This window comes from Phodopus roborovskii, unplaced genomic scaffold, assembly GCF_943737965.1.
Source record: "Phodopus roborovskii unplaced genomic scaffold, PHOROB, whole genome shotgun sequence".
NCBI classification, from domain to species: domain Eukaryota; kingdom Metazoa; phylum Chordata; class Mammalia; order Rodentia; family Cricetidae; genus Phodopus; species Phodopus roborovskii.
Genome location: NW_026126636.1, coordinates 13,613,595 through 13,757,773, shown reverse-complemented (window position 1 = coordinate 13,757,773; position 144,179 = coordinate 13,613,595). Strand labels below are relative to the sequence as shown.

General features: G+C 45.7%; 3 protein-coding genes, 1 long non-coding RNA gene and 1 other non-coding gene across 7 annotated transcripts; 3 read left to right on the top strand and 2 right to left on the bottom strand.

Moving 5' to 3' along the window:
* Positions 1 to 4,779: 4,779 nt before the first annotated feature.
* On the top strand, positions 4,780 to 5,641 carry LOC127238477 (olfactory receptor 5V1-like). Its single transcript, XM_051207095.1, is given in 2 exon segments — positions 4,780 to 5,001; positions 5,003 to 5,641. Coding segments are annotated over 2 exon segments (861 nt in total).
* Positions 5,642 to 32,190: 26,549 nt separating this feature from the next.
* On the bottom strand, positions 32,191 to 42,650 carry LOC127238476 (zinc finger protein 723). The gene is made up of 6 exons (XM_051207094.1): positions 42,605 to 42,650; positions 41,517 to 41,608; positions 36,618 to 36,744; positions 35,934 to 36,050; positions 34,083 to 34,348; positions 32,191 to 33,407 (listed from the first exon to the last, which is right to left on the bottom strand). The coding sequence occupies exons 1-6, from the start codon at positions 42,648 to 42,650 to the stop codon at positions 32,325 to 32,327; spliced, it is 1,731 nt and encodes a 576-aa protein (XP_051063051.1). The 3' UTR covers positions 32,191 to 32,324.
* Positions 42,651 to 61,336: 18,686 nt separating this feature from the next.
* Positions 61,337 to 83,819, bottom strand: Peg3 (paternally expressed 3). 3 transcript variants are annotated; one of them, XM_051207759.1, is made up of 9 exons: positions 83,300 to 83,819; positions 79,621 to 79,709; positions 71,966 to 72,096; positions 71,434 to 71,523; positions 70,791 to 70,874; positions 69,787 to 69,890; positions 66,538 to 66,640; positions 65,723 to 65,815; positions 61,337 to 65,619 (listed from the first exon to the last, which is right to left on the bottom strand). In XM_051207759.1, the coding sequence occupies exons 3-9, from the start codon at positions 71,979 to 71,981 to the stop codon at positions 61,499 to 61,501; spliced, it is 4,611 nt and encodes a 1,536-aa protein (XP_051063716.1). In that variant the 5' UTR covers positions 71,982 to 72,096; positions 79,621 to 79,709; positions 83,300 to 83,819; the 3' UTR covers positions 61,337 to 61,498. The 3 variants fall into 3 exon arrangements, with proteins under 3 accessions (XP_051063716.1, XP_051063717.1, XP_051063715.1); XM_051207760.1 differs by having other exon boundaries at positions 71,966 to 72,092; XM_051207758.1 differs by lacking the exons at positions 79,621 to 79,709; positions 83,300 to 83,819 and adding an exon at positions 77,004 to 77,228.
* A 7,277-nt stretch (positions 83,820 to 91,096) lies between these two features.
* Positions 91,097 to 118,204, top strand: LOC127239016 (uncharacterized). Its single transcript, XR_007835946.1, has 3 exons — positions 91,097 to 91,154; positions 92,314 to 92,461; positions 118,033 to 118,204. It is a non-coding gene; the product is annotated as an uncharacterized LOC127239016 (long non-coding RNA).
* A 4,612-nt stretch (positions 118,205 to 122,816) lies between these two features.
* LOC127239059 (small nucleolar RNA SNORA40) lies at positions 122,817 to 122,941 on the top strand. Its single transcript, XR_007835959.1, has one exon. It is a non-coding gene; the product is annotated as a small nucleolar RNA SNORA40 (small nucleolar RNA).
* The last annotated feature ends 21,238 nt before the right edge of the window (positions 122,942 to 144,179 follow it).

Here is a 144,179-nt window from a genome sequence, read left to right as displayed (position 1 = left end):
ATCAATTATATATATATGAATATTCACTGTAATCAGTAAAAAATATCTTGAAAATGAGATGCTATTTAAAAGAGCAATCAAATCCACCGGGTGTTGATGGCTCACGGCTTTAATCCCAGCATTTGGGAGGCAGAGGAAGGTGGAACTCTGTGAGTTTGAGGCCAGCCCAGTCTACAAAGCTACTTCCAGGACAGGCTCTGAAACAATACAGAGAAACTCTAGGGTGGGAGGAAGAGTAACCAAACTCAAGGGTAATGGCAAACAAAACTACACGAAATAATAAAGAAATATGTTGAACATACTCAAAAATATATAACCTAAGTTGTTAAATTTTAAAGACCTAATTGATGTACATATGAGTAAACATATATACCTAAGGTGTTTATTTTAAAACATTTATTTATGTATGAGTGTTGACTGCCCTCATCTATCATTCTCTTTAAGGAGTAAAGTTTTTCCGCCCTAGCAGTTTGCTTCAAGGGGATGTGTAAGGTCTTGTCCTGCTGCCGCGCCAGCCCCAATTAACACCCAGAGACTCTGTATTTGATATAGTGCTGTTGGCCAGGTACTTGTTTCTTATCGGCTAGCTCTGTCTTAAGTATTAACCCATTTCTGTTAATCTACCTATTTCCACCTGCTTTCATCTTACCGGAGAGCAGGCTTGCGCCCTGCTCTCCCCAGTCTCTCCATCTTGACTCCTCCTTTTTACTTCCTCTTTCCTCTTTGTCTCCTAGTCCCGCCTGTCTTGCTTTCCTATTGGCCAACAGTGCTTTATTCATTAACCAGTATGAGAAACATATATACAGAATGACATCTCTCATCATCTCCTCTTTTCTGTCTAAAATAAAAGGGTTTTAACCTTAACATAGCAAAATATATCATACAACAGTTATCAAATAAGAATCACAGTTAACAATATTTAGTCCATTAACATTTAACAAGACCTGAAGAAAATATTCCATCATCTATTTTATTTTTGTATGTCTAGAGTCTATATAACTTATCTTTAATCCTAAGGAAAACTATAACCAAAACTATCTGTCTTCAACTCCATCAAAGACCACAGAAGGATAATATATAAACTCTAGAAATGACAGAGACAACTCACTGCCTGGTCAGTCACCCAAAGTTCTTCTGTAATCTTCCATCTTCAGCCCATAGGCCATAGTGTGTCTGGCAGACTCCTCAGCAAAGCAGGAAAATTTAAACTGTCCACCTGTATTGGCAGTTTGTCAGTCACTTTTTTCTGTGTCCTGCAGACTGTCTGGCAGACTCTTCCATGAAGCAGGAACTCTGTAGCAATGTCCATCTTGAATCAGCAGTCACTTTTCTGTGGGCCCTGCATGTCCAGTTTATACAGCATAAAGTCAAACAGTCCAGACAAGAGCAGTATCTTTCCCAAATGGCTAGTCTTGCCATATTGGAAGCAAACTCCATAACGTGTTTCTTCAATGTTCATCTTCCTTTCTGTTGCCAGGAGCAATTGTGCCTCATTGTCAAGAAAAACCCTAAACCATTTTAAATGCCGTATTCTGTAGGTCTTTGAAAGGTTTGAAGAATCATCTCCCATCAATTCTCCATTTATCTCTTTGAGGCAGGGTTTTTCCCTGAATCTGGGTCTTTCATTTTCTCTGCTAGATGTGATTATTTATGATTTATTAAAGCTTGCTTGAGTATTCAGAAAGCAAATTAAGCCTCAAGTTATAGAGATCGGGCAGTGGTGATGCACACCATTAATCTCAGCAGTCAGATGCTTGGAGGTGTTGGTGCACACCTTTAATCCTAGGACTCAGGATTAAGAGGTAGACAGATGTCTGTGAGTTCAAGGCCACCCAGATCTACACAAGATTGATCCAGTCCTAAAGAGAAATAGTTCACACAAAGGTGATCTCAGCACCTGGGACCACACACCTTTAATCCCAGCACTAGAGGGGTATAAAAATTAGAAGCAGTATCTTTGTTGTCAGTATCAGGCATTCATTCTCCAGTCACATTGAGGATATGAAGACATTCAGTCTCAGGATTCCCCAGCCATGCTGAGGACAGGCAGCAGGATCAGCCTGAGGTAGTGGTAAGAGCTGGTGGGCCACACTTTGCTTTCCTAATCTTCAGCTTGAAGTGTGAACCCCAATATCTGTCTCTGGGTTTTTTTATTTATCGTGTAACAGTTAGACCAGAAAAGCAACAAGCCCCAGTGATTTCCTGTTGCTGCCCACGTAGCGTCTGGGTGCGCACCCAGGAGCACACAGGATTTCTGGATTGTTTTATGGGTGCTGGGATCTGCACTCTGTCCCTTGCGATTGTACAGCAAAAGCTCTCAACCAGTCCATAACCAGAGATATTTGAGAAAGATGTAAAAATGCCTGTTGCAGAACCAATAACCTTGACCAAAAGGTTGAAAACAGACGAAGAGTACGCTGATGTGAAAATGGACACCTTAACTTTTTATCTACAGCGTGGAGTTATCTGCAGCAGTTAAAAAATATTTCTACATGAGATTCCTAGTTAATATCTGTCTGAGACCATTTTCAACGTAAAGTACCTATAAAGGCAAGGCAGTAAATAACATAATGTCCGATACCACTGAGTATTATCAGAATACCCTAGAAAGGTCCCAGCTGGAGCCAGGATAGATCTCCTGTTTGCTAAAGAGCCTCCCTCTCAGAGCTCAGAACCACTACAGAACACGAGGTCCCAGAGGTGAGCCTGAGCAAGCTCCCAAGAAAAGCAGAGAGAAACAGCCCAGAGGTGGAGCTGTGGCTCAGAGACAACCTCAAGGACTTCAGCAGCCCTGGTCCCTTCCCAAGGGTGTCCTTGACATAGCTGGAAAAGTGTGGCTTCATGTTTGAGTAAGGAGCTCCCATTTTGGATCTTCATCCAAACAGCCCCTCAAGGAACTGGCCTCCCACTAGCCCAGCCCAGCTCCAAATAGGCGTCAGCATTACTTTCTGCATGGGGACAGTGGTCAACAGTCAAGTAGGTTACCCTGCTGCAAATTTCTGAGCATCTGCCATTTTGTGCCTGGGATGCCTGAGACAGCAGAGGTGTGCACATCTTGGGTTGTGGGGAGGGGTGGATCAGCCAAGCCTTAGCCTAGCATGTCCACAACACTGCTAACATTAAAAACCTGCTTTAGAGAGAACAAGGAAGTCATTCACGCCATCACACAGGAACACAGATTCAAAGTTATCCTTTATCCCGATGGACATGTGGAAATTACATGAGCAACTTTATAGTCACAGAAGTAAAGTGAGCCAAATGTGGTTTCATCAGATAGGTATAGAGAGAATATAGAGGTACGTAGAGAAAGTGTATGTATATATATGTATATATTGTATGTATATATGGAAGAATCTCTTCTACAGGGTTCATAAGCGAGGCCCTGTCTCAAGGAAACATCACAGGGCCAGCAGGTGAAGATGTTGCTGGTAACGCAGAAGCAGCATTCAGTTCCAGGAATCTGCATGGTAGAGGGAGGGTGCTGACTCCTCCAGGTTGTCCTCTGAGCTTCATGGATGTTCTGTTACCTGTGTGTGCTCACCTTACACATGAGTAAATAACCATAATAAAAGACTGAAACCAGAGCAGCCAAGCAACTAGCAAACTTTCTTTTTTTTTCTCCATCCTGTAATTGAAAGGGAATCCAACAATCCAATAAAAGAATTAAGAAACATACAGCTTTCTCTAGCCGAAGGAAAAAGGTCAGATTCCCTGTGAGTGAGGGTCCCCAAAGAGTACTGGGATAATGACCTGGCTAGCTCCTCTTCTGCAAATGAAAAAACCCGGCAAACCGTGTGTGATGACAGCCCAGTACAGGGTCACCCTTCTGCACATGTGTGGTGTCTCTGTAGGTATTTGAGTTTGGGATTTCAATGGAAGATAAGAAACATTCTCTCTGGAGGCAGCTCATCCTTTTAAAACTGGGTTTTAGTCTGGGTAGTGGTGGCGCACACCTTTAATCCCAGCACTCAGGAGGCTAAGGCAGTTGGATCTCTGTAAGTCTGAGGCCAGCCTGGTCTCTACAGAGCGAGTTCCAAAGCTACAGAGAAACTCTATCTGGAAAAAACAACAACAAAAGAAGCAAAAAATAGTTTTAAATATATTCTTTTAAAATTCTGTACATGCATACAATGTATCTTGATCATATCATTTTCCCCTCCATGTCCCTCCCATCTTACTCACAACTTTTATAAGTTAATTTATTTTAACCCATTGAGCCGTATTAGTGCTACCCATATGTACACGGTTTTGTGGTGCTATCCACAGGGATGTGGCAAACCAGTCACCATACCTCAAAGAAAAGAGACTGGCCGCCATTAACTACAGTTAACTCCTCCGGTAGGGGTGGGACCCTGGAAGCCCCTCCCACCCATGGTTAAATTATAACTGGCTTGTATAGGTAACCACAGCCGCTGTAGGTTTGTGGTGTGACAGCCATGTCATGGTCAGGGACAGCATTTCAGAGCACCCCTTCTCCATCCCCTGGGCTCTTACATTCTTTCTGTCCCCTTTTCTACGATGTTTCCTAAGCCCTGAGAGAGGGGTGATATCGATGTCCCATGATGCCTCTTGACTGCTGGGCACTCAGGCCACTTATCATCATCGCTTTCAGCTGAATCACACCTTTGCATTAATTACTATCCACTGCAGTAGGAAGTGTCTCTGACCAATGCTGGAAACATAAATACCTCACCTCCTTTTCTTCCTCTCCTCACAGGTCCTTGCTACGGTTGCCTACTCTCTCCATGCATTCTCATTCCGATTTTCCAGACGCACGCCATGGCCAATCTCTCTGCAGGGTCTGTAGGTTTCTCCACCGTCCCTGCATTACAGATGTTGAGCACCGCTGCCTTCCTCCTCATATACCTGGCTGCGTTTCTGGGGAATGTCTCTATCTTGATAGCCGTGACGCTGAATACCCGCCTGCACACCCCCGTGTACTTCTTTGTCAAACACCTCTCCCTGGCGGATCTCTGTTCTATGTCCACCACTCTGCCCCGGGGCCCTGGTGGATACCATGGCAGACACTAGAGAGTTTTCTCTCCCGGCCTGTGTATCCCGGCTTTTTGCTTTTGTCTGCTTTGGCTCTCTCAAATGTTTTCTCATCACCTCCGAGGCCTTTTCCACCTTCCACACGGTCAACGCTTTCTCCTTGCCCTTCTGTGGCCCCAATGTGCTCGACCACTTCTTCTGTGATATTCCTCCACTCTTGCATCTAGCCTGTGGTGACACCGAAGGCCACGCGGCTGTGGGTTTTGCAGTCGGTGGCTGCGTCATCATGACTTGCTTTGTCCTGTCTTACGTTCTCATTGTATTCACAGAGGTTCACATCCGCTCTTCGGCTGGCTGCTGGAAAGCCTTCTCTACGTGTTCCTCCCATCTGGCCACTGTGCTCCTGTTCTACGGCACCGGAAGTTCTGCCTACATGCAGCCCACAGCCCACTATTCCCCTCTTCAAGGGCGCATGGCTGCCATATTCTATTCTATCTTCACGCCCACTCTGAATCCACTTATCTACAGCCTGAGGAACAAGGACGTGGAAGCAGCTCTGAAGAAGGTGCATCCACAGGTGCCATCTTGGAACCTGGCGTTTAGACATGGGAAGGTCCAGAAACCCACCGGCATTGAATTTCCACTGTAGCCATGCAGAGATCATTAGAAAGGCCACCGTTAGTCTTTAAAATAGCTATTGGCCATTTGTGTTGCTTTTCGGTGTGTGTGCATGTGTGGGAGGGGAAACTGTCTATTCATTAGCCCATGTGTTCAATGGTTTATTTCCTTGGCTGCCCACCTTCTAGTGTCATATTTCCTCCAGACTGAAACATGCAGTCTGGTTGAGGAACACCACAATAAACCCAGAAGACTCACCAAAGTCCCTCCCAGAGGCTAAACATATGGTAAACTGGAGGCAGCTGCAAGCATCTTGTGCTGGGGCCTCCAGCAACAGCTTTCCTGAGACACTGCCCATGCTGGAGTGAAGCTGCCCAAGCCATTTGCATTCCGATATGTAACACCACAACCATGCTGCTATAACTCACGCCAATAAACTCACTGGTCGCCGAGCCAGACTTGGGTGGGAACAATTGCTTCGCCCTGTCTTTGCCGGCCCTGACCTGGCTGAGTAGGCATTTCTGTGCCTCTTCCCAGGAAAAATGATGCACTAGGTATTTATAGATATTAAAAAAAATAACTAGCTCCCTGGCTTTGTAAAAATGGGTTTGGGCTGGCTTGAAGCATGCAGTGGGACCTACTGAGGAAGGCTTCAATGAAGTATTTAAGTATCTAGATTCCCTAGGAATGCCAAAGTAACCCTATTCCTGAGATGTTTGGGGTTTTGAAAATGAGAAATGTAAAGAAGAGTTTGCTTCATATGACTCACAGGCTGGGGCTGGACAGATGGTTCAGCAGTGAAGATCAATTGCTGCTCTTCAAGAGGACCCGAGTTTGAGTTCCAGTTCTCACAATTAGGCAACTCACAACAGCCTTAACTCTAGTCCGAGGGGATCTGCCGCCCTCTTCTGGCCTCTACAGGCACTGCACCAAAGTACAGAAATCCATACATAAACATACACACACAGTTCATACAGAAACATGATGGGGGATGTCCTTCTGTATATATGCTTCTCTTATTGGCTGATGAATAAAACACTGTTTGGCCAATAGAGGCAGGAAGATAGGCAGGGCTAGGAGACAAGGAAAATCCCGGGAAAGGTAGTCAGAGGGAGCCCACCAGAAAGAGACACCATGGAGACACCAAGAAGATAGGACAAGCCAGGTGTTCTCTGGTAAGATAAGGCCTGTAGAAATACATGGATTAGTAGTTATGGACTAATAATTGAGAGAGAGCTAGCCAGTAAGAAGCCCTAGACATCGGCCAACAGTTTTATAATTAATATAGTGTCCATGTGTTTATTTGGGGCTGAAGAGGGCTGCAGGACTTGGTGGGACAAGAAACTTCGGCAACAGAAACATACGTATACACATAAAAATAAATCTTTTTTAAAAATACACAACTAGGGGGAAAAGCAGAGGGATAACTAATAAAAATGTGTGGCCATATAAGATGAAAAATATATAACTACTGATTGATACAAAAGCTGGACTGCATAAAAGGTCAGTATCGTAATCCTAGTGCTAAGATTAAATGTAACAATGTTGACATTCAATCAGACATTTTGGCTCAGCAGGTAAAAAAATGTTGGCTGCCAACTCAAGTACAAATCCCAGGACACACGTGGTGGAAAGAGAAAACCGAGCCCTGAACATTTTCCTCTGAAATTCACACATGTGCCTTCACACACATAAACACAACACAGAGACACTATACACACATGCAGATGCACGATGTTAATATGTTTTTGAAAATGTTAGTTTTTATTATCTCATTTAAAAATGGACTGCAACAAACCAAAGGTTTTTCAGTTAGATTTTAATGTGGGCTAACAATCATAGTCATTATATCTTTATAAAAGCAGAAAAATCACATATGCATTTACAGCATGATTGAAGACTCAAATATACAAAAATTCAGAGAATGCTGACGTAAGACAAATTAAGGAAAAATCAAGGAAACAACCCAAAAGCCCAGTGGCCCAAGCTGTAAGGGCTAAGAGACCTGCTGCAGCACCTATCCAGGGTCCCAAAGTGAAATGCTTCTCAGGAGGGAAGGAGGGGGTAAAGATTTCTGTTATGAGTAGGTTTTTCCCTCCAGCCTGGACCCACCTCCACATCAGCCACAAATAACACACAGACATTGTATTTGATATAAAGCTGTTGGCCTGTTACTAGCATTTCTTATTGGCTAGCTCTGTCTTAAATATTAACCCGTTTCTATTAATCTAAGTACTTCCACGTGGTCTCATCTTAACGGAGAGAGGGGCTGGCGTTCTGCTCTCTCTCCTCCATCTCAGATCTCCTCCCTACTACTTCCTCTCTCCTCCTGGTCTCCTAGCCCCGCCTATCTTGCTTTCCTGTTGGCCAACAGTGCTTTATTTATTAACCAATACGAGAAACATATCTACAGAGTGACATCTCCCATCAGATTTCTATCACACACAATCTGAGGGTCTTGCTCTTTATTCCTGTGTTCTTTACTGTTCTGTTTCTAGTCTAATAACCCTATCTTCTAATTTCTCCATGCTTCTTCTAGCTTCTTCTTCTACTCTAAAAACTCTTCTCCTTCAGGAGTCTTGAAGTGGTAAAGAAGTTTCTTTCATTGGTCAAAAGCACATACCTAGAGTAAGCAACTAGGAGCTGAGCTGCTTACCATGACACCACAAGGGTCCAAGGCCATAGGAGCAAAACCATGACCAGACAGGGAGGGTACAGTGCCCAGTGACAACTTTAAGACACAGATCTATTGTTTTTGTTTGCTTTGTTTTTCCACACAGATCTATTGTTAGCAGACTGGCAAATGAAGAATAGGCATGCTTTAAAGTTAATGTGAGATTAGCTTGGGATAGCACTTTCCTATCTGCTGGAAGAGAGGCTCCGGGACACTCCTGTTCTCTATCTCTCTGGGATCAATAGCTCAACAACTTCAGACATACTGTAACTGTTGTTCTTGGGCATCTGTGAATGCCTCACTTGAGGACTCTTTGCCTGGACACTAACACTGTCCATCTGTCTGCCAAGGAAGATAACTGCAGAGGTGCAGATTTCTAAGTTTATACAAAGACTTGGTTGAGAGAGTAAGGGCATTGGCTGTGACTACTTTCTTGCCGCAATCACACATACCTGGGGGGAGTCATCCAGTATACCAATGCAAGGGGAAAATGTACCCAGAAAACTACTAATGATACTGTAGTGCTGTAGGAAGAATTCCAAAACTGTAATGTGAGGGAAAGAACTCTTCACACAAGAATCTACGACGGGGGACAGCTGATACATTCAGAAGGCAACACACCTTATCCTCTTGCAGATAAGGTTGAGATACGCATCTCTGGTGGCAATATTCACCTTGCTAAATGAGGTATGCCTTCAAGATATTTGCTATCTCTGTTGGGTTGACCCCTGAAATAGGTGCTGAAGTCACCCTGCATAATTCTGTGGTCCGTAGCACTCAAATGTCATCTGTTAATTTCCGATTCAGGGCGGGCTCTTTAAGGAAGAGAGACCTGTTCACACATGTCAGCCAGCTCAACTCAAGAGTGCCATGCTGTGAATCTCTGCTTCTGCTTCCATCAGCTACCAGATGAAGGCTCTAGGATGGCTTTTTAAAGTATCACCATCTCATTATAGAGGAAGGGCACTTAAGGCAGCCTCTCCGCCATTGCTTAGATTCTTAGTTGGGGTCATCCTTGTGGATCCCTGAAGATTTCCTTAGTGCCAGGTTTCTCATTAAGCCCATAATGGCTCCCTGTATTAAGAGATGCATAGCTGAGCACTGAGTCAAACTCCTGGAATCTAGATGTAGAGGGAGGAGTGATGAGCAAAACGGTCAAGACCGTGCTGGAGAAACCCACAGAAACATCTGACCTGAGCAAGTGGGAGCTCACAGACTCCAGACTGAAAGATGGGAAACCAACATAAGACTTGTTAGGACACCTGTGTTCTCTGACTTTCTCAATGCTAGTTGTTCTGCGCCTGCGCCTGTCCCTCTTGAGGATGCATCTGATGGTGCTGAGTGGGGTGTGAGGGTTGGTGGAAGCATTGCTCATACACTGGTACTGGGAAGGCCTGGACTTGAGGGTGATGGCAGAGACAGGTGCTCTACCTGGAAGTTCTGTCACAATCGAAACACTGGCAGGCTCTCTCCTTCATGTAGTCATGTTTCCACTGGTAGCGGATGATATACATCTCTTCGTGGTCCAACTTGGAGGAGGGACTTTGCCACCTCATGGACCTTGAGATTCTGAGAGAGGTACACATCTTGGACTAGGCTTTGCCACACTGGCACTGAAAACATTCATGGCCATGCACACCTGTCCCCTCAGCTGCTCCCACTTAGCCCGAGGAATTGCTCTACCACTCGTCAGGGGTTCCTCACCAGAATGAGTCTTAAGGTGTCTGTTGAGGTGCAGCATGCGAGAGAGGACCGCTGTGATGCTGTGGTGTGCCTCCTTCCGGTGTGGCACAGCGTTTGTCTCCTGAGACCTCCTTGGCTGCTACAGATTCTTCTGCAAAGTTTGCATGGGATGCGGCCGGCTGGATGGGGGCTGGATGGGGGCTGACGCTGACTCCGGGTTCTCACGCTGCAGGAAGGGATGTGCTGCAGAGAACAGAGGGCAAGCGTCAGGCACAATGAGCTTCAGGCGAGAGCGCGGTGAGCCTTTCTCTTGACCCAGGTGGGCTGTGATGGATGGATGCTGTCTGGCTAGCCTACCGTGACCAGCCGATCTCGAGGGTGCTCCCACGCTCCTGGGATTCCCACGCTCTCGGGGTCCACACTACTATTCACTTCTCCACGTTACTGTGGTGCTGCCTTCCTCTGTCGCTTGTGGCGCCTCTTCTTACAGGTCTGAAATCAAGCCAGGGTTAGGGTACTCGTATCCTAATGAAGAAGGGAGACTCATAACTTGGAGTCTGCAAGGTCTGGGTCCTGAAGAGTTTGGGGTAACAGAAAAGGTGCACAGACTCACGGGAGTGACATGAAGCCTGTTTCCCGCTCTCAAAGTCGTTCTTCTCAATCACTACACCCCAACATGCTCTCCCCACAGCGGATGCCTCCCTGTAATCCACCCCTGTGCCCCCCCTACACACCCTCCTCCACCAGACACCTCCCTGTATATGGAGACAACATTTGTTGTCCCAACTGTGGAAGAAGAGAGGCGCCCTTGGCATCTAGCTACTGGAGGCAGAGAGGTTGCTTGAACCAACAGCGTAACCATACAAGAATTATTGGGTATGGGAAGCTGCAGTGACCACTCAGTGGTTAGCAGCATGTAGTACTCGTCCAGAAATGCTGGAGTGATGGCTCAGTGGCTAAGTAGGAGTCTTCCCAGAGGACACGAGTTTGGTTCCCAGCATCCATCCACACTGGCAGCTCACAACTTCCCAGAAGTCTACTTCCAGGGGGTTCAGTGCCTCTGGCTTCTGTGGGTACCAGCACTCATGTGCACACACCGAATCCATACACAGGCACAGGCACATACATACACAGATACAGACACACACACACACACACACACACACACACAGATACAGATGTACACAAAGACACATGCAGACACAGACACACACACAGATACAGACACACACACACACATACACACATATAGAGACACACACACAGAGAGACACAGACACACACACAGCCATACAGACACACACACAGATACAGACACATACAGATATAGACACACATACACACACACACACACGAATTATATATCCCCATTCATCAACAGTGACAAGGTTGAAAAACTTATTGCATAAAAATGGAAAAGAAGTGAGTGATGTGCTGAACCCCACACATCAGCTTGGACAGAGTCTGACAGAGTCAAAGCCACATCAGAGTTCTTTTTCTTCCTGTGATAAACCCCATGCCTCCCCCTTCTGCTCCTCCCCATCCTTAGGTCCCAATCCCCTCCATCTCGGTACCACCTAGCTATTGTTTGTCTCCTCCCACTCAGTTACACAAACCGGTAGAACGGGAATTCTCATTTAGTTTGGATCCCTAAAGCTACAATAAGACCCAGCGCAATGTGACCTCTCTGACACATTAATGAATGGCATTAATTTGTTGGCACAAATTGGTGATATTTGAAGCAGTATTAAGTACTTATTTTTCTCTGGAGCAGTGTGCTGGATAGTTTCATGTCAGCTTGACACAAGCCCAAGTCACCTGAGGAGGGAACCTTAATTAAGAAAATGCCTCCCGGGCTGGGGATATGGCTCAGAGGTTAAGAGCACCAGCTGCTCTTTGAGAGGATCTGGGTTCAATTCCAAGCACTCACATGGCAGCTCACAACTGTCTGAAACTACTGCCAGAGGATCAGACACTCTCACACAGACATACACACAAGCAAAATGCCAATGCACATAAAAATGTATCATCTTTAAAATAAAAGAAAGAAAATGTTTCTATGAAAGGGGGCTGCAGGTAAGCCCATAGGGCATTTTCTTAATTAGTGATTCATTAGAGAGGGCCCAGCCCATTGTGGATACTGCCATCACTGCACTGGGGTTCCTGGGTTCTATAAGAAAGCAGGTTCAGCAAGCCATGGGGAGCAAACCAGTAAGCAACACCCTCCATGGCTCTGCTTCAGCTCCTGACTCCAGGTTCTTGCCTTGATTGAGTTCCTGTTCTGATTTCCTCCAATGATGGACTATGTTGTGGAAGTATAAGCCTAATAAACACTTTCCTTCCCAAGTTGCTTTGCTCATCGTGTTTTATCACAGCAATAGTAACACTAAGACATTCAGTTTCCAACTCACATACATGTATTTTACATGGAAGCTCTCTATCATCCCTATAAAATGAAAATAACACCACTTCAAAAAAAAAAAAAAAAAAAAAAAAAAAAAAAAGATAGAGACCATTTAACAACAAAACTAAATAAATGTTTCTTCCAAGATAGAAACATCCCATCCAGCAGGGAGGCTCTTTAAACAGGAAGGTAAACAAAATAACCCCAGGAAGTCCCTGAAACTGACCAGATTCACTAGGTCCTTCCCTGTCAGTGTGGAGTGCAGGCAGAGAATAGTTGAACAAATGCCTCTGAGTCCAGACCAGCTGCCTACAATAAGCAGAAACCAGCTGAGCATCTTGGAGAGGTTTAGATCAACTGGCAGCACCTGGAAGGTACACTCTAACTTGTTGATACGCCTGTAGGCTGTGCAGCAAATCCCATCTTTAAAGAGGTAATCAAACTTGCTCATGACCCAGATTCCCATCAGTACCAGGGCAACAATAACAGCAACAAGAAGCATGGCTCTCCCTCATGGGACTAGAGTAAAGATTAGGGGAGTCACATGTAAAGGTTTTAGACATGTGCCTGGAACATATTTCCGGTGCTCAATACCTGCTAGTCATCTTATACGTTGGAAGTCTGGAAATCAAGATACTGGGTGGCTGGCTTCCTTCTTTCCTTTCTTTTTTCTTCCCTCCTTCCTTCCTTCTTTCCTTTCTTTCTTTTTCCCCCTTCCTTCCTCCTTTCCTTTCTTCCCTTCTTCCTTCCTTTCCTTTCTCCTTCCTTCCTCTTCTTTTTAGGAGAGTATATTCTCCTTTTGAAGCTGGGCAGGTGTATGGTTGGGAGGTTTGGGAGGAGTTGGAGGGGCAGATGGGGGTAGATACAATCAAAATATGTTGCACACAAGTATGACATCTCCTCCTGGTACAGATCCCTCTGACATCTCCTCCTGGTACAGATCCCTCTGACATCTCCTCCTGGTACAGATCCCTCTGACATCTCCTCCTGGTACAGATCCCTCTGACATCTCCTCCTGGTACAGATCCCTCTGACATCTCCTCCTGGTGCAGATCCCTCTGATATCTCCTCCTGGACAGATCCCTCTGACATCTCCTCCTGGTACAGATCCCTCTGACATCTCCTCCTGGTACAGATCCCTCTGACATCTCCTCCTGGTACAGGCTCCTGTGACATCTCCTCCTGGTACAGGCCCCTCTGACATCTCCTCCTGGTACAGATCCCTCTGACATCTCCTCCTGGTACAGGCTCCTGTGACATCTCCTCCTGGTACAGGCCCCTCTGACATCTCCTCCTGGTACAGATCCCTCTGACATCTCCTCCTGGTACAGGCTCCTGTGACATCTCCTCCTGGTACAGGCCCCTCTGACATCTCCTCCTGGTACAGATCCCTCTGACATCTCCTCCTGGTACAGATCCCTCTGACATCTCCTCCTGGTACAGATCCCTCTGACATCTCCTCCTGGTACAGACCCCTCTGACATCTCCTCCTGGTACAGGCTCCTCTGACATCTCCTCCTGGTACAGATCCCTCTGACATCTCCTCCTGGTACAGATCCCTCTGACATCTCCTCCTGGACAGGCCCCTCTGACATCTCCTCCTGGTACAGGTTTCTCTGAGCAGCACTGAGGCAGCTTAACTGCTCAGGTGCTAAACTAATCCTCCTTCAAATCACAACCTGGAAGGTCACCAGCTCTCCAACCACGAGAAAATACTCTAAATAATTAAAGTAGCATCAAGAAAAGAGCCTACGCTAGAACAATGGCGCTCACTGCAGGAGGCTGAGACAGCTAAGTGAACACAGATTGCCAGGCTCCCACCCTGCTGGTTGCCTCTCTGCGTGGTTTTAATCAGCTTACAGGGTATTTGTGCTTCCATTCTCTCATATATTAAAAAAAGGGGGGGCTAAAGCTCCAACTAGGGGCTTGGTCTGAATAAAAGAGGATGTTAAAACACAAACTATTCAGGATGGGGAGGAAGGAAAGACGTCCGATAGCAGTGTAACATGGAAAGCAAAGCAGGGAAGAGAGGAAAGATAATTTCAGACAAGTTAGATATGGGGAGAAGAGGACCACTAATATGTTTATAGACATATTTAATGGGAAGGAAGATTTGATGAGTAGGGAAGACCCAGCCCTCAGGAAATTTCACAAAGCTGTGACAAAAGACAGCTTAGCTCACCTGAGACCACAAGATGGCAGACTAACACCTCTGCATCTTGCCTCCGCTGGGCACTGGTTTCCCCGCAGCAGAGTCCTGAGCAGCGGAGCCTAGAGGAGGAGAATAACACAGCTCTGAGTCCTCTCTGGCTGCAGCCGTGGCCAGTCACCTACCTTTATATCACGCTGTCCTAATGTGAGAGCCAGCAGCGGCCCGGGCTTCCTATGGTAAAGGAAAAGACCACTTCTGTTCTCAACCACGCCATGCCCAGTCACTTCCCACCTGTAAGTCTCTGTGTGCTCCCCACGTTTTCCAAATAAAGTGCAAGTTCTCCAGGACCAAGTGCTTTCTGATCTTTCAACCAAAATCACCTGGACAGAGGGCTCTGCCCTTCAGAGAGCTTGATGCTCTTGCATAGGAGCTGGGTTTAGTTCACAGCACCCACAAGGTGATTCACAATCATCTAAAATCACAGTTCTAGGGGATCCAAAACATTTTCTGACCTCCACAGGCTCCTGTACGTATGTGATACACTGCATATATTCAGGCAGCTCTCTCTCTCTCTCTCTCTCTCTCTCTCTCTCTCTCTCTCTCTCTCTCTCACACACACACACACACACACACACTTAAATTCCCAGGAAGCTTCAACTTGTGAGAAACAGTGTCTACACCCTAAGGGGTTGTAAGGGTTAAATATTGCAGATGTACAACTCAGTAGCCCACTTTTTTGGAAGGCAGCCTTTACCAGCCTTCACTCACTAGTCTAGAAGGTCACCTTACCCTAAAAATCTGGACTTTGAAACAACCCGCGGTCTTTTCCAGGTGACCTTTTCAGCAATTTCCTGTTTCTTTCCCAGACCCTATGCAATTTTCCCTCTGTTTTTTTCTCTGGGCCTCGGATTGTTTTCAACCTCTAGGGTAATACCCACTATGTCCACGAGAGGCAGTGTAACACCGTGGTTAAGACTAGAGACCCATGGCAGGGTCTATTAATTTTTTGTTTTGTGTTTTGTTTGTCTTTTTAAGCTGGGTGAGTAAGGGAAAGGAGAAGGGGGGGGGGATATGGCCAAAATGCATTGCACAAAATTCTCTGAGAAAATTTTTTTTTTTTAATTGAGAGGGGGAAAAAAGAATAATACAAACTAGGATGCATTCTCTGTGAGTCCAGAACCCAACAGCTAGGTAAAGGCTGTGAACTGCTGTGTGGTGACAGCTGTAATTCCAGCACTCAGAAAACGAGGCAGGAGGATTGCTTCGAGTTCAAGGCCAGCTTGAACCACATAGTAAAACTCTTTAAAAAAAAATACAAAAAACCCTGTGGAGTCATAGCATAGGCCATACCCTTACAAAAAGCTGCTGCCTAACAAAATCAAACGAATTTACCAGACCAAACCACCTACAATAATACCATTATGTGTACATTAGTCCCCTCTTTCCCCTTCATTTTTATTAATTGAGAATTTCCTACAACACGCTGTGATCATATTTACCCTCTTCCCTAATTTCTCCCAGATCCCAAGCTCTCTCCTTACCCCACCCAGTTTTATTTTTTTAAATCAAGATGTTTGTAATGCCCATATATATATACATATGTATATATATATACTACATATGCATGTTTATAGTTCTATATATAATACTATACTACCACACATACACAAGTAATATTATATGCATACTGTATACATATATAGCACACACATATATATTGTATATATAATACTATACACATAGATAGTGGTATAGTGCTATATGTATACATATAAACACATACATACATATACAGTACTTCCCGTATATACCTGGGCATGTGGCCATTCACCGGAGCAGAGTCAACTTGTCACCAGCATGGAGAGGGAAGGCAGACACAGACAGCAGCTTAAGAACTGATGTAGCAGGTCCTGGGGTTGCAGAGATGGGTCAGCAGTTAAAAGTGCTTACTGTTCTATCAGAGGAGCAGCACTGGGTGGCTCACATGCCTGTACATCCAGCTCCAAGTCATCCAACTGCCTCTTATGGCCTCTTTGTGGTCATATTCATGCATGCATGCATGCATTCATTCATTCATTCTCTTTCTTCCCCTCCCCCTCCCCCACTGATATGCCCTACTCCTAGTTGAGGAGTTACTAGGCAAGGTTGATTGCTACCGAAGGAGGAAGGAGGAGTGTGGCTACTGTTAAGTAATTGGATTCAGTGGGTTAAAAACAAACACGCAAATACATAAATGATAGAAAAACTCAACGTTGGGAGGGAGATGTGATGGGGAAATCCCGGGGGGGGGTTATAATGAGATGTGGATATGATCAAGATACAATGTACACATGTATGAAACTTTCAAAGTATAAAGAAATGCAGGCACATACCAGTGAATTACCCCCAGTATTTAATTCATGATATGCTAACAGCACCAAGCTAATGCAAAATACCCATATTTACTTTCATTTCATGCCTTTACATATTTAAGTATAATTAAGGCCTGTGAGCTTACTATCCAACCCCTGAGCTCCAGTATTTCCAATGAGGCATATTCAGCCCATGACCCATAGGCTCTGAGTGGCTGAGGCAGCTGAAACACAAAATTGCAAAAGATCTGGAAAATCTGATGCAGTTTTGTAATTTTTTCTTTTTTTTGGTAACTCCACTGCATGGTTTTGAACCTTGTCATGTCTCCGTGCCCAAAGGTGAGGCATGCTTGAATCTAGCCACGTTCTCTTCCCTGTCCATACCCCATACCCTCCGTCTAGAAATAGCTATGATTCTGAACTTCTTTTCCTTCTTGGTATATATGGAATATTCTTCTCTTAGTTGGCATTGTTTTTATCTGGAGGACTAGGGGCTTTCTCTTCTTATTTACTAATAGATATTGGGAAAGGCTGGGCTTCCAATCCTATTAATCCTGAATAGTTTATATCCTCTTGAACATCTAGCCATTCAAAGGCCAGTCTTGCCCTCAAATGAAAAGGCCAAGTTTAATCAATATAAAAATCAACATGGAATTTATACTTAACACATCAAGTCTAGATTCTCTGGCAGTGCTGATTTAAAACAAAACAAAAACCACTGAATATATATATATATATATATATATATATATATATATATATGCTATGTAAGAACAATACATGAGTTTACCTGCTCAGCCCCCTCCCCTGCCCCCTGAGGTGTTATTTCAATAAAGTTTCTGCTGGGGAGGGTGGTACAAACGGATACTGTCTGAGTAACAGAACCCATTACAGCAGGAATCAAACCGAATTCTCTTCCATCCCACTTGTGATTCGATAGGTTTGGCTTAGGTGTGCGAAATTCATTCTTTCACTCCACGTGTTTCTCTTCCTCCCCTACCAACCAGTCAAGCACACGGCCCACGTGCACTGAACACAACCATTTGCTGCCCCTCACGGACTCGCTTTTGTCTCGGGACACCAGAATCAAGTTTGCGAGGGGAGTGCCTGGCCCCTGCCATTCTTAGGCGGTGCTGACCTCACCAACATGGGCTTCTTCAGACAGACTGGTCTGAAGATTCTCCACCACTGGTAGTGCCGCCATCTGCTCTGCTCCTTAGTTAGGTTCTCTGTCTGCGGTCGCTGCTGGCAAAGCTGCTAGATCTGATTCATCACTTGGTGAGGCCCGGTCACCTAGAAACACTGATGTTTACTCATTCGAAGGGAAGCTTCTGCAGCCTCTGAGCTTTTATGTGGCTGGGTTTGGGATTCTTGACCACGCTGATGAAAGACACAGGCATTCTTCCTGAGATCCAAAACTTCTTTCATGTACAGCAACTTTCCAGCTTGGCCTTTATAGGACGGAGATACTGTGCAAGGCAGACTGTCCCAGAATGGCCTACTGTGAGAGACGGTGGGTAGAGTTATATGAGGCAAACGGATACCAAGACCATAGGGCCTGCCGCTGTTACAGAGAGGCTTACAAACGTATACCTAGGGCTGAGAAGGTGGCTCAGTTGTTAAAGCATTTGCCATGCAAGCATAAAGACTTGAGTTCAAGGCCCAGCCCAAACGTTAAAAGAAAAATCCAGGTGCAAATGTGTATCTGAAATTGCACAAAATGGCAGCGTTGGCCTCGTGCAAAGGGGAGGGGTTTACTTCACACAAATGTCTAAATAGAGATTGGGGCACACACGGAGATGTTGTCTCCGAGCTGGAAACACACAGGAGGACAGACAGCTAGAGGAGAAAGCTGAGGTAGAAGATGGGTGGGATGGAGACTATTGTAGAGGGAGAATCCAACACACACGAACAAGTTTCCGGGCCTGGGGAAGCTGGGGACCCATGCAGGCTGGGGGAGAGGGATGGTGCTCCCTGGCTGCACAAGGCGATGACGAGGCCATCTTTCCTGGCCCCCAAGCCTGGCCCAGTGACGACTCTACAGAGCCAGCCTCCAACCTCAGCTCCTTTCTTAACAGGTCTGCCCGACTCTTCACTCACAATGCATCCCTCTCCCCACAGCAAGCCCACCATGGCGTGACCCATGTCAAGACCACGGGCTGTCTGTGCATGCATGTCGTTCCCCATTGGCCCCATCACAGAAACTCTCAATCTTTCCGGATACTCGAACACTCAACTCAGCTCTCCGAAGGTTCTTGGCTGGGATGACGGAACCTCCAGGATCTGAGCGCTCAAACACTCCCAGCATAGTGCATGCGCAGTGGCGGGCTCGTGCATGCGATCTTGAGCAACTCCCTACTAAGAGCAGGGGAAACGGAAGTGTGTGGGGACTCAGAGTGGGAAGGGTCACGTGGTGGGTGGGGTCCTTCCTGGGGAAGGTGAGGTGAGATGGACGTGGTTGGTGTCCCAGGCATACTGACAGGGCAAGCTACTCCCTGTGGCCTTCAAGTTAGTGCCTTGACTTACTAAGAGTCTACAGAGCGAGTTCCAGGACAGGCTCCAAAGTCACACGGAGAAACCCTGTCCCGAAAAACCAAACATTAAAAAAAAGAAGTAATTTTGCAGCTCAGCCACCTGAACCATATATTATTGTCTCTGGGTGGCTTTTACTGCCCGGTGCACCCTCTGAATTGTGGCGGTATCTATTGTCCTTTTTAGGATCCACTTTTGTTGGAATTGCTCACTGTTCACTTAGGCCTGTCTGAATGGGGGACTTGTAGCTGTTAGAGACGGGGCCAAAATTCCACCCTTGGATCACGCAGCCCTGGTGTTTGCTGGACCTTCATCCTGTGAGCCTCCGTGATGTTGGGTCAAAGGCTGGCCGAGCAAAAGTTCTCACCGGGCTGGGAGATGGCGCTATGGGAAAGCGGCGGCCTGGCTTGATGATCCTGGACCCACAGGGTGGAAGGAGAGGACGGACACCCTTTTCCAAGTGTTTTAACTGTCCTTCTTCTTTTCCCTTTGTAGGGTAAAAGGGCCAAGGAAAGAACACTCTGACTCTAACTTGACCCCAAGACCAGGGCCAAGAAACAGAATCCCACCAATCCCCGAGCAGGAAATCCCACCAATCCCCGAGCTTGCCTCAAGATCGGGCACAAACATTCCATCAATCCTAGGCCACCTTGAAAAGCTCTGCCTCCCCCTCCCCCAGGAACCCTGTAAACCCTGCCTTCTGCTCTCAGTTTCCTGCTGCTTGTCCCCCAAGCAGAGGCAGCCACCTCCCTACGTTCTTTTCCTTCCCAAGAAATCTCTCATGTGAGTTTCGTTGTGTGGTGTGACTTGGTGGTATTCCCTGGCTCCCTGCCAGGATGCCTTCCCCCCAGAGCAGAGCTGTGACGCTTCCCGGCTTTCCTGTGGACCTCTTCTCTACTAACTACTCCCCTTACTATTATTTACAGGACCTTGCGATGTAGCCCAGACTGACTTCAAACTCACTACGTACAAATCTGCTTCTGTTTCCCACAAATAGCCCCCCCCCCCAAACTAACCTAGAAGTTGCGGTTTTGAGATGTGCCCTTTTAGCTCTTCGTGCTTGGATAAACGTTCTTGTTTTTCAAAACTCACTGTTTTAGCGACAGCGTACTGTGTGATAGGGAAAACAGGCCTGTTTCAGTAATGTGTAGAAAGCATGGGTATGTCTATGTGTGTTCACTGATGGACACACTCATATGTTTGTGTACAGATAGATGTATAAACACGAACGTGATATATGTGTATGAGCCTAAGTCACAATATAGGGACTTATTATTAATTATGAAGGCTTGGCCTATAGCTTAGGCTTGTTTCTAACTAGCTCTTATAACTTAAATTAATCCATTTCTATTAATCCATGTACTCCCATGTAGCTCATGGCTGTTACCTCTCCTCCTGCATATCTTGTTTGTCTGTGTCTGGCCTTCTTCCCAGCACCAAAAATCCTGCCTAGCTATTGGCTGTTCAGCTTTTTACTAATCCAATCTGAGTGAGCATCATCACCATGTACAAAAGGATTATTCCACACCAGTTCACATGTGGATAGTATAGCATGATACATACATATATATATATATATATATATGTATCAACACAAAATGTTATGTTACATAGTATGTATTATATTAGTCATCTTTTTCAAGAGATCATTTTTATTTTGTGTACATGTGTGCCATGTGTGTGCAGAGCCTGAGAAGGCCAGAAGTGGGCACATTTTCCATTGGCGCTGGAGGTACAGACAGTTGTGAGCCACAAAGAGGGTGCTGAGAACTGAACCCCGGTCCTCCGAAATAGCAGCCAGCGCCGAAATAGCAGCCAGCGCTCTGAACTAATTATCCACCCTCTCTCCAGCCCGCTGTGTTTAGTTTCGGTTGCTGATGTTGTTAGCGACGTGACTGCATTGGTGTCCTGTCATTTACAAAACCTCTGTCGTCTTTGACCCAGCAAGGAATGCCGCCAGGGCGCCTGGTGCTGGTAGCCCATTCCATCCCACAGATAGAGCAGCTCGAAGCCCCAGGTCACCAAGGTTATGAGTGTCAGTGTGGGAGCTGAGCTCAGACTGGTAAAAAGCTTACTTTGGCTCAGTCTCAAAGGTTCCCGCTGTTTGCTCCTGGGCCAATGGCAAAGCAGAACACCACGTCAGGGAAGGCACATCTGCTTGCTTCGTGGCGGTTGGGAAACAGGATAAAGAGGAGGAGGCTGAGATCTCACTATCTCCTTCAAGGGCATGCCTCAAATGACTTAACTTCCTTCCACTAAGCCAAATTCTAAAGATACCCTTACCTCGCGGAGTGACAGAGGCTTACAGACACACCTTCAACACACGGCCTCGGGGGAGCGTTCAAACGTACCCCGCTTTTGAGATATGTTTTATTTTTGCAGCGAAGTAAATTTGCTATCGATAATTAAATACGTATAGAAACATGCTACATGCATTTATATGTTCACATCATTGCCTTTGCTCTCTTCTCTTTGCAGTTTTTCTTTTTACATTTCTTTATTCTATTCTAGTTTGCATTGTGTGTGTGTGTGTGTGTGGGTGGGTGGGTGGGTGCGCACGCGTGTGTGCGTGGATGTGGGGGGCACCATGTTGCACTTGTAAAGATTAGAGGCCAAGTTGTGGGTGTCAGTTCTGTCCTTCCTCCCTCTGTGTCCCAGGAATCAAACTCATATCATCAGGCTGAATGGCATGTTGCTTTTACCAGCTAAGCCATCTTGTCGACCCAATTCCGTTTTCTTTTCCTTCTGACAAAAGATGGTACACTTATACCTTCTTTGTTCATATCTTGCACCACAATGCCCAACTTCCCATCCGAGGATGTTTGCCTACCACATTCGTACAGGCAGTTTGCTTCCTGTTTGTAATTGCTAGCTGGGTGTGGTGGCATGGTTATGACTTATGTAGTTTACTAGGGTTTTAATTGCTGCTCAGCTGAGTTGGTTCACTTCAGCCAGTGTCGAATGCACAGCCTTGACCTTTAGAAATGCATCTTGCATGAAAAATGACTGAAGGTAGATCCCTTGGAGTAGAATTGCCAAGAAGAGGGATTGGTTTTCTGTCAAAGATTTCTTCTCTTTTATTTCTTCTCTCTCTCTCTCTCTCTCTCTCTCTCTCTCTCTCTCTCTCTCTCTCTCTCTGTGTCTGTCTGTCTGTCTGTGTTTCTGTGTGTGTGTGTCTGTGTGTGCGTGTCCTCTCTCTCTCTCCCTCTCTCTCTGGGATAGGGTCTTACTATGAAGTTTCGACTGTCTGGAACTTGCTATGTAGACCAGCCATTCTCAAATACACAAAGTTCTACCTGCCTGTGACTCCTGAGTGATGATGTTAAATGTGTGTGCCACAATGGCCAGCTTCTCTTCCCCTACCCTTCATAAGATTTATTTATTCTTATTTTCTGTCTATGGATGTTTTGGCTGAATGTATGTCTGCCCCACATGCATATAATGCCTAAGGAGGTGGAAAGGGGACATTGGATGCCCCAGAACTGGAGTTACAGAACATTGAGAATCAAACCTGGGTCCTCTGCAAGAGCAGTTAGCAATCTCAAACCCTGAGCCAGGACTACTAACCCTGTCAAAAAAACAAAATAAAATAAAACAAAACAAAACAGAAAACAAAATGAAGACAAAAACAAATCTGTCACATTGATGAGAGATTAAAATATTTTTAATTTTTTATACATTTTTGATTAAAATAGAATTACTTCATTTTCCCCAGCCTCCCTCCTGCTCCTTGCATTTCCTCACTCCCTCTCAAATTGATAGCCTCTTTTTCTTTGATTGTTGTTGCTACATACATACACATATGTGTATATGTGTGAATGTGTATACATATGCACAAATATATACAACCTGATGAGTTCATGTGTGTGTGTGTGTGCTCATGTGTGTGTGTATGTGTGCAGTTTCAGAGATGACCACTTTGAAATGTACAACCATTCAGGGATCTGTGCCTGGGTGTAATCAGAGGTTTCTTTTTGCCTGCCAGTTCCTGAAGAACTGCTCAGATGCTTAATGTTACTTATAAATCCATGGCTGATGGCTCAGGCTTATTATCAGCTAGCTCTTACATTTAAATTAACCCACATTTTTTATTTACAATTTGCCACACGGTGATACCTTTTCTCAGTACAGGATTTCCATCTTGCTCTCTGGGCACCTAGCCAGCATTTCCTGACTCCACCCTTTTTCTTCCCATCATCCTGACTGACTGCTGGCCAATCACTATTTTATTAAACCCATCTGAGTGACAAATCTTTACAAGAGGATTATTCTACAACACCTGGGAGAAGGTAACTATGGCTCTCCCAGCAGTTTGTTAGTTGCCTATGTTTTTATTGTTGTTTTAATTGTACATTATCTATGTGTCTGTGTGGGGATTTATGTATCCCTCAGGGGCCAGAGGAAGGTGTTAGAGCCTCTGGAATTGTCTGAGGTGAGTGTGTGCTGAGATCTTATCTAGAGCCCTATAGAAGAGCATTACATGCTCTAAACATCTGAACCATCTCTCCAGCCCTTGCCTGTAGTTTTGTAACTGGAATTTCTTGTCCCATCAGGACCCCGTGCCGCTTCAGCCCCAAATAAACACACAGATGCTATATTAATTATAAAACTGTTGGCCGATGACTAGGGTTTCTCATTGGCTAGCTCTGTTTTAATTACTAACCCATAACTACTAATCTGTGATTCTCCACGTGGCCTTATCTTACCAGAGAATGCCTGGTGCATCCTATCCTCCAGTCTCTGTGTGGCATCTCCTTCAGGTCTCCACCCATCTTTCCCAGAATTCTCCTCATCTCCTGGCCCCTCCTATCTTCCTGCCTCTATTGGCCAAACTATGTTTTATTCATCAACCAATAAGAGAAACACATGTACAGAAGGACATCCCCCATCACTCTAGTTTGTTGTCTACGAGGTGGAGCTCTGTGAAATTTTACCCCTGGAAGGAAGTCTTTTTTATTAATTAACTAATTAATTAATTAATTTTCATCCTGGCAACAGTTTCCCCTCCCTCCTCTCCTCCAAGTCCTGCCCCTCTCTCCACCCCCTCTGTTCCCACCCCTACCCACCCCAATCTACTCCTCCTCTGTGTCTGTTTAGGAAAGGGCAGGTCTCCTGTGATTATCAACAAAACACGGCATATAAAGTTGCAGTAGACTAAGCACCTCCCTATGAATTAAGGCTGGGCAAGGTGACCCAGTATGAGGAGTAGGGTCCCAAAAGCCATTCAACAAATCAGAGATGGACCCCGTTCCCACTGTTAGGAGTCCTACAAGAGGGCCAAGCCAAAACTGTAACATATGTGTGGCGGACCTAGGTCAGTCCCGAGCAGACTCCCCGGTTGTTGGTTTAGTCTCTGTGAGCCCCAGTGAGCCCATGGTAATTGACTCTGTGAGGTTTTTGTTTGTTTGTTTTTGTTTTCTGTGGTGTCCTTGACCTCCTGCCTCCTACAAACCTTTCTCTCTCTCTTCTTCAGGATTTCCCAAACTGTGCTGGAAGGAAGTCTTAATGAGGAATTGTCTAGACTAGGTCAGCCTGTGGTCAAGCCTATGAGGGATTTGTGTGTGTGTGTGTGTGTGTGTGTGTGTGTGTGTGTAGATGCTGCATGTTTTCATGCCTGTAGAACCTAGAAGAGGGCAGGCCCTGGATCTTACAGAGCTGGAGTTAAAGGATGCCGTGAGCTGTCTCATGACCTCACTGGTGTTGGGTGTCCTGCTGGAATCCCCAGCTTGACTCAGTTCTCTCTCTTCAAACCCTGCCCTCTCAGAGAACTGCCAAAAAAAGAGAAAAAGTCCAGTTCTGCATTCTTGGTGACGGCTGCAGCTCTTTCCCGAGGCCGCTAACTGCTCAAGATCCCGCTTACCAAAATGGGGCACAAACCCAGCTCATGGAGGACGTCATTACTCTGTCCTGAGCCTACAGAGTATTTAAGCCCCCTCCTTCAGAGTGGCCATGTGATTTCTCTCCTGCCCTCTTCCCTCACCTGTTCTCTGGAGGACTCACCTGGGAGTGCTTTGCTCAAATATACCTGCTCTCGTATTTTTTAATTTGGGTTGATCTGGCTTATTGTATCAGTGGAGGAACCTATTATCAGGGTACACAGAACCCTACTAGTGGGGAGCTAGTTCTGATCTTCCACAAGAGTGACAAGCACTCTTCACTGCCAAGCCATCTTTCCAACCCCAGAGGGTTTTGAGCTGGTTTAACAGGTGGGAAGAAGACCCACCCTGAATAGGGGTGGCATGATATATTACAAAGCTGGGCTCTGGACTGGATGACAAAGAGAAAGCGAGCTGAGCACTTGCATGCATTAATGCACCTCTCCTGCTTTGAGCACTGGCATGCATTAATGCATTTCTCCCTGCTGCTCTTGACTATGGGTGGATGTGACTGGCTGCTTCTGGTTCATGACAGGTTGACTTCCTGCAGTGATGACTGTCACCTGCAATTGTGAGCCAAATGAGCCATCTCTCCCAAAGACACTTTTGCTGGAAGCCTTGTCTCACAGTATTAACAAGATGAGAAGACCAGGCCTCTATGAGAACCAGACCTCAGGCCTTACTAGGCCTCATTCTAGCCTTCAGGCAAATGGTCCCAGAAAAAGCAATGAACCTTCAGCAACCTTGATAGCAGGGTTAGCAGGGAAATCACACACACAGGACTCAGGTCAACCCCATAGTGTCTCAAGGTACTGACCAAATAGAGTCAGGATCTGGGACTTGTCTAGGCCTGCCCAAAAATAGAGAACTATAGCCTCACCGGTCCCCTGACTAACCCTAGCCAATAAGAACATACTAACGTGACTGCCACTTGTATAAGCCAATTGTAGTTATAATGACCTGATTTCCTTAGACACTCTCTTAGTAAGGTTTAAAAGAAGTCTCCATCTCTTTCTTGGGATTTTCGCCATCTTGTTTCTACGTGTGGTGACCCCCACCCCCACCCCCTGCCTGCTTGAACAGTGAAAACATTCTTGCTAATTGAAAACATGGATGGTGGTCTTTTGTGGGACTTCTCCAGGACCTTAACACAAGACACTGGCCCTCCCGGGGGGAAGCCTCCCTCCCTCCCTCAGTGTAAGTACCAGCTTCCTGGGTTCCTTCTAAACTGTCTTGTTAGAAGGTCCACATGACCCAACCCCCCCACCCCCACACCCTTGCCTACAACCAGCCCAGAGACACCCCTCCCTAGGGTTGAATTGGCTGTACTGTGGCTTGTGGGTATTGCCTGAGTTGGTCTTCTTGGGCTTCAATGCAGCTTTCCTGGCATCTACCAGGCCTTGCTGGTTTCAACTAGCCCTGAGGAACTCCAAAGCACAGCTCCTCTGTTACACGCCTCCCTTACTGCCCCATCCCTGAACACAGACCAAGGCTTTGGACGCCCCCCCCCCCCAACCGAGTCTTTGCCAAGGCAGGCGACTTGCTCTACACAACTCAGTGCTGCTAGCAGGGCAGGCTCAGTAAATACCTTGACCCCATGATGGAAAAGGACAAGGATATTTGCTTGGGAGAGACATGTGTTCTGTGTGCATGGGGGTGGGGGAAGTCCAGGGAGAATTGGAGGAATGATCAAAATACATTGTATATGTGTATGAGATTTTCAAAGCGTACATGAAAACTATTATTTTAAAATATTGCTTGTAGTCAGAGAAAACAAACACAAAATTAGGACAAATTGTCCATTTTTATTTTTCTTGTACATGCATTAAAATACATATGTAGAGGGGCGTGGTGGTACATGCACTAATGTCAGCACTTAGGAGGCAGAGACAGTGGAATCTCTGAGTTCAAGGCCTGCCTGGTCTACATTCCAGGACAGCCAGGACTGCATAGAGACACCCTGTCCCCTAAAAGAAAGGAAGGGAAGAAGGAAGAGAATGAGGAAGGGAGAGAGGGAAGAAGAGAGGAAGCAAGGAAGAGAGGAAGGGAGGGAGGGAGGGAGGGAGGGAAGGAGGGAGGGAGAACTATGTATAACATGTTTCGTTATTGAATATTTGCTACATATACATTTTTGTTGATATAAATGTCAGAATAAACCTTCATATATACCTTTTGACTATACTTTGAACAGCATTAGATGCATTACAAATCAAAGACTACACTTTTATTACATGTGTTTGTTGTGTGTACATGCATGTGCTCGTGTTCAAGTCAGGGTACCCATGTGGAAGTGGGAGGGCAGCCTGCCAGAGTCTGTTCTCTCCCTCCAATGTGTGGGACCCTGGGATTGAACTCACGTCAGGCCTAGTAGTAAGCACCTTTACTGGATAAGTCATCTTGCCAGCCTATGAATATAGTACTTTTATCATGAAAAACAAAAACAAAAACAAAAAACAACATGCTTTGAGACAGAGCATGTTTCAGTTATTATTGTTGCTGGTAATTGATCAGGGTCTTCTCCAACAGCTCTGTCACTGCCCAAACTGCTGCAGAGAGATGGGCCCTGCTCCCTGGCATCCTCCCATAGAGACCATCTTAAAAAAAAATTACAAAAGTGCTATGTTCTTATTGCATTTGCTCAAGGATAAGAAAAGACCAAACAGTCCTCAGACTGCTTCCCAACTGCAGCAACCTTGCTGGGATCTTCTGGGAGAGAGACACTCTCTTTCCCCTAAATTTGAAAAGCATCTGCACATCTGGAAGCCATCTCTCCCCAACATGGAGAAGGCTTCAGTCTATTGAAATCAGGGCCATGCAAAGAAATACCCAGAGCTCCAGGCATGTCTTGCCTATATCAAGTTCTTGATTCCAATCAAGGTTCACAGCTCTCAGGAACCCTTCATGGAAGGAGCCCTTCCAGGTACGCATGTCCACGAGTTCCTTCCGTTGCTCTGGGTTTCATCTCAGCTAGTGTGAGCTGGCTTCTGGTTTGCAACCAAAAGGATTAGAGTAAAATGAAGTCTCCTTTTTCTCTTACTAGGGAAAGCTATCTCACATAGCCAATCCCACACATGCAAATGTTTCAGTCGTAAAACAATCTCTGTAAAACAATAATTGTCTACATGTAATCACCTGTCCACATAACACATCTTAGTCCCACTCCTGTGATCCTTTTCAAGAATTAGGGAAGCTGAATCGCCAGAAATAGCTCCAATAGAGTCCTGGGATTTCTTCATCCATGGCTTCCCTACCCTTACCATAAGATATCTGTGCCCCCTCCTACCCAAAGTGTTCTGAATAAGATATAAAGGCAATCCACAGAGCCCTTGCTCCCAACTCCATTGGGGACATTCTGGAGCACGTGGAAGGTCACAGGCTTGGTTGGAGTGAGCCACCATATATCCATCTTCGGATAAGTCCTTCATGCACTGCTGAGGGTCTGATAAAGGAGGGAGTAGAAGATTCTGCTCACATCACTTGCTGCCCTGTTACTGGCCAGAGCTTTGCAAACTCTGGGTGACAAGGGTCTTTGGTCCAAACAAGAGTCTTGTCACAGGCACTTTTAAGTGAGAGTAGGTTAGGGCCTACATTTCATGCTGGTAAGTCTTATCTGAAGAATTTGTCTTTTTATTTTAATTTTTGTTTTTTTTTTCCATTTTCATGCACATGCGCGTGCTATGTATGCATACATATTTACATATGTGGGAGAGAATGCCTATGGAGGTCCATCACTCTTCCACTTTGTTCATCAAGCAGTCTCTCAACCAAACCCAGAGCTCTCCAACGTGGCTAGTCTCTCTGGCTAGCTTGCTCTGGACATTGCATCTCCACTTTCTGAGTCTGGAATTACAGGGAGGCTGCCACCCCTCCTGCCTTTTACATGGATTCTGAGAGCCTGAACTTTGGGTCTTCACATTTTCGTGGCAGGGCTTTAACCGCTGAACCATCTCCACAGCTCCAAAACATGTCTTCTAATATGCAGAGACACACGGCCACGCATGTGAACGCACACAGGTGGTCTGCATTGGATTGCAGTGCTGTGTATCCTCAACACTGATAGCTGTGGCACAAGAGTTCCAGCAAGGCTGCCACAGAGCCAGCCTTTACCTTTTCTGAATCAGTTTCTTCCTAATTCACTCTAGTTCATCAGCCATTAGAGGTGGCTAGCCAACTCGCCATTGGCCATAGAGACTTTTCAGCTTCAATGAGATGCTGGGTCTCTGATCTAATAACTTGATGCTGTCTTTGCATGCCCCAAAGCAACCACTGGAAATATAATTCATAAACAAGTCCCTGTGGTGTGTACCAAAACTCCTTTTTCAGCAGGCTGGGGCTGGATCCACCTAGGTCTGTACACTCCACAATTTACTAACCTCTGTCTCAGCTCCTGCCTTCTGCTCTCAGGAGCTATGTACACAGAAATGCAAGTGTGTGCCAGCGCATGCGCGCGCGCACACACACACACACACACACACATATATATTACACAAAATTTTAAGGCGCATTTTATGCAACTATATAATAGATCTTCTCTATTTGAAAGAGTGCAATATAAAATCAACAATGCAGTCATGCTTTAAGTGCAAAATTGGAAATAACACATCCTTACAAAGCAGCACACATCTATCACCCCAGCCCCGGAAAGATGGAGGCAGGATGACCGTCACATGTTTGAGGCTAGTCTATGCTACACAGTGAGACTCTGCCTCAAAGAACAAAGGGGAATAAAAAAAAAAAGAAAATAAGGTACATAACACTTCTTATTTCATATGATTGATAGGACTGATTAACTGATATGGTTCATGTAAAGGTTTCAGCACCATATTTGATAACTAGAAAGACATTGATAAACACTCAAATATATCAGTAATACTGTTAGCAACCTACTGATCATTCTGCCTGAGGCACAATGGAGGTAGGGGTCCTGTAACAAAAAAAAATTAAAAAAGGAAAGAAGAGAGGAAAGATAGACAATCTTAAAGAAAACCCTATGTTTTCTAAACAGAAAATTAGGTACATAACAGTTCTCATGTTATAGGACTCTGGTGAGAATTAGGTCTGCTAATCCACACAGAGCTCAGCACCACACTTGATAAGTGAATATAATCAAAAGATGCTCACAGTTATGAGTGATGTTGTTAAGCATTCTGCCCTAGGCACATTGGAGGTAGGAGTGAGTCTCAATGCATTCCAGCTCATCCGTCATTCAGAGGTTGCCAGCCAAGGCTTTCCGTCAAAGGTCACAGAGAAACCATTTTCAGCTTCATGAGATGCTGGGCCTCTGTTCCAATAACTCGGTGTTGTCTTTTGTATGCCTCCAAACAACCATTGGACAGAAAGTTCATAAACGAGTCCGTGTGGCATGTACCAAAATCTTCCAAGTGGCTGTGGCTAGATCCAACTACATCTGTACACTCCATGATTTACTGACCTCTGTCCCAGTTCCTGCCTTCTGCTGTCAGGAGCTGTATACACAGAAATGTAAGCACACACACACACACACACACACACACACACACACACACACACACAGAGAGAGTCATTCATGCATGCACTCTTGCACATACACATCTTAAAGACATTTTATGTAAATATATAATATATAATAAATTTTCTCTATTTGAAAGAGTGCAATATAAAATCAGCAATGCAGTCTTGCTTTAAGTGCAAAATTGGAAATAACACATCTTTACAAAGCAGCACAGCCAGGTATGGTGGCTCACACCTGTCACCCCAGCCCCGGAAAGATGGAGGCAGGATGACCGTCACATGTTTGAGGCTAGTCTAGGCTACACAGTGAGACTCTGCCTCAAAGAACAAAAGGGAATAAAAAAAAAAAAAAAGAAAATAAAATACATAATACTTCTTATTTCATATGATTGGTAGGATTGATTAACTGATATGGTTCATGTAAAGGTTTCAGCACCATATTTGATAACTAGAAAGACATTGATAAACACTCAAATATATCAGTAATACTGTTAGCAACCTACTGATCATTCTGCCTGAGGCACAATGGAGGTTGGGGTCCTCTGGGAGGAGAAGAAGGAGGGAGGGAGGAGGAGGGGTAGGAGAAAGGAGAGGAGGAGGAGGAGAAGAAAAAAGATACTCTTAAAGAAGTTTTGGATTTCTCAACAGAAAATTAGGTACATAACAGTTCTTATCTTATAGGACTCCGATGAGAATTAGGTCTGCAAATCCGCATAGAGTTCAGCACCATATTTGATAGGTAGATAGTGATCAACAGATGGTCACAGTTATCAGGGACACTATTAGTAACCCATTGAACACGCACAGGTAGGAGTCCTTTGGGTGGGGTGCTGGCCAACCGGAAGGAGATCTGAAAGTGCTCCAAGCATCACAGGCTCCAACACATTCACAAAACTTATAAAATGCTACATTCTGCTACAAAAAAAAAAAAAAAAAAAAAAAAAAAAGCACAGATTCCATATCACAAAGCTGTGTCCTAGATTCTCGGGATCATCCCGTGAGATAATTATTGATCACTGAGATCTAGATGAGTTCTGAATAGAATCTTCCATGGTGTTGAAAAATCTTAGTTGTCCATGATCTCAGTGGCCAGAGAAGCTAACTGCCCATTGAGGACTTGAAATTGCATGTTGATTCCTTGACATTTTAACAGCCGTACCTGGTTAGTGGTTACTGTAGTGGCTGGCAGAGAAATCTCTACCCAAGTTCCTTCTCAAATTCAAATGCCTATATGGCTTTTGCTTGAGAGAGGCCAAATCACTCTTAGTTATTCGAAGGCAAGGGAGTCTGTCTGGTATATTGTAAGATATGAGATATCATCCTTTGCCCATAACCATAGATGCCAATTGGTATAATAATAACAACAAAAAGTCTCTTTATATTGCACAAATGCTCTAAGTAGGGGAAGGGTTAAAAAATCAGTCTTTTGTGAACAATTATTTGGCTTACAAGAAAATAACTAAGAAATGAAGGAACTGTTCACTTATATAGTTTCTCTCATTTTCAGTTTTGTTCCAAAGACCCAAAGACATAAGCTCTGGCTAAAGGTCTTTTATACATTGTCGGTGGGTTTCTTTTTAATATGAGTTTTCTGGTGAAGCTGCAGGGTAGCCAGTTTTTTAAAGGTTCTGCCACACTGGGCACAGGGATCTGGTCTATCTCCAGAGTGGATTTTCAAGTGATTATTCAATGTAGTTTTGTCAGTGAAACCTTTGTCGCACTTGGTGCACACGAAAGGCTTCTCGCCGGCATGCAGCCTCTCATGCCTTTGAATGCTTGACTTGCACCTAAAAGTCTTCCCACATCCCTTGCACCGGTACCTGGAGTTCGCCTCATGTCGTTTCCGGTGCTTGAGAAGGGATACTTTGCAATCGAAGACTTTGCCACATTCTGGGCAGTCTGCTCGGGCCCCGGGCAGATGGCTCTGCTTGTGTTCTGCTAAGTAAGTGCTGTTTCGGAAATGCCTCCCACACTTATCACACTTGAAGGGCTTCACCTTCAGATGGAGCCGCTGATGCTCTGAAAGATGGGAGTTGACCCTGAAGGCTTTCCCACACACCGGACAGCGGTAGGGCTTCTCTCCGGTGTGGATCCTCTCGTGCTCCCTCAGCGATGAGCTGCGGCCAAAGGACTTGTCACACTCTCTACACTTGTAGGGTCTCTCCCCGGTGTGGATCCGTTGGTGGCGAGTGAGCTTTGTGCTTTGCTTGAAGGTTTTCCCACACTCGTCACACTTGAAGGGTTTCTCCCCCGAGTGGATCCTGCAGTGGTTGTTGAGGGTGGAGCTGCTGTTGAAGGCTTTGCCACACTCCTTACACTTGTAGGGTCTCACCCCCGTGTGGATTCGGTAGTGTGTAAGGAAGTACGAGAGGTGCCTGAAAGATTTCCCGCAGGTGTCACACTTGTGGGGTTTCTCTCCCGTGTGAATTCTCTCGTGCTCCACAAGGTGGAGGGTCTGGTTAAAGGTCTTCCCACATTCCTTACATTTAAAGTGGTTCTTACCTTGCCGGGCAGGCTTACGCTTGGGATTTGTGGCATTTGTGGCGTTGCTGGCTTGCTGTGTTTTTCCATGAGAGTCCTTCCCCAAAGTTGACTTCTCTTGAGGGGTGCTCCATGGTGTTTTAGAGGCTGATGTCTGACTCAAAGATGTTCCCGTGAGCTTGGGATTTGTGGCCTTTGTGGCGTTGCTGGCTTGCTGTGTTTTTCCATGAGAGTCCTTCCCCAAAGTTGACTTCTCTTGAGGGGTGCTCCATGATGTTTTAGAGGCTGATGTCTGACTCAAAGATGTTCCCGTGAGCTTGGGATTTGTGGCATTGCTGGCTTGCTGTGTTTTTCCATGAGAGTCTTTCCCCAAAGTCAACTTCTCTTGAGGGGTGCTCCGTGGTGTTTTAGAGGCTGATGTCTGACTCAAAGATGTTCCCGTGAGCTTGGGATTTGTGGCCTTTGTGGCGTTGCTGGCTTGCTGTGTTTTTCCATGAGAGTCCTTTCCCAAAGTTGACTTCTCTTGAGGGGTGCTCCGTGGTGTTTTAGAGGCTGATGTCTGACTCAAAGATGTTCCCGTGAGCTTGGGATTTGTGGCCTTTGTGGCGTTGCTGGCTTGCTGTGTTTTTCCATGAGAGTGTTTCCCCAAAGTCGACTTCTCTTGAGGGGTGCTCCAAGGTGTTTTAGAGGCTGATGTCTGACTCAAAGATGTTCCCGTGAGCTTGGGATTTGTGGCCTTTGTGGTGTTCCTGGCTCGCTGTGTTTTTCCATGAGAGTGTTTCCCCGAAGTCAACTTCTCTAGAAGTGTGCTCCGAGGTAATTTAATGGCTGATGTTTGACTCGAAGATGTTCTCGGGGTCACAGAGGCATGCTTCTTACTGCTAGAAGCGATTCTTTTACCTGCTTCTGGAGTCGAAGTTGAGCCACATTTCCTCTTATTCTGAGATGGCCTGTCATTACTTTTGGACCGCTTTTCTGCCCTCGAACTCTTGGAACCACCCCCTTGATTCGTTTTCTTGGGCTTCTTCCCTGGTGTTGTCTTAGAATTGTCTGACTTCGGGATTTCTGTCTTTGAATTATCCCCTGTCCTCTTCCCTGAAGGAGATTTAAAGGTTTAAATTTTAAAAAGTGTGTGAGTATATGCATTTTGAGTGCAGGTACTGTGTGAGCCACAAGAAGGTATCAAATGGCCTGGACCTAAGGTTACAGTCAGTTGTGAGCTGCCTGACATGGATGCTGAGAACCAAATCTTGGTCATTGCAAGAGCAGTAAACACTCCTAACCACTGAGCAATCTCTCCAGCTCCACAAAGGAGATTCAGAACAGAAACATCTGTTTCATGTCTGGTTTTGTTTTAATGAAGAATGTTTACTAATAATTACAATATAAATTGTATGAAAGTATGAAATATGGAATATTTGTTTGTGGGCGGGGGGCGGAGCCATGGGGAGTGAGAGGGTGAATGGGAGGGAGAACTGAGGTTGGACTGTAGAATAAAACTTAAAGAAATAAATAAATTGGTCTGGAGAGACTAAGATATTGTTGGTTTGGTTTAAGACAGCAGCTCTGGCTGTCCTGGAACTCACCACGTAGACTAGGCCGGCCTCCAACTCATAGAGCTCATCTGTCTGCCTCTGCCTCCCGCCCGAGTGCTGGGATTAAAGGTGTGCACCAGGGCTGTTGTTGTTGTTGTTGTTTTGAATTACACCTATTATTGTAGTGTGGATGTGGGCACGTGTATGCCACTACATGCTTGTAGAGGTCAGAGGACAACTTGTTGGTTCTGGTGCCTTTCACAATGTGCACTCAGGCCATCAGTCTTAAAGACAAACGTTCACCCTCTTAGTTATCTCACCAACCCATGAGCGACATTTCTAATGAACACCACTTCCTATAACTTGGAATTCTTCTTAAACGCATATAGTAGCGGAGTAGGACATAGTGTGTTTATAAACCCAGCACTTGTGAGCAGGGGGATTCCAAGAACAAATCCGGGCTAGGCTAAATAGCAAGGCAGCATGTCGCCCTCAGCCCAGTTGCATATATTAAAATGCTGTCTTAATGAAAACCATCTATCTATACATGTTCTTGAAGTTTAGAGCGTGATGCGTAATGATCATGTGATTCAGAAATGCACTTATTTCTGTAAGCCAGCAGAGGACTGAGAATTAGCAATGATATTTTAGAATATTAAGGTCAGGTAGAAACCAGTCTCCCACACACACTCTCTCTCTCACACCCATACAACCCTCTCTGACACACACACACACACACACACTCTCTCTCACACACACACACTCAGACACTCACATGCACACACACTCATTCACTCTCACACCCTCTCTCTCTCTCTCTCTCTCACACACACACACACACACACACACTCAAAAATAAAAATCAAAACGTCCTGCTGAAAGCTATAACTGGAAAACAGTGCAGCGTCATCATTTGGGAACCGGTCAGGAGAAAATCCCAGAGGCATGCTGTTACCATCACCAGCAACCCCAGAGGACAAGGATGAAGTGTGGTACTAAAGGGGAGCGCCAGTGTCATTGGGACTGGGAGGAAAGGCGCAGCTTGCCTCAAACGTATCACGACCTGCGGTCACCCTGTCGGTCCCCAGCAGACAGAGGACAACACCGATGGCTTGCAAAGCTGTTAGAATGGCCCTCTGACTCACCTGAGGAGGTGTCACTCCTGCTGCTGCCAGCCTCGCCTTGCTGGCGCTGTCCAGGGACAAAAATGTCAACACCTTGCTCCAACCTGGTGATCAACCTTGGCTTGAAAATATAACACTCTGGTCCACAGAAGAAAACCAAGAAAGGAAAAAAAAAAAAAAAAAAAAAAAAAAAGAAGAAGAAGAAGAAGAAGAAAGAAACAAAACTGTCACATGATGCCGCCTCTCGGGGATTCCTTTCAGAAAATGTTTACACACAAAGCAGAGAGCTAAGGGATTTTAACGATATAAACAGCCAGCTTGTCCTGGCCCCCTCACCCCCACCGTCTCCCCCCCCCCAATAGCAGCTCAAATTTCTCAGTCTAGGAAATGGAGCCCACTACCATATCAGTCAGTGAGCCCATTCTTGGACCCAGTGGTCATCAGGATTGGCATAACTGTGCTCCTGGACTTAAGCCAGACCAGTAAGTGAGGTGGGAGCATTGTTTCCCAACACACGCCACCTTTTTTTTTTTCTTCCTGCATATAAGTTAAAAACTGAACTTCTGAAGTGGAGGGTTGTTGAAAGGGTGATGTAGGGTCTGAATTTAGTACTATGACAGAGTTCATCTCTGTGAACCACAGCCTCTCCAAATTGAGACCCACAGACTCCCGTGAGCCCAGAACAAACTGCGAGGTTATCCTTACCCACAAAGATCACGTTCCCGTAGTTCTCCAGCATCACATCCTTGTACAGGTCCTTCTGAGCAGGGTCCAGTAGCTGCCACTCTTTCTTGCTGAAGTACACAGCTACATCTTTGAAGACCACTGGTTCCTATAACACCAAAGTCCCACTACCGCTCATACGAGGCCTCGTCTTTCCCTTGGCCCCGGAGAGGCGATGCAAAGAGGTGGGAGTCTGAGCTGTATTCAAAATTCTACACCGTTGCAGACTGCGAAGACGACCCGGGTACCTTCTCGCTTCGCACTAGGTCCATACCATTTGGGTGTGTACATGTGTGTATGTGCATGTGTGTTTTAATGTGTACTTGTGTGTGCAAGTGCGTTTCTATGTGGTTTATGTCACATGTGTGCAGATGCTTGTGAAAGCCAGAAGAGGACGTTAGATCCCCCAGAACTGGAGTCGCGCGTCATTGTGTGCTGCCTTTAATGTGGGACCTGAATTTGCCGGGAACCAAATTCAGGTCCTCTGCAAGAGCAGCACATAGTTTTCACTGCTGACCATCTCATGGGCCCGCGACGTGCTTGTTTGTCTTATCAATTTGACACAGCACAGTCACCCAGGAAGAGAGGGTCTCAGTGAGGAATTGTTAGATAAATTTGGTCTTAATTGAGTTCATTAAAATGAAAAGACCCACCGTGAATGTGGGTGTCACCGTTTCATAGTCGCGGCTCTGGACAGGATAAGAGTGGAGAAATCTAGCTGGGTGCTAAGCAAGCAGGCGGCATAAGTGCGTTCCTTTCTCTGCCCTTCACTGTGGTCAAGTCCCCTGCCTTGACTTCCCCACAATATTGGACTGTGACCTAACTACAGGCCAAACAAACCCTCCCCTTCAGTTGCTTTTTGCCGGTATTTTATTGCAGCAGTAGAAACGAAACTAGGAGTGTGTGACCAGGCATTGTCTTCCCAAACGGAACCTAGGTTTGGTTCATTGGGATATTGGAAACCTGTGACATAAGCAAAAGTTTTAATAATGTTGAATAATCAGGGGCCGGAGAGATGGCTCATTGATAAAGAGTGGGTACTGCAAGCACCCATACCCGTTGAGCCATCTCGCTGGCCCCGTATTTGCTTTTAGAAGGACTAAAGGAAAGAACCTTCCTTTCCTACACCCCACTTCTTTTGGTTCAGGTTGTGGGATGAGCTGGGGTGAACCCTCCTCCGCTTTCTAAGGAAGAATGAGATCAAAGGTCCTTGGTTTGGCCATCCCTGAATGCTCACACACAGACTATCATCACATAGGGACAGCAAGCGTCATTCTGTTCCAACACCTCACATGGCCGCAGCCAAATGTATGTCCTTCTGGAACATACAGTGCAGAGCAGGGAGAAGGGGCCTGGACATGGGCCTCAGGGGCATCCCAGCGTGGCATGGCCCGGTGCTAGAAGAACATGCCCAGGAGACCTCTCCACATGCTTGAAAAAGTAGATGACAGTTGAAGGTCCAGTGACGAGGAGGAGGCAGAGCGGAGCGGAGCAGAGCAGAGCAGAGGTCACTCAGAAGGTGAACACCGAAGGGGACAGAGCTTCAAGAGGAAAGAACACAGAAGGAAGGAGAGAAGGTTAGCACTGTGTTAGAGTGAGCACTCTACAGTTACAGGAGTGGGTCGCGTGGAATCAGGGCCAGGGTCTTGGGTTTGAACTCCCCTGACCATCAGAGAGCTGGGGGTCCTCAGGTGAGTGACTCCCCACGCCTCTCTTCCCACATCTGTGGGATGGTCCAGCTCAGTCTCCAGCACTGAAAACAACTGTCATCCTTAGGGAATACAGATTGAAGTTATTTAGAGGTAAGTGCTACGATGCAGGTATGCTCAATGGCTTTGAAGACAAAGATGCAGATGGCCGGGCAATAGGAGAAATGTCAGCAAACATTGGGTGACCTTTGTACAGTTCTTACAGCTTCCTTGTGAGTTTTAAAGCATTGTTTCGGTGTATGTGTATGTGGTGCATGTGTGTGTGTATGTATCTGTGAAGCATGTCTGCATGGTGTATATGTGTGTGTATGTATCTGTGTAGTATGTTTGTGTGGTGTATATGTACAGTGGATATGTATATGCGGTGTATATATATGTAGGTACGTATATGTGTGTAATATATGTGTATGTATACACAGTGGTTATGTATGTATATGTGTGCAGTGAGTATGTGTATGTGTTGATGTATGTGTCCAACGTGTATGTGTATGTATAGGCGTAGTCTGTGTATGTGTATGTGTATGTATAAGTGTAGTCTGGATATGTGTATGTGTATGTGTATGTATGTGTGTATGTGTAGTATGTGTATTCGTGTACGTATGTGTAGTATGTGGGTATGTGTATATTTGGAAATGTGTATATATATGTGTATATAGGTGTATGTGGGTATGTGTATAGTGTATATGTGTATGTGTATGTATATGTGTATGTGTATGTATATGTGTATGTGTGCAGTGTGTGTGTATATGTGTATGTGTAAATGTGTGTAATCTCTGTGTATGTGGTGTATGTATATATGTATGTGTACAGTGGGTATGTCTCTATGAATGTATATGTGTGCAGTGTGTATGTGTATATGTATGGTGTGTATGTATGTGTGTATATATATGTGGGTGTGTAGACATATGTGTATATGTATGTGGGTGTGTATATGTATGTATGAATATATGTATGTGTGTACATGTGTGTGTGTGTCTGTGTGTGCATTGTGTATGTGTTCCTGTTCATGTGTGTTGTTGCTGCTAATAGGAAAATCGGTCCAGTCCTCCAGTTGCTGAGGCCGCCATGTGAGCCTCCAGGTACTTCAGGCTTGCTGATGGCTGCCCATCTCTCCCCATTTCTCCTTTGGCACTCTTATTTGTGCCCCTCCAGGATTCTGTCCCAGCAGTTTAAGCAACCCTGAGGTCAAAGCAAGTCTCCAGACCAGTTTTTACTGGTCAGGACTGAGTCACACTGCCCAGCCTTGACTCAATCACTATTGCCCGGAGCAAGCCTGGAAGTTGGGTGAGGTTCAGATCGACCTCTCCCTACATCACCCCGTCCAAGGCCCAGGGACCACTGTAGAAGAGGGAGGTGGAAAGAGTATAAGAACTGGAGGATGAAGAGGAATGCTGGGAAATGTAGTCTTCTGGATATGACGTTGCACTCATGAACACACAGCAGCTGTGGATACCTGCACAAGAGTAGGCCCATCAACATCCCATAATTACAGCGGGAGGGGATCACGAGACCCCACCTGTCCCTTAGGAACTATTCGTGGTTAATATTTGCCGGGGGAGGGGGAAGGTCATTTTCTTCAGTGGTGTATGCACTGCTGAATTTCCCATGCTCCAGTAAATAACCCCACGCCCATGCTAATGCAACCAACCCTAATTACACTCATGGGTCAAAACAGAAAGTTATGAAATAGGAGAGGAGGCGTGCTAGTTGGGACACAGCCGGAATGGGAGACAGGTGAGAGAGGACAATGGGTATGTGTATGGGTACAGTCACAATGGAGTATACATGTGTGAAACCATCGAAGACAATGACATTAAATCAAATGCTTGGATGACATAATAAAAGTCATTAACTTAAAGGAATTTAAAGAAAAAAAATCAGCTTTGTCCAAAATGGTTGGGAGACAAGGCATCCCCAGAAGAAAATCAGAAGTGCCAGCATAAGGAGATGTGGATTTCAGTTGGACTATGCCAAGGCTGGCCTCCTCAGAAGAACCATTCACTAATTCATCCCTTCATCCATTGTCCATCACCCATTCAGCCCAGACCTAAAAAGTGTCTGTTAAAAGTCCAGCTCAGACTGCTGCTCAGGCCAGGAATGCTTGCAGAGGCCTCTTTCTTCCACAAAGGAGAAAGGGTGAGCCCCTCTCCCGGGGGAAAGCCTATCTGAATCTCTAACCAACCATCTAGGTGCCCAGATTCCAGGAGAATGGCAAGTGTCATTCTTCCTTCCCCAGGAAGTCCCCAGACCCTCAGGCTGCCAGACTAAGAGGCATCAGAGAGCCACGAGTCTGATGCGTACAGATCAATGAGATGTACCCCTCTTCCCTGACATTCTAGAAGTCCCACATTCCCTCTGCAGAATCCTCCCCTCTTCTCCCTGCTCCCTGAACGCAGGCTCGTGCTGAGAAACTAGACCTATGAGAAGGGGCCTCCTTCAGACTTGACTCTGAACCCTTTTCAGAGGGTCTACCCGGCTGCTGTCTACCCACAGAATTAGTCAACTTCCTACCCCCAAAGGGCAATCTCATTAGCGGTGCCCTCGAGAATGCCCCTTTCCTCCAGTGTCCCATGAAGACCTTTCTGTCTCCACCACTCATCACATCTGTTTCTGGGCACAGGGGATATGCCAGCCAGTCACAAGAAGACAAGGTTCCTGCCCTCCCAGATGGGGAACAGCAGATGGGTGGTGAACAAGTTAAAAATAGCATGCATTGCCAGGGCAATACTTGCTAGAGAGGAAATGAAACAAGGGCGGGAGAGATGATTAGGTAAAGAGTGCTTAACTGCCCTTGCAGTGGACCAGAGCTCAGGTCTGGCAGCTCACAACCACCTGTCACTCAAGCTCTAGGGGGTCTGGTGCCCTCTTCTGGCTTCCAGGACACCGCATTCATATGTACATATATACACACACATACGCCCAGTTAAAAACCAAATAAATCTTGAGGAAAGAGAAGGAAGAAAACCGTGACGTTGTTGTCAGCCTATTGGGAGCAGAGATTAGGAAAGAGCGAAGCGTCGCTTAGAAAAGTGCCCCTCCATGAGGTAATACTTTGAAGGTACAATATATGTACAGCCAGGGCAGACCCCTGAGGTGGGCAGGAAAGTGGGAATGTCCTTGTCTTCTCCAGAAAAAGCTAGCTTTTAGTCAAAGGGAGAAACCCACAGCTTACCTTGTACCAGGTTGGCAGCGAAGTGGTTGGAACTCTTCGCTTCCATTCAGAGAGCTGGCTTGCTGTCTGATCAGGAATTGGTGAAGGCAAGGCTGGTGGAGGAGGAAGGAGATGTAAGACCATTCTGGTTTCTAAGAGTAGGAAAACCCATTCACAATAAACCTTCAGCGGGGATGTGATTGACAAACGATGATATGTACTGGGCACTGTCCTACATTCCAGGCAGGTATTTAATTATTTAGAGCAATTCTAGCAAAAATGAACCAAACTCCTGTGTGGTGTACCCAGAGTAGGCTACCACACGTGTGAAAAACTATGCATAGATACTATAGATACTATAGATACTAAAAGCATCTATGCATACTTTTCCACACATGTGACATACATGTAATGGATACACAAATAGATAGCTCACACATGTCATGGATACACAAATGGATATTTCACACCTGTAATGGATACACAAATAGTTGGTTATGAATGTAGCACTTCCTAGCTAGCATAAGAAACTGGAAAGTACCCCCTCCAGGAAAAAGATCTAGGTTTCTAGGTGAGAAGAAGCAACGTGACTTTTAACTGTGAAGTCTTCTGTACGTTAGACCTCAATGTGCCAGGCCAACAGGATGGCATCTGTTTCTAAGCCTGAGGACCCGAGTTTGATCCCCTGGGGTCCACATGGTAAAAGGACTGAACTGAATTCAGTGACTCATCCTCTGGCCACAGTCATTCATACCCGTGGTGGAGTGAGGATGGGGATGGACAAATACAAAACTGTAGTTAAAAATTTTAAGAACGTTTGTACCTTTCGATCCCAGCATTTGACTCTGAAAGTGTTCTACCAACGGAAATCCGTTGACGAATTACCCAGGGGAACACTTATTCACCTAAATCTCTAAATTGCCTTTGTCACGGTGTTCTATTACAACAATAGACAAATAACTGACAGAGGACACCCACACACATGAGAGAATTCTGAATGTAGACACTTGGGAGCGAGGAAAGGTCTCATGTCTAAACTCTTGCCATCAGTTAGGCCTAGGAGGCCCACCCTTTACAAACGCACATTTTCCTAAACCATCGTCTCTTACCTTTATTAACTGGGGTTTTAGTCTTCACCTCTGTATTCCTCTTCATGGTGCAAGCATGAAGTACTGCATGGGGCATAGGCAGAACTACTAGGTGACGGTTAGGGAGCCAGATGGTCTGGGTTTAAATTCTTAAGTCTGCAGCTCGGTGGCCTCAGGCGGGGGATGTAACATCTTCAGGCTCCACGTCCCTAATAGGAAAGCAATGTCAGCAAAACCTGCCTCCTAGAAGGTCTACCCACCAGGCCATCCTGATGGCCCCGGGGGCTTTTTAAGAGAAAGTGGAAGGGAACCGGAGAGATGGCTCAGCAAGTAAAAGTTCCTGCCACCAAGCCTGAGGACATAAGCTTGATACCAGGAGCCAACATGGTGGAAGAGAGCTGACTCCTGCAAGGTGTACTCTGGCTTCTTTATACACAGGCGCGCGCGCGCGCGCGCACGCACACACACACACACACACAATGTAAAAAAGAAAAAGAGACAGGGGAAGGTAGAAGCCTGAGGATCAGACAGATCGTGCCTGCAATCTTAGGTAGTTGGGAGGCTGGAAAAAATGAGGATCTCAAGTTCAAGGCCAGCCCAGCCTACAAAAAAGAAAGGGCAGAAAAAAATTGGGAATCCGCTGGTACCAACATGAAATCATTCAGCCCACGCAGCCAACAAGAGAGCCAGGAAGTTATAAATAAAAATAAAAAAAAAAATAGAGAGCTCAGGGCTAGAGAGATGGCTTTGCAGTTAAAAGTAATTACTACTCAACAGAGGAACTGAATTCAGGCCCCACAACCCACATAATGGCTCACAATGCCTGCAACTCCAGCTCTGGAGCTCTGACACCCTCTTCTGATCTCCATGGGCACTGTACACATGTGGTACACATATGCCCACGCAGGAACATGTACATATACACAAAAGGTAAACTGACAAAAATCAACAGGCAAAAGCAAGCGTTCATGGCTGCTGACAGGGATTTTCTGAAGCCCCAAGAGAAATTCCTTCTTGACCTACACACATGCCCAGGCTCTACACACCTTGCATGTGTGCACACACTTGTGGAACACACTTGTCTACAACAGTTTCTCCACCAATGAGCTGGTGCCCATTGATCATTCCATTTTCAAAACCAATCAATTCTGTATCCAGGCAGAATCCATCCATTTCCTCCATTTGTTTGTTTGTCTCTGTGTGTGCGTGTGCATGTGCGTGTGCATGTGTGCGTGTGTGTGCATGTGTGCGTGCATGTGTGTGTGCATGTGCATGTGCGTGTGTGTGCATGTGCATGTGCGTGCATGTGTGTGTGTGAGTGTCTATATTTATGTGTGTGCATTGCCCACTGAGGGTCCTGGATCCCCTGGAGCTGGAGTTACAGGCATTGGTGATGCTCCTTTCCCTGGATACAGTGAAAGGGAAGAGAAAAAAGTACTCTTAACTGCTGAGCCACTTATCAGCCCCCAATCTCCATTTTCTGCTAAGACATCTTCTCTCTTTGCCTCGACCCATAATTTACCTTGACACATTGCATTCTCAAAGAAATACCATGACTCCTTAGGGATTCTCTCTTGGATTGTGTCTGAGATTGATCATTATGGATGGAAAAGCCACGAAGGAAACTCTGCACTGTAAATCACATCTACTTCCAGTGCCTGGACTACAGCCAGCGCTCAGTAAAAACAGCTCTTAGTAAGCATCCAGATCCCCGTGTTGTTTTAATTCTGCTCTAAAGGGATAAGTTTAAAAATGTCCAGGTCCAAATCTCAGCTCTGTCCCCAGGCCTTCCCGGACTCATGTAGGGATTTTAAGCCCAACATGTTGGGTTAACCATATCAAGAGAGTAGAAACTTAATCTGACCACAGAGTTTAGAGATGGGGCCACCATGGGGAATGATCAAGTTTTAGTGGGGCCCCATCATGCAATCTTCTCCAATTTTTTTTTTGTAATTTGTGTTGCTTTATTGTGTGTGTATGTGAGCGTGTGTGTGTGTGTGTGTGAGTGTATGTGTGTGCATGTGTGAGTGTGTGAATGTGTGTGTATGTGTGAGCGTGTGTATGTGTGAGCGTGTGTATGTGTGAGCGTGTGTATGTGTGAGCGTGTGTGTGCATGTGTGAGTGTGTGAATGTGTGTGCATGTGTGAGTGTGTGAATGTGTGTGTATGTGTGAGTGTGTGTATGTGTGAGCGTGTGTGTATGTGTGTGTGTGTGTCTTTGAGTGTGTGCACAGGTCAGAGGACAACTTGCAACAGTTGGTCCTCTTCTTTCACTGAGTGGGTCTCAGGGGATTTGAACCCAGGTTGTCGGCACGCACCTTTACCCTATGAGCCTTCTTACTAGCTTATGCAAGGAGAGGGAGAGAGACTGATTATATATACATGCATTTCCACCAGGAGGCAGCGCAGCTAAGCACGACCTTGCTGAGTGCCTGACCGTGTGTGTGTGTGTGTGTGTGTGTGTGTGTGTGTGTGTGTGTGTGTGCCCGGTACATGCTCTGCTGTGTGGTGGGGAGATGGTGCCTGTGGAGGAAGTGCGTGTAGAACCCCAAGTTTACACAAGATGGCCGGCATCATTGATTCTTCATCACCTCCTGTCTTGAGGCAGGGACTTTCACTAAGCCCTCCCCATTTTAGCTAGTCAGGCTGGCCAGCTTTCTCTGGGGGTTCTGCCTCCTTTTTCTGCACATTGGCATTGCAGATAGGCCACCTCACCCCACCCCACCTGGCTTTTATGTGGGTTGAGGCTCTGAATTCTAATGCTCATGTTAACACAGCAAGTGAGTGACTTACCTGTTTGGCTACCCCTCCAGTGACTCTCTGGCCTCTCCCCCTCCCTACCCTCACCCCCACACATTAACTTTTCTGTAAGACAGAATCTCGCATAACCCAATTTGACTTTGAACTAGATATGCAGCCAAGGATGACCTTGGATTTGTGACTCTCTTGCCTTCACCTCCCTTGAGCTGGGAACTCAGGCATGATGCACCACACCCAGGTTATTCAATAGGAGGCACGAACCTCAGGGCTTCCTGGATGTTAGGCAAGCACTCTCCCAACTGAGTTGCAGCCCAGCTCTGTATGTGATTAACAGTAAAGAAAAAAGTATTTATACTCCTCACCTGGACCCTGAGCGAATGGCCCTTTTCCCTAGGTCCCACAGATTCTGAAATGGGGCGTTATACAATTCCTTTATAGGATTCCTGTGGAGACAGCTGGTTCCATGTATCCCTCAACACGTGGCACCAGGAGAAGCTGCCTCTGTTGTAGGGACAATCAATCAAATGACTCCGCAGAGAGCTCCAGGTCTCTCCGGGTATTCCTACAAGCCTGAGGACCCAGCAGAGGGAGAGGTGTACACTGGACTCAGTTTTTCCGGGGAACAAGGAAGGGTGGTTCCCAGTTGACTATTCTTAGCTGTGACACCTTAGGGACCAGGTTGGCAGATTTGATAAATAAAAATACAGGAAATACAGTAAAATTAACTTTCAGATAAGCAAAGAATAATTTTCAATTACAGAAACATTCTCAAATACTACTTGGAGTATGCCTATGCAAAAGAATAGGTGTGTGTGTGTCTGTTCCTGTGTGTGTGGGGTGCATGTGTATATGTTCATGTATGGGGGTGTGCGTATGTTCGTGGGGGGGCATGTGTGTGCTTGTATATGTAGAAGCCAGAGGTCTGTCTACATGAAGCATCATTCTTCAGGAGCCATCCATTTTGTTTTTTAAACAAAGGTCTCTCACAAAAATCTAGAATCCACTTATTGAGCTAGCTGTGTGAGCCAAGGAGTGCCTGGGTGCCTGCTTGCTCTTTTCCAGTGCTGGGATTACATGCCTGGTGTTTTATATGGGTAGAACCCCAGTGCCTTATACTTGCATGGCAGGGGTGTCATGTCCCAGCCCCAAAGAACTAATTTTTAATGTTTTAGCACACACACAGGCATGCACGCACACATGCATGCACGCACAACATCAAACACATAAATAAATATTTTTAAAATTATCAAATATGGGGGTTCAAGGACTGGGAAGGTGGCTCTGTGATTTAAGAGCACCCATTGATCTTTCAGCCATCCAGAGTTTGGCTCCCAGCATGTACATCGGCTGGCTCACAGTTAATTACAGCTCTAGGGGGATCTAACATCCCTATGAGCACTTGTACTCACACATGCACAGGCAGAGCTCCCATCGAACACATACATACACACTTGAAAAGTAAAAATAAATGTTTCTACAAATATGGAGAGCTAACGTTTCATGAATTTCAAGTAATTAATTGAACAGTGCCCAAGATGGAGTATATGAGTTTTTTGTGCAATGGTTTCAATTTTAGTGCTATTCGAGCCTCTGGTCTGTGGGCTTCTTTCTTCACTGTGGTCTCAGCTCCCACCCCACCCCCCCACCCCACCCCACCCTACCCCCCCACCTCACCCTACCCCCCACCCCACCCTACCCCCCCACCCCACCCTACCCCCCCCACCCCACCTTACACCATGTGCCAGTTGAGGTCTTCACTGGGTTACACGTGGCCAATCCTCCCTCCCTCCTCCCCCTCTCCCTCTGCATTCCTTCTCCGTGTGTGCGACCTCCAGGAAGAAGCAAACCGCTGTTGAAGAAGATCTGTGGATCACTGAGTCTTATATGTTTCTGCCCAGAAGACACATCAGGGCTCAGTACCCATGGGTGGTGGCTGCAGCAGCAGAGGTTGGATCTTGGCAGGTTCACTAGACATGCAATGCCCCCCCCAACCAACATGAAGTGATCCCCTCTATAGACCTGCATGAATTTTGTTACTCACAAAGACATACTTTGTCATTTTTCCAATGTACTTTCAAGAATTCCTAGCCACCACCCAAGGCTGGGATTACCAGCAGCCATCCTGGATTAGAGAGAAGTCATTCCTGGGTCCCTATCCTTCCCCACCGAACTTTGGATTAGTTGCTAATGAATTCTGGGGGAGAAATGGTCATTGCCTTCAGTTGTATACCAAATGGTGAGCCCACCAGGCTCCAGTAGATCGTTTCAAATCTGCAGCCACACAGCCGGTCCTGGCTAAAATCAGTGGGTCACAGAACAAAAAGGCATAAATGTAGGAAAGAAAGGTGTTATGGGGTAGGGGGTGGGAGAAATGTGAGAAGATGGGGAGTAAGAATAAACAAATGCACTTATATACATGTGTGAAATTATCAAAGAAAAATACAACTAACAACAACAACAATAGCAATAATAATAACAACGGAATTGGCAATCAATCATACCCTCTACTTTGCCTTTTTTTTTTTTTTTTTTGATACTGAGACCATGGAAGGTTCTCACACGCACATGCTAGTATAGTTTCAAACTTGGGAAAAATCCGACCAGCAACACTTTTTTTTTTTTTTCCAGAGAAAAACGGAGGAGACCCTAGCGCACAGACAAAACTCTATCTGCACAGTTACGTGCCAAGGAAACTGCTCACTCAGCCTAGCATCTATCTTTAAATGCTGAGACCCCCTCCAAGTACACTCGGGTGTGGACATGCACACGTGCCACCCACAGAAGGACATTCGAGAACTCCCAGTCACCCTCCTGACAAAAGAGCTCTCTCTGGTTGACTCTAAGGCTGACCCCAGCCTCATTTAGGGTCCATGGTATGACCCCCATCAAGTGATGGTCTTTGCCCTCACCCACAACTGAGCACAATGCGTACTTACTTGCTGAGGATGCTCAAAACTTTTTCTAAGCACCCTTCTCATCCAGGAATCTTCATACTCGTCCTCTGTGCAGCCCCAAATACCTCCTGAACTTCCACACTGTACCACACATAGCCTAACTCCCCTAAGGGTCTCTCTTGAAGATCATCCTGCTACGACCCAACAAATCAAGTGACTAACTGGCTCTTCTGGTTTCCAGCTGACCTTTATAAGTCTGAGAAGCCTCCTCCCATTTCCTCCTGGCCTATTAGAATAATATGCCTCAAGGGCTCCTAGATCCCTCTTCACAAAGTCTGGCTGTGTGTCTTGAAGAGCCCACCACATCCCCTCCTCTGAGCCAACTCTAGTTTCTTCCTCCTTTTCTTGTCTTCTCTCCTCCAGGAACTTGGTTGCTCTGTAAATCCCCCATTCCCAATCTGGATCCCTGCCTAGCCTTCACCAGACCCTGACAGCTGCGGACACATTTTAGCAAATAGTAAAGACACTGACTCCTGGTCCCTTCCACTGCCCTGTAAGCCACCCTGCCGTCGTTTATCTCTATAAGCTCTTCAGTGCTGGAACAGGATATTTCCGCCTGAGCTGGGACTGTGGAGCTGTCTTCTGGGCTTGGGTTGAAATTATCCAGGGTTTCATGGTAGCCACGGGGCACTGGGTAGGGGTAAAATGACTTGCCTGGTCCGATAGCGTATCAATATGTTAACGAATCAAACTTACTGATCCATAGACTGGACCCTATATGCACGAATTATCATCCCTGCTTGCATATAAGCAAACAGACATACACACTCAGACACACGTAAACTGCACCCAAGAGTACGGTATCAGTTACATACAAATCAGTGAGAAGCAACTCACTAACTATACACACACCTAGGCCATGTAAATCCCCACAGTTGAGTTGAGACCCAACTCCTTCAAAGGTACCAACACATTCCCCAACGTTCCATATATATATATATATATATATATATATATATATATATATATATATATAAACGCAACCTAAAATCCACACAAACACCCTCTGCGAGGCACAGTATGAACTCACAATCTAGACCCAGCTATGTGGTTCAGCTGTAAAGGCTGCCCACCCAGCCTTACAACCCAGGTTCCATCACCGGGACCCACATTGTAGGAGAGATCCGACTTCTGAAAGTTGTCCAGAGACCTACCCACGCATACAAACGCGCACCAATAAATAAATGTAATTAAAAAATTCACACTCACAATGCCACGCAGTAATAGGAAACATGGAGTCAGGCTCAACTAACTATTAAGTCACTAGACGTGTAAATTCAAGCTCATACATTCAGCTGTATTGGCACAGTTGGGTAGTGGGGCAAAACTCGCAACCTTAGCTCACACGTATACATAAAAGCAGATAGGGTTACAAAGTCTAACAAAAGCTCACACAGACCTTCACAAGGAGAGACTGTTGTTCAAACAGTGCTCAAACAACCCAGCTAGAACTAGCTACAACCACACAGGAGAGACAAACTAAGCCGCCCTTGAACTTAAACTTGTGTAGGAATGCACATTGCAGGGTCCAGACCCTCCAAATCGGAGTTACACAAATCCCCATAAAGTAACAAAAGTGTCTAAAAGTTATGCCACAGTCTTCCCTCGCACATTCCCTACCCAGACCACTGTCCTCGACAGAGTTGTGACAAGGTGGGGTCCCAGGCCGCATGCAGACAGACACCCTTGTCTCTCAGTCCTCTCCCGTGTCCTTGCCTCTCATCCCCGCGCTCCGTTCTCAAGCCGCACTCTCCTCCAGGCACCGCAGACCGCGGTCACCCGGAGTGGAATGCCGCGGGAAGACTTTCAAACCCAAGTCCCCTAGCTCGAGGGCACCACCCCTCGGACTACATGTCCCAGAAGCTCGCGCGCCGCCCAGCCCGCGGCTTCTTATCTATGAAGCTGGCCAGAGCCGGAACACAGCGCGCTGGACCCTGTGGGAAATGTAGTCTCCAGTAAGATGAGCGCGCTATAAGCGTTCTACAGTCGCTGCCCCTCTGTGGCTCCGCTTTTAGGGCTGCTGAGCTATTGCGTCTCCTGGCGGAAAATCTGCCTTCGGTTGCAAAATTTCTAAACTGATAGAGGCCGATGGTAGGAAAGGAAAAGATTTTTTTCAGACTACGTAATGATACGCTGGGGGAAAGTGGTTTAGTTTGGTTTGGGACAGGGTTTCACTGTGTAGACCAGGCTGACCTCAAGTTCTGGGATTACTGGAGTGAGTCACCAATCTTCTTTGCTTCTGAACCGACGACATTACCATCAAGGCCACAGCATAGGTTTGGGACATATTTCCCAGCTTGTAGAAAAACTCCCCAACTTCTACAAGCGATGTCCCCTCATTGCAGATCACGGCTGAGCCTCCCACTATTGGTCGTGGGGTATGTTTTTCAGAGGGAAGAAAATGTGTTCAGCTATGCCATTAATAATGCCTCTTCATTTTCAAACCTAGTGTCTCAGGGTATGGGTTTTTTCTCTTGAAGGTGAAATATAACCTTCCTTGTCCCTGGAAGCTTACTTTAACCGACAAAATGAAGTGCATAGCACTAACTCCAAGGGTCAACTGGCCAGTTCATTGATTCTCTTGCACATTTGCCTGAATGAATGAATGAATGATCATGGGTAAAAGGTGACAACCACCAAGTTCAGGTGTGGTGATTTGAATGAAAACAGCCCCCAAGGGCTCACAGGGAGAGGCACTATTAGGAAGTGTGGCCTTATTGGAGGAGGTGTGGCCTTATTGGAGGAGGCGTGGCCTTGTTGGAGAAAATGTGTCACTGGGAGTGGGCTTTGTGGTTTCAGGAGCTCAGGCCTGGCTTAGTGCCTCAGAGTCTTTTCCTGCTGCTGCCCGCAGATGCGCATGTGAAACTCTCAGCTACCTCTCCAGCAGCATGTCTGCCCGAATGCTGCCATGCTTCCCACCATAATGACAACGGGCTAAACCTCTGAACTGTAAGCCAGCCCCAATTAAATGTTTCCCTTTATAAGGGTTGCCGCGGCCATGGTGTGTCTTCACAGCAACCGAAACCCTAACTAAATCAGGGAGGGGATCAACTCTAAGACCCACAACTGTGGAAGGAGAGAACTGACTTCCACAAATTGCCCTCTGACTTTCACAGGCACACACATATCCACACACAACAAGTAAGTTAAGTAAATAAATAAATAACGTGTAATAAAAATAATCTCCTATGCTCAGTATGATAATGTTGTCAAACCGACAAGATCTGTAATGGCCTGGGACCTGGGTCTGGATGGGGGGGGGAGATTATCTGGATTGTGTTAGATGTGGGAAGACCCATCTTAACTGTGGGTGGAGCCGCCGTTCTCTGGTCAGGGGATCTTGGACTGTATGGAAGGGAAAAAGTGAACTGATCCACAGCATGCATGCATCGCTCTCTGTGTCCTAATTGTGGGTTTGACAGGACCAGCTGGGGCTTCAGGCTCCTGTTGCCTTAACTCTCTACCCCCTTGCTCCCATGATGTACTGACTGTACCTTGAATCATGAGATATCATCAACCCTTTCTCCCTTAAGTTGCTTTGGTCAGAGCCTAGATTAGCTAGCTCACAGACAATCACCACCAGACTTAAGAGCAGGCCCGGTTAAGATAAGTGGTGTCACCTATCCATCTTGAGCTTTTCCCAGAAGTGTGAACAAGAAGCACTTGTGTGCCACTGATAAGCTTTGTTGTTGTTTTGAGACAGGGCCTCACTATGTAACCCAGTCTGGCCTCAAACCCAGGATTCTACCTGCCTCTTGAATACAGGGAATTAAAGGTGTGTATTACCACACCCAGCTAAGAAGATCTATGGTTTAAGGTTCTTTTGTTTTTATGTGTATGTGTGCGCCTGCGGGTATGTATACGCACCATGTGAACAGGTGCCTGTGGAGGCCAGAAGAGGGAGCTGAATCCCCTAGAACTGGAGTTAGGTGGTCGTGAGTCAGCCCATGCCTTGTTATCATGGCCAAAGTTAATCAATGCATGAGATGTGAGTGGTTTATGAGGTAAGCAATAAGTCCATGAATATTAATATGAGGCTGGCATGTATAGGGGTGGAGGAGAATAAGTCTAGATGTAGAAGTCTCTGCTTGATTGAGGATGCAGTGTTGCCTTCTCTGTCGTAAAAGTGACTTTAATATTACCAACCTTTGTGACATCAGATGTCTGACTGGAGGCAGGTAGAGCCTTCCTGGGGAGGGAACTGGTGTTGCTTCCCATTGTTGATAACTGTAGTGAGATACACACTTTGTACTGTGGCACTGACCACACCCATTGGGGGTGGAGACAGGAGCAGACGTTAATAGGGAACTAGGTCTGAGGAGGAGCCCGAGAGTGCTTGCTGGCAGGTCGCAGACAGAAAAGCATCCGGAGGCCTCCTTGAGACCAGGAACCTGCTGGTGCTCATCCGTCCATGTTATAAGTTATTTCTCCCTGAATAAACATCTATTCAACCTATTTGTTTATCCTGACCCTTATTAAACCACAATAGGTAACATATTGTAATTGTTTTCCATTTCACAACATTCCTTCCTTGAATCAATATCAGTTTACATTCAATATTCAGCAGTTCTTGGAAGCTTGTTTCTTTGGGCCAATGGATAGATGGAGTATTGGTGTGCTGCGGTTTGGGTGAAGCCCCACCTGACTCTCTTGGGAATCTTTGAGAAGTAGGGCCTGATTCCTAGTTCTTGGGTTACTAGGGCATGTCCTTAAAGGGGCTTGCAGGACTCTGGTTCCTTAGTCACACTTTGCTCCCTGGCTTGTGAGCAGAGTACTTTATTCTGCCAGCACACTCCAACCCTTGGCCACCCTTGCCAACATCTAAAAGTGATGGAACCATTTGACACTGGGCAGCAATCTTAAGCCAGAAATAAACCTTGTTGTTGATAAGTTAATTGCCTCTGGCATTTCATTATGGCAATGGGAAGGACAGGCCTTTCAGTCAGACTCTAAAGGAGAATGAGGCATTAGGGATCCAGGTTGCCCTGGCCATATATCTCTTCAATCTATCCAGCCCTGGTCTACATGATCACTTACCTAGTTAGCCATTAGTTTCTTTTGATAATGGCTGGACGCTGGGAACCCATGAGCATACATCAGCTAATGTAATAAATATGGTGGGAGGGAGTTAACTACACCTTCAAATGAGGTGTGTGTATGTGGGGGGGGGATTCCTTAGGAATGTTAAGGGTTGATCATGCAATCTCCAAGGACATGCATTCATTTCTTTTCTCTATTACCTTCTATCAGGGCACTCTTTAGAAAAACCCTGAAAAGGGATGAATCTCACCTCTTGACCTATGCTGAAGTCCCTTGTTATAAGGTGACTATTCAAGACCATCTCTGTGGTAATCTGAGTGTAATTGGCCCCATAAGCTCATAAAGAGTGGCGCTATTAGGAGGTGTGGCTTTGTTGTAGTGGGTATGACCTTGTTAGAGGAAGTGTGTCACTGTAGGGGCCGGCTTTGAGAATTCCTATGCTCAGGATATCACCCAAGGTCTTAGTTGACTTCCTGTTGCCTGCAAGATGCAGGACTCTTCAACTCCTTCCCCAGAACCACGTCTGTATGCATGCCATCATGCTCCTGCCATGATGACAATGGACTGAACCTCTGAAACTGAATGCAAATCACCCCAAGTATAAGAGTTGCTTTATAAGAGCTGCTGTGGTCATGGTGTCTCTTCACAGCAATGGCATCCTCCAGGAAAAGATCCAAGGTCGGCTGAAGTGCTTGCAGCCGGTGAAGGAAATACAGAATGGGTAGTAGAGTGATGCCATCTAAGGCCACGTGTCCAGTTGCAGAAATGAGGGTTATAACTGACATGAGTACTTCTGCTGTATTTTGTTAAGAATGTCTTTGTACAGATAACTTGTGTTTTCTTTTTCAATTTCCCTATATATGTTATAACATCACTTAATAGAATAACAATGGTTGTCATGTGTAAGTTTGAGATACTAGAAGGATGTCTAACAAGGGACATTGCCACTATTTTTTATTATTATATTTTTTCATTTATTTTACATACCGACCACAGTTTTCCCTCCTCCTCTCCTCCTGTCCCCTCCCCCCACCTCCTTTCTACCCCCACATCCACTCCTCCTCTTCCTCCATTCAGAAAGGGGCAGGTCTCCCATGGGAGTCAACATCGCATGGCACATCAAGTTGAGGCAGGACCAAGCTCCTCCCTCTGTATCAAGGTTGGATGAGGCAACCCAGTATGGGGAACAGGTTCCCAAAACCCAGCTCAAGTGTCAGGGACAAGTCCTGATCCCATTGCTAGGAGTTCCTCAAACAGACTAAGCTACACAACTGTCACACACATGCAGAGGGCTTAGGTCAGTCCCATTCAGGCTCCCTAGCTTTGGCCCAAGTGGATGAGCTCCCATAAGCTCAGATCAGCTGTCTCTGTGGGTTCCCCTGTCATGACCTTGACCCCCCTGGTTCATATAATCCTTCTTCTGTCTCTTCAACAGGACTTTTGGAGCTTTACCCAGTGCTTGGCTGTGGATCTCTACATCTGCTTCCATCAGTTACTGGGTGAATCATTACCACTATTCTAAATTTAACATGTGTTTTCTGTTGTATGAGGGATAGTTATATCATGTGAGGTGTAATTATGACCCGGTTAAATATATAATGCATTTGTGATTATATGTGGAATGGTTATATTGTGTTTAAGTACAATGACCTAGTCATTGTCTTTCATTTGGAAATTAATCATGATAGGAGGAGATGTGATTGTGTATCAAGTTGACATTGGGTGGATTGTGATGGTTATCCTTGGTTGTCAACTTGACTATATTTGGAATGAACTACAGGCCAGAAATGGAGAGTACACTTGTGATCTGGACCTTGAGGCAAGAGGACAACTTGCCTTTGATGTGGATCTTGAGGCTGGATGACACAAGCCTTTAATCTAGACCTTGAGGGTGGAAGGCACACCTTTAATCTGGGCCACACCTTCTGCTGGAAGCCTATATGAGGAAGAAGGAAGGGGGTATGTTCATTCTTTGCCTGCTTGCCCTCACCTTGGCAGCATAGCCATGTAGTAAGATATCTACTCTGCCCACACCTGTTGCACTGACCATGCCCATTGGGCCGTGGGGACAGGTGTGGGCATGATCTGGGGGGATTAGGTTAGGGGTCCCAGACCCCAGCTCCCTCTTCCTGGTTGGAGACAGAGAGCATCTAGAGGTATCCTTGGGACAGGAACCTGTGGCTGTCATGTTTCTTGTGTTAGGATTTCTCCCAGAATAAACATCCATCAGCCTATTGTTTCCCAGATTCTTATTTACCATTCTTTATATCCATTTCTTCATTGGCACCGGAACCTACTTCTTTGGGCTTCCAGCATATACGGAAGACCAGCTGAGACACCCAGGTGTGGGACTGAGCAATGCTAGAGTCTTTGATTTTCCATTCACAGCTAGCCATTGTTGGACTCAGCTGGTAGGTCATTGCAATAAATTTACACATACACACACACACATATTTGTTCTATAAGGTCTGGGACTCTAGAGAGCCTTGACTAATACAGGCCCTCAAAAGAATAGGAGGTGTGACCTTATTGGAGGAAGTATGTCACTTGGGTGTCTTTGTAAGTGTTGCCACGGTCATTGGTGTCTCTTCATAGCAAAAGAACACTGACTTGAGTCAGGTGCCAATGAGGCCACCACAATTCAATGAGGTTCCATTTTCGTGTAAGTTTTAGAACTATGAAAACACTCAGGACTCTGCCAGAGGCTAGAGTGACTAGAATTCAGAGAGATTTACACTCTATCTTATGAGCAAAGTCCAATTATGGACTATGGAGGGTGGGCAGAGGAAGTGGAGTGAGTACATTTGAGTTATGGCGTCAGAGACGCAGCAGCCATGGATTGTGTTAGGTCTTCCCATCATAGTCACCTACAGGGATCCAGTTAGTAACAGGCTTTAAGTCTCTGGTCATTATGAAGCTACAAGCATGCTTAATAATTAACTCTCAGAGGACTTGGAGGATGGCCCAGTTGGAATAGTAGTTTCCATTCAAACATGAGGACCTGGGTTTAATACCCAGAATTCACAAAAGAAGCCAGGTGTGGTGGCACAAATTTGTAATTCCAGCACTTGGATGTTGCTGGTTGGGGGTGGGGGTGGAGAAAAGGAATCCTGGGCTGGGGGCCGGGGGGGGGGATTTGGGGTAGGGGAGTTGTAGTGGGATATCCACCCCGCCCGCACCTATTGCATTGGCCACGCACAAACAGATGTGATCACAGGTGTGGATGTGATGGGGAAGGCTAGGTCTGGATCCCGGACCCCATCTCTCTCTCTTGGTTCCGGTCGGGTCACGGAAAGCAGCCTGGGTGTGGATCCTTGGGGGTCATTGGTTTCCCATATAAGTGACTTCTCCCCGAATAAAATATATAACCCATATTATAACTTGGTCCCGTGTATCATAATCTGTGCATCAGTGGGGGAGGGGTCAGTGGTCAGCCATGCTGGCTTTACCAGGAAATTTCACAAGGTGGGTTCCCAAGGAATGGCACAGCCAAGGTTAAGCTCAGGCCTCCATGCACATTACACACACACACACACACAGACACACACACACACTCCTTATCCATAGCTAGGATAACCAGCTTAAACTGTTATGTTCCTGGCAGTGAAGTATAATGAACTGAAATAAAAGTTAGGAATAAATGCCTTATTGCGATGCTAAATCCTGGTATTACTATTCTTACACTGACGATTCATGAACCTTGTTTTACAGAACCTCATATTTCCAATTAAAAATTTCCCTTCAACTAATCAAAATGTATTTGTGATTATAATAAAATCTAAAACCACTACTGGGAAGTTATGTTTTAGTATGATTAAAAGTCTCAGAGGTGCAGTTAAAAATATGGACCCATGTAGAATCCATAGATCCTTGAGACGTAATTGTTGAAATATGCGATCCTTAAAATAAAAATAAAGTGAGGAGATGGCTCCATTGTCCAAGCACTGTGTAACAAAAGCATTAAAGTCCAGAATCCAGGTAGAGCCTACAGCTGTTGCATACATTTATAATCTCAGCACTTTTACAACCATCCTGGAGGCTGGGGCAGGTGAAACCCCAAAAAACTTGCAAGTCATCTACGCTGGGGTCCAGAGTGGGGAACAAAAGGAAACCTTTTCTTGAACAATGGGAAGGTGGGCGGTGACCTGAGCTGTCATCTGACTTTCACACCCACACTGGGGCATGGTGCATGTGCCTATACTCACACACAAATATCCACACATGTATGTACACACACACAGTTTTTTGTTTTTAATAAGAAGATTTGTAAGTCAAACTCTGTAGGGCTAAGGGGCCACTAACATTTTGAATTTATAACTTTATCAACAGCGGCAAGTCCCACAACGCTGCCAGCCCCAAACACATAAACTAGAGAAAGAAGAGACTGACGGTGATCTTATTTTTAACTTTATTTTTATTGTTGACACTATTACAAGGTAGAACAACTACAACCATATTAACAAACCAAAAGCCTGTGCACAGAAACAAGACAAAGAAAATATATCGAGATGTTAACACAGTCTTTGGGTGATGAAAATATGGGTGAGTTTCTCTTCTACATTTCCACATCTTTGAGGCTACTAGAATGGACACATATTGCATATATAATGGAAATATAAGCAATAAGGGTAGCCTACTGGAACACTATGTTAAAGACCCCTCAAAGAAACTGAGAAAACACACTTCACTGTAATCCTGCCACAGCTACCCCACTATTCCAGGTCTCTTCCGTCTGTTAACTCTATGTACTTATCACCGACACCCTAACAACCACACACGTGGTGCGGTGCACAGATCCAGGTGTTACCAGGGACTTGTGGGAAACACAGTTGGTTTTTCTACTTCACAACAGTTTCCCAGTTTTCTTTGAGTATGTCTTGTATTTGTGATGCAGAATACACACATAAAGGTTGTTATCCAAACACCAAAGATTATTCAAGAAATTTGGAACAAAATATTTAACCATGAACCCCCCCAACACTATTTTTTAATTGTTTCCCATTTTTCTTTTTGTTTTATACGTTACGCAAATCTATTTAACACTGTTTTAATCACAAGTTTGTGTGATGGCACAAGATGGAGGACACAGATGAAGATCTTAACAGTTGTTGGATGTGGGGATTGTGGGTAGATTTTTCTTTTCAATTTTACTGTATTTTCCAATTTTTCACTGGGCACATAGTATGCTTATAATGGTGACATTACATACTAAGTCTTATTATCAGTAGACTATTACAGGGAGCATACAGATCAAAGTATTTTACCGGAATTACATAGGAGTACTAGAACAACTATCTTGAATACACATTTTGACACAGTTATAATATATAAACCTGTGCACAGCAACAAGAAAAACAAGATATTAAAGAGTATATCTATCTTTGGATGGTGGGGACATGGATTATCTTTCCTCCACTTTTCTGTTATTTCCCAAGTGTTTCATTAATGAATTCCAATTATGTTCACGATGGAAATGTGATCCTTAACTTTTGAGTAACACTACCATAAAGAACATTCTAGAAATTTAAGAAAATAATGCTCGACTATAAGCCTACAACAACACAATAGCTTTTGACTATAAGCGTACATTTTAAAACAGTTATAATTGTAGTATAAATATAATTTTGTGTCCTGCTTTCTCCACCTCATATCCTGTGAATATCCGATACACAACTCTCCGTGATTATCGCCTTTAAGCAACTGCATCAGAATCCAGGGCACTTTAACTTAATTCTTCTCCTATAGTCTGGCATTTCAATTGTTCCTAATCTACTCAGTTATGATTAGAATGGGCGCTCAAACTTCTTGACAAGTTGCTTTCTAAAAAGGGTTTAGTGGGGTAACACTGTCAATGATAACGAATCCCCAAACCTCCCCAGATGATACCAACACTGACTTCCATTTCAAGGGTGCTTCCCCAATGCATCATCGCCCCTCCGTTTCCCTGGATGTCAGCTTCTACCTGGGGTCTCTCTATGCAGCTGGCCTTCATCCGTGCCATACCATCAAAAAGGCCTTTCTTCCAACTACCCAGGACACTTCATTCGATTAGTTCTTACCACCCTGCCCTTCCAATACCTGCTGACGTGTTGTCTTTGGTCTGTCTTATTACCTTCCTAGATCTGCTGTCATTCTGGAACTCCCTTCTTTGGCTCGCTTGTCTCTTGCTCTTTGCTCACCAGTCTTCAAAGACTCTGCCATCCCTTGCGGCTGAACCACACTCTCTGTGAGCTCCAGTCCTACAGATCTAGAGGCCTAAGAGTCAGACCCCTTTCCTCAGCAGGCATTTCTCTTCTCTTTCTCAGAATGATCTGTACACAGCTTTCGATCTTTCAGCTACAGATCCACTTTACTTTTTTTTTTTAGCTTTTAATTTTTTTTTAGTTTTTTTAAAATTTTTAAATTTTTTTTTCCCCAGCCAACAGAAGGCCAAAAAATTGTTTTTATATAGCCATTATGCGAGGGGAGGGGAAGTAAAGGAGCACAGGCAGTCCATAGGAGGACGCAGGAAATCTCAAGCTGGGAAGTCAATTTGTGATCAACAGGACAACTGATGACATTAAGACACACGGGACACCAAATGGAAAGCTCAGAGATACTCAGGAGGGCTCAATGAGGAAGAACAATGGTAACAAAAAGCAAATTAAGGCTGCTGGGGAACCTGAGTCCATGTTAAGCTAGGATTAACTATAAAGAAAGCTTTTTTTGTGTGTGTTTTTGCTTTTTTTTTTTTTTTTTTTTTTTTTTTTTTTTTAATGTAAGTTTGACTTGGGGCTGACAGACACATAAAGAATGGGGGTGGGGGTTAAGTTTGGAGACACAGAGCTCTAAGGATACTAGCTCCTGGGCACCCAGGGAGCACGCTGACTTGTGGCAAGCACACTTACAACACCACACAGGTGACTCAAGCGAGGGCAATGACACCGCCACTTGTCACTTTAAGGCAGGAAGCACACAGCAGAGTTAATGAAGGGTTGCCTGTCTGCTTCCTTATTTACACTATAAGAGCCTCTCCTGTGGTTCCCAACCTTCATTAGGCACTGCTGTGATCTAGCGATGGTTGTCACCCACTCTTTAAAGGCAAAGACATTAAAATTTTACAGGGCAAAGCTTTAGATTTCATGAATTCACTATCAAACACACGATGAATTGGTTAGAAAATAAGAACCCAAACCTTAAGGTACACCTCAAATGTAACATGGAGGGTTTTTTCTTCTTTTTTTTTCTTTTTTCTTTTTTTTTTTTTTTTTTTTTTTTTTTTTTTTTCTTTTTTTGCATGAAAACCACTGTGAGGTCTATAGAAGGTGGTGATGGCTGGGTCACAGAGACACATCCACATACTGTAAAGGGTTACACAGTCAGTCTCAAGGGGGTTGGGTGCACACCACATGGCTGCGTGTGGGAGCTAAAATGTCTGTTTCCACACAGCCAGGAGTTAAAGACACATGATCTCTCACACCCACACCTTCACAGAACTATCTAAGAGGTAGGGGCTAAAATGGTCCATTACTGGGAAGGGTACTAATGTGGTTCAAATGATGCACAGTAAAGCTTCCGCAGGATGGACAACACTTACGAGTGTATGCTAAATTGTTGCTCTCTTCCTCCTCAGGGGGGAAAAAAAAACTCAGAGCACCAGGCTAGGCAGCTCTGTAGAGTAAACTGTAAATTCTATAGCACACTAAATCCAAATATATGTACCATGGATTCGCTGTGATTTGCTCATCTATATACACGGCAGGAATCACTATGTATAGGGTATGAAAAGGCTGTCATTTACAGTCAGTCGATTGGGGCACCCTCTGTGGTCCTGAATAGTCACTGGGTTTTCCCTCAATCTAGTTACTCGGATGAAAAGTGAGATGTATGCTCTAGCTTCCCCGAGTGCACACTGATGTCCGACAGGGAATAGCTAACTAAGACTGAAAAGAGTCTCTGCATCCAATCTCCCTCTTTCTCTCTCTCTTCCTCTCTCTCTCTGTCTCTCTTTTTCAGTCTGAGCGATCCGATGAGAAGTCCGGCGTGAGTATAGCAAGGTGGATTTCTATTAACATTGTGGGTTGGTGTAGGCTCTCTCTGTGATTTATTAAGGGTCTGGTTCTGGGAGGAAGGTTTGGTTTTTGTCCTGTTTTTGTTTTGTTGTTTTTCCTTGGCCTGGATTCTCAGCCAGTGTGAGAATTCTGGTGTCTGGCAAGGGAGAGGCGGTCGTGGAAGAGCTGCCCGCACACGTCGCATTTGAAGTACTTGTCATCGGCCTGCTCGGCGCCGCCTGCGCTGGTGCTGGCACGTTCAATGTAGCCGGAGGACTCTCCGAGAGGGTTGGCTGGCTCGAAGATGATCACGCTGGCGTGGCTTTTCAGGTGTTCGCCAAACGCTGCACTGGAAGCGAAGGTCTCTGTGCACTCGTGGCAGTGGTAGTATGGTTCTTCGACCTCAATCTCCTGGTCTTCCCCTTCCTCTTCTGGGTCTTCGATGTCTGCACCATCCGGCTCATCCGCGTCTCCCTCTGGCTCTTCAACTTCTTCCTCGGGCTCGTCGGCTCTCTCTTCGGGGTCTTCGATCCCGGCTCCGTCGGGCTCATCGGCATCGCCGTTTGGCTGCTCCGCCTCTCCATTGGGCTGCTCAGCTTCTCCGTCTGGCTCAGCGGCTTCTCCATCTGGTCCCTCGGCCTCTCCGTTAGGCTCCGCGGCCTCCACCTCCGGCTCCGCGGCCTCCACCTCGGGCTCCGCGGCCTCCACCTCGGGCTCAGCAGCTTCTGCATTCGACCCCTGGATCCTCAGTACTTCTTGTGGAATGAGGACATTGGCTTCGACCTCTTGGGCGGTGGCGGCTACTATGTCTGATCCCCCCTCTCGCTCTGGGTGAAACACCATGCGCTCGGTGAGGACTGTGTCGTCGAGGAAGGGCTGCCCGCAATCTTTGCACTCGTACAGTGGGATGTGCTTCCTGAGAGGCTCGGTGAGAAAGGAGGCATGGGTGTAGGAAGGCCCATACTCGTAGGGCTCATCCTTGTGAACTTTGGTGTGGTGGTCCCCGAGCTGTTTGGCAGTGAAGAAGCATTCCCCGCAGATGGTGCACTCGAAGAGCTTCTCCTCGGTCTCGCTTCCCTGGTACTCGGTGAGGGCCAGGCCCTGAATGAAGATCTCCTCTGCCAACTCGCCCTGCTCCATTGCTTCGTCGTCACGGTGCTGTCGCATGTGCTCATTTAGGGCAGAACTGTGAATGAAGCCTTGCCCACACTGACGGCATCGAATGGCTGAGCCAGCCACGGCGGGATTCACCTCAGTGGCGCGGTTCCTCCTTGGCCTCGCGGGTAAGACAGCGACGAAGCCGTCGTCACAGGTCTTTGCTGAGGACTGCTGGTCTTGTTCGTGGATGCGCTGGTGCTCGAAAAGCAGCGAGCTGTGAATGAAAGACTCCCCGCACTTGGGACATTCGTACAGCTTCTCTCCCGAGTATTTTTTCTCAAATTCACTGACGGAGTGGACATGAACCTCCGAGTGTGCGTATTCGCGACTGTCAACCAGAGACTTGTGGCTGTGGACATCCCGGTGGCTGGTGAGGTCTGTGAGGTCGGAGAAGCCCAGGCCACAATCCTGGCATTCGTGGATTGTGTCGCTGACGTCATCTTTCCGGTGCTCATCGGGACTTGAGGCCTGAGTGGTGATGTCTTCGACTTTCGCCTGGCCTTGGGACTCCTCACCTTGGGGCTCGTCACCGTGAGGCTCTTCGCTGCGCATCTCCTGATCGATGGGTTGGTTGTCATGGGGCTCATCGCCGTGAGGCTCCTGGCCATTGGGCTTATCACCATGGGTCTCTTCACTGTGCATCTCCTGATCAACGGGTTCCTTGTCCTGGGGCTCATCGCCATGGGGCTCCTGGCCATGGGGCTCCTTACCCTTGGGCTCTTTGTCATGAATCTTCTGGCCATGAGTTTCTTTAGCATGAGGCTCCTCGGCATAATATTTCTCTTGGGTATAGATTTTCTGTACAGTGAGGCTGTTGCTGGTAGCAGAGCGCTGACCAAACTCTCTGAATTTGCGCACTTGCTCTTGAATGAAACGTTCTTGGGCATAACTGGTCTGAGGGTCGCTAGGGGCCAGGCTGCGGATGACAGATCGCTCATAATGCCGGCTTCCGGAGGGCCGCTCTCTGTCGTGAATCTTCTGGTGCTCAATGAGCTCAGACCTACGAGCAAAGGCCTCCCCACATTCCTGGCACTCAAAGATCTTGGCTCTGCGGCGAATTGCTTGCAGGTCGCCAAAAGGCCCCAGGGAGTGAATTACAGAGGTCTCGTTGTTCCTGGCCTCAATGTACTTCTTTTTGGCACGAGCTTTCTGGTGTTCACGAACACTTGAGCTGGGAACTGAAAATGTGACATCACGGGATTCTCCCGAAAGACTTGGAGGCTCAGCCCGAGGGATAATCGGGAGGATGGGATCTTTGTGGCTGTTGCTGGTACTTCCTTCGTAAGTGTTTTCTCCGGTAGGAATCTTCCGACGTTTATTGTTAAGATCTGAGATGAAAATGGAGGACTCTCCCTCCTCATTGCATCCAATCTGGTTATTTGTTCTGTGACGTTTCAGAGGGCGAGGAGCAGGCAAGCTGTGGATGATGGATCCCTTGTATTCCTTTCCTTCATAGAGTCCAGACAGGACTCTGCGGTGGTTAAAGATACCCGAGGTCTGGGTGCTAGACTCTACCAGTGGTTTGGGTTTAGTGAAGAGCGCCCCACGACTCTTCTGAACTTCTGCAGGGCCCAAGCTGTGAATGACGGACCTCTGGTAAGGTTTCCCCTGGCTTCCATTTTCCATGGTGGGGAATTTCGGCTTGTCATTAGGGTTGGTGCTGATGGTGAACGGCTTGTCGTCATCTTTGTTTCCAGGTGGTCTTGTTATTGTGTGACTCTTCTGAGATTCAGCAAAGGGCTTCTCAAATCCCCTGACTTCAAAGAAATTCTTTCGAGAACGATTTTTCTGGTGGTCACCGGGGCCTGTGTTTTCCATCAATGCATTTCTGGCATTGCTAAACTCGAGCAGCTTCTCCCGGAAAGTTTTCTGGCGCCTCTTGAGGGACTGACTGGGGACGAAGGTCTCTTCGCACACCCTGCTCTTATTTTCAAATGGGTTTCCTCTGGTGTGGATCTTCTGATGCTCCCTCAGGGAGGAGAGGTGGAGGAAGCTTTCCCCGCACACCCTGCACTCGTAGATCTTGTCTTTCCGGTACATTTCCCGAAACTCATTGAAGTTGGGGCAGGTCAGAAAGGGTTCTCCGAGCTCCCGCTCCCGCTCGCGCTCACGCTCGCGTTCCCGTTCCCGCTGCTCCCGTGCGCGTGCACGCATGCGCTCGCGTTCGCGCTCGCGCTCGTTTTCTCTGTCATCTCCTGGGTTGCCTCTGCCGTGGATTTTCTGGTGCTCGATCAGGGCGGAGCTGTGCAGAAAGGTCTCCTTGCACACCTTGCACTCATAGAACTTGTCTTTGCCGTACATCTTCTGCAGCTCACTGAAGGTCGGGCTAGGCATGATGGTGTCCTCATCACCCTGACCTCTGCATTCGGCGAGGTACTCTCTAGCATGGATTTGGCGATGCTCTGCCAGGGCAGCGCTCCTGCTGAAGGTTTCCCCGCATTCCTTACACTCAAAGCGTTTCCCTCCCTGACCTTTCTGCACTTCATTGACAGCTACACTGTGGATAAAGGATTCTCCGTACTCATAGAGGTTCTCCCTGGTGTGCATGATCTGGTGCTCGACAAACTCAGAGATGACACTGAATGTCCTGCCACACTCATCACACACGTATGGGTCTGCCCCCAAATCAGCTGGCTGAGCATCAGAGTAGGGGGGCGCGCAGTTGAGGCTACCCATGCTCATAGCCTGTCTCACCTCACTACCACACTCAAAGGGCTTCTTCCTCACACAGCTCTTATGCTCATGGCCTGAACCCTTCTCATCAGAATCGAAGTGGTAGCGCCTCTTCCTTTCTAGAGCCCGGCTCCTGGAGAGCAGCTCTGTGTTGACCCTGAAACCCCCCCTGAACGTGGGCCCTTCGGGAGCCCTCTCCTGGGCCACTGACTCTCTTTTGGTTGAGGAGCTGTCCTTCCAGTTGTCGCTGGGCCTGGGGAACCTCGGAGGAGGACGCTCGTTCAGCTCCCTGGCTCTTCCGGATTTGGAGCTGCGTGACACATCCTTGATGAATTTTTCCATTATCACTCCGTGAGAAGATTCATCCTCGCAGATTCCGCGTCGGTGCGCTGGCTTTTTGGCTTCAGGCATGGGTTTCAGACCTGGAAAGAAACCCCCGCGTGTAACTCGTCCCTGAGCTCAGGACAGTGTACGTGTGTGTGTGGTGTTGGAGGACGTGGAGTGTGGCATCGGCTTGTCACTCACCTCGGCTGGTGCTTGGGTAGGCACTTCTCTTGGGTCTCGAAGAGTGACCTTGTGTCATGTGAGAGTGTCGGTCGTCTTCGGCAAGCTGTACTCCTGGTTAACAAGAACAGAATGGCGGCTCAAATTTATGTTGAAGACTCAGACTCGTGGCCATAAATTGATCCTTTCCCCCAACCACCCGAAGTAAGGAAATGTGAACTATCTCATATCCAAATCTTTGAATGTCTTTCATTTTCTAATCTGGTGTAATCTACAGTTCGACTCTCTTAAATGTATTTGCACCTAGAAAGCCTTACAAACACTCCCTATATGCATGCATTTGGTACCCTCTTGTAGCGTCTACCATTTGATCGCTTTTTCGAGAGCCTCTGTCCTTTCTTAGAGGGTCTCACTATGTAGGTAGCCAAGGCTGGCCTCAGTTGGTGATGCTCAGATTCAGCATACAGTGCTGTGATAGCCCCTACTTCTCGATGTCCTTTCTCTAGCTACTCTCTAACTCCATAGACCCCTCAGATTTACCGGTATTCACTGCAACTGCCTACTGCCAGTTTAGGTTATATGACTTCTGAAGGAGTCCACATGGGGCCCTGGGATCATATAGAAAAACTGTCCCAGTCTATACAATACATGCTTCAATCAAAGCTGGACAGATTTCTATAATACTCAAATCTCACAGATGGGCAAGTTCACCAAAGACTTCTTGTTATCCTCAAGGTTCACATATACTAGGCATGGGCACAAGCGAGCTGAAATGAGCAAGGTAACAAAGGCTCCAATGACAAGACTGAAAATGGCCGAAGGGAGTCGGTGCTTACCCAGTGAGAGCAGCTTTCTGTAGTTCTCCAGGTTGTCCTGAATTGGATTCTGAGGCTTCTTGTCCTCTTTGCGGTCCACAACATTCTGGTATGACTCAGCATCCTAAAACACCAAACACAGGCCTCTCAATGGAATCTGTCCCCATGGATGTTCCAAACGAGAATGTTGGCGACATGGGAGCTACGTATATGAAGTTATATAGGAAGTGCTCACGGTATTTGGGGTTCTGAGCGATCCAAGGCAAGTGTTACTAGGGGCCTACGTCGTACCTACCTTGTGCTACACTCTGAGGCAGATCCCAAAGACGCATGACACATATTCCTTGCCCTCATGCAGCTTATAATTTGGTTGGAGAGAAAAGACTCATGAAACAATTAGAGAACAATAAACAGTAAATTGGGATACAGATAATAAATGCTACATGGGTTTATTTGAAGGGCAGTTCAGGGTGAGCCTGAACAGTGAGCAAAGGTTTTGCAGAGGGCCTCCAGGGGAGCCTGGAGTGGTAGGTGAAAGAAATTACAGTATGTAAAGGGGCCTGGGGTGGGGTGGGGTGGGGGTGGTGAGCTGTTGGGAAAGCCCATGCAGGCTAAATAATCAGCATGCATGGGAACAGAAAGAAATGTGCTCTAGCAGACATCTGGTCAGACGGTGTGGTTTTAAGTTCCCTTCCTGTCTCTCTAGTGCATAGCATGGCTACAGTGTGGAGTTTCCAGTATGTATGGTTTCCAAGTAACTCAACGCATTCCAAGCTCCCAGCTTAGAGCTACCTTTATTTTAATAGATATTTCTCTCAAAAAGAAATACAAAACTCCCTGTAATAGTCCGGAAAATCTTCTCTGCGGGATTCTCCAAGACCTTCGCTTATTACCAGAAGGCAGTACTAGAGTTTCACTGTCTTGGTGGGCTGCAATGCCAGGAGTGATGGCACTGAGGCCTGGGGGGTTACTGGGAGATGGAGAGGGTGCTGAGGGAGTCTATAGGCTTTGGAGCTGGAGAGAACTGTAGGGTCAAAAGCATCATTTATGAGCTGTGCGACCTTAGATGTGGAAACGTTTCAGAGCCTCAGATCCTTCATTGTAAAATGGTGCGAACTTGCAATATTGCAACATTGTGGGTTCAAGTTCCACAATGTGGTTGTTGTTTAAATGTTAAGGGAAGTTATGCAAAGAAAACATAAGTGTCTTGATGTTAAATTCATTATTATTCTGTGACTAGAAAGAGGCTGGGATTTTAATAGAAACATGGGGAATACAGCAAAAAGAAAAAAAAAAAAAGAAAGAAAAGTCAAGCATCATAGTTTAAGAAGCTTCATCTATGCAACTGCCCATGTCCCATCATTAAGAAGCAAACAACAAAAATCAGGGCAGGAAAATGAAGCAGAGCCTCAGAAATGGAAGTATTTCTAGGTTAGGGTGGAAAGGAGGGCAAAAACCACACTACAGAGGTTTCAGCAAGCACCTGCCAAACTGTCATCCAGAAAGCTAACTACATTCTTTCTGTGGAGTGTCCCTTCTCTTTCCAGATGGCAAGTAACGTGGAGGTCAGCGCTCTGTGACACCCGGGCTGGGGGGGACAGGGGGCGGAGCAAATGGGTACACAGATGAACCTGTGTTGACACAGGAGACCAGAGCCCACAGAGTGAAGGCTGCCAGAGAGCTAGGAGTCAAGAGGATGGGAGCGTGAAAGATAAAGGGTCACCATCCCTGGGGTACTCAGAGCACAAGGTCGATGGCAGATGTGTCTGTTTTAATATTTACCTACCTGTCTAATTTGCATAAAGGCCGAACTACACTGCTTTCAATAAAACAAAATGGTGCTTTTGTATGAAGATAGGTTCATTTAAATGGCCTTAAAGCTGTAGCTGGCTTTTTTGTTTGCCATCAACTGCAGACGAGTTGGAGCGGAAGAGGTGTCCTGAAAGCAATGTTTTCACAACACGAGCTACACACATGCACTATTGAGGGGTTTGCATGTGATCAAAGAGATAGAGAGAGAGCTTTCTGTTCTGTACATCCTCAAAATGTGATCTGCACCATCTCATGCCCCCTTTCTACTCTGAGTAAGCGGGCGTCGGCAGCGTCTGCACTTGGGCATTCTACAGGCCTGGCCCTTGGTCAGCAACTCTTCAAGCATTGCCGTGGAAAGGAATATAAGCAGCAGAACTAGACAAAGCCCAACTCTCAGGCACCAGCAATCCAGCCCCGTGTGCCCCAGTCGTCCCCTGGCTCTCCTCTGGTTTGCCAGGTGCCTGGCTTTCACTTAACTCTAATCACAAAGTCTTTGCCCGTACTCTCCCTAAAGGTGGGCATCCCCTCTAACCTTGAGCCTGACCCCCTCCTCTCAGCCCCTCACAGGTCAAGTGTTGCTGCCCTGAAGGCATCTTTCTTTGATCCAAGTCAACACTAGAGCTGTCATTTTTGTGAACATCACTACTGGCAACAGCATCTCAGAGCAGGGATCCTGTCTGTCTTGACCACAGCTATGTTTCCCAGGGACTTGGACGCTTAATTACAAAGGAAGTGAAGCCTCTGCCTCTGGCTCCTCCCTTCCTCCCGAGGCCTGTTAAAGCCGAGGTTCCTCTCCTCCTCTCTGTCAGTCCAGAGCCAGCTTAAACCCCATCTCTTTACCCCCTTTACCAACTGCCCTACCACAATGAGGGCTGTGACTGCTAACACGGTGTGTCTACCGCGTGCCAGATAACATAATGGGGACTCGCGTCCCACACGGGTGTGTGACTCGCACTGACTCCTCATAATGGAACTGGGAGACACTCGCCACATCCATTTTTACCGATGAATCTGAGGTCCGGCTGAGTTAGGCAGCCCAATCCCACACAGCCAGGTTTTGCACCCCATTCTCGTCAGCTCCAGAGCCTTTGTTCTCCCTTCCCAGTCCACTTTCCAAGCTCACAGCTTTTCATTCCCCTGACTCCCTGGGGGCCAGTAAAAAGCTGGGGCCCTTCTGCCGCTTGCCCTATTGAGTGGCACACCCTGCGGGGGCAGGTGCTCCTCTGGTTATGCAGACCAATTAAGAGTAGGGCAGCGGTGACCTGGCCACCCGTCACCTGTTGGGATGATCCCTGCCTCCCTTTGAGAGTGACTGAGGGCTCCCAGCCACCAGTGGGCATCTAGGGGTGGATGAAGGCATCATCAGGGAAAAGATGGGCATCCTTGGTGTGAAATGAAGATAGGCTTTTTTTTTTTTTTTTTTTTTTTTTTCTGGAAAGAGAGGAAACCTGAGCATACCTCAGATCGAGACTCATAATCCAAGGAACGTCTGTCATTATCTCTCTCCAGTCCAAAATGGGGTCTTGACATCACAGGAAGGGAAAGATCCCGTTGAGGCAGCCCTAGAAGGAGGACAGACATCAGAGGCGTGCAAGCCCTAGTCCAACACGGCAGGGCTCAGGTGTCCCTGCCAACCTCAGAACCTACCTGGGGTGTGAGTGTGCAAAACATGTACGTGTTTTCTGAGCTTTCTGTGCAAGGGCTTGGCGGCACCCCGGCATTCCTGCCTCGCCCTTCCTTCCCACTCTTGGAGTCAAACTCCAGCCACAGATGTGTGGGTCCAGGCACAGGCCTGCATTCCGTGCATTCCTGTTCTCAGTCACTGACCCTTTTGGGCTTCCTCATCCGAGACTAGAGGTGAAGCCCAGCGGGGTGCCAAAGGTACCCCGACCATTGGTGAATGTGGTGGGATTGAAATTCACTTCCTGATTACACTTTTGGGATGCTCTGGTGATAAGTGCGGCATCTTTCAAGTCCAGGAGGAACAAGAGATAGTCTGTGGTGGCATGGCCACCAACAATGCATTGACATGGTGGCATTTATCACTCTATTCCAATTCGGCGGGGCACTTTGATGTGGTGTCTCCCCGCAACAATGAAGCCATGGCAGGCAGCATTGTTGTCATGGAAACCTGTTTGCTTTACATGGTCACATCTTTGTCTGTGGTACTTTATATATTTTGCTCAGTTTTGTAGCAATACAGTTTGTGTGTGTGTGTGTGTGTGTGTGTGTGTGTGTGTGTGTGTGTAAACATCTAGTTTTCTTTAAAACATGTCTGCTTAGGGAAAATGAGTAAACAACAGTCAGTGGTGTGAAATGGCTCTGCAGAGAGAAGTTCAGAAGCTAGAGCTTCAAACTAAACTTTTTAGTAACAGGAATACAACCCAAATTGAGCACTTGGGCCTTGGGAGGCCCTGTGCACATAGCCTCTGCCCTAAGCCGCAGGCCAGCAGACAACTTACTGCTTCTGGGATTCCTGGTGTATGCCCAGCGGTCTCGAGGCTCGACTTCTCTGCTCCTGCCCCTGCGCTCCTGGTCTCGGTCACCTAGGCAGGTCAGGCATTTGAGTGGTCAGAAGTGCTCTGACATATGTGTTTCCCTCATGTGTACACACATGCCTCCATCGAGGAGATGGGTGCAACGTGGAAAGTTCCAGACTCACAGGCTTGGTAGCTACCCTACAAGCTTTTCCCAAGCGGGGCTTGCTTTACAGCAAGGACTGGAGTTAAGACTGTAAGCCAGCGCTACTTCAGACCTCCCAATTTTCTCTCGCCTTCTAAGTGGCCCAGTCCCCATACAGAAAGGGGACCATAGGCCTTGTATGTCTAGCATGGGCCAGCTGGCTTTAAATTGTACAACGTTCTTACTGGAAAGAACCTGAGGAGGTGGAACACATGTCCACCCTAAGGGTAATTCTGCTTGCATAGCTTTAAGTAGATACTAAATAGTATAAATATACTATTGTTTAAAAAAAAATAATAATCTCCTGCATGACATTCCATTGTAGGCGTCTGTTTTAATATAAAAATGCCTCAATGAATCTCTCCTGGGCTCTGTGAGTGATGCTGTCTGTATCTTTACAGAGGCATTTGGTGAGGTACTCACTGCTGAAAGAATGGGACGATCGAGGTGGTGGGGTTTCTCTCCCAGTCCGGCTCATGTCGTCGTCACTGGTCATGTCACTGTTGGTGTCGTCTAAGAAGACACCAGACAGTAACTTAATGCTTTTGCTGACCTGTGTTCTCACTTAGAGCTGCCTCTCCCCCGCAGCTTCAGTGATCAGAACTTTCCTCTTCGTCAGCCCTTCCAGGGCATGTATGTACTCTTGCTACTTAAAGACTGGGTGGGGAACATGGCTGTGACCAGCTCTACTTCACCCCCACACAAAAGCAGCCAACATGCCACTTCCTAAGGTAGCACCCCGTGACAGTGATGGGAAGTTCTCTACTTAATGGACTTCCTCCCTGAGGATGGTCCGCTTTTCTTCTGCCGGATCAGTGGTGGTTCTATCTATTGGGTGATCCTATTTCCTTACCCCTCAAGAGAGAATGTCCAGACCAGAACAGTCATGGAAGTACTCAGACACAACCCTAGTAAATGCTGTGTAAGCCAACTAATACCACCTCTAGTGCCTCACCTTCCTGGTGGTACATCTTGTAATTCTCCAGTGGAGTGGTGAGTTTTTCACAGTTGTCTACTTTGCTCACACCCGAGGGCTTGAGCTTTTCAGGGCTGGCTGGCTGATCTCCTCTTGCCGTGAGGGTCTGCCTGTAACCAATCGAGGCAGAATTTTTAGAGCCTGAGCAGGGTTGTCTGAGGCCTAACAAGTTCTACATACAATAAGTGCCAAGACCTCTACTGAAAGAATTCAGATCGGCTGGGTCTTTTAGGATGGCATCTAGCTATTTAGTCATGCCACTCCCTAGGTCACACAGAATGTCTCAGGTTTGGTGGTGGACAAGTGATTTGGAGTTAGCATTTCTCAAATTAAAAAGTCTTACTTGGAGGAACCAAACACAAGAAAGAGTCAACTGAAAGCACGTGGCATGCATACACCTGGAAGTTGGAAGGAGTGGTGTGCATGTAGCAGAAGTCAAAGGCTGCACATCAGCATCGGAATAAGAATTGACCCAAGTACCTTGGACTCTATCATCTGTGAAATGGAAGCAGCACCTACAGTCCTTTATACCTTATCTGGAATAAGCTAATATCCCTAACACGTTTCACTTGCCAATGAAAAGCATAGGGGACGCTCTCAAGGCCCCCAGCCGTGACTAAGATTGGATGTCAGTGTTCCTTTTTAGCCAAAGTGTTAAAGGGGATGACATCAGAGATGGACCTGGCCCTGCCAGTTCTGCCCTTAAGGCAGTTGTTACAGTACAACATACAACCTGCAAAGAAATGGATGACCATACATGTATGAGCACTGTGATTACAAATGATTACATTTTCTCTTTGTTAACATCTTTAGGCCTCGGAGGCTCTACCACATCACCATTGACTATGTGTGCTGTTTCAGGGTTAAAGGTAGTAAACCCAGTCTCCCGTTTGTACCAGTACATTTCAGGTGCCAAGTAGCTACAAGTGGCTGGTAGCTCCCAACTAGACATTGATGGACAGCTCCATCATTATTTCCATCAGCTCACCCAAGGGGGGCCAAGACTTTTCCTTCACAGTTATACAACCTTCTAAGTGGTGTTAGCTCCAACACTTGGCCCTTTGGGGGCTGACATTAACATCATTTCCTCAGGTGCCTTCCATGATTAGTTCTGCTGTTCCTCAGTTACCAACCATCTTAACCATCTTTTCTTTTTGAGAGATAGAATCTCTCACTGACCTGGAACTCACCACATAGACTGATGCACCTATTTTCACCTTACCAATACTGGGATTACAGATATCACAACAACTTTTTTTTTTCCTATGTGAGACAGGGTCTGGAACTCAGTATGTGGACCAGTTAACTTGAATTCATAGAGATATGCCTGCCTTCCAAAGACTAAAGGTATGTGTCACCATACCCAGCTTCAAAACTGAATTTATTTTTTTCTGAGACAGGGTGTCTCTGTATAACAGCCCTGGCTGTCCAGCAACTCACTTTGTAGACCAGGCTAATCTTGAACTCACAGAGATCTGCCTACCTCTGCCTCCTCAATGCTGGGATTGAAGATGTGCACTACTAGACCCTGCCTGAATTTAATTTTTAATATGGATTCTGGGGATCACCCTCAGTCCTAATGCTTGCGAGGCAAGCACTTTGCTGACCAAGCCACCTCTGCAACCCAAGGGAGGGAGGGAGAGAGAGAGAGAAGAGAATTTAAAAAAAGGGGAGGGAGGGGCTTAGAAACAAAATGGTGGAAAGTTGGATGACATTCCTGTTTGTGTGCTTGCCTGCAAAGAAATGAGCACACTTGCATGCTGCTTGCAGAACTGCAGAGTTCATCAAAATTAGAAGTGTGTATATTGAGTCCTCAGCCCCACGCCTTTGTTACCCCTGAGATATTCAAGGGCACAGGGCCAAGAATGGCATCATTCAAGTGTTGTTGGTGATAGACAAGATATAGTCTATCCAACAGTGGGTTAAGATGCTGCCTTTCAAAGGACAAGGCAACTCTAAGTAAATGGGGGTCTCTAACACACTGAAGGCTCAAAACACTGCAGTGCTTAATAGCATCAAATGAAAGGCTAAGACTGAGGAAGTCTGGCCCAGAATAACTCAGAGAGGCTGTCCATACAAAACTCTGAGTTTGTGGTCCCATGAGAAATTGGAGGGAGGAAGCGAGGAGAGGATAAGATAAAATTCAAAGAATAAAAGATATTCTTTTTTTTTTAAGTACCAGATCTGAGATATAGAGACATACCTGAAGATGAATGAACACAACAGAATACTGAAATGCCCACATGTATACCCTACCACAGGTCCCCAGGGTAGGGGCTCAATTGTCCTTTTTTATTGCTGTACTTTATAGCAAATCTTTCTTGTCCATAAATGCAAAAATATTTAATAAGTGCAGCCTAGCAAAATCTAAAAAATTAATTATCTGTGTCCATGAAAGGCTATCCTACCGATCCAGGGACAGTGCTCTTCTAGGGGCACACTTTATAGATAATGAATTAAAGGGGAGAGGGTGAGCCCATACACCATTCCATGTTTCAAAGAGCTTGCACGCAATAAATTCAGAGAAGCAGATTAGTAGTGGGGAAGAAGGCATTCCCTCTACCACAAACACCTTCCACATTATCTTGGAGGCCCTGACTAATGCAGCTAAAGGGAAAGAAAATACAGCATTTAAAATATAACGCTGTATATTACATTGTATTATTTCGAACTGGAAAAAAAAATCTTACTGATAAATATAGCAACAGAAAATCCCATTAATAGAAAAATAAATAAATCCCCATAAATATGCTTACGAAGTACCTACAAGCATGGGCAAATATTTAAGAAGGTACAGAAAGATACAAAACTTATATCCTAAATAAAGACATGCATAAAACACACACTCTCACTCTATGATTCTCTGTGTGTCTCTCTCTCACACACATATTCCCTGTGTGTGCATCTATCTCTCTCTTTCTCTGTTACTGTATGTCTCTTTGTCTCTGTGTCTCTCTGTCTCTGTGTGTGTCTCTGTGTCTCTCTGCCTCTTTGTACCCAGAAGAGAGCATGCCTCCTGGGCTTACTAATAACTGGAAGTGAGAATAAAAATCTTTTCATATGTTATAACCTAATCAGTGAGTCACACTCTTGAGGAATGTCACAGCTTTATTTCCTAACTACAAATGTAAAACATAGCAACACATTCACATACTCTAAAACTGTAAGCCACACCCACTGATCAAATTTACCATTATTGCTAAAACTTTTCATTTTAATTCATTTTTAAAATTTTATATTATTATCACACATGCATATATATATGTGTGCTGTGTACATGTGTTCATACATATGTATACAGAAGCCAGAGGTTGATTTTGTGTTTCTCCTTCTATTATTACTCTCCACTTTATTGTTTAAGACATTCTTTCATTGAATCTGGCCATTTTGTTTTGGCAAGACTCTCTGGCCACTGAGTCCTAGGGACTCACCTTTCTCAGCCCTCACTGCCCTGGGTACAGGTATGGGGTACCATACCTAGCTTTTATATGGGTGCTAGAGATCTGGACCCACATCCTTTACTTGCAAAGCCAGTATGAGACCTGCTGAGCCACTCCGAAAGCCCTACCAAACTTTTTAAAATCTATGCGTGTGTTGACCTTACTGAAAATATATTGATTTGTGTGTACATAAAAATGATGACGCTGCCTAGAAAACAAAATCTTACACAAGGATCTCGAGTTTGAAATGGCTGGTGAATGACCTGATTACACGTGAAAACTACAACTGTATGTTTATCTAAATGTATGGAAGTATATATAAACCAAGCTGGAAGAAAACATTCATGACTACCAGTCATGAAATGGAGGAACCCAAAATACCAAAACAGGTTAATAAAAAAGATAAACTTTCCTAACTTCTATTTAGGGTGATATTTCAAAATCCACAGTCTTTGTGTGTGTGTGTGTGTGTGTGTGTGTGTGTGTGTGTATGTTTTAAATTCGCATCTATTTTTAATAATAAAGTTTAAAAATTAAAAAAATAACTATTTAAAAATTAGAAAGAAATCTATATTTTTCTTCTTCTTCTTCTACATAGTTTACTCTGGTTTATCAGCCCTCCCTCCCCCACTGCTCTGCTGGGGTCCCCAGGACAAAGTGCCTTTCCTCACTGACTCCTTTATCTCCCAAAGTCTGCCTGTGACACCCTGTGACTATTCCCATTTGCTTCCCCTATGAATGTGTGCTCAAGGGGGGGGGGGGCTCCAAGAACTGAATCCCCCCTCCCCCACCGGAATCTTACTTCATCCTGTTTACACATCGAGACTGAATTCTGGCCCCATGGAAAACCTATTTCTTTCATTTCTTGACTGTCTCAACTGGATACTGGCAAGAGGCACCTGTTTGGCCCACCGATACTACTAGTCTGACTCTGAGGGGATCTAAAGAGAGCAGCCAAGTGGTGTGGGCTAGTAACGAGCCCACCATTCCCATGCTGGGCAGAGAGGGCTGCTGGCTATCTTTCCACTTTTGAAGAGTTCCTAAGCACAGAGGCATGAAACAGCCTTTTCTATGGAGAACAAGTTGCTCTTACGACCTGGGAGATATATATATAAGCACAGGTCAGTGGTGCTGCCTATTAGGGGATGGCATTGCCATGTGGTCTGTATGGCAACACTGATGCCAATCAGCGTTATATTTTATAATGCATTACTTCTATCTCACTTTAAAATTAGAAGAGGAGAGTGTGCATGTAATTTAGCATAATGTTTAATAAAGATAGAGTTCATTAGATATCCTTGGCCTCAAGTGGGGAGTGGGGTGAACATTTTGCCCCCAGAGAAGCCTGGGTGAGCATTCTGATGGGCAGGGACACACACATCAGGGTAAATGCATCTGGGACTGTGTGTGATAAGAGAGAAATCATGTGACCTTCCAGTCTTTGGTCTCAGGCTCCCACATTCCCATCAAAGGAGAGAGAAACTCTACCCCATCTCCTCCTGCCCCATTTCTACTTACTTACTTCTTGCCCTCACCATGGCGCACCTACATTCAGCCCACTAACTCATTCTACCTACCTCATTTAAAGGGGGCTGGAATTGAGAACTTTAAAGTCAGGAACCGAGGAGGTTACTCTTGTCATCTCTCAGGGACAGCATGGTGTGCGTCTCCTCTCTTCTTGTTTGCTCCAGTCTCCTGCCTCTTTCTGCAGACCAGCAGTCTCTACTTCAGTATGTTCATGGAGTCCAGTGCTGTCCCGGCCCCAGGCCTGACCTCACATCTCAGTTTAAGTGCCCTGACACTGACAGGGTCATCAGCTTTGTGTCCCTTTACCCAAAATCTGACGTGGGTCTCAAACTCACACAACCTGAAGGGTCACCTGGGCTGCTTACCACAAAGGTGGGACAGTTTCAGGGTGAATCCCTAGGGCATAGGCATTGTGGCTTGGTCTCTAGAAACTAGACTCCTGTCTTGCCTCTCTAAGCTCCTGTGTCTAGTCTGGTCCAATCAAGAACAAGAAGGGAGTATATATGGGACAACCGGTTGCTCTTTTTTTTTTTTTGGTGGGGTGGGGGGAGTAGTAATCTTACATGGGAATGTGAGCAAGGAATGAATGACCTCTACCCTCTGGTCTGGTGGCTCTTTCTGGTCATCGCTACAACATCCTGGGCTTCTTCTACCCAATATAAACTTAGCACTTACCACACTGCAGCCAAATCTCCTTATTGTTGTCCATTCTTGAGGGGTTTCCCCAAAGTTCAGAAAGAAAGGAAATAATAGCTAAGAGGTCAAGTTTCATGATCAGCACTAAGACAGGGCTACTTCAAAGACGCAGAATGTCTTCTAGACCAGCATGACATGTTTGGCCTTATCTGAATGACCAGCTGATCTTATTTATTTTAGGGGATAGGGGCATGGGAATTTAAGTCACAATACATGGCTAATCCAACCATCCACAGGCAAGAGGTCTTCTCTAATCAGACCTAGCCTGAATGGAGATGTCGGAGAACAGGGGCAATAGATAAGGAATCTGGTCTTCTGATTGCCATAGCAACTGGCATCACTGTGACCGGGTGGTTTCACTAGGCTGTCTTAAAGGCCAGTGCTATCGGGTTCTTCTACACCTTCTATTCTGATTGCATACTCACCCATCAACCTCCTCATTATGGTTTCATTTCCCATGTAGGTTTGCCTACAGGGAGAGAGTTTGCTGATCACACACTTTCTAGTATTTGGGCCCATGTTACTACATTCCTATCCCACCATAAATTTCTGGAGCAGATGTGAGGAGGCATTATGTTTCAGTTCCCATGATGGTATAGTTTTAAGTGGAGTCCCTGAGCTTTGTAAAACGTGGGCCTACACACACAGACCCTTCAGTAAAGGAAGATCTCTAGCTCTTCGAAGGCTCGAACACCATACTGGATCCCTGGGGGCCTTCATGTGGGCCAGGAAAACACCAACCCGGCTCCAGAGGGGCCCGCTCTGCCATGTTAGCCCCTCCCCAGGCAGCGCTCCCCCGAAAGCATAGCCAGCTATTTTGCTAAGCACATTTCCTTACTTTCCAGGTAATAGGAGTTCTCATTCGGTAGGGATTATACCACTCACTTCTGGAGTGCCAGAGTCTGGCATGATTCTGTCCCAAATAGGCTGAGTATCAACACTTGCGGATGGATTGAACAAATGGACAACCTTTGGATAGTCTGCTCACTTCTCCTCATCATGTGATTCATCATGTCTGGTCTGAATCAGTCAGCAAACTAGTAAAAAAGGGAGCAAGTTCTGTGAGGTCTCCCTTCTTGGCACCACTCCAACATGCCCCCTGCTTGTCTTCTGGTATTGGGACTCCAAGCCAAGCCATCTGTCACCCAAGCTCAAGGTGTGCTCCCCAAACCAAGTGTGGCTACCCTGCCCTCTGCACCGTGCAACCACATGATCCCTACAAATAAATGTACGCATGATCTTCGTGTCACTCCTGTGGCTCAGACACCTCGGTGGCTTCCCATTGCATTTCTGGTCAGGCCCAAATACTTACCATTGACTTTCAAGGCCTTTCTTATGAAGCCCTCAAACTTACCTTTTCTCACCTTTCCGGGCTGTTATCACCTCTTCGGTTGCTCTGGACAGCCTGGGTTTTCAGCTCCTCTCTCTGCATCCCTGAGGAACATCTTTGACCCCTCTGAACAGTCTAGTCTCTCCCATGAAACATACCATTTACAATCCTTCAGGGCTCAGCTTTAAATCTGGCCTCTCCCAGATTAATTTCTCCATGCAAATGTGTACTTTCAAGGGCACAAACCATACAATCATGTTTTATACATTTTTGTTTTTTAAATTCCCCCGTTAATACTCCATGAAAATACTTCCTTCCCTAGTTGAGACGGCATTCCTAGTACATGGCACAAAGTATACACTAGGGTGGTGGCAGGTGAGTAGAACCCAAATTATCCCAGAGGGGAGGAGTACCTAAGTGTGTGTGTGGGGTGGGGAGGGAGATAAGAGACTGGAAAGGAAGGAGTGAGGCTAAGGGAAAAGGGGGGAAGTTCTAGCAACTTCATGACCCACCAGATAGGTATACGTCTCCTGGGAGAGTACAAACGGTGTTCTTCTTATAGTGTATGGCACATATGCACATCAGGAAAGTGTGAAGAAGAGAGGATGGGTGTGGTGCTCTGAGGTGTGAGTACGACTCACCTGGACCAGCCGCCTAGCTGTTGGAGGACCTAGTCAGTCTTCCTCTCGCCAGTTGTCTCCAAGAAGGATAGAAGATCAAGAAGGTAGAGCTGTGGAAGAAAAAGGAAACATGAAACACTGAATTTATTTTACAGTTAAACTCTTCTTTGGGTGGGAAGCCACCTGAAATAGCTTTGTGTTTTCTTTTCCTACAAGGCAGACATCAAATGAGTCCAGGACCCCACCCAGAATAGAAGGTCACGGGTAGTCAATTATTCCCAAGACACATGTTGTGCCCCGAGTTTCAATTGCAGACTTTGTCTATGTCAAGGGCACTTAAGAAACCCTGAGGTATCTTGTCATCTTCAGGGGGATTCTGGATTGAGGAACCAATCCAAGAACCTAATTGGTTACTAATTAGCCATGTGACATTCCTGTCCTCTAAGTGCAACAAGATATGTTGCAGGTGAAAATTAGAGGAAAGCAAATGGTCAAGGAAAGACTTAAAAATCTCTGAGTAAACTACTGGGAGAGGTCACCCAAAGTAGCCTTCTATTGGCTCTAATCTTCTGGGTGCTGCCCACCCCACCCACTCTACCCCCGCCCCATCCACTCTCACCCCCCACCCAACAACCTCCTCTTTCCCACTACGTCTAACCTCACCCTTTCCCCTTTTGATACCTATGCAGTCACCTGTGTGGATATAAGATGGGGGACTGTGACCTCTGCCCTCTGCTGTGCCCAAAATGAAACCAGCTATGGTCCCAGTCCTTAGCCTACCAGATAACACAGAGCTTGTAGCTCGTTACTAATAAAAAGGAACTGGGATCAATATGTAAAATAAGAATTAATTTTTTTTTTTAAAAGGTAGCATCTCCCTCAAACCTGCTACCTACAGGTGGCACATGCGTATTGCATGTCAGACTCCCCCTTGTGGCTAGCAAAGATGGAGTCAGGGAGGGTAGGTGAGGCTGTGAGGATTACGTCAGTCAGGAATAGAATCCCTCCCTCAAGATGATACCTGCATAGCGGGAAAAGCCTGATGCCCCCTTGTGGCCAACGAGCATGGAGCCAGGACGCCCCGCCCCCTGGCCCACCTCCTGCAGCAAACCCAGATGTCATTCAAAACGACACCTGCAGAGTGAGCAATCATACGCCCCCTTGCGACCAACTAAGATGGCGCCAGGGTGGGCGGACTTCTGTGGCCCAGTCACTCAAGAAGAGGAAGCCCCTCCCTTGGACCTGCCCCCTGCAGCCAACCCAGCTGCCATTCAAGATGGCTCAAGCGCCATCAATGCGCCATCAAAATGTGGTGCCTTCCTCTGGGCCCCCATCTAGTGGCCGCTCAAGGTTATAGCAGCGCAAAGAATATTAGTCAGCCGCCAGCCATGGGAAATAAAGATGGCGCCCAGGTGGGCTGGACTCTGCAGTCCGGGTCAGAGCCCCGCCTCCTTCTGCGGCAAACCCAGCTGTCACTCAAGATGGCTACTGCACCGCGAACGTCAGCAAAGATGGCGTCCGGGTGGGCGGAGCTCCGTGGTCACGCTGGATGCAGGAGACCACGCCCCTCTGGCCTTGCTTTTTGAAGCGGGCCAGTCTGGCTGTCACTCAAGGTGACACCCTCATCGAGAGCTTCAGACACCGCCCCGTAGCCAGCAGTGGTTGCGCCATCACACGAAGGACAACCCCTCCCTCCCTGCGGCTTGCCCCTTGCAGCCGGATTAGCCGGCGTGCAAGATGGCGCCTGTGCCATAAACGTCAGCCGCTCCCTCACGACCCGTAAAGATGGCGCCAAGGTGAGTGGGCTCGGTGGTCGCTCGCTCAGGACCACACACCCTCCCCCGTCTACCCTGCATCTCACAGCCAGCCAGGCCAGCTGTCACTCAACATAACTTCAGCCGTCCCATCTATGCCGGGCGGATGACGTCATCCTCTGGGAGCCAATCAATCATGGCAGGCAGGCTCCGCCCTTAGGCCCACCCCCTCTTCCCCCCCACAGCCAGCCCTTCTGCCATGCCAAGATGGCGTCTGCACCGTATCCATCCGCGGCCTGCCGGCAAAGATGGCGCCCAGGGGGAGGGGCTCCCCTGGCCCCGCCTCTTGCGGCAAGCCAAGTCCAGCTGTCACTCAAGGCGACACCCTTAGAGAGCTACCCACGCCCATACAGCTACGTGGACACATCAATCAGAACGAAAGCCCCTCCCCCAGGCGCCCCTAGCACCTCCCTCCCGCAGCGGCTGTCACTCAAGACTGTGCCCGCCTAACGTCAGCTGTCCCCCTCCGTAACTCCTCCCAGCCACACCCCCTTCTCCACCGGCAGCCAGCAAGATGGCGCCAGGGTAGGCGGGGCCCTGCGGTGACTCAGGACCAGGAAGCCCCTCCCTCCAGCCCGCCTCTTTGCGGCAAGCCCGTCCAGCTGTCACTCAAGATACAAGCTCCGCCCTTGCGGCCCACAAAATGGCGCCGGGGCGGGCGGGGCTGCGAGGCCCAATAGCCCCTCCCTCCCTAGAGCCCGCCCACTGCAGCCAGGTGGGCTGCCATTCAAGATGGCGCCTGCGCAGTTACGTGACTGCAGGACAGCCGCCCCGCCCCGTCATCAGACGATGACGACTAGCCCCGGGAAAACGGGAAGAGTGCTTCAGCCTGCCGCGAGGTGGCAGCATTTGCGTGGCAAACTAGTGGCCGTGGCTCCCGGAGGGTCTAGACTACCCTCCGAGTCAGTCAGACACAAAGACAGAGTCAGGGTGCTCCTTCGCTGCCCGACAGCACGGGAGGTGTGGACATTAGCACCCCTGAGGTCTCAAAACCACTCCCGGCCTTTGGATCTCTTTCGGCAACAAGTCAGAGCCGCGCCTGCGCGCTGCACGTCGGCTGCCCATCCAAGATGGCGCCGGGTGGGCTGGGCCTGCAGAGTCCGCCTTGGCCCTTGTCGCTCTCCCTTAGCCCCGCCCCTGCCGCAGGGAGCCAATCAGAATAAGCCTGCGCGGCAACCCTCTCTCCACCCTCCAAGATGGCGCCAGCTGGGTGGAGCCCCAAAAGTCGCTCTGGCAGCCTCGGCTCTGGCCCCGCCCCTACGCTGCTCCTGGCCCCGCCCACGGCCACTGCGGCAAAACAAGACCCGCCCCCAAGGGTAGTGCAGCGCATAGCGGTGGATGGCTACATTGCAAAGACCCCGCTATCCAGATACCCGGGAGATAGGGTTAACCGGGTTAACCGCGTTAACCGCATAGCCCCTAGACTCTGCTAAGCAAAGCATATGAAACCCACGGGAGGAGGTGGCTAGGGGCCGCACTCCGATGTCCACCTGGGGGGTCTCCTGACGGGACTTGCGCATCGTCTGCACGGCTGTTAGCTGTCAGCCGTGCATACGAGACAGGGAGCCTAGATTCTGCCAGTATTTGGGGTGGTTCGCCCTTAAAACCCTACGGTCCTAAGATCCCGGGACTCCGAGGCTCTGAGTCCTCGATACAAGGGGTATCCCAGCCATGTATATTGATATCCCTGCGGCAACACGGCCGCGCTATGGCGAACCACCTTTCCGAAGGCGCAGTTTGCAGCCTTGTCAACCACCCGTGGTGAATTGTGACATGATTTTGCCGCTCCTGGCCCGCAGCAACGCGCCCCGAACACCGTCTGAACTCTGCAGACGGTATCCAAGAGGGTGCATGCCACTGGGCAGCCAGGTAGCTGGCTGACTCACCTTCCCGGTGCACCGCACTCTGCGCACACAGCCCGACCGAGGTCGGCCGTCTAGTGCGCCCACACTGAACCGGGCGCCCAGCGGCGCCACCAGCCCAGGGTGGACATCTCTCTGCTTCTCCTCCGATGCTCGTCCTCCCGCGACTCTTGACTCCCCAGCGTCTGCAGCAAGGGCTGCGGGACACCTCCTTGTCAGGGTCCACTGCAGAGGCGGAGCTTCTCCTCTGACCAATCCGAGCCCCTGGTGCCCGCCTCGGGCCCTCGCCACGCCTCCCACACCCTGCCAATCCGACTGCGGTTGTCAAGGCAACAGCTTGGCGCCAAGGCACGGGGTTGACGTCAACGGAGTCAGTGGTAGGGGCCCCCAAGCAGGGTCTGGAAAAGGGGGATGGGATGTGGGTGTGAAGGGTTGCAGCCCCCCCAAAAGAAATCGAGGTGAAAGAGAAATACCTACTAATGATGCCCCAACGCAAAATCTAAGAAGAAAAGGGGGAAAAGGACAAGCATATATTTGTCTAAAAACGGGAAAAAGGAGGAAAAAAAAAGCCAGGAAAAATCGAGGCAAAAACAAATACGTAGAGGTCTAACCACGAACGATAAAGGTGGAAGAAAGGAGTTTTCTGCCTGCAACACCCAAGCACTAGGCTAATTTCCTTAATAAACGAAGACCTATTGGAAACCAACAAGGGACAAAGGCAAATCAAAAAAAAAAAAAAAAAAAAAAAAAAAAAAAGGGGGGGGGCAAAAGAGAACGCAAGTCACAGGACAATACTAATGGCTGGAAGAATCATGATTTGACTCGGCACAGAGAGCTGCCAACCTGCGAGACCGGGTGAAGGCGGTTTTTGCCACTGCGCTGAATCGCGCGCGCTCTCACCCACCCTTGCACGAATCTACTGCGTAGAATAGCGAAAAATTGCGAGGGGAGTGAGCGCGCACATTACCAAGCCCGCCTCTGATAGAAGAGATTCCTGCGTCTCCGGGAAAAATAGCGGAGGCATCGCTGCCATAAAGGACCAAGATCGTAATAGATTCAGTGAAATAAAACACGTTGCTGAAGACCGTAGACACGGGAGTGGTAAGTTTGGTTTTCTCTTTTTCCCCCCAGTCACTTGTTTCTTTGTTAAAAATAAAATAGAAATGTGGGCGAAGGTTCTGGAACGATGTACAAGAAAATTTTAACTGGTTTACCTCTAGGAAAAGAAATGGGGGAGGGGAGGACAGACTATGGAAAGATGATTTTGGCTTTATTCTCTGAGACCATGAATTTCTTTGGCAGATAGACGGTATTTCTTCCCTGGCAGTAAAAAAATCAATGAATTATTAAAAGTTTGTTAATGTACTATTGATGAAACCATTTTACGGCAAAGGGATTTAAGTAAAGGAAATAAGCACAGGTGTGCGAAACACTAATTTCGGGGGTATTTACGGAGGGTCCTTTTTTTTTTTTTTTTGTAACTAAAAACGTACTCTGCAGGACAGAATTGAATTCCAGTAAATACGCACAATCGTATTTTTGTGTGGCCGCTAAAACTTCAGATCGTATATTTTTATTGGGCACATAAAATGCAGTATTTTCATTTTAAAGGGGGGGGGGAGGACACGCAAGACGGTGGTCCGTGGATTAAAAAACATTTTTTACCTAGGAGTACAGCAAATCTGATACCTCGAATTCCATTTTATATTTATGATTAAATAGCTATTCGTGGTTGCTTGCTAGATAGAAAAGTGCTGAGATTGTGCAAAGGCTACGCAGTTTTAAATCCCTGCACCTTAGATAGGCTTTCTCGCCTCACAGAGTCTTCTTATACGCATAACGTCTGAATGAAAATACTGTCCCTTCCTATGCAAACGCCTGCAGTGAAGGTGAACACCATATTGTGTTTAAATCTTTTAATCTGACTATTCATTCTGCTCAACAGGAGAGCTGTTAAACGATGTCCATGCTTAGATCTCCACCAAGATCGGTTTTGGAGCCCCCAAGGAATCCTAATGTCTTGTTAAAGTTTTCTGGGTGGGGGGTGTATTTTAACCGATGGACTCCATCCTCTCTATCTGCAAAACCAGTTTATCTCTGGGTCACGGGTCATCGGTTCCCTTGAGGATTCTGTAGGCTGTAAGAGCTCCCGCAGAGAAAGGACCCCCTTTCCTCAAGCTCACTATCCCTCCATAATCTTTCACCAACTCCACAGCCTCACTGCAGGTCTTTAGCTAACATACGTGCCATGAAGACTTGCTTTTGACGTGCCTGAAATTGTATGGCAATTTTACCAATTCTTGTCATGCTTAATCATTTAACATCTAAAATGCAACAGTAACAACAAACCACCCTTTTGTCTCTTTTTTTGTGGGGGACACTGCATGGTCCTCTATCACCTTGGCCTCTTCCCCATCATAGCCCACCTTTCCTTACTCAACCTCTAAATACCTGAGAAAATGGCCACCATTCTTACACAACCTCTCCCTAGGTAGCCACGTATTTCCTAACCTAGTCACAAGGTTTAAATGCCTAGTCATACATCAATAGATCACAAATTTTAATCCTATGCCACAAAACTCTCCATACCCTCCCAATCCCGTATATTCAACAATCCACATGAAAGGCAGATGTTTTGTTCATGCATTTTACAGGCAACTCGAAAGCACCTAAAGCAACATGTTAAGGGGGTAGGGACTGACGCAGTTCATTTGTTACAGTGTTTGCCTAGCATGCATGAGACATCGGGTTCAATCCCCAGGATCAAACATCAATTTCTTTTTTTCTTTTTCCTCATCTCTAAAAACAAGGCAAAAATCTCACAATCTTTTATTTCTTTCAGGTTATCCCACCGACTATATCCAAAATACACCCCAGATTTGTCCCATGGAGTCCCACCCAGTTTTTCTAGTGAGTTTCCTCAGACCCTCCCCACACTGCACTGGTCTGATTTTGGAAGGCACACAGAAGGATCTTTTAAAGCAAATGAAAGGTTTTTTTCCCCCCCTTTTCCCGAGTTTGAGTTACCTTCTAACCCCATACTAACTACCACCACCACCAGAATGCAAAGAGCCGCGGTACCTCTGGCTCTTGAAACAGCGTCAGATATTAGTACTATAAAATCCAATTATCTTTTCCTTAGTTTTTTTATACCTGAAGAAAACTGTCCTTAAGGAAATTATTAGAGAGTCTAATATTCTAATAAATATTGGGTTTTAGGACATTTGATTTTTGTATTTTTGTATTTCTAGGGATGTCACACACAGACACACACACACACACACACACACACACACACACACACACACACTATGTGCTTTTATAGCAGGAAGGCATGTGTCTTTCTGAACCTTCTGGTCTGCTCCATTGGTCTATTTGCCTACCTCTGTGTATGAACACACCATATTCATTAATACTGATTTGTGGTGCCTTGACTTCTGAAGGGGCCGCTCCACCCTTTGGTTTTCTAAATACTCCCGAATGTTCCTCACCTTGTTGCTTCCAAATGAATTTTCAAATGGGCTTGTCGAGTTTGATGAAATAGCCTCCTGAGATTTGTATTCATGTTTTGTTAAGGCTAAAGAGTAATTTAGATAAGGAGGCAAATGTCCCGCTATCAAATGCCTTCATCTCTGACCATGGTCTGTGCTGCCGTTTGTTCATATCCTACAGATATGAACAAGATCATGTAATAGGTATTTTTAAATTAATTAATTAATTTATTTCTTTTGCTTTAAAGGTCCTGTTTGCCTTTAGGAGGTATTTTTCCTCTTCATTATTGTGGGTCTTTTATACTTGGTTATTTTGTAAAAATAATAAAAAACAATAATTTCAGATTTGTAAAAATTGTCAAGATAATGCAAAGATTCCTGTTGCAATTTTTCCTGCATGAAAACATCGTCGCAGAACCTTGGCACAGGATGCCGTCAAAAAGAAATCAATACTAGCACAAAATTTGAGAATATAGATTACGTTTGGATTTTACCCATCTTTTTATTACTGTCTGCATCACAAACAAGACATCCAATACCACACACACACGCACACACACACACACACACATGCACACACAGGATCCCCAACACCATACACACACACACAAACAGAACCCCCAACACCACACACACACACACACACACACACACACATACACACACACACAAGCAAACAGGACCCCCAATACCACAGACACACACAAACAGAACCCCCAACAGCACACACACACATAAGCAAACAGGACCCCCAACACCACACACACACACACACACACACACAGAACCCCAAAACCATAAACACACACAGGACCCCCCAACACCAAACACACACGACCCCTAACACCACAGACACACAGGACCCCCAACACCACACACACACACGACCCCTAATACCACACACACACAAGCAAACAGGACTCTACAACACCAGAAACACACACACACAGACATACACACAAAGAACCCCCAACACCACACACACACACACACACACACACACACACACAGGACCCCCAACACCACACACACACACACACACACACACAAGCAAACAGGACCCCCAACACCACAGACACACACAAACAGAACCCCCAACAGCACACACACACATAAGCAAACAGGACCCCCAACACCACACACACACACACACACACACACACACAGGACCCCCAACACCACACACACATAAGCAAACAGGACCCCCAACACCACACACACACACACACACACACACAGAACCCCAAAACCATAAACACACACAGGACCCCCCAACACCAAACACACACGACCCCTAACACCACAGACACACAGGACCCCCAACACCACACACACACGACCCCTAATACCACACACACACAAGCAAACAGGACTCTACAACACCAGAAACACACACACACAGACATACACACAAAGAACCCCCAACACCACACACACACACACACACACACACACACACACACAGGACCCCCAACACCACACACACACACACACACACACACACAAGCAAACAGGACCCCCAACACCACAGACACACACAAACAGAACCCCCAACAGCACACACACACATAAGCAAACAGGACCCCCAACACCACACACACACACACACACACACACAGGACCCCCAACACCACACACACATAAGCAAACAGGACCCCCAACACCACACACACACACACACACACACAGAACCCCAAAACCATAAACACACACAGGACCCCCCAACACCAAACACACACACACACACACACACACACAGGACCCCCAACACCACACACATACAAGCAAACAGGACTCTACAACACTAGACACACACACACATAGACACACACACACACAGGACCCCCAACACCACACACACACACACACACACACACACACACACACAGGGCCCCAACACCACACACACACAAACAAACAGGACTCCACAACACCACACACACACACACACACAGACAAAACCCCCCAACACACATGACCCCTAACACCACACACACACACACACACACACACACATACACACAGGCCCCCAACACCACACACACACAAGCAAACAGGACTCCACAACACCACACACACACACACACACACACACACACACACACACACACACAGACACTCTTAAATTCAGACCCTCAGAGTTTCTTAGCATTCCTCTTTTTCCATAAACTTGGCTGTTTGGGTTGTACAAAGGGAAATATTGTTTAGAACATTTCTCAGTTTGGGTTTATATGATTTTTTCTCATGAACTGACCTGCTTGCTTTAGACAGTGTTTGAAGGGAGTATTGGCCGTTGCTGGCTGTGTGTTAGTGTGAGAACCGGTGAAGCGGCTGAAGGGTTTTTGTTGTTGTTGTTACCTGATTGTCTTTCTATAGATTTCCCAGAGATGTTCATTAATGACTGGGTTTTTTTTTTTTTTTAGTTTGTTTGTTTGAAACTCATTAACAATCGTATTTCTGTGGTGAGATGAAATAACTCTGATTCCAGACTAGAAAGAAAGGACAGTCTTATCTTTGCCATCAAATACAAATGGCCACTGTGGACATTTTGGCAGAGACCCTTTATTGGAGGTTATAAAATTCCTAGCTTAAAAAAAAATTATACCATTCGTGAGTTTAATTTTATGGCTTCTCTATATTTGTTGGGATTTGATGATTTCCTATCTACTAAGGATGTGAATGCCAACAGTTTCTGAGGTTAAAATGTGTTTTCATTCCTAAGCCCTACTTAACCATGCCTATGAGGATCTGGTTTATATGCACATGCAGCTGGATATCATTTTAGCATCTCAGGTCACACTATTATTATTATTATTATTATTATTATTATTATTATTATTATACTGTCCTTGTCTGGTTTTGGTATCAAAGTTATACAAGCCTTATAAAATACTTTAGATTACACTTTATAATCTTTTTTCCAATGGGATTATATTTCTTATTGATACAGTTCTTGGTTGGATTTGTGTGTGTGTGTGTGTGTCTTCATTTTTTTCTAAAAGAGGCTTTTGATTCTATGGACGACATTCTTTCTCCTTTGCTGTTTAATTTGCTCTTGATTTCTTTCCTGGTTATTTGAGCTCCTTTTCCTAGCTTCTTGAGTTGCATATTTATCTCATTTATTTTTATTCTCTCCTAATTTTTAACATATGTATCGAAGGCTATAAATTCTCCTCCAAGTGCCACTTGAACCGGATCCCACATACCTCATCGTGGTTCAGATCTGCACTTTGTTTCCATTAGTGGCATAAAGGAATGCGTTTACCATTCTGAATTCTATGTAAAAAAGAAATGCCTTTTGAATGTAGATTTTTAAAGATCTGCTGCATTGCAGTCAAATAGAACTAGTCTGTGGGATTTGTCATTTCTTAAGGCTTCCTTTAGTTTAAGGTATGATTGATTTGAATTGTTTGTGGTGTTAGACAAGAAAATGCATTCTCTAATTGCTAAGCATTAATTTCTATTGATGTTCATAAGGTTTAGCTTCTTAACTGTATTTATATCACCACTATTTTTTGGTTATATTTTGTCTGCTTTATCTATCTATCTATCTATCTATCTATCTATCTATCTATCTATCTATCTATCTATTCTAAATAGTTCCAATTAATACAAACTGGTACCCTATCCTTTTATCCATTGCTTCTTGAAGGTTTTGCTTTAAGTAGTTCAAAGTCACATTGTTAGGTGTGAACAAGTCCAGAGTCCTTCTGTTAAGTGATACAAGGGAATGGATCTGTTTACACTTGTAATTACTGGCATATTTATTTAATATGCCTTTTATTTTCCATTTTCTCCTTCCCAGACTTTCTATTGAACTGGTTGAGTTTTCCTTACTGTTCTTTATTTCCTTTGTTGATTTGTTCCATTCTTCCATCCAATTTCTGTTAATTCTTTTAAATTCTTAATTTATACACAAGCATTAAAAAAAAATACTAAATGTACTAAAGCAGAAATTCTGGCACACCTTAGCAATGCATTGAATTTCTCACTTCTACCATAAGTGGTAGTTACACCTTTTGCTTGCATGTTTGTTCATTGAAGTTTGGCTTTTTGTTTTGTTTTGAGACAGGGTCTCACTTCATAGCCTTGGTTGTCCTGGAACTCCCTATGTAGACCAGGCTGGCCTTGAACTCACAGACTTCAATCTGCTCCTCTCTACCTCCTGAGCACTGGGATATAATGCATGCACCACGACACCCAACTAATTATACACTTTAACCCCCAGTCACTCCCAAATCCATTTTATAGTGGAAAATATTAATCATATGGACCGATATATTGCCACGTCATTCATTCTCAAGTCTCCCTCCTTCCTTCCAGGTTCATTCCCCACTCCCCTCATTGAAACACCTTTAAAAGATATTTTTGAGTAACAGCATAGCCAGGTAAGGGTTTAAAGATTCTGCTTCTATGTTTTCTCTTTGTCCTGACAATATTATTCCTTCATTGCCAAATATCAAAGACAAGTCAGGTATAATGTTTCTTTCTAAGGTTGCTGGTTTTCTTCCGCAGCCTTTAGAATTCAAATATCAGTGATCAGTTGGGGGTGGGGGTGGGGATGTCCTTTCTTCTACACTGCAGAATTCTTAGCCAGTATGTCAAACAGCTCAAACAGCTCTTTACTACCATTACATTTCTACTTTTCTCCACCTATTAGAATATTATAATAATTTCTTCTTTTGTTAATGAAAGCAGTTGGTTGCTTTTTAAAATTCTGGTTTTTAGATTTAGAACATATATATACATATATATATATGTTTTGCCTTTGTGTATGTATTTACATCATACATGCATGCATTTGCATCTGAGGAAGCTAGAAAAGGGCATTATATTCCCCCTCAAACTGGAATTAGAGATGGTTGTGAGCTTCCATGTAGGTGCTGGGATCTAAACCTGTGTCCTCTACAATAGCAACAAATGCCCTTAACCTCTGAGCCACATCTATCTAGCCCCTACTTTCAACATTCTTGAAACCATACAGTATCCATATAATATTCACCTATGAGGGAGACATATATAAAACACTCTACTTAAAACTGAAAAGAATGTATCCATTGTCATTAAATATCTCTGTCCTTAACGTGTCTTAAACATTATTATAAAACATCTCTATCATTCCAAATTTATACTAAAATAGATTTTAGCTCAGAGTATGAACTCACAAACTTATGGGACCACATCAGTGAAAAATATTTCCATTTGGGCTGGGAAAATGACTCAGTTGGTAGAGCTCCTGTAAGTATGAAGACCTAACTTCAAACCCCAGCACCAACAGAATAAAAAGCTGGTCACCCATTTGTAATCCCAGTGCTGGGGAGACAGAACAATCCCTGTGGCTTGCTGGCCAGCCCGTGTAGCCTAATTGGTGAGTTTCAGGTTCAGTGAGAGAACCTTGTCTCAAAACATAAACTGGAAAGTGATTCAGGAAGAAAACAGACAATGGTCCCTAGTATTTACCTGCACATACATGTACTCTTGAACATGTATCATGCACATACACACATGGTGTTGTCTTCATTGCTTACAATGGTTGTTGCTTCCAAGTGTACAGTGACCTTTTCCTGAGGCAGTGTGACCTGTGACGCCGTAACAGGCAGAAGGCTCCAGCAGAGGAGAATTCAGCTGTTCCCTATCAAGTCTGGCGCTGAAGAGATCTGAAGAGATTCGAAGAGGTGTAAAGTGATACCACCAGGTAATCTTTTGTTTTAAAAAGTCTTTTTCACTTAAAGTATTATCCCTATCTTGTGATGGGTTTATTACCATTATTTTACATTAGTAGCTGCACATTTAAAATGGTTTGACTTCTTGTCTTTGAAGGTAGGTAAGAATCGGTAGGTAACGACTGCATATATTTGTGCCATGCAATGGTATGTTTTGATATATACTTGTGAACATCCATATTGTTTTCTATAATGGTTATATTTATTTACATCTCTGTAACAAGACTTCTCTGCTCTCTAAATCCATGCCCATACATTGGTTTTTTTTTTTTTTTTTTTAAACAGCCATTCTAGAAGGTATGAGGTAACAGCTTGTGGTGGTTTTAGTTTGCCTTTCCCCCATGATTATTATCACTGAGGATGCTTTCACGTACCTGATGGTGCCTGCTGATAAAAAGCTATTATAGTCCTTTGTTATCTTAAAATTCCTTGGGTGGGGGGAGAGGAATGGACTATTACTGAGTTGTGAAGAAAAACTGAAATCGCAAAATTTGCAGGGAAATGGATGGATTTGGAAAATATAAAGTTAGTGACCAAAACTCAGGGAAAACCAAAACATTTTGGTTGCCATATATAGATCCCAGCCTATAATGTATACATGGGTGTGCAAAACAAAACACTTTGGTTGCCATATATAGGTCTCAGCCTATAATGTATATGTGTGTGTGTGTAACATATATTAATTAATTTTGCATATATGCATATACTCACACATATATACAGATATAAGTGCAATTATAATGTAATATTAAGAAAGTATATAGCGGGTGATGAGAAAGGGTTAAATTAAAGGCAAGCAAAGGACACTTGATTCATGAAAGAGGTTATAAAGACAATTGTTTTTCTAGTCTGTAATCTGTTATAGCTCTGTGTGTGTGTGTAAATACATAAATATGTACGTAACAGCGACAGTGTAAAAAACCCTGGCAAAGCTGGAGGATTTTACCATGGTCTTTCTCACTACGTAGAAGTTCACCGGGATGGATAGGGTTTGGGACCTGGCTCCTGTTTGAATGTCTTCCTTAAACATGCTGTGTGATGTCTTAGTCAGTGAGCTAATTAGAATAAAGTGATTTCATTTCATTTTTTCAATTGTTTTTGTTGCTGCTATTGAGTTCCTTATGCGTTTAGGATGCTAACTCCTCATCAGGTATACGGCTTATATGCGTTTTCTCTAATTTCCTATGAGGTCTTTGTACTTTTCTCTATCGTGTGGAGCTTCAAATTGGTTTCCTAACTAGCACCTGCCCCCCCCCTTTATTTTTTCTGTGAGTTAGGTATCTAACATTTTTTTTTAAATTGCCCAAAAGACAATTAAATCTTTAGTCCATTTTTAGTTAATTTTTTTGTCTGTTGTATAATGCTTATAAAAACTGTTTTTTTTTTTTTTCATTAGGATTTCAATGACTTTCTTGAGTCTATAGGCCACATTGCATGGTTCTGATGTTTAAATAATAATTTTCAAATCTACAAACACGAGGAAAATCCTCACTTGTTTATTCTGTTTTCTTTCATCAGTGCTTTCCAGTGTTCACTGCATACATTTTTTTAACTGCTTTAATTTACTCCTGAATACTCTTAAAAGGCGATACTGTAAATGGAGCTGTCTTCTTTGGCTGTTTTTTAACACACACACACACACACACACACACACACACACACACACACACAAGATTTCAAGTGTGCCTTGGTATGTAAGGTCAGAGAACAACTTTTGGGAGTTGGTTCTCTTCTGCTACAATATGGGGTCCAGGGGTTTGAACTAAGGTTGTGGTTGGGTTTGGCAGCAATCGCCTTGACCCAAAGAGCCATCTTGTTGGCCTGGTTGTCTTGATTTCTTTTGCAGAAAGTCTATTGTTGACGTACAATGTACTGATTTCAATATTTTGATTTTGGACCCTACAAGTTTACTGAATTAATCTATTAATTCTGGCAGGCTATTTTTATATTATCTTTAGAGTTTCATATATATGCCACAAACAGATCATCCTACCTTTTTGTTTTCTAATTTCTATGCCTTTTATTTTTCCTGATGTAATTGTTCTGGGTAGGAATGTCAGGCTCACATTGACAAGACATGGTAAAAGAATGCAGTTTTTGTCTTGTCAGGCATGGTGGCATACACCTTTAATCCCAGTATATGAGGAGGCAGAGGCAGGAGGAGCTCTGTAAATTCAAGGTTAGCCTGGTCTACATTGTGAGCTCCAGGACATAGAAAGACCTTGTCAAAAAAAAATTATCTTGATTATTAGAGGAAAAACTTTATGTATTTTGTTTTATCATTATGTTACTGTGGGTTTAGCAAAAATGACCTTTGTTGTGTTGAGTTGCACGTGCCTACTACACTTAGCTCCCTGGGTCTTTATTCCAAAAAGATGTTGAACTTGGCTAAATACTCTTTCTCCATCTACAGAGCTATGAGTTGATCCTCTTCAAATGAAGTAGTATGTAGTATGCCTATGCCACAGAGCATGACTAGACTGTTAAGCCACCTTCCCCTCCCCTTGAGCATGGTACATAAACTTTTAATGAGCTAAACTTAATTTGCTGGTATTTTGTAGATGATTTTTACTTCTGTGTTCATCAGGAAAAGTAACCTTTATTTTTCTTGTAGTATCATGGCCTAGATTTGGTGTTAGCATAATGCTGGCCTTGGGAAATGGGTATGCAAGCATTCCCTTCTCTGCAGTATATTTGAACTTTGAGATGTGTGAACATTGCCTCTTTCTCAAATAGTTGGTTGGATTTATAACTGAAGCCTTTATGTCTGAGCTTTTCTTTTCGGAGACTTTCAACCATAGATTCAATCTCCTTAAAATTAAAATTATTTGGTTAGACTTTTCTAGTTCTTTTTTAAGATTCAGTTAATTGTGTAGGTGTGTGTGTGTGAATGTGTGTGTGTGTGTGTGTGTGTGTGGTGTGCTTGCACAGAACATGTGAACATGAATTCCATGTCCAAGGAGGCCAGGGAAAGGTGATGGATCCCCTGCAGCTGGAGTTACAGACAACTGAGGGAGAGCTGTCCCTCATGTTGTTTGAGTCCTTTAGACAGGCAGAAACCACTGAGCCTTCTCTCCAGCCCCAGCATTTTAACTTCTAAATAAAAGTAGATGCCCCTCTACTGACAATGGCATTATGTTCAAGTAAACCCTTTCATTGTAAAGTGAAAATATCTCAAGCTCAAAACAGTTAAGAATACTCGCTGCTCTTGCAGATAACCTGGGTTCAATTCCCAGCACCCACCCACATGATAGCTCATAACCATTCCCCTCTGGTACCAAGGGATCCAAAGACCTCTTCTGGACTCTTTGGGTACCAGGCATTAATGTGGTACATATCTATATCGTGTGTGTGTGTGTGTGTGTGTGTGTGTGTGTAGGAAAACATTCATACAAACTAAAGACATTAAAGAAAACAAAAACAAAAAACTCACCTACCAAACATAGCTTAACAATGTGAACACTGAGATGTCTGTTTGTAGTTGGTGGTGTAGCTTAGTGGATAGAGTAGTTGTCTAGACCCCTAGTACTACACAAAGCTACACGTGGTAATACACACTCATAATCCAGCAATTGGGAGGTGGAGGCAGAAGGTTCAGAAACCCATGGTCATCCTTAGCTAAAGTTTGAGTCCAGCTTGGGCTACATGAGACCCTGACCCAAAAAAGGAAAATAAAAATTAAAATTTAAAAAGAAGGTATCTGTTGTTTAGCCTCCTGCTCATGTGGCTGATTAGGAGTGATGGCTTCCTGCCCAGATTCCCTAGAGAGCACCATAGCACATATTGGTACCCTGGGAAAAAGATCAAAATTCAAAATACAATTTCCAGTGAATGCAAATTGCACTCCCTCAATCCTAGAGTCAGAAATAAAATACAAGTCAAGCCATCGTGAGTCAGGAACCACTGATATCAACAGACAGAATCCACATAAGTAAAAGTGGGTGCAGCTGTCCTCTAGTCACTATTTGGGTCCCTACTACTGATAAGGGCAAATGCCAGGTCATTGAATGAAATTAAAGTGGCTCCCATGTGAACTCATTTATTTAATTAACTATGCCTTTAGAGTTTTAGTCTCTAGCTTAGAAAACACAGCCAGTAAGTAAGCTGACAGATAAACTTACAAAGATCATGCTAAACACTCAGAAGGAGAAGGCAGAGGAGGGAGGAGGGGAGGGGGAGGAAAATGCAATGGCGGAGGGAGGGTATGCTCCTGTGGCAGACACAAAGTAATCAAAAACAACAAAAACAAAAAACAAAAAACTTCTTGAGGAAGGGAAACTAAGACTAAATTTTAAGAAGAGCCAGGTGTGGGAAGAGCAAGAACATTCCAGATGGATAAAATTACGCTGTACAAAACCATAACTGCTAGAAAAATAAATAAAAGAAAGAAGGAAAAAAAGGCGAGCAGGCAGGCAGACAAACCACTAGAATGTCTGGAGGACAATGTGGGGCATGAATTGGGACTGATGAGATTGCATGGGTATGGAAGAGGGAACTACTCTTCGGGAGTCAAGGCCAATAGACTTTCAGTTTAATTCCAAATATAAAGACCTGGGGAGATGGCTCAGTTGTTCTGGCATGGAAATCAGAGTTCAGACCCCCAGGACCAGCATAAATGCTGGGTGGGCATGGCAGCATACCTGTAATTCCAGCTTGGGAAAGCAGGAACAGGGGTCATCAAAGCAAGCTGGCTAGCAAGACTAACCACATCAGCCACGTCAGAGAGATCTGGGTTTGCTTGAGAGGCCCTGCCTTAATGAATAACATGGAAGATTGGTGAAGGATGACTGTAGATATCAGCCTCGAACTTCCACATGTGTGGTGAGCATGCAAACATGCGCGCACACACACACATCTTCACACATGCAAATATGTACACACACATACATGTGCAGACACGTATGTGAACATGTGACCCAAACGCATATTTTCACACATACAAATATGTACACACATATACATGCCTCCCCAACACACACACGTTCACATGCACCAACCCACATAGCCGCACAAGTGCAAATATGCACATCCACATGCATGCACATACACCCACATGAAAATGGAAAAATAAAAATCTAAAGAAAAAAAAAAAAAAAGAGCAAAAGCTATGAAAAATGTAATCCTAAAGTCCTAACTATGGTAAGGGGTGTCTGAACACTTTTTAAATACGTCCTGCCACCATCCATTTCAAGATGATCCTGGCTGTTCTGTGGGAAGCTAGGAGATCAGAAATAGGAAAAAGAAGGAGAGGAAAGGCCAGCCTCGAGGCAATTGCTTAGATAGAGAACAACAGACTCTGAGCACAGTAACAGCAGAGACAGGGAGAAGCAAACAGTTTCTAGCCTTTCTTTGAAGACTATATAAATAAATCTTGCTAACGATCTGTGTATGTGTGGCAATGAGAAAAGGCATCAGACACTAGCCCTGTGATCTTGTCTGGGGAGACTGGGTTGACAGAAGTTTTATTTAGTGGATATCTGAGATGCAGGATGCAGGCGAGGCATGAGAGGAAGAGGTCTCTGGGATATGTAACAGCTGAGTTGCTTATTCTAAAGTAAGTGGAGATGTTAAGTGGGGAGCTCTAGAGGTCTCCCCCGGAGCTCTGGAAATCCTCAGGACTAGCTGGCTCGGTGCTTGAATAGTCAAATTACAATACACACTAATTTACAAAATAAATAAACAAGTTCTTGGGACTCAGTGTGTGTGTGTGTGTGTGTTTTGGTGTTTTGTTGATACATGAATTCATATGCAGACCTACATCCAGTTCCTCTGTGATGAAAATCTAACCAAGCTTTCTTTTTTCGGGGAAGAATTCTTTTGTTTTTGGGGGGGTTTTCAATACATTAAGACAGGGTTTCTTTGTATAGCCCTGGCCGACCTGGGACTCACTCTGTAGACCATGCTGGCTTCAAATTCACAAGAGATCCGACTGCCTGTGCTTCAAGAGTGCTGGGATCAAAGGCATGTGCCATCTCTGCCCAGCCCAATGAAGCTTTCTTAAAGAAAAACTTAAATTTCTTTTTTTACTGCTCAAGGAGTTACACGACCTAAACATTCACGTTAAGGGTAACCAGCTTTTTCCACAACACTGCAGCTAAGTCCAAATATTAGAAGAATACTTCCTGGGGCTCAACAAGGTGGCTCACCCGGTGAAGGCACTAACATCGTAGCCTGATGACCTCAGTCCCAGCCTGTGACCCACATGATGGCGTCAGAGAACTGACCCCTTCAAGCTGTCCCCTGGCCTTCACATGCACACCTGCATGTATGCATGTGCACACCCACATACAAACACACACAGACACACCATGAGATGTCAGCTAAAGAATTATTAATAGAAAGGAATCAGACTCTTTCCGGGCCCTGCCAGCCATTTACAAACTACAGAGTTCAGAGAGCCACAACTTCCGGTATACCACCGGAATCTCCACTAGGCATGCTAGCATCCCAATCCCCCTCATGTCCTGAAAGCCACCATAATTTCTATCCACCGTCACATGCCAGTGCTCTAGGACATGGTGAGAACTAGGAGTGTGACTTCCACAACCACAATGTTAGCTCAGTGGGGCACAAGAGAAAAATCCATTCCTACCTGACTGTCCTACCTACCGCAGGACAGAGCTAAGGGAACGGGGGAATACAACAGGGAGGCCACAGCTAAACGTGGAACCTGTCACAATGGCTCAACATGGCAGGAGAGAACCAACGCCCACACATTGTCCTCTGACCTCTACACGCATCGCACAGTAAGTCAACAAATGCAAAGGCTAAGTAAAACACAAATCAGAAACTATAAATGTAGATTTGAAAATTTTGATTAGAGAGTCTCCGCCTGAGTTCATAGAAGGGACTGTAATTGAGAAAGACACCAATGTCATCCTTGGGCTTCCACACACCTCAAACATGTACCTAACATGTACCTATACACACTTTCATACCACACACACACATGCAGACACACACACACACAGACACACGCGTGCGCGTGCACACACACACACACCTATAGAATGCCTGAGATAAAAATGAGTATTGAGAACTTATGTGTTAGACGTGCATCATCAGCATATCTATTTTGCAGTTAATCCTCACAATATTTCTGAGTCAGATAGCCCCACTGATATTTTTTTTATTTTTACTATAAATTATGTGTGTGCATGCATGTGTGCGTGTATGTGTGTGTATGTATATCAAAGGAGAGGGTGGGATTTCTTGGTGCCGGAGTCCCAGGCAGCTCACACCACAGTATGTGGTGAATGCTGCCAACCCACTCTGGTCCCCTGGAAGAGTACTCTTAACTCTTAGTCATCTTTCCCCACAGTTAGGCACTTCGCACCCACACTAATAGGGGAACACTGCTCATTGAAGAACCCAGCAAATGGCTTTTAATCTTAAATGGATCTTCCTGAGTGAATGCCCTGGAGGAGAGTAAAAAATAATAGCTATCACATTAAAATTTTACAGCATGTAGGTGCCCCCCCCAACCGGACTCTTTACACAAGTTGTATTTAATTACTGTAACGACCCAATGAGATAACTGCCCTTTCCAGCTAGCCTTCACAGAAGAGAGATGAGCCTTGAAAGGTTGGTATCTTTTTTTTTTTTTTTTTTTTTTCCTCCAGCTTACAAGTTAGCAAGGATGGCAGGTCTCAGAATCAAACCAGAATCTGCCAGATGTCTGAACTCTTCAATAACCACTAGGTACATTTCTAGGCTATTAAATTTGAAAGCCATAATGAAATGTTATCATCCTGGAAAGGTAGATACTAAGAACTTGGCAATGTCAAAGGAACGCTTTCATCAAAATGTGCTCCAAGCCCTTGTCATTTTATAGACAACTTGCTTCACCCTTCCGAGGAATAATTCTCATGCATTATGCATTTTAACAGCAGCAAAAGAAGAGAGAGACATCTTAACTACGCACCACAGGCATTTTAAACCCCAAGTATAGCTTATTCCAAAGTAATCAAGCTAATATCGACAGCTGATAGGTGCCAGGAAAACCTCTAAGGGCTTAATAGCTGTTACCTTATCAGATCCCCATGACACCTGTCTACAGCAGGCACTATCAGTAAATCCCATTTTCCAGAAGAGGGCTGGTACTGAGAGGCTGGGGCAATGGGTCCAGCTGCACATGGCTTGATGGTTAAGTAATTGACCACCATTAAAACCCAAATTGTAGGGCTCAGTACTTAAGAGCACACCCTGCTTGTCCAGAGGACTGGGGTTCAAGTCCCAGCATCACCATAGGCAGCTCAAAACCACCTGTTCAGCTTCTGGTGATCTAATGCCCTCCTCCTGCCCTCTGCACTCAGGCGTGCACACACACACACACACACACACACACACACACACACACACACACTTTAAAAACAGACCTTTAAAAAGCAGGTACTGTATGTGCCACAAGGTATGAAAATTTGTCATTTTGGTTTTTACAGAAAGAATTGGCTGACCCCATTCTTAGGATTAAATTAAAAAAACAAAACAAGACCAAAACAAACAAACCAAAAACCTTATTTAAATGTCGGGGAAGTACTATTCAAAAACAGGCCTCCCTCCCCCAAGGGGAAGAAAACACATGACTCGAAATGGTGACTTCAGTGGGAGCAGAAACTTCCTTCCAACTTTCAAGGAACAGATAATTCATCCGTTCCACAAAGCATGCCAAGGCCTAGGAACCAGTGGAGTCCTTCCCAGTTCATTTTAATTAACTGGTTCACAGAGGTTTACAATCCCCAAGCGATTTTAATTGGAAGGAACTCAGCATAATGAAAATAACAACAGCTGACAGTTGTGCAACCTTCTCTCTGCTGCCAGGTACTGAGCTTACACTGAGGCTTGTAGCTAATCTCCCCCCACACCCCACACCCCCACCCCCGCCCCGACGGACAGGGAAGGGAGCATGCCATTGTTACCCATTTCTGTGCCCCAAGCCTGGGCCTCAAAAGGTTAAGAAAACTGCCCAAAAAAACCCATCCATCGGAAAGAAATCGGGACTCTACTCCTTCAGATTACACTCTGAACATTTGAGTATGGGCAAATAAATCTGCATATATCAAGCAAAAGCCTCATTTCCAGAGCTGAACAGCCATTGTTGAAAAAATATTAAATGCCAAAATTATCAAAAATTATCTTGGAGGAGGGAGGAATAAATTCCCACCCACTGCAAGTGAGCAAATAATTTTGTGTTATAAAATTACAAGGGGGGGCTTGCCAACAATATTTAATATCATCATTTTTCTCCCCAAACACAGGATCCCAGCCAGGGGTGTGGATCTGTTGGTAAATGTTTGCCTGGCATGTTCTGGGACCTGGGTATGATCCTCAGCACTACATACAACCATACTTGACTATATAGGAAGTTGGGAGGCACCCTGGGCCAGAGACCCTCTTTAGGGTAGGGTAGACTAGATGGCTTAGTGGGTAATAGCACTTTGCTGTCAAGCCTGGTGACCTGAGTTTGATCCCAGAGTCCCCACACACTGGAAGAAGAGACCAGCCCCTGAAAGTTGTCCCCTAGCTTCTATTCATACACAATGGCAGGCATGTACCCACATATACGCTCACACACATACAAAATTTTTTTTTAAAGATTCCTTTCTAAGAACAGAGATAATGAACTCAACTCACAAAAACACCACAGAGCCCAACTCACAAATAAAAACATCACAGAGCTTGATTAATAGCAACTCAAACACTTGCCCCATTTCAAACTTTATATATCTCAGGAGACTTCTAGACAGTTAGAATAGCCATCCTGAAGCTATTAACCTTGGTTAGGATTTTAGCCTTTGCTTCATATTTGTTTGTTTTGAGACAAGGTCTCTCATTATGTAGTGCTGACTGGCCTGCAACTCTGTGTAGACCAAGCTGGCCTTAAACTCAGAGAGCCTAGAGCCTAGTGGCTTCCACTACTGAGTGTTGGGATTAAAGGCATCTCCCATCACACCAGCCTGGTTTTTTTTGTTTTGTTTTCTTGTTTTTTTCCTTGAGAGTTCATGAAGAGTTGGGTAGATGGATAGATGGATAGATAGATGGGTGGACAAAATGAAGAAACCCTGCAGGAAATGGAGAGCTAATGTCTTCAGTCAGATGGATTCAGTCTATGCAATAACTTTCTCTTCAGTTAACTCATTTAATCCAGAAACCGGTGTTCCCTGCAAACCATGGCACAAGAGTCGCACGACCTAGCAAGGGAGAAGGCTTGGATCCAAAGCCGAGCCAGACACAGAGCAAAGTCAGCATCCTTATCAGTAAATTAGAAAATAACAAGCGTGTTCAATGGAGGATAAGAGGACTCGGCCAAAGAAGCCAAAGTTAAGGGGGTGGGGGGGTGGGGGTGACCAGACCGTCTTCCTTCCAGACACACTCAAGAGTAGCTCACCTGAATGCCCGGCAGTCCACTTCTGAACTTTTAAAGCATTTAAGGGTGGTCCCAAACTCCTGGTGAACGGGCTGGTTCGATAAAAGAAGGGTTAACCAACTGTGAAGATCCATCTTTTTTTTTTTTTTAATGAAATGTTGGGAATGGAAGACCTAAAGACAGATTGGTGCCTCCCTGGGGGCTGGGAGCCACAACCCACACAAGTGGGCTGATGGGAAGGGTGTGTGTGTGTGTGTGTGTGTGTGTGTGTGTGTGTGTGTGTGTGTTTTCTTCCTGGTGAAGGGTGGATGGGAGCATTCTGAAAGTAAATGCTGGCGATGGCCCACAGCTGATCCGGAAACAGATTGGCAGCAAGGAACTGCCACTCCATAAATTTCCTTAAAACAACCACACTGAGTTGTGTGCTAGGTGCAGTTTTGACTTCCGTGAGTCAAATTTCAATAAAGAGACTTACAGGACAGGTATCTTGGCTAGCCTCTCGCAGGTTTTCTCCCACTCTGGCCCATGCTAATGAGGAACACCAAGTTCGGAGAACACATCAGCTGTGTTGGGGTTGGGGGGAGGGTAGGAGAAGGCCCCAGGCTTTTACTGTTCATTTTGGTTCCAGGGATCTTTGAACCCTTGGGGAATCTGGGCCATGCAGGCATCAGGTGAACCCTTGACTCCCAGTGGGCTGCTGAGGGCCGCCACCGGTGACAGCCACCTGCTTGGGTGCTATGAGCTCCGGGCCCAGGCACTCTCTGCAAGCATCTGGCCCACTTTCTCCATCTATTTCCAAGTCAGGCTCCCAGTGTTTGCACAAGCCCGTTGCTCTAGGCCACTCAGGGATTCCTCTGTAGAAGACAGGCAATGGACAAATGGCCTCTATGTATTAGGCCCAAGGATCTGAGGTTCTTTGAGATGCACGTTTGGGCTTACTCCTTTTACACTGGGACCTACAATCCTTTCCCAGTAAGTTCCCAGTTACTTTAATCATATTCTCAATAGATTTCATCATGTTGGAGAGGGAAAAGGCATATATATGGTTTTTTTATGGCTCTGAGGGAGGGAGCAGACATGGGTTCCATGAAGTATTTATTTCATCTACAGTGGTAATTGGCAGGAAATAGGTGTTCTGCGACATGCTTTTCTCTTTCTTTCTTTCTTTTTTTTTTTTTTAAAAAAAAAAAAAAAACAAACCAAAAATCTGATGTTGTTCAGGCTAGCCTCAAACTAGCTATGATAGCCAAGATAACTCTGAACCTCTGATCATCTTGCCTCTCCCCTCCTGAGTCTGGGTATCCAACTGAGGATTTCATTCATGTTGGACAAGCACCCCTGTCAACTGAACCGCATTCCTAACCCACTCAATAACTCTTCCCAGTGGCTGACTTAATGTGAAAGAGGACAGTGTCTGAAGCTACTGCTAGGTGAATGGTCTAATAGAGGAGTTGACACAGCCGGTGTTGCCTTTGCTACAAAGCAGCCTAGTGTGAGAGCTTGTGCTTCCAGATTTAGCAAATGAAAAGAGAAACGTAGAATAAGCCAGCTAAATCTGAATTTCAGATAAACAATTTAAAACACACATACACACACAAGAATGTCCAACTTGGATACACTGGCTGTCCTGTATTTTGTCTGGCACCCTAAAGCAACTGTTAAGTCTAAGGGGGAAGACGGCTTTTCTCCTTTTAGAAAAAAAAAAAAAAAAGAGCTGGAGGAAGGATGACAACTGTATTGTAATGGAATTTATAAAATAAGCACCTCCAAACAATTACATAGTCAAAGGACATCAGGAGACCGTGCCCAACAAATTGCAGTTTATAAAGCTGTGCCTTGTAGTGCTTTTATCATTGTTTGTTTTAAAATAAACTTTAAATTTTGTGTGTGTGGGGGGAGAGAATATGCACATAAGTGCAGGTGTCCCTCAGAGGCCAGAGAGATCTGATCAATCTGGAGTCTGGAGTTGCAGGTAGATTTTTGAACTGCCCAACATAAGTGCTTGGACCCCAAGCCAGGACCTCTGTAAGAGCAGTAAGAACTCTTAACCACTGAGCTGTTTCTCCAGTCCTTATTTATGGCGTCTTAATTGAGAGCTCCCATACAGTAGCATGGTTCATTTTTGGTCTCATAACCTTATTAAACATCGAATGTTCATTAAGTTTATTGAGACCCGATGGTCGTATTCCCCCCCTCACCCCCACCCTGCCAGCCTGCCTGGAGAGCTGGAAAATTTCAATCCTTGCCCATTCCTTAGCCTTCCTTCCCCACTCCAGCTGCAGTTTCCATGGTAATAGAATGAACCTGATTCTGGCTAACAACAGCTAACAGCTCTTGAGAGGGACTAAACCAGAAAAATTGGAGCCAACCTAAATTGGTGGGGGAAGGGAGTTCTCTCTGAAACCCTAACTAACTCACTGTTGGCTCATGCAAGGATTTTGCTCATCTCTCCAGAACTTCGGAAAGTTGGTAATGGGACTCTTCCCAGACCCCATAAAGTCACAGATTTTCATTCTGGAAGCTTCTACCAAACATAGTGGCATTTACTTCACGCACGCTCACCATTTATCAATCCATTTAGTCTATGGTTCTATCAATGGGGATTAGGGAGTGGGTTTTTGTACTTTAGGCAGTACTGGGTCCACAGGATGCAACTGTTATTAAAACAGATGTGGTATCTCTTCTCTTATTTCTTGTGGTACAAAGGGAGCTATTATATATGGAACATATACTGGAGTCTGGGGGATGTAGAAATGAATTAAAATAAAACCAAACATTGTGTTGCATGGAAATGAGCCTGTTGGGATTGGGGTGAGATCAATATCAAATGAATAATAAAAACATTCACATACACTGAGCAGTGTTTGCAATGTCAGACATGGTCTTAGGCAAGGAGACCATACTGGTGAACAAGATATATTTTCCATCTGGTCTCATAGAATTTACTGTCAATGGGGGAAAAGAGAGAGAGAGACACATAAATGACCTGGGATCTAAAACAATATTTTAACTTCAAATTGGCTTCAATAAAAAGGAAAATTTATTGACTGAAGTAAATGAAAATTCCAGACCTTTAGTTGGGGTCGTTAATAGTCATAAATATAATCTGGGTCCAGCAAGATGCTTGGGTAGGTAAAAAGCCCTGCCCACATAAGTCTGATAACAGAAACTCAGCCTCAGAGTGCATTTTAAAAAGGGAGGAGGGGGTGGTGATGAGCATCTATAATCCTAGCATTCCTTTTGTCAAGACGAGCAGCAGAAATAAGGGACTCTCCTGGAAGCTTCCTGGACACTTAGCATTAGGTATGAAGCATGCAGGGTGGTAGGAAAAAAAAAAAAAAAAAAAAAAACAGAACAGACTATACCTCAAAAACAAAGTAGAAAGAAGCAACTGTCAAGAGTTGCCCTCTGGTCTCTACAAAAAATGCTGGGCACACAACCACACTCACGAATATATTCAACCCCCCTGCCTCCCACCACATGTAATTTCTACAATATTCTGCCCAATATCGCTTCTTATGACAGTTCCTTCCCATGAAGGAACTGGTTAGAATTGAACAAGGCCTGGCCATTCGATTCTGACTGACTACAAGACCCTATCTCAAAAACAAATAAGCAAGCAAGCAAGCAAACAAACAAACAAACAAATAAAAAAACAAACTAAGGCCTGTGGGCCATACCAAAACAGTGAACTCATTTTGACCAATGGGTCATAGTTTGCCAATTCCTTACCTCATCAGAAACTCAGATAATATGATCAACATGGTGCTTTATTATGAATTGTTCTTGCCATTCTGGTTAACCATCTATTTACAAAATGTATGTATGTATGTATGTATGTATTTTTTTCCTAGATAAAGGGATGAATGGAGGGATGGATAGATGTTGTGGTCTGATTAAGCATCCCATTCACAAAATATATATCCTTTCCTAGATAGAGGGATGAATGGATGGATAGATAAACATTGTGGCCACAGCATTATAAATACTCAGTGTGAGTCAAGGTCTCGTCTCTTATTAGGTTAGTCTCCGTTTTCTGGACAACTCTTTGCTCCCTGTCAGCTAGATCACCAGTCTGGACAATTCATATTCTCCAGACTTTGTCATTTGGACAAGAATAGGGGAGGAAATTGTGAAATAGTGAATTAATCAAGGTCATATCTTTGTCTAAGGATCTTAGACAAATTCTTTGGGTTCTTGTTAGGTTTTATTTTTATTTATTTATGCCTGTTACCAGGGATTGAACCTAGGACCTCATACATGCTGGTCAACCACTCTCCCAGTGAGCTACCTCCCTTAGTGGTCCTTGTAAGGTTTTCTGAATTGAAAGTCATCCTCCCGATTAGATGGTAAAAGCCTTAGTGTTGAGGTCATCAAAACTCATAGTTTCTAAACCCCACCCTGAATCCCCAATCACACTCTTTTGGTCTCCCCAGGATCCTATCCACTCCTGGGAGATCCACATGAATGGATCTGATGTCTTGACTTCCAGTAAAAACAAAGTCCATCTCATCACACTCCTCCCCTTAAAACAAATAAGCAAGCTGGTGCAGGCAAGGTAGCTCAGTGGGTAGCAGCACCTGTGGATCGCCCTTCCTGCCCTTGCGTGTATGTAGCCTGCGGTTGACATCGGGGGTCCTTTTCAATCGATCTCTGTCTATGTTTTTGAGACAGGGTCTCTCCCTGAATCTAGATTTCACTCATTCAACTAGACCAGCTGGCCAGTGAGCCTCAGGGATATTTCTGTCTCTGCCTACAGCACTGTGATAATAGGTCCTTGTCACTTTGGCTGACTTTCTGTCTTTCTCTCTCTCTCTCTTCCTTTCTTTTCTTTCTTTTTCTTTCTTTCTTTTGTTTCTGCTTTTTGTTTTGTTTTGTTTTTTACATGGACATTGGGGATTTGAACTCAGGTCCTCATGCTTGTAACAGGAAGCCCTTAACTATCTGGCCCTTCTCCCCCTGCCCTTCCTCTGATTTCTGAACCATTTTCAAGTTTCATGGAGTCCCACAAAGAAGAAGACAACAATAAACCAGCTCTACTTTCAGAACTTAACATCTTTGTCTACTCCTCCTCCCAGAACTGAAGTGTACACCAGACTGTGATTCCCTTCCTCAGAGTGTCATCTTAGGGACCCAGAGGGAAACATAGATATTGTCCCTGCCACACCTGGTATATTCCGTCGATTACCAGCCTCCTTGATGCTGTCTCCTAAAATAATTCTTCCCTCATACTTCACCTCACTGTTTCCAACACAGAGGAGGCCAGCACAAACCCAGCCTGAATTCCTGTTCCATGTCCTATCCTCCAGCATTTGTGTCCTTAATCCATTCCCTGAGACCTTTCTGAAATGAAAATCCATGGTAGGTCCTGCACATAGGTCTCTGAGGTGATTTTTTTTTTTTAAAAGCTAGAAGCCCAGTTTGTCAGGAGAGACCAGAAGGCCTTTTAAGCACACAACATTTGACTTAAAAATTCTGCTACCTAAATGCATCTGGAAGCTACATTTTTATGAAAACCAGAGTATACCCCCTTTAAAAAAAAAAAACACTGTGTGTTTATGTGTGTGTTACATATTTGTACTTTTTTACAGATACAAGGTCATAATAGTGAAAGTTTAAAAATAATTTGAATTTATTTCTTTAAAAAATTAGTTAAACTTTTATTTATTGCGTGTGGTGGAGGAAAGTGTACATGCATGAAGGTCAGAGGACAATTTGCAGACGTTAGTTCTCTCCTTCTATTGTGTGGGTTATGGGGATTGAACTCAGGTCATCAGGCTTGGTGGCAAGCTCCTTTATGCACCAAAGCCATCTTACCATCCCCCTGAAAGTATTCTTATGACTTTACAACTTTACTTGGGGTGTAGTTTAGAATCTAGCTCAACACGTAAGAATCGGGCCCATTTTCTGTGCTGATCGATATGGGGGGGGGGGAATAGAGCTATTGTGTTACAACATGATTGGGGATTATCAGCTTCCCCAAAACAGAGAACCAATATGGTGAAAACAAGGAACTAGGATTTGGTCGGGAAGAGCTGTAGCAGGCGCGTCTCTTGCTGGCTGGGAAGTGTGCATCTCTGGAAGTCTGGGACACTAGAAGAGACTGTGGCAGTTCCCCCAAGCAGAGCTATCTTTCCCTTCTCTCCATACCCAATCCTGTGTACTAGGTGCCAAGGGAGATGTGTAACAGTCCCGACCTGCATTTACCTCAGAAATGGGGGGGGGCATGCGAGATGAGGATGTTGGCCAGAAGGCCCTGGTGGACCCTCAGCCCCCTGTGGATTCTTTGAGGCCCTCAGGGATCACACACCTCAGCCTCAACCTCTCCACATTTCTTTAACTTTCTTAAAGTTTGTTATAAATGTTATTAATTTATCTGTGTCCATTCTTTGGCCATTTCACACAAGCATACAATGTATCGTGATCATATCCATCTTCCGCTCCCCTAGATGCCCCCACTCTCCTGGATGTCCCCTTTCCACCAAAAACGTCTCCCTCACATATTCATGTCCTTTTTTTTTTTAATTAATAAACAGAGTCTAATCATTGCTGCCCACATTCTCACGGGTTTGGGGCAGACACTGCGTCATGGGTAACCTACTGGTGGCATACCCTCAAAGAGGAATGGCCGTCCCTTCCCCAGAAGTCACCAACTGCCAGTAGCTTCTCGGTGAGGTGGTAACTTGAGCATCCCCTTGTCTGCCTATGCCAGAATTCTCAGCGCTTTGGTGTTGTTGGTCAGGTCTTGTGCAGGTGACCACAGCCGTTGTGAGTTCATGAGTGTGACAGTCATGCTATGTCCAGCAGACTGCACTACGCCGCATCTCCCCTCCCCCCCCCATCTTGTTGGCTCTTCCGTTCTTTCCGCCCCTTCTCAGTGATGTTGCCTCTACCTTTCCGGGAGAGCATTGGCACAGATGTCTGATTTAGGCTCTATCCCCACATTTCCATAATTGCCTAAGAAGTCTGACCTCTCATGGAAGTCCGTGTCTGCCCTCATGACCACACCCTTGTTGCCGCTGATGCTATTTCCTATATGTTTTCCCTGATTATCATATCACAGCCCCCATTACACACACACACACTCCCACAATTCATACATGTACTCACACATGCACACATTCACATATACATACATGTGTTCACATTAATCTACACATACACATATACACATACATATGTATGTACACATACCTTCACATAAACATTTACATCCACATAGATGCACACATGGACACACTCATACATATACACTCACACAGACATACACGCATGCCATTCACACACACACACACACACACACACACACACACAGTAGCCATTAAGAAAAGCCCAACTGTAATTACTACCTCTTGCCCAAAGTCCTGAATGCCTGCACACCTGCGTCAAAACGAAGTCTAAGCGGCCAAGTCAACCTCTGAGGTTCTCCAAGCCTAGCATCACGCAGGTGGAACCATCTCCTTGCTTTCTTGCTGGACCTTCGTGTGTGACAGCTCTTTCAGTTGCCGGTGAGGGCCATAGCAGCTCAGAAGATCTGACCGCTTAGTCTCCGTACACACATTCCTCAGCCAGGTCTGCCTGCTGCCATTCCATTCCATTGAAAACTCTCCTGTCAAGGTTGACAGCGACCTCCATATTGTCACCCTCAAAAGTGATATTTTTCCTCACCCTTACTGGACCTTTCGACACTCGCCAGTCCATCTGGCCTCCCCACCTTTTGTTTTGTTTTCCTTTCTTTTTCTTTTTTTTTTTTCCTTTGCTTTTTGTTTTGGTTTGGTTTCACTTTGGTTTTGGGTTATTCTGTCCCAACAGCTTCTCCAGGGCCAGAAGCATGCTTAAGTCCAAACTTAAGGATTCTAGTGTTCCATGGAAAATTTCCCATAATTGTAGGCTGTGAAGGACCCAGGATTCCATTCATCGTCAACATCATCTGCATCAGCTCATCCTGTTCACTTATACATACATACATACATACATATATATACATGTATATATATACATACACGTATATATGTATATATGTGTGTGTGTGTGTGCATGTGTGCACACTGTGTGAAGTATATATGTACACATACCCATACCCATACACACAACAAATAAATGAGCGTAACCTTAAAGTTAAAAATTAAGGAAATAAGCTGGGCAGTGGTGGCACAGGTCTTTGATCCCAGCACTCGGGAGGCAGAGGCAGATGGATCTCTGTGAGTTTGAGGCCAGCCTAGTCTACAGAGTGAGTTCCAGACAGCCTCCAAAGCTACAGAAAAACCCTGTCTTTAAAAAACAAACAAACAAAAAAATGTAACTAATTAAAAATTAATTTGGCCATATACACATCCTTGACCTGATCTCATGCAAATTTGCAAATTCCCCAAGAAGGCACACTCTCTGTGAAATAATGATAATTCCCACACATATGGAATGCCAACTGTGGACCATTTGTATGTGTTTAGATAAGTAATGCTGACTATCTTCTTGTCTCAGTCCACTGACAGTCTATTTGGGCCACAGTTACCTGAAAAATAGTATGTCAAGAATAAGAAAGTTCCCCGGGAGCTAAGTAAAAGCTCTATTGGTTCATAGCCAGGGAAGGAAGTCGCTATCAGGATCAGATACAACTCTGTTCAGCTGATCAATGACGGCTCGCCTCAGTGGACACGCTTCTGCAAGCCAAACAATTGCTTTGCTTTGGAGAGCCGAGCCCATCAAAGATGGACTCAGTCTGATAAACACGCCTCTGCATGCCAACCAATCCAGCGGGGTCTCACTCCAGAGACCACACTTCTGCGGGTGACGTCAATGTCAATCCCTTTCTGCCTCTGGAAGCCGGACAGCACTTGTCCTCTGCTGCCCCCAGACCCTCTGCAGAACAGTCCCACGCTTCAGAGAGACCCCTGACTAGCCTAGCTCTCTCTTGCGGGAAGAAATACATTGAATATTGCCATTTTGTAATTTCGGATATCCAGCTAGAATCATTAGTCAGAGCCACTGAAAGAGAGTACCAACAGACCCAGTAACTTAAACAGCAGAAGTGTAGATCTTAGTTCTGGAGGCTAAAATTCTAAGGTCAAGGCGCTGATGTGAGTCTACGAGGCAGATGCTGAAGCTTCTAGGTCCTTATACCTCTTCATAATGAATTGTATAGAGTCAGGCGCAGCATTACCGGGAAGGAGGGAGCTTATTAAGGGAGAGTAAAAGGGGAGGGGAAACCTAGTATGCCAAGCCTGCCGTCTAGTCTGGTCCCCAGAGGGCAAGAAGAGAGAGAAGAGGAGAAGGGAGGTCTGCAATGACTTTTTATGGCTCATTAACATAGTACCCGCCTCCCTGGATTCCTTTAATTTGGGTTGTTCAGAGCATGCTTGATGGTTGCATGAAGCACAGGTGAGCTAATGACTGCCAGTTTTTCCACTGCCAGGGCCTTTTGTATGTTATTTATTTTTTTTTTCTTTTAATTTGGGGAGGTTCACACATGAGAACTGTATTTACAACTTCTCCACCCCTCCTACTTTCCCCATCCAATTCCTGCTGTACCATCTCCCCACTCCCAAATTCATGACCTCCTATTTTATAGCCGTCCCCTACACACACACAGACACACACACACAGATACACACACACAGACACAGACACACACACACACACACAGATGACACACAGACACACACACACACAGACACACACACACAGATACACACACAGAGACACACACACACACACAGACACACACACAGATGACACACAGACACACACAGACACACACACACAGACATACACACAGACACACACACACAGACACACACACACACTCCTCCTGCGAAGTCCATTTGGTGTTGCTCACATATATATGTGTTTAGGACTGACTGCTTGGTATTATGTAATCCATTGGGGGCTGGTCGATGGAGAAGACTGATTCTCCATGTCTCTGCAGTCATTAACTGCCTGCAGCTCTTCGTATCGGGGCAGGGGTCTTGTGAGATTTCCCCCATCCACGTTGGCATGTCAACTGATGGTGTCATGCTAGTCTTGTTCAGGCAACAACTGTTGAAAGTTCACGGGCACAGGTTTCCCTGACATTTACAGAAAGCACTGTCTCACAGTACATGTCCTGGTCCTCTGACTCCTACCATCTCTCTGCCTGGTAGAGCCTTCTTCCTCGTTAATTCCGACTCTCCTTCCTCAGTTGGTTGGCTTCTCCACGGTTCCCTCTCAGGACTCTCAGGTGCCTAGCCTCTTTGAATCAGAGCACATGCTCTGTCCGAAGCTTGTGTCTGCATCCCGTTCTTACAAGGACATTAGTCATATCAACTTAGCATTCATGCGGCTTCCCTTTTTAAAAAAAAAACACTGTTACTCTAAAGAGCCCGTAGCTCTAAGTGTGGTCACAGTCTGAGTGAATGGGGATTTGAAACCTGATGTATGCATTTGGGGAGGGTTAGCTCATGTAAACCGATTATAGTCACTCACCATTCTCTGACAAAGTAAATACACTACGTATCAAAGTTTGGAAATGAAGGTCCCTGCAAAAGGCTCATGTGTTGATGGCTTGCTATCCAGCCGGTAGCTTTAGAGAGGTGATTGGATCATGAGTGTGGTCTTAGTTTCCTTTCCTATTGCCGTGATAAAAATACCCGGACAAAAGCCACTTAAGAGAGAAAGGGTTTGATCCACAGTTCCAGGTTACAGTTCGAGTGAATTGTACACCTTTAACTCCCGCACTCAGGAGGCAGAGGCAGGTGGATCTCTGTGAGTTCAAGGCCAGTCTGGGCTACATCAGTGAGTTCCGGGACAGCTAGTGCCAAGTAGTGAGACCCTCTCTCAAAACAAACAAATAAACAAACACATCTTGCTCATGCAGAGGACCTAGGCCTAGTTCCCAGCACTCACACTGGGCGGTTCATAACCATCTGTAACTTCAGGTCGAGGGTATCCACCTCCTCAGGCACGTATGTGTGTATGCAAACACACACACATGCAGGCCCTCTCCCTCTCTCATCCTCTCTCTCTCTCCACACACACACACACATGCACACATGCACTCTCACACACATACACCTACACAGGCACACACACACACAAACAGGGTTTACTTTGTGTGTGTGTGTTTTTTTTTTTTTTTTTTTTGTGGTTTTTGTTGTTGTTGATTTTTATTTAAAGAGAGGGATTGCAGATATGGCCCTGCGGTTGCTCCCGCGGAAGAACTGAGTTCAGTTCCTAACAGTCATGTCACAAATACCTGTCATTCTAACTTCAGCGGCACGGAGCCTCTTCATGCACCCTGTTCTTATGCTCTTGCCCCTACACACACTCACACAACTAAACATAATAAAAATGTTATGAATTGTAAAAGACAAACAAAAAAACCTTAGTGGCTTAAAATAATAAACATATTGTTATCTCCGGCCATTTCCTTTCAAACTATGTTTTTGTTAATACTTTGAGAATTTCATACATACGTATTTCGAATGTATTCACACCCTCCCCCCAATAATTATTTTGAAACAAGGTCTAACTCTGGAGTCCTGGCTGTCCTGGAACCCCCCTCTGCACACCAGGCTGGCCTCAAAGTCACAGAGAGCAGCCTGCTTCTGTCTCCCAAGTACTGGGATTAAAGGCATGAGCCACTACATCTGGTCCTCTTGTCATTTCTGTGGTTCTGAGAGTAGCAGTAATTTTTCGTGGGGTTTCTTCCTTAAGTTTGTAAAGAGTTTGGCCAGTTTTGGTTTGGCAGAAGTCTTGAGGAGAGTGGGAAGAAAGAGCCGCATCCCAGCTGGCTCGCCCGAGAGCTGGTGATTTGGTGCCTGATGCTGGCAGGAAGTCTCAGTTCCTCTTATCGGTCACTTCACTGGGATGTGAGGATTGCTGGGGTGTCTTGGAGGGTGAATACTGCAGTCAGAAAAGGCAAAGGGATGGACCCGTCGGTTCTTCTCCCAAGGCCTTCTCCAAGGCAAGTCCTGGAGGACCATAAGCAAAGAGTCCAGTTGAGCTTTCCCGACGATAAATTAACTTAAAAAAAAAAAAAATGTTTATCTGAGGAAAGGTTTAACCTTGCATCCCTGGCTAGCCTAGAACCTGCTATGTAAATCAGGACAACTTAGAACTCTCAGAGCTCCAGCGTCCGGAATATTAATAGATAAATGATAGGTGATAGTTACTCAGATGATAGATGCATAGATAGATGGCGAATAGAAGATAGATGATAAGGAGGTAAGTGGATGATAGATTGTAAGATGACTGGATAGGTAACTGCTGGGTGAGAAATAAATTATGGGTACATAGATGATGAGTGGTTATTAGATGATAATCATGATGGATAGATGGAAGATAGATTATAGATGAATGATAGATGATGGATAGTAGATAGATAATAGATAGAAGGATGTTAGGCAGATAGATGATAAATACATGACAGATAATAGATAGATGATAGAGGATAGCTAGCTAGCTAGATTGATAGATGGCTAGATAGTAGATATATAGATGATAAATAGACTGATTGATAGGTAACAGAAAGGGAAAAAAAAAAAACTTAAAAGGGCTATCCCAGGGCTGAGGTACGCAGAGCACTTACCCAGAGTACATCAGGCCCTGGGTTCTACCCAAGCACCACACAGAGCTGGTGTGTAGTGCTCACCCAATAATCCTAGCACCAAGGAGTTGAAGGCAGGAGACTCAGAGTCCGTGTCATCCTCAGCTGTATGTAGAAATCTCAAGGCCAGTGGGGCTCACCTGAGAGCCTGTCTCCAAGATACATAAATAAGCTGCATAGGCCAGTTTTTATTTTATTTACCTATTGCCTATGTATTGTCACCTTGACATGAGCTGGAGTCATCCTGGAAGAGGAACCTCAGTTGAGACAATGGCCACATCAGGTTGTCCTGTAGGCAAGTCTGTGAAGGCATCTTCTCAATTGATGACTGATGTCCAGCCCACCCGCCATCCGTGAGCAGTTGATCCAGGTTAAACAGCAAAACAGACTTTGGAACCAGTGGGAACAAGCCAGTAGGCAGGGCCCCTCCCCCAGGCTCCAGATGCAGCTCCTGACTCCAGGGTCTGGCCTTCCCCTGGTGGTGAACTATAAGCTGAAATAGACTCGGTTTGGGATCATGGTCTTTACCCCAACAGCAGAAACCAAACTGGGATGTACATAATAATAAGTAAGAAAGAGGTGTTTGTTTAAAAAGGAAAAAAAAGTAGCAGTTACCCGGGCTCGGGAGATGGCTCGGTGGATAAAAAGTTTGCCTTGCAAGCTTGTGGGCCCAAGTCCAATCCCCAGACACCTCATGAAAGTGCTGGACATAGGGCCATGTTGGTGCATTGTCTGTAACCCCAGCACTCAGGAGGCAGAGGCAGGCAGATCCCTGTGAGTTTGAGGCCAGCCTGGTCTACAGAGAGAGTTCCAGGTAAAAGTGAAAAACACTGTCTCAAAAAAAAAAAAAAAAAAAAAAAGAAAGAAAGAAAGAAAGAAAGAAAAAGGTGTGTGACCCATGAGGAATGATATCCCATGCACCCATATGGACACACATGCACACAAATACATGTACATGCATACACAAGAATATACACACAATGTCACTGCCTTTGTGTTGTATGATGATGGAGCTGATTACTTTCGTTTTTTTTCAAGAACCTTCGACTGTTTTTTCCTGTCGACTGAGTATTTTCAGTCTTAGTAATTGTCCATAAGAAGGGAAACAGATAAAGGCACTTGCTGCCAAGCCTGAGGATCCAGGTTCAATCTCAGGACCCACATGGTGAGTAGAAGGAGAGGATTGGCTCCCCAAAGATGTCTTCCTAACTACGCAAGTTCACTGTGCCCTCCCCCTGTATGAACGAACAATGTAATGAAATGTTGCCACTGGAAAAAGGTTTCTTTAGTTTTTTCTACCTTTACCGAAACAAATTGGACTAAACATTCAGTAATAGCTGGCCGGCAACTAAGCATGCCCACGATGTGAAATTTTAAGCTGTTGCTAGAGCTGGTGTGTCTAAAAGTGTCTGATCAGAGTAGAAGCCATGCTGGCGAAGGAATATGTGGGGATGGGGGTGGGAACAGCAAAGCCACGTGGAATATGAAAACTCTGCCAAGACAGTGGGGTTTCCGATTCCTTTCTGTGACCCTCACACACCTAAAGACGGGGTTTTAGCTGTCAACACGGGCATGCGCTTGGAAACTGGTGGAAAGATATGAATAGCGTTCTCAAATGTTCACTTTTGGTGAATGTATTTTCATGGAGAAGAATGAGTGGAAAGATTTCAAAATATTCCCCGTTTACCTCTGGTCTGTTGGATTGTGGGTACCCACCCCCACCCCCACCCCCTTCTTTTTTGATATTTCCCCGCCTAAGATTTCCAGCGCAGCTACAAAGAGCACACACTCCTTTTATCATGAGAGGACTTTAAAGGGAAATTCTTTAAAAGAGAGGGCTGGAGTAGAGCACCCCAGATGATGTATGTACGTCAAAGCCAGAGCAACTGTGTAGGCTTAAGTCTGGGCAGGGTTACCTCAGCTCTCTGCTTCTAGCCCTCCCCACCCCCATAGCTGTCATCCGATCCAAGGACACATCTGCTGGCTCAGCATATGGAGGAAACTCTCGCCTCACCCTCCCCTAACTCCGGGAGAAATTTGTCCAGCCACTGCCAACTGTTTCTATCTAAACATGGTCTCAGTTTTGAGCAGCAAGGGCTGCTTGCCTGTCACTCAGCCACCTGGTACAAGAGGTGGGAAACAAGTAGTCTTTGATAAACCCCAACGGATCTCTGTGTGTGTGTGTGTGTGTGTGTGCGCACGCGCTCATGTGCGCAAACGTGTGAGCACACAGCATGTGCACGGAGGCCCGAGTTTAGTGCTGGGAGATCGTCCTCCATCGGTAGCCTATCTTATTACTGAGGCAGGGTCTCTCAATCAAACCCAGAGCTCACTTTTGTGGGGAGGTGCTCTGGGGTTCCCGGTCTCACAGCGGAGGGCATTGGGGCGGGGAAGGGAACTCAACCACGTAGCATTTGCATAGGCTATAGTCCTCATAGCTGCATAGCAAGCACTCGAGTAGCTGAGCCATCTTACATTTTTGACCATCTTACCCACCCCAATTCCGTCTCTTATTCCCCTCCACTCCTGTTGACATCCTCATTTCTTCCCAATGAGTCCCCTCCTCTCATGACTTCCCTTCTTTGTTTGTGCAGGTAAGCCACAGCTGCATGTGTCCATGATTGCATGCCATGTCCAGAAGACGGTGTTTCATGTCGAACCTCCCCACCCTACCATCAACCCTACGTCTTACGAAGTAAATCAGCTGTCCCCGTACAGCTCTTTCCCATGCCTCCATGTCTCCATGGCTGTACCCGTGTTCCTGGTCACCCCTTATGTCTCCCTAGCTTGCTCTCCCCCCCCCTCCTGAGTGGGAGCCTGATGAACTCAGCACTTGCCGCCTCCTCCGGGTGGTCCTATCAAGAGGAAAAGTCGGAGGGCATCACCTCCTTTTGTGAAACTGGCCAGTGCTCGTTAGGATGAAGACCTCGCTCCCCTCAGCATACACCCTGCCTTCTAGTAGGCCACCAACCTCCCCTCTGTTCCTGTTTCCCTGTCAGCGTGTTTCACCCTCCCACCCCCCCACCCCCAGGCCCCAGTGGAGTGGATACCCATCCCACCTGCTCCTGACTCAGTCAGTGGAGTTTCACAAGGATGAGTAACTAAATTCAATCCCCCAACATCCACGTTAATAACAAACGAATGTTCAAACAAAAGCAGGGGTAGTGCCCGTGTTCTTGTAATCCCCTTGCCGGAGAACTGCAAGAGTGAGGCTCCTTGGCCAGGCAGCCTTAACCTACATGGCAAGTTCCAGGCCAGTGAGAAACCCTGTCTTTAAAGAAAAAAAAAAAAAAAAAAAAAAGTGGACAGTGGCCGCACTGAGACAACACCCGAGTTTGCCCTTTGGCTTTCATGCACACAAGGGCACCCCCAGCTCCACCGCCCCTATGCGCACACAGAGAGAGGTCATATCTCGAAGGAGATAACGCGACCAGAGTCCCAGCAGAGGAATCTTCCTGGGCGTGTCTTGTAAGCATAGTTCAAAGTGTCCAGAATTCCAGGCACTATACTGGGACAACAGGAATTTGCAAAACAAGTTCTCTGTTGACCACGTCCAGCAGTACCCAAAAGAAATGAAAGCAGGGTCTTGAAGAAGCATTCTTATGCTTGCGCTTGTAGGAGAATTACACGCACTAATCCAGGGGTAGAAGATACCCTATAATGTCTGTCAGCGCACGAAGGGTTAAACAAAACCGTGGCATGCCCATACAGTGGGAAAAAGATTCAGTCACCAAAAAAGAAGGGAATGCTGGCACATGCTCCATGTGGGAAACTCAAGGACGTTAAGCTTGAGTTAGAAGAACGTCCAGATATCCAAAGAGACAAATGCTGTATGATTCTAGTTACCTCTGCCAGTCAAATCTGTGGATGTAGAAATAAAGATGGCACTTCCGGTATTCCTGAGCTTCTGCCGCTGCCTCCTTTCATATAGAGTTGACTGATATTATTTACTGTGTGTGGCTTCATGCATATGTCTTAGCACGAGGTTGGAGGACAACTTTCAGGAGTTGGTTCTCTCCCATGTGGGTCCCAGGGATTGAACTCAGGTCATTAGGCTTGGTAGCGAAGTCCTCTCTACCATCTAAGCCATCTCACTGTCCCTGCAGCCATCTTAATTGTCTGGTGATGCTGCATCTGGGTCCCGGTTTGCATTTTTTTTCTAATGGTTAATGACATCAGATGCCTTTTCTTGGGTTTGGTGGCCATTTTATGTCTTTGGAGAAACAATAATTTAACCTCTTTCCTTTTTTTTTTTTTTTTTTTTTTTTTTTTTTTTTGAATGATGAAACCAGATTGCTGTTTTTCTGTTTGTTTGTTTTGGCTTTTTAAACATTTATTTTTATATCCATTGATGTCTGTGGGAGAGTGTCAGATCCTCTGGAACTGGAGTTACAATCAGTTGTGAGTTGCCATGTGGTTGTGGGGAATTGAACCCAGGACCTCTGGAAGAGCAGCCAATACTCTTAAACACTGAGCCATCTCTCCAACCCCAGGTTGCTGCTTTTTTAAGACTTACTGATTGTGGATATTTTGGTTACCATCTGTGTCTGTGGTGCCAGGGAACGATCCCCAGTCCTATGGAAGAGGACTTAATTACCAAGCCACATGACTTTGCTTTTTTTTTTTTTTTTTTAATCGTGTCATTGTTGGAATTCCTCATATGTTTAAACTTCTACACTTCATCAGGCATTTTCTCTCATTTCGTAGATTGCCATTTTAAAAGGTTTATTTGGTGTGTGTGTGTGTGTGTGTGTGTGTGGCATACACTGGAACTTGCCGTGGCGCATGTGTGGAGGTCAGAGGATGGCTTTCGGGATTTGCTCCTTTCCTTTCACAGCGTGGACAGAGTGCAGGTTGCCAGCCTTAGTTCAAAGCCATCTTGCCGGTCCCCTAGACCTTTGTGGTCTGTCAATTGCATTTTCTGGCCTCGGGACTTTTAAGTTTGGTGTGATTCTACCAGCCTATTTTCACATTTCTTCCCTGTATTTTTGATGGCCTGTCTGAGGAGGGCATTGCTGAATCCCGTTCATTTTTTTTTTCTTTTTTTAATCTTTATATTTTGTAGTACTGTGGATTGAACCCAGGGCCTTGTGTAGTAGGCTAGGCAAGTGTTCTACCAATTGAGCTGCAGCCTCAGATCCTTACTTACTCAACAGCATCTGCTTCCCAACTCTAGCCCCTCCAGGTAAAGAAAAACCTGACTCGTCTATGGTGATGTGGGGGCATTGAGACAGGGTGGGAACAAGTCACCCAGGCGGGCATGGAACTCATTATGTAATGAGTTCCCCCTCCCCTCCCCGCCCACCTGCCCTGAATCTCACAACCCTCCCACTGCAGCCCCCAAGCTGTTGGGACTACAGGCCTACAGGACCACACCCAGGTGGCAGAGCCATGTCTCTGAGAATCCAGCTCCTTCCTGGTGATTCCTATCCATAGACCTGAATCCCGATTCTTGATTATAGAACCCCCAAACCTGCCCATGTTGTGTTTAGAGTTATACAGCATCTTCACCCCTGAACCCTGGGGAAAAAAAAGAAAAAACCCAAACAAACAAACAAAACCAAAAACAGGGCCAGTGAGAAAGGTGTTTGAGGAAGCATAAAGACTTGGTTTAGTCCTTGGGACTGGCCCCTTCCATCATGGAAAGGACAGAGCTCACTCCTGCAAGTTGTTCTTTGACTGCCATAAGAGCCACACACACACACACACACACACACACACACACACACACGCACGCACGCACGCACGCACGCACACTAAATAACTTAATGTAAACTTTTAAAAACTCCAAAGGTCCTTGTATCTACTGGGCCAGTCCTCAATAATTTTTTTTTTTCTTACAGTGTCTCTAACAATTTACAATCTTATGTGCTTTTTTTTTTTTTTTTTAACAGTATTGAAAACGATTTTTGTTTTGTTTTCTTCTCTTGCCTAGCCAGACAGCAGCATTCCCTAGACCCTCTTGGAATAGAAATATGGTTCTTGTATGGCAGGCAGAAGGGCTCCCCCTCCCCTTCTGCTAGGGTCAGGGAAATGAGGCATCTTCCTGGCCCTTGCTGGGGCCTCTAGCCAGCAGCTGGAGGGATTAAGGAAAAGAGGCTCCTGGCGTCCCTGAGTCTGGAGTGGCTGCCCGAGATGTCCCAAGAGAGGCCAGTGGGCCAGAGGGCTGGAGGCTCCCAAATCAATCAGAGGTCTTAAGGTCACTGAATGGTGACCTTTGAATCAGGATCCTGGTAACCCTGGAGGCTCGCACACCCTCTGAGGGGTTGGGGGAGAAAGGCACATGTTTGAACCCAGGTCCTTTCCCAGAGGGCTGCCCTTCACACGCAGTCCTTCCCAACACCTTACAAGGAGAGCTCTCCCCTCTTGTCTCCCCAGCACTGTGCTCTGGGAGCAGAGAGAAACTTCTAGCAGCTTCCTTTCTGAAAGTAGCTAGCAACCTCAGGTATAGCTATTACAAGGTAGGAAAGCTCACATTGCTGGCAGTTGCTTAGGAGACCTAGCTAATTTTAATACATCAGATAACGAGGGACATACGGCAGGGGCAACACACAAAATGGCTTAGCAGGAAAGGTGTTTGCCCTCAAGCCAGATTACCTAATTTCAAGCCCCAGGACCTGCTTAAGGAGGTCAGAGGACAGTGTTCAGAAGTCAGCTGTCTCATACCATGAGAGTCCTGGGGATTCTCAGGTCCTCGGGTTCTGCCACAAAGCCTGGCGACAAAGCCAGGCAATAAAGTCAGGCAACAAGTGCTTTTACTCACTGTCACAAAAGTGCTCTGGCACACACCCCCACATACCACATACATACAGGAAACATAGAAATGCAATTAAAAAAAAAAAAAAAAGTCAAGGAGTATACTGGACATAATGGCTTCCTTTGTCCTGAGCTTTCCCTTCCACGAGGAGAAGCAACTGTTACCAGTTTTGACTAAAAGGTGGTTGTTTAACTAGTCAATACTCAATAGTGTGTTCAGTTTGCTGCCAATCAGTTGCTTCTCTGCTAATTCAGACCCACTAACATTAGAACACTGCCCAAGGTGAAATGCAGGTGGTCTCATGAGTGACGGACAATCGACAATAAGTTCATTTATACTGTACATTCTAACGTGTTGATACTGGGCTGGCAAGATGGTCAGTTGGTGAAAGTGCTCACCATGCCAAGAACTTCTCACACACTGTATGAGTCAATACACAACACCCCGGCTCTTCCGAGCCAAACGGTCTATCTACATCGGGGACCTTCCAACAGCACCTTGCTAGGCAAGAACTTGCTTGGCCCCTCTGAGATCCGAGACCCATTCTGTGCCCAAGGGTATTGTACTATTGCACCCGTGTGTGTGTGCGTGTGTGTGCGTGTGTGTGTGTGTGTGTGTGTGTGTGTGTGTGTGTGTTTCTGTTGACGTGGTTTATGCAGAAGACACAGGGCGCAGGAGTAAATCCTCATTTGCAACCCAGAACTCACTGTTCAGTGTGAGTTTGGATACCCGTGAGAAGGGATACGATGCCCAGGGATGCTCAGTGATGATGGTATTGACAATGAGGCTGGCCCCAAGAATGATCACGGAAATGCACACACTCGGATGGGATGTGTTGGGTCAGCATTCTCATTTTCATGTGATAGATTAAGATTTCTTCCCTTTGTTTTGCTAAGCACCGTATTACGTCCCGTTCTTTACCCAGTGTGTGTGTGTGCCCATGCGCCTGGGTGGAACTCAGAAGCCAGCTTATTGGAGTTGGTTTTCCCCTTTCCACCACTGAGCAGGCCCCTCTATCGACGGAGCCATCTTTCTTTCCTTCATCTTTGTTGTTTGGTGGTGGTGGGGTTTTTTGTTTCTGTTGTTGGGGATGAGCGGGAGAGAGGCACATTAAGCAAGTTAAGCCAGGCTCAGAAAGGCTGGTATGTTTTCTGTCACACACACAGTTCCTGGATTTTACATAGGTAGCTGAAAAACCACGTCTCTATACATAACACGGAGGTAAAGTTACGCTACGGGGACAAAAGGGACAATCCGGTGGGGTGAGAAAGGGGTGTGGGGCAGTGTGCTCAGCATACAATATATACTGTATGAAAAATAAAGAAAGAAAGAAGATTTAAAAGCAGGATAGCCACAGAAGATCCCTGAGCTCTTGAGAGCAGGGGTCATGCCAACGTACATTTCCTTAATGTTTGTAGAACAGTCGTCCCCTCTCCCAGGCCCGTCCTGCCTATTTAAATTTGAAATTTTAGAATTCTGATTCCCTATTTACACATCTGTGCGATGTGCACATGTACATACGTGCAGGGTGTGTGTGCATGTGCTGCAACACACATGCACTTTCAGGAGTCAGTTCTCTCCTTCCACCGTGGAGCAGATTCAGGTCCTTGGGCTTGGTGAGAATAAAGTGCCTCTGCTCTCTTAGCTGGCTCACTGTTCCCTGTTTCCATATTTATGATGCTGGGTTTGGTTTTGGGTTTTGGGGTTTTCTTTTTTTTTTAACTTATTGATTCATGTAAGTTTCTCTATAATACTGAAAGCGGCAATTTGTAAAATTCCATTCAAAGTGTCCAGGAAAACAGAAATATGGCATGGGGAAAGTCAAAGACTTAAAGGCAACCCCATCTCAAAATACGCCAGCCACGTTGGCCTGTGGGCTGCTTCAGGCTGTCAGGGGATCTGTAGCCACAGGAAGGGCCATTCAGCCTGCCTCTCCCAGAGGCAACAGGCCATAAAGATCCTTCCAGACACCAGGGCTGAGATGGAGCCTTGATCACCACAGGCCAGTGACTGGGGCTGCCCTGAAGCTGTGTAAACAGCCTGAAGTCACCCTTATCTCCTCCCATCCTGACGGCCCGTATATCTCCTAGCGACAGTCTAGAGTTTACTCCCCAAGTCAGGGACCATCTGTCTTCTCAAACACATTACTCTTTGTGCGAAGTGTGTAGAAGCGCCCTGCGTTGGACATCACACACTGATAAAAAACCCCCATGGATGTGTAAAATTAATGAGGATTTGATGCTCTCCTAGATTCAACCAAACAACCAGGTTTCTCTGGTTGCTCTGTTTCTCTTTGTCTGTCTGTCCATCTCTCTGTCTCTGTCTCTCTCTCTCTCTCACACACACACACACACACAACAGTGATTCAGACATGTGTGAACATATACTCCCCCAACTAGGCCAACGAATGACTGTATTGGGTTGTTTATAGGAGAATAAATGAGGGATTATTTGCAGAAGCATTGTATGACTGTCCCCAACAGATGTATGGGCTCCAAGTCTCTCCCCAGCACGGGCCACAGCTTTCCATAGCTGCACAGATAGCTCTTTACTCTGTGTACCCCTCCCAAGATGCCCGAGACCGTGTTCATCTGGGGCAGAGTGTCATTCAGCTGCCAGGGTGGTGGGAGCAGGAAAGTGGTTGGGTCCAATGACCTTTTGCAACCTCTCTGTCTTTGAGGGACCAGTCAACAGACCCCCATGTTGAACTTGTAGACAGTCAAGGCTGCTCTAATGAAGGTGATGATAGCTGTTGTGTCCAGAGGACCACAATCCTAAACCAAGAAGTACAGTGAGAATTCCCACTCACATCTTTTAGTCGCAAGGAGAGAAAGCATTTCAGATAGGGGAAAAGGAGATGGGCTGTACTGTCTGAGGCTGGACGAAGTATTCATCCATTACAAAGTAACTTTTTTTTTTTTTTTTTTTTTTTTTTTTTTTGAGACATGGTCTCCTGTAGCCTAGGATAGCCTCAAACTCGCAATGTGGCCAGGGGAAACTTTGAACTCTTGCTCTTTTTGGCTCCCTCCCCAGTGCAGACGTGCATCACCCACTCCCAATGGTACTGGGGACTGAACCCAGAGCTTCCTGTGTGCTGGGTAAATACTCTACCGACGGAGTCACATGAGTCACATCCCCATCTGATTTGTCCTCTGCTTTTCCCCCCTTCAGTTGAACTCAGTTAAGATCTCCTCAACTTGCAGCAGGGTGGCCCCTCTGGCTTCACAATCTGTGATGGTTAGTGCTAGCGTGAGGAGTTGTCTGGGTCAGGTAGGGCGCTGTGGACATATCCTTGATCACATTCATTGATACGAGAAGGCTCAGCCTAAAAGTAGGCGGTGCCACTCCCCGAGTTCAGGTCCTAGACTGTATAAGAATACCAGCTTCCATGCATTAACTCAACCCTTCTGCCCGCGACAATGATGTCATGTGACCAGCCGTTTGAAGTTCCTGCCTCATTGGCTTCCTACCACGATGGATTGCCGCCTGGAGTTGCGAGCTCAACTGAACGCTTTCTCCTCTAAATTACTTCTGTTGAAGTATCATCTCGTAGCCACAGACACTGAAGTGAAAGCCCAGCCCTGTCAGAATCTAGGGCTGACTGCTTGCTCGCACCACAAGCCTCCAGTGAGAGCGCTCTCTGAGAAGCTAACAGACTTCCATCTGCCCTCATCTCTGGCCTGGTGAAGTAAGCTTACACCAAAGAGGGTGTAGGGATGTCACTGACTACACAACCCTACTCCCTGCTACTCTTACTTCCTGTTGGGGGGATGCAGGAAACCTGGCCTTAAACGCTCAACCTATTCCCCCCGCCAACCCCGGACATGGGCCCCAATCTCCTTATTGCCCCAAATCACCATGCTGTTGTCTATCTGGCTGTCTGCTATGTCCTTAATACCTTCCTCCAATAAACTTCTCAGCCCCTGGCCATCACTGTCAATGACTCCTTAAGACCTCTGAACCCTCCGGAAGAGTCTAGCTTGAAGTCAGAGGGTTTCAGGCCAGGTAGGGCTCTGGTGACCTTGGCTGAATCACGTGTGTGTCCATCCCATTCCTAGACTGATTCAGCTAAGGACTCAGCTCTGCTGATCCTTAGGAAATGAGAGCCAGGGAAGAAACTACCTCAGAGGAAAGCCACTAAGTACTTGGCAGGAGGAGAGGACATATGGTGTGGGATACATCGTAGCTATTATAAGGAAGGCCTGCTGGGTATTCAGATGGCGAGCTACTCCTGTCGGCTCAATTCAGACCCGTCATCGTGTTTTCCCTCTTCTCTCCGATATTTTTGGTGGCACGGCAAATATTTTCTGCCTCCCTCTTTCTATGAAATGCTCAGTGAAAGGGGGAGGCAAGTAACAGCTCGTACTTATTCAGGCTTCCCAGACGCGTGGCACGGTCTTGTGTACTTCACATCAGCTCTCCTACTTGGCCCTCGCCACCCATCCTGGAACATCCTTTACAAGCTTAGCATCACCCTCATTTCACCCACGGAGACATAACGTGCCCAAGCCACACCGCTAGTTGCCCGCAGGGCTGGAGTTGGCCTGGAGGCCGGGTAGCGGGCGGAGATGGCACCCTTAGCTGACACCTGTTGCATTATGTCTCTGGGACCCGATTCATTCCAACAGCTTTCTCACACAGCCTGATGTTACTAGGCAGTCACGTCCTCTCACAAGTGAGCGGTGTCTCAAATGGCAGCCATCCGTGCATTAAGATCAATTTGTTCGGCACATAGGAAACGCTTCGGAGGGTGTATGCTCCTCCCAGCGGGTAGTCGTGTAGGACTCCCCAATGTAAAGTAAATGGCACCGGTTGATTTCACTGAAGGCGAAGCTTTTCAGTTCACACACATGGCAACTGCGTGGAAAGGGGGGGGGCTGCTTGGCTTGGAGGCCTAAGGATGACAGAGTGTTCAAACCAGTTTTGACAAGGGGTGGGGGTAGGAGAACTCCTTGGCTCCAGGAACTAGCTGTCAGGGAGGAGAGGGGCGTAGCTGTCCTGGGATGATGGAATGCATCCAGCAGCTGTCTCTTCTCCATTTGAGCCTGTACATTGGCAGGCCACTGTCATGCAACGCTTCCCCATGACATCAGAGAGGTACTATTCTCAGGCTCTATCTGTGTGGGAAGGGCCAGCTTCCCTTGGGCCTAGAAGAATACCCTTAGCTGGCCTGCTGTGGGTCATGCATTCCCAAGCCATGGCTAGTCACGTACACAGAGTATTAGGCTGATCTGTGGCAGGGCTACACGTGGGAGAGAAGTGGTCTCCTCAACTCAGGAAGATGACTAGCTTCTCTAAAGATTAGACAACATAGACGGAGCACGGGAACCAACTGCCTTCCAATGCCAATGCTTCTGCCCATAACCAAAAGTGGCCCCCTGTTTCTCATACTCAGAGTGCCCGTTCCTTCCATAAATAGTAATGAATGCAGAGACTCACAGCTGCCCAAGAGGCAGAAAATAAGTGAGGGATGTGGACCCAGCCCTCGACAGGTGGCTTCTACCACCCTCTCTAAGGCTCAGTGAACATTAAAGCTGAGGAAAGCGGGAAGCTGAAAGATAAGCATAAAATGGCGTGAAATACCCTTCCCTAGATCCACACAACCATGGCAATCATTAACCCACAGCAACCGTGGCTACCTGTGCTGGACCCCCGTAAGACCAGCCCTGTCAACCATCAGTCATGAAGTGGGGAGGCCCTACCCTTTATGTCTGAACTATCGGCTAGTATCGATAGACTCTGGCAAGGGGGTGGGGTCACTGTCTTTAGTTGTGTCTCCTCTGTTGAGCCCACCAGGCTCCAACACATAACTCCAAGCCCACAGTCCTTCAGATGGCCCTGGTTCATCTCAGTGGGTCACAGACCCTCATAAATACATATGGAAATGAGACAGAGCCGGGTGGCTGGGGTTGCTAGAAAGGATGAGGTGGAAGGTGGTTAGCATGCACTACACACATGTTCGAAACTGCTGCTGTTGTTTTTAATAGTAAAATCCACCTTAGGCACAAAAGCTTGGGAACGTCACCGAGGGACAGCTAAGGGTGATAAGGCCCCGAGAAGAACACAGGATTGTAGAAATGGGCAATGCGTATTTTGTGTTGAGGATAGAGACAAAGACACCAAACATTTATTGTAAGCAACAGTGGTGGTTGTGAGCCACGGCCACAGGGGAGGACACAAAGAGCTACTCATGCACACTAAACTTGACCCTGGGGGTCCTGGTGCATTTTAGGTGGGTATAGTGCCTAACCAGTGTTTCACTCTTAAGAAAGAAAAGAGAACGCAGTATCACATTCATTTATTTATTTACTTTGCGAATATGTGTCTGGGTGCACGCACGCAACGGGGCACATGTGAAAGTCAGGGGAAAACTCATGGGGGTCACTTCTATTTTTCTACCATGTCCGTTCTGGGGATTGAACTCGGGTCATTGGGCTTGGCAGCAAGTGTCCTCACCTGCTGAGCTGTCTCGTCAGCCACCAGTGTTTACTCTGTTGATGACCCACAAAATTTCCTTGTGCTTTTGAAGACACCCCCCCCCCCCAGTTTCCCCCAACCTCTCTGTGGGATGTATGTAGCTTCTCTTCTCAGCTCCTGCGACCTCCATTAGCTCTTCAGAAGTCACTGTCATTAGCTTGGGGATAGGACATGGGACCTAGTTTGGGTCAACGCAAAGCATCCCTGGGAGTATTTTGCTGGATGTGCTGGGGACAGTCCCTTCCAGAGAGTCAGGGTCTAGATATGGACAATGAGAGATCTCTGCTGAACTTTCTGAGGACGCCTTGGTGCTGCTATATCTGAAGGCATCTGCCTCTGGGCTTCTGTCAGTTGTCTGTTTCAGTAATCTCTCTGTCTCTGTCTCTCTGTCTCTCTCTCTCGTGTGTGTGTGTGTGTGTGTGTGTGTGTGTGTGTGTGTGTGTGTGTGTGTGTGTGTGTTGTCTTTACTTTAGCAGTTAGAGGTTCCATGTCGCAGAATACATGTCTCCAGAAGATGGGCAGTTAGGCTTGTGTTTTGGAAGGATGTCTTTTGGGGGATTGAGGAGTAGGAGGAGAAGATGAAGAAAAATAGCAATGCAATAGAGGCTTGACAATGAGCGAACTAGTCATGTAATGGGGGAGATGTGTCATTGTGAAAAGGGATTGAATAGATGTGTACAATTAGAAGATGTGGGGGCTGATGAGATGACTCAGTGGGTAAAGGTGCTTGCTGCCAAGACTGACAACCCAAGTTCAATCCCCAGGACCCACAAGATAGAAGGAGAAAACTGATTTCTTCAAATTTGTTCTCCTACATCCACAACCACACTGAGGTACACATACTCTCTTGCACGCAAGTAAATAAACAAATGTAAGGACGAAAGATTAGAAAACAGGAGAGGAAAGCAGACACATTTATGAATAGACATCTATCTCCATAGAATGTGCATTGTCTCTGGTATGGGGAATGGAGAAGAGGGAAGGGCCAGGGATGGCTTGAATGTTTCCAATCTGAGAGGTTCAAGGGTCCAAGACAGGGGTTTTATTTGTAATGTCTATTTCATGTATCAGTGAAAGAAAAATAAACTCCGTTTCTATTAAACAAAACAAGGGAGAGTGTAGCTGTTCAGTTTCAGAGTCCCAAATGATACTGTCAAGATGTGATCTTTATTTTTCAGTCCCCGGGAGCCGTTAACTTCTAACCTGCTCCAACTCTGTCCACCAGGCCTCATCTCAAAGAGGCAAAGATGGTTACTGGCATCATTGGGACTGGGTGCCACCAGCTCAATGGTCCCAGGGGAAACAGTGACTCTCTCACAATATAATTCCACAAATGTTCGAAGCCCTTTGAGGTTGCAAGTCCAGTTCCTGAGGTACTTATGGGGCAGGCCTGGATCAGACTTCATTCCTGATTGGAATTCCTAGATTGTCATCTCTACCTAAGCAGAAGGACTTCTGAGTGGAGTTGATCTGCCTCCCCATGTAAAATAGAAAATGTTAGAGTAAGGGTAGAGAAAAAGGTATGAGAGGGCTGGAGAGATGGCTCAGCTGCTAAAGGCTAGCTAGGCTCCCAATCAAAAGGTGTGAGAGAAGGTCAGTTCATCGATGGCCTACCTCAACATGTACATACAACTTCATTTGGAGAGTACAGGGGAATTACTTATTTAACTACATTTATTCATTGTGTTTTATTTATTCAATGTGTATGTTTGAGTACACACTCACCATGGCATGCACATAGAGGAGAGGACAACTCGATTGGAGTCTGCTCTTCTACCATGTGGGATCCTGGGGTCAAACTCAGGTTGTCAGACCTGTCATGCCTGGCAACAGATGCCCTTACCTACTGAGCCATCTCACTGGTCCATAATTCTTAACCTTCCCCCCTCTATCGTGTGTGTGTGCACATGCGCGCATGTGTGTGTGATTGTGTGCATATATATATATATATATATATATGTATATATATATATATATATATATATATCATGCCCAGTGCAGTAGAAACCAGGACAGCTTATAGGAGTTGATTTTCCTACCATGTATCCTGGGGCTCAAACTCAAGTCATTCTAATGTCTTTCTTTACTGGTGCCTATCTTGCTAGTCTGGGAAGCGGTTTTAGTGGTTGTGTTGTCTTGTGTTGTTTCTTCGACAGGATCGCTCACTTTATAACCCACAGTGGCCTCAAACTCATGATTCTCCTGCATGACCCTACTGAGGGATGGGATCATGGGTATGTCCTACCACGTGTAACTTGGGGAGTGAATTTTATAGGGAACCCACAGAGTGTGTAAGGGGAGGCTAGAAGTGACTTCAGAGAGCCTGGAAGCATCCAGGCTGAGCTGGTAAGCAGGGCCTGGAGGCTTGGATTTGGCCACTTGTTTGGATGGTACAGTTGGGAAATACATCTCAGAGTAGATGATATTGAATTCTAGCCAGGCTGGATGAGCAGGAGTGAACCTTCCTCTGAGCACAGGATGACTTGGAGGACGGAATTATTTTCTTGTGACGAACAAAGAACAGAATGTGATGAAGGACACTGGACAGACAGGACTATGGCATCGTAGGATTGGTGAACTGCTTGCTAGGTATTAGCGTAGGAGGCATCCAGGGCAATGCCTTAAGAAGAACTTTCAGAGTCTGGAGTCACTGAAGCTAGGTCACAAGCATGCCAAATGGAAGAAAAGACAGGAAGACCTAGCGCTTACCTCCATGCTCTGAGGCAGAGCGGTTGGTACAACCCAACAAGATAGATCTGATCACCGTTAGTTTCCGGACGAGAACATTGCTCTGGGGGTGGTGAGATGGCTCAGGGAATAAAGCCTTTGCTGTGCACACTTGGTGACTTGTGTTCCATCTCTGGACCCCAGGTAGAGGTGGAAGGATGGAACAGACTGCCCAAAGTTGCGTCATGTCACTGTGTGTGGGCTTTGTACACATGCACACAGTATTAATAATAAACCCAAAACCTAAAAGGGCCCCAAGGCTGCAAAACTATGTAGAGTCTGAGCTAGCATAGGTCTGGCTATCAGGCCTTCTTCTGAAGACCAAGTCTCCGAGATGCTAAGTTTAGTTCTGAATCTCCTGGATTCTATAGACTCTGTCACCAAGGCCACGTCCCGTTCAGCCCATTCCGAAAACGAAAGATTCTGAGGCTCCTTGCAGATCTGAACACCTGGCTTATGTATTACCTGGGCCCGGAATCTAAAAGATGAAGGGGTTAAGCCTCCCAGCCCATTTGCCGCTGGAAACTCAGTTTGAATCCCACCCTGGAATTTTCCTCCGAGCTACGAAGCTAGGCGAGCTGCCAAGTCATATATACATTGCCGGGTAGCCAGGCAACTCCGTGCTTTTTCTGGGAAGGAACACAATGTGGTCACTGTTTCTGCAGTCGCCAGGTTCCAGATGGGAAAAAGACTTTAATCCCCAGCTTCAAGGCTGTTTGGCAAAACTCACTCTGAAGCCCCTGCCTGGGCCGGTGTTTGTTTGCTGTGAGCCTCCTGTGCTGCCGGGGTATTTTTTGGTTTTTTTGCAATGTGCTGTTTCTGATGTTTAAATTTTGACCCTTGAGATTCGGGGAGGTGGCTCAGTCAGTGAAGACTTAGGGCACAACATGAGCACTTGAATTCTGATCTCTGGCCTCCAGAGAAAGAGCGGACCCCAACAGTGTATGTCTGTGGCCTCAGCACTGGGAGGCAGAGCACATAAAAGATAACTCCGGGTTCAGTGAGAGACCCTGTCTTAAAAAATAAGAAGGAGAAGGAGATAACTGATAGGTACAACACACACACACACACACACACACACACACACACACACACACACACACACACGTTGGTTTCAGTGACACAGAAGGTAGGAGATGGAGTATCCTATGCTACTGTTAAAAGGGCTGGGGAGGTGGCTCACTGCTTGCCATGTAAGATCAAAGACCAGCATTTGGATCCCCAGACAGGGTGGGTGTGACAGCCAGCCTGCAAGTCTGGATTCAGAAGGTGGAGAAAGGTCATCACCGGAGGAAGCTGGTTAGTAACTCTAGCAAAGCTGATGAGCTCTGTTTTTGACTGAGAGATCCTGACTCAGTGATTAAGGTGGAAGGTGAACTCTGGGCTTGACTGAGAGACCCTGACTCAGTGCTTAAGGTGGAAGGTGAACTCTGGGCTTGACTGAGAGACCCTGACTCAGTGCTTAAGGTGGAAGGTGAACTCTGGGCTTGACTGAGAGACCCTGACTCAGTGCTTAAGGTGGAAGGTGAACTCTGGGCTTGACTGAGAGACCCTGACTCAGTGCTTAAGGTGGAAGGTGAACTCTGGGCTTGACTGAGAGACCCTGACTCAGTGCTTAAGGTGGAAGGTGAACTCTGGGTTTGACTGAGAGACCCTGACTCAGTGATTAAGGTGGAAGGTGAACTCTGGGTTTGACTGAGAAACTCTGACTCACTGATTAAGATGCAAGATGAACTCTAAGTTTGACTAAGAGACCCTGACTCAGTGCTTAAGGTGGAAAATGAATGGATGATGAATCTTGACATCAACATAGGCCTCTACATGCATGCACAGCCACAAATATGCACCCTCATATGTGTGCCCACACATATACAAACATGCATCACACACATACACACTTTAAAAATGTATTAAGTCAAAATATTGATACTGCTTAACTTTTAGCAACCCCCCCCAAATTAAAACGGCAGCAAAGACTGGGGATTTGAGAGTTGCCTAAGAGTCCATCCCATGCACAGAGAGAAGGAGGACTAAGGGTGACACCTCAGACACACCCAGGTGTCCATCCACAAATGGTTAGATAGATAAGATGTCATTTGCACGTACAAGGGAGTATCACTCAGACTTACAAAGGAAGGCGATTCTGACACATGCTTCAATATGGATGGAACCGGAAGACACTCTGCTCCGTGAAATGAGCCAGACACAAAAGGACACAAGATGGATTCCATTTTCATAAGGTTCCCAGAAGAGTCAGGGGCACAAGGATAGAAAGTTACATGGTGGCTCAGGAGGGTTATTGTTCAACGGGGTCACAGCTTTTTGTTGTAGACTGAGTCTCACATGGCCCAGGGGGATCCCAAACTCTTGATCTTCCTGCCTGTGTCCCCCCAGTGCTGAGACAGCAGGCATGTGCCACCTTGCCTGGTTTATGTGATACTGAGTATGGAATGCAGGGACCCCACATGCTCCAAAATCACTCTACCAGTAGAGCTACATCCTCAGCCCAGAGTTTCAGTTTTGCAAAAATGAAAAAAGCATCCCAGAGATGGACATTGGTGATGTTTTCACACTCCATGAGCGCACACGATGCCACTGAACTACATAAAGTGGGGAATTCTGGGTTGACAAGATGGCCCAGCCAACGGCCATGCTTGCCTCTAAGTCTGATGAGCTAAGTTCCATCCCTGGAATTTACATGGTGTAATGAGAGCAAATATGTTCTTAACCAGTTCCGTTGTGGTAAGCTTTGACAAACACCCAGGTCACCTTTGCCAAAGCCCGTGTAACAGCCCTGCTGGCTGTCCTGGAACTCACTTTGTGGACCAGACTGGCCTCAAATCATAGAGATCTGCCTGCCTCTACCTCCCTGGTTCTGGGATTAAAGGCGTGTGTCACCACACCGGACTACTTTTAGTGTCAATATCCAGAATTTTATAAACTTGAAAGTGTGTAGTATGTTCTCTTTGTCCTTTCTCCAGCTCCTTCCATTCCACTGTAGTTATGTTTAGGTAATTACATTTGTTTCAAAAAGCCAGCTTTCCATTTACCTTTGTGACTACATAGTGCTTTTCCTGTAGGTACACTACGGTGTATTTATGCCTCTATCTGTGGACTTTTGGATTAATGCTAGGTTTTGCTATTATGTACAAAGCTGCTATGAATATTCATGTGAAGTGTGTGTGTGTGTGGAGGCCTGTTTTCATCTTTCTTGGGCAAACGTCTGGGCGTGAAGTGTCCGGGATGTGTGGTGCGTGTGTACTGACATTCTTTTCCATGGTTTGGGGACACTGGTTTGGTTTGGACGGCAGCGTACTGAATAATATTTTAATATAAGCATAGTATCAATTGCGCATTCATTTGCTGTTTACCTGAAATTCAAATTTAAACTGGGTGTTCTGTATTTCTGTTTGCTAAGTCTGGCAGATTGATCCCTCCTTGCTTCTCTGAGGAGTATGCTCCAATAACAACTGTGCAGAGTTCTTTACCAACCTCACTGCCCATCTTATACTTCTTTATTTTTTTTAATGTCTATTTATTTATTGGGGGGGGCGGTGGACACATACCACAGTGTATGTGTGGAGGGCAGAGGACAAATCACTTCTCTCCTTCCCACTATTTGGGTTCTAGGGACCCAACTCAGGTCACCAGGCTTGGTGGCAATCATTTAGCCGCTGAACCATCTTAAGAGTCACATCCCACACGTAAGCTTCAGCCCTCTCCCCAAGCTCCAGCACTTTATCCAGTGTCTTTGGGACAATGCTGATTCTTAGAACCTTGTATAATTTACCAACTCCTTTACTCATTTCCTGCCCCTCTGCCCTCTGCCCCCCAGTAAATGTCAGGAATTTTGATAGCTTGCTCAGTGTTTACCCCCAAGATTTAGATCAGCTCCAGTTGCATTTGTAGACCCTCACATGCTATTCTGAAGAGAGAGAGGACTTAAACTCCCTACTTCCTCCAGCTACACTGAATCCCACAGCTTTTGCTGATAGTTTTAAACCAAGGACAAACAGCTCAGCCAAGACCAAGATCCTACGTGTGCACGTGTATCCAGGCAGCTGCATCCAAGGACATGATTAGCTGTTAAGCCCCCTCTGGATCGATGCATCCCTTGTTCAGCACATTCCCTTCCCAGCAAAGAGGCTGGAGGCCCAACGGTGTTGTGTAATTCCCACCACACCCCAAGGGAGACCGATCCTCTGATCACTGCAATTTACAGAGGAAGGATTTGAAACCCAGGGCTGTTAGGGAACAAATCAAGGTTAGACAAGGGGTTGGCTTTGTGCTGGGGAATGGATGGTAACCAGGACTGGAATTAGCAATCAAGACAGAAGTCTGGATGGGGGGAGGGGGAGACTGAGGCAGTGTAAGGGCTCGACTTCCCTGAGGTTCTTCATCAGCCAGTGTTTTGAGGCATCTGTGAAAATAACTATATGGCCTGAAGTTGGTGCACGATGGTCTTTGGGCTGTGATCATGGCTGAGTTACCACTGAGACCACCCCCACAAGAAAAGGGAGGCCATATCCCTGCAGATGATTCAGGGGATGCCCAAGTACCTTTGAAAAAAATACATTAACGTTCAAATTGTGTGTATGTGTGCATTTGTGTAGAGGTCTGTGTGGGTACCCATGGAAGCTGGGTGCATTGGATCCCTTAGAGCTGGAGTTTGAACTCTGGTGAGCCACCCAGTATAGGTGCTGGGAACTGTCTTCTGCAAGACTAGCACACACTGTTCACCCCTGAGCTGTCTCTCCAGGCCCACCATGCTTACATTCTTGTCTAAGAGGTAGCCGTTTAGATTCATCTCAACATGTTCACAAGAAAACTCTACCACAATGATGTAAGTCAATAAGGACTTTCTTGTTCTTCCATAACCAAAGATGGGCCGTAGGGCACATGTACTTAGGACATAATTTTCTTCTCTTTTGCCTTGTTGACCTCATTTAAGGTGAGGTTGCCTTCCTGGTGGTCACAGTGTGAACGATGCCCTTCGAGACATCACACCCACAGTCCAGTCAGAAAAAAAGATGGAGAAGGTTTTCTGTACTAAGTAATACTAAATCTCAATAATAGATGGCAATACCCACCCCCACCCCAATCCCCCACGTCCCATTGACTCAAATGTCTCCCCAGCCCTACTCATGCAGCTATAACTGCTCACACTACTGTCTTGAACAAAAAAACAGAATTTGTTAGAATTTTTAAGAGAGGAGAATACACATTCACTAGGAATCTAAAGTGACATAGTGAATGACCAAGTGAGAACTGTGAGTTCAGTCCGACTTGCAGAAAAACAAAGCAAAACAAATGTTGGATGAGGAAGGACCGGATGCAGGTGGTAGACACGAGTTATAAATGAAGATGCAAGGTCTTTCTAGTTCTAACTCTATGGTGGGTTTTCCATTTTTGGTGGTGGATAAGTGCATAAAAATATAGCCAATAACAAAAGTGCAAAATCCAGTGTGAGACGCTAAAGCTTCAGAATGGCTGTTCACATCATACAGAGCTTCACTGAGATGTACAGACTTGGGGGTCTGGTTAATCTCAGCATGTAAAGCTTTTTTATTTCCAAGCTTCTAACAGTAAAGGTAGTTTAAGTTTTGTAAAAGCATATCTGGCGCTAGAGAGGTGGCTCTGTTGTTAAGAACACATTATACTCTTCCAGAAGACCCCAGTTCAATTCCTAGCACTAAATAAACATGGTGGCTCAGAGCTAGCTACCTTTAATTCCAGTTCTAAGGGATCCAATGCCTTTCTCTAAGCTCCTCAGGAAGCAAGCACATACATGGTACATAGACATGCATGCAGGCAAAACATCCTTACACACACACAAAAAAAAAACTGTATCCTATTAATGGTGTATATGACATATGTGTGTTAATTCAGGTATACACTTGTCATAGCACACCTGTGACAGTCAGAGAACAACCTTGGGAAGCTGGTTTTATCCTGCCACTATGGGTGGAAGGGATCCACTTAAATTTTCAAGGCTTGGACAGCAAGCACTTTTACCCTCTGAGCCATCTCTCCAGGACCCATGTTGCTTTGTCAAGCTAACCATATGTCTTGGTGATTGTCCTATATAGATGTCCTTCACAAAACAGACATCACACAGTATCAGCCGCATAGGAGGTTGCCTTCGAGAACCAGACTTGGTTGGCAAGTGGCTAAAGTCCCAGCCATAGGAAGGCTGAGGTCAGACAATCAAGAGTTAGAAAACCAAATTAAAACCAAAACAAATAGTAAAAATATAAGAGTCTAGGCATGATGGGTTCATATGGCAAAAGTGCTGGCCACCAAGCTGGATGGCCTGAGTTGGGTCCCTAAATCTCACCTGACTTGACCCTCCAGGGTCACCCATGGTGTCTTTTGATGTTACGAACATCCTGCCAGGTACGGAACATTGGGCTTTAGCTATTTCCCCAGGGCATAGTGTGACCATCCCATCACAAAACAGAGTGGATAATGGCTACCCAAAGAAGATCTGTTTGCAAGTCATGCCAGAACAATGTACCCGACAATTAGATTTTCATAAGGGAAATGAGGTAGCCGATATTCTCTCCATGGAAGAGGACTTGTCACTCATCTTAGATTTCCACAAGCAGGTGGGAGAGCTGTATTTTGAGCCACCCATGACTCTAAAGTAACCAGCCATGTGTGTAAAATCAGTAGAGGTGGCACACACCTGGGGAGGTAGAGCCAGGAAGACTGGGGGTTCCAAGCCATCTCAGCTGCAGTGTCCTCAAGTGAGTCTGGCTCACCTGGGCTATATGCAACCCTGCCTCTAAAGTAAAAATAAAAATACCTAAAATAAGAATAATAATTTAAAAAGGGCCAGAAAGATGACGTGGTGTCTCAAGCACATGTCACACAAGTGTGAGGACCAGGGTCCAGGATCTCCAGAATGCATGTAAGTTTTTAGTATGTTGGACCATCTGCAATTCTAGTGCCCCAGAGACAGTGATGGGGTCCCCAGAGCAAGCTAGCTAGTTACACTAGTCTAAAGTATCTCAAATTCAACTGAAAGAGGGACCTCACCTCATTGAATACAGAGAAGAGTGATGGAGGAAGACTCTGGATGTCAACCTCCAGCTTCTGCACGTATGGAAGCATTCAGGAAGAAAGAAAATATAATAAGCACGTTAGGTCCCCAACATAGACTCTGTCTGTTGCTGTTCCAACCCTCCCAGACATTTCATAATGTGTCCGTGTTACAGTACCAAAGGGTTCACTGTGTACACTGGATCTTTTCCCCAATACCTAGCAGAAACATCCCCCACCCGCCCATCAGTCACAAGACCTGGACTCTGAGAAAAGCAAGTCCTGGACATCACACATCTCCCAAGTGGAGGGGAATGAACTCCAGCTAAGGGTGGGTGGATTGGAAAGTTGGCCTCAAACAAGACAAAATAGCTTGATTTTTAACACATGGCCCAGTTTCCAGAGACACACTCAGGCTCATCAACCCACCATGGGATTTTTTTTTTCCCACCAGGCAGAAAACTCAGGTTGATTCCAAGAAATATATACATTGCCGTACAATTAGGCAAGGGGAGAGAGTCCTTGGAGCCTTGGGGCCATGTGGTCAGTATTTGGGAGGCATCCACTTCCTGACGGTAAATAGATTTAAGCACACCATCTGTTGTGCGGTTATTTCCCAGGACCTGTTTTCACTCAGTTTCTCTCTCTAAGTTTCAATTCTGACAACCTTGTTTCTTTTTCTTGACTTAAAAAAAGTGACATAAACCAGTATTTGAGGGTTTTTTTTTTTCATGTGCTAGGCTTGATGATTTTAAGCTAATTTATATACCCCTCTTTATTTTTCCATAAAAGGAAAAAAAGAAGAGTCTTCCCTCCTACTGGTGTTTAGTCACAAAGAATGACTTTCAAAACAGCACTTGGTTTCGTCCTTTAACCGATAAGTTTTTGCTTCTTTTAGTTTTTCTCTTTCCTTTGCTCTACATTTTTAGTGTATATGTGGTCTTTGTATGTGGGGGTATTGGTATATTAAGTGTGTGGATATCAGAAGGCAATGTGTGGACTTGAGTCTCTCCTTCCACCTTAGAATCAAACTGAGGCTTGTGACTGAGTCATCTTGCTAGCCTCCTTCTCAGATAGATAGATAGATAGATAGATAGATAGATAGTTATAGATATGAAGGTACATGGATGATTGATAGCTGGGTGATAGGTAGATGATTGATAGGTAGATTATAGTTAATAGGTAGATAGATGATAGGCAGACATGGGAAAGAAAATTATCATGCACAAAAATGAGTGAAATGTGACTCTTGCACTTCTGCTAATTTTCAAATGTCAGTAGTTTCTTTTCTTTCTTTTTTCCCTCTGAGACCTCCACAAATCCCTTTGGGCGAACTCTTATTTATTTCAGTATCTGCTGCTAGGGTTTGTAGCTTATCATGGCTGCTTGACACTTGAAGCAGAAATTCTAAACAAAGCTGAGGAGGTCCCTTTGTTTGTAGCTGAACAAGGGCACTGGCTGACAAATTCAAATAAGCATGCCAACTCAGTCTTTGGATGCCGTTTGGAGCTGTTGAATAAGACCTGGAATATATTTTTTTAATGTATGTTTTGGGACAGCAAAAGGCTAAAAGTTGCTTGCCACACAGGCCTGGTGATGTGGGTTCACACACACACACACACACACACACACACACACACACACACACACACACTATGCAGAGACCAGTATAGCCTTGTCACCAGGCACTATCAGAGCATCTGTGGTTTGGCCAGCCTGCACATCTCATAAGTACCACAAGCAGACATCCTTCAGTCTCCTCCATGGATGCCATCCATCATTCTTTATTGCCTGTCTGCTGGGTTCCAGGCCAGCGCTCTCTATATTTCCTGAGGATTGTGATCTCTTGCAGGTGGGGTCCTCCCTGCCCCAGTGGGGCTGGTCACAGTGGTGTGGCCTGGGAAGGTCCTTGTTGTGCAGCAGATGACAATGGGGCCAGCATGTGTTCACTGCTCTACCTTGGTGCCCAGCTGGGACTTCTTAATAGAATACATTTTGGGGAGAAAAAAAAAATCTCATACTTTTCCCACTGGCTGAGAGACAAGTCTCCAAATGAATAAAAATTTAAAACTTCTCATTTTTTAATTTAATACAGTAAGTTTTATTAATTTATACCATGAATAATAAAAATAAAATAAGTGTAATTTGGTAAAAACTATCGTAAGTTATCATAAGGATGATGGATGCAATATAAGGTAGTGGGATGGGGCAGAGAACATAGAGCATAATATAAATAAATATACAGTGTAATACAACAACATACGGTACATGACTATATAAAGTGAAGGTGTGTAATAATATAATGGCGGGCCATTTGTACTGAGTGAGCCTGATGGGCTGGGGAGTGGCTGAAGGCAATTGCGTCAAATAAGCGGGAAGGGATGGTCAATAGCACAAAGGAAACCCACCTGACTCAGGGTGGGAATCAAGTGGAGGAATATGTCAGGGGGTTAGAGAGAGTCTGAGTCTCACCTGTGGTGGAGAAATTGGGGCAGGGGACTTTGTTAAGCTGGTTCAGTGGGAAAGATACTTGTCACCAATCCCATGTCCTGAATTCAAACCCTCGAGAACAGACTCTCATAAGATGTCCTCTGACACCCATACAACCACTGTGACACACACACAGTAGATGATGAGAGCTTGGTACAAATGGGTTCAGGACAGAATGGATGGTGGATTGGGAAAGCAGAAACAGAGAGATGCTCTGGGTGTATTTCACCTCTAATGATGTAAAGAGATGGACAGATACTCAAAGACAGTAAGAGGTAAGAAAGCATTTGGTTTCTATTTGAAGTTTCTTCTTTTCAAAAAAAAAAAAAAAAAAACAAAACAAGATGCATTTTGTCTTTTATTATATGTACTTGTGTGTATGTTTATGTGTGTATATGTGTACATGAGTGTGCCTGAGGAGGCCAGAAAGGGCTGTTGGATCCTCTAGAGTTGGAGTTTCATGAGTGGCCTGACATTCGTGCTGAGATAAACTCCATCTCACTGTGTTTTATAGGTAGATGTGAACCGTAGGTTTTTTTTTTTAATGGTGAAAACTTTATGATCTATATTACAGACATCATATATATTTCAAAACAAGACACGGGGGACTTGAAATATATTCTTCTGCTCTTTGCATTCTGCTATTTATTTTTGGCATTCGTCTTTCACAAACTTTACTCTTGAAGAATTTCATACATGTAGGCAGTGAAATATGATTATATCCCCCACCCATTTCTCCCTCCAACTTCCCTTCAACCCCCCACCACACCTCCCTCCCAACATCTTGTGCTCTTTCAAAAACATTTAGTGTTGACCATATGCACCGGGTGTGAGGCAAGCCCCCCATTCCCAGGCAGGGAAACTCCCTAAAGAAATGGTTCCTCCCCACAGCAGCTGTCAACTGCCCATAGCTCCTCCATTAGGGGTGGGGCTTTGTGAGTACCCCCCCTACTCCATGCTGGAATTTTTCCTGGCTTCTTGTTGTGCGGGTGTTATGCAGGTGTGCACATGAGCACAACGCTGCTTTTTAAGTTCTCATGCAAGTATAAATTATATTTTGGACATACTCTGTCTATACTCCCACCCTCCAATCTCTGACATCACCCCAGTCTGCCTCTTTACTTCTATTTCATATTATACATACCTTCATGATATCATCACTGTTCATAGATTCTACGAGCAAAAAACATGATAGAAAGCACACAATCTTTGTCTTTCTGAGACTGGCCCAATTCGATTCTCTCCAGCTTCATCTGTTTTCCCATATTCTTCTTTATGGCTGAAAAACATTCCCTTTGTGTTGGCTCAGAGGGCAAAGCGTTTGCTGGTTAGCCTGACGAGTTGAGCTGGATCACTGAGACCCACCAGGTTGAGGAAGGAGAACGCTGTCCTCGGACCTCCAGGCATGCGCCATGGCTCTCAAGTGCCCCGCCTCCTGTGTGTACACACACGCAGAATAGACAAATGGAAAGACTTGACTTTTCATTGTGTGTGTACCACATTTTCCCTTTGTCCATTCCTCTGTTCTCAGACAATGGTTTGTCTGATGCTTCACTCTTGTGAATAATGCTACAGTAAACATGGGTACGTTGACCTGGGGTACCTTTAGGTTGAGACGGGAGACATCACAGAGTCCTAAATGCTGGTGGGGATAAGAGCAGGAGATAGGAGATCTAATGGTCCATTCAGAGAAGAGAGGATGACAGAGCAACACATTCATCCCAGGGAGCCGGAGAGGGGACTCAGTGGTTAAGAGCATTTGCTGCTCTTGCAGAGGACCTGGGTTTGGTTCCCAGCATCCACACTGGGGTTCATAGTGTGAAATGTTTATGCAACAGCATCCGTATATGCATGAGGGCACACTTGTGCACGTGTGTGTAAACACACACACACACACACAAATAAAATAAATCTTTAAAAAAAAAATCTCCAATCAGGTGGTGTGCTTCACTGCAAGGAGCAGCTGGGAATCAGGTTTACCAAATGGAGAATTTGCCAAATTACGCACTTGCTGTAAACTAATGGCCGTTAAATCTTTACAATCATCCGGCCCAGTCAGACCACATGGGATGGTGTTCACGGATGTCAAGGCTAATTTCTTCCCTCTGATGTTTTGGTTTCGGTTTCCGCAAATTGATTTTGGTTTTGCTTCGGCAGGTTCATTTCAGGATCGGAACTGATTCACAAACTCAGTTCCATAGCACCTTAGGTTTGGGTATGACCCCCCCCCAACCCACCCCCGTCTGTCATAGGGACATTCCTCAGATTCTTCAAACTCGCTCTACCAGCGTTTGTGGAGTCACACTGGGTAACAGATCCATAACTTCAGAAGAATTCAAAGGCAAAAGACAGGGTGAAAAGAGGCAGATGGTAGGTCTGTTCTGACTCAGACCTCGGGACTTCCAAGACCTACAGAATACCTTTGTGAGTGTCATAGCTGGCTTTCTATCACTGTGATGAGCAACATGACCTAGAGTAACTTGGGGGCAGGAAATGTATTTGGCTTACCACTCCCAGGTTACACTCCATCACTGAGACACATCAGGGCAGGAACTTGAGGCAAGAGCCTAGAGGCAATGACTGAAGCAGAGGCATGGAGGAATCCTACTTACTGGCTTGCTCCTCATGCTCTCTCATACAGCCTAGGACCTCTTGTCCAGGGATGGCACCATCCACAGAGAGCTGGGTCCTCCCACATCCATGATCAATCAAGAAAAAAATGTTCTACAGTTTTGCCTCCAGGTCAATCTCACAGGCATTTTCTCAACTAAGGTTTCCTCTTCCCAGATAACTCTGGCTTGCCTCAGGTTGACAATAAATAAAGCTAATTAATAATAATAATAATAATAATAATAATAATAATAATAATAAGCCAACCAGGAGAGTGAGAATACTGAAAAAGCTCTATTTTTAAAATAGGAAAGTGCGGGTGCACACCTTTAATCCCAGCACTTGGGAGGCATCAGTAGGTGGATCTCTGTGAGTTCAAGACCAGCCTAGTCTACAGGTCAACAGCCAGGATTACACAGACACAATCTTGAAAAAAGAAAAAGAAAGAAAGAAAGGATAAGAAAAAGCACTTGGAACACACTAAATTATGGTTTATGCATTTGTAACCTCACACAATGCAAGCCTAAACTCCAAAATGAAACTCAGCTGTCAAGCAAACCCAAGTGGTGACAGGTGTTCCTCAAACTCCCTTATAAATGGGATCATTGTGGGTTCAGGAAGGGTTAAATAATGCAT

Excerpts from the sequence above, each read along its gene's own strand:
- Peg3 (XM_051207758.1), bottom strand. Across the intron at positions 65,816-66,537 it reads CAGAAAGCTGCTCTCACTGG|GAGTACAGCTTGCCGAAGAC; the intron begins GTAAGCACCGAC and ends CTTGTTAACCAG. Across the intron at positions 65,620-65,722 it reads CTACCCAAGCACCAGCCGAG|GTCTGAAACCCATGCCTGAA; the intron begins GTGAGTGACAAG and ends GTTTCTTTCCAG.
- LOC127238476 (XM_051207094.1), bottom strand. The coding sequence starts at position 42,650 with ATGAAGAGGAATACAGAGGTGAAGACTAAAACCCCAGTTAATAAAG. Across the intron at positions 36,051-36,617 it reads CGGGAACGTGATCTTTGTGG|AGTGTTATATTTTCAAGCCA; the intron begins GTAAGGATAACC and ends TCTGTGGACCAG. Across the intron at positions 34,349-35,933 it reads CAGGAGTGACACCTCCTCAG|GGAAGAGGACAGGGGATAAT; the intron begins GTGAGTCAGAGG and ends AATCTCCTTCAG.